The sequence below is a fragment of the Eptesicus fuscus genome, chromosome 20 (genome assembly GCF_027574615.1).
Source record: "Eptesicus fuscus isolate TK198812 chromosome 20, DD_ASM_mEF_20220401, whole genome shotgun sequence".
Classification (NCBI taxonomy): Eukaryota; Metazoa; Chordata; class Mammalia; order Chiroptera; family Vespertilionidae; genus Eptesicus; species Eptesicus fuscus.
In genome coordinates this window covers 51,147,514-51,257,669 of record NC_072492.1, presented here as the reverse complement: position 1 = coordinate 51,257,669, position 110,156 = coordinate 51,147,514, and the positions used below count along the sequence as shown (strand labels likewise).

Sequence of the window (110,156 nt, the reverse complement as noted above, 5' to 3'; positions counted from 1 at the left end):
CGAGCGCGGTCCCCTCCCCCTCCACCGAGCCCGGGCGGTGGCGGCGGCACATCTAACGCGCGGGCACCCGGGCCGCCGCGGCCCCCGCAAACTACGCCCAGGCTCGGCCCCCGCCGCTCATTGGCGCGGGCGAGAGCCAGCGCACTAGACCCTGCGCTGCCCTCGGCCGTGCGCGCGCGGAGCCCGAGCTACCCAGGCCACGGCGTCCGGCCCCAGAGCCTCGACGCCGACCCCCGCGCCTCCCCCGCCGGGCCCAGCGCGAGGAGCCGGGCGAGGCAGCAGGCGCGGCCGGCGCCCCGCAGCCCCGACGCCCCCGGCCCGGCGCCCCCCGATCCCCGCCGCCGCTCACGCCGTGCGCTCCCCGCAGGTGGCCATGGGCCGAGGGGCGCGCGCGCTCCTGCTGCTGCTGGGCCTGTTGCAGGGGGCCGGGGGCGGCGAGGGCAGGAAGACCTGGCGGCGCCGCGGCCAGCAGCCGCCCCCGCAGCGAGCCGAGGCGGCGCCCGCGGCCGGGCCGCCCGTGGAGAGCTTCCCGCTGGACTTCACGGCCGTGGAGGGCAACATGGACAGCTTCATGGCGCAGGTGAAGAGCCTGGCGCAGTCGCTGTACCCCTGCTCCGCGCAGCAGCTCAACGAGGACCTGCGCCTGCACCTCCTGCTCAACACGTCGGTGACTTGCAACGACGGCAGCCCCGCCGGGTAAGCCGCCTCCGCCCGACCGTCCTGTCCGGCGCCCCTGCCGGCGGCCCCGCCGGGCTCCAGGCCGCCTGGTCTCAGCGGCTGCACCGTCGCCGCCGGTCCCGCTCCGATGCCAGACGTCCCTGCGCGGGACCCTCCCCACCGGCCGTGGCAGCTCCCGTCCCCCGGGGAGAGGGCGCCCATCGGGCTTGGGAGGTGCTGACCTCGGTCGGCCCGGCTCCGCGAGGGGGTGGGGACAGGCTTGGAGCCCTGGTCCTGAGCCAGCCTGGGCACTGACCCCTCGGCCATCGGTGCCCAGACCCTCTGCTGTGTCCTTCGGCCCCGGGGCGGGGAGATGGCAGCCCTCGAGCGGCCTCGGCTCCAACAGGAGGAGGCGACGCGGGGCGGGGAGAGCCCGGCTGCACCCCCACCCCCACCCCCACCCCAGCTCAGCTCAGCAGGCTCCCCGCTGCTGCCCGGGCTGCGGGGGGCGGGGGGGGGCAGCCAGCAGAGGACCAGGGAGGGGAGCAGGTGGCGCAAAAGGACCTAGGGAGCGGCAGCCCCGATAGAAAGGAAGGATGCGAGGCTGAGGGTTGGGAGGAGTTGGGGAGCCCCCTCGCCCCGCCAGTCGGCGCCCGAGGAACGGGACGCTGGGTCAGGCCTCGGTAGGGAGGCTGCGACCCCGCCTCGGCGCGCCCTCGCCCCTGCATCCCGCCGGCCATCTCAGCCCCCCGCCCGCGCACTCTCCTCTACGAGGGCCCTTTGCGCACCCCAAGTGCCACCGCGCGCCCCCGGGGGGTCCCGAGTCCGGCCGAAGGCGCACACCCCACCCCCCGCGCCCGGCCGCCGGCAGTTACAGCCGGTCCCGCGCGGGGTGGGCCGTGGGGATTTTCCACGGACCACACAGCCCCTCGCGGCCCTTCCCCGTCCCGCGGGCGCCCCCTCCCGGGCCTGGCGCCGCTGGCCGCCGGTGCGCGGTGCAGGGGTCCGGCCGCGGGCGCCCCCGTGCGGCCGGCGCGCCCGGCGGCAGGTGGATGGCCTTTCCTCCCTGCGGGGCCTGGCCCTGCGCCCCGCTGACCGCCCCCCCCGCCCCCCGTGCAGCTACTACCTGAAGGAGTCCAAGGGCAGTCGGCGCTGGCTGCTCTTCCTGGAAGGTGCGTCCGGGGCGCCGGAGGGGGGGGGGCGGGGGGCGGGGTCCCCGGGGCCCGCGGGCCTGAGTGCTCAGTGCTGTGCCCACAGGCGGCTGGTACTGCTTCAACCGCGAGAACTGCGACTCCCGGTACAGCACCCTGCGGCGCCTCATGAGCTCCAAGGACTGGCCGCGCACGCGCACAGGTCAGAGGGCGCCCCCCTGACCCAGGGGCCGGGCTCCTGGGACTCACAGTTGAGGTCCTGGCTCCACTCCTAGAGCCCCCCAGCCCTCCATCTCCCCCGCCCCCTTCTCTGAACTCCTAAGGGGGGGTCACGCCCTCTCGCCCACGGCTGCTGCTTCCACAGGGAACTTCCAGGGCGCACGTGGGGCGCGGGGATACGGGTCACGCCCGGGTCAAAGCAGCGGGTGCAGGTGGGGGAGGTCGAGGGCCACATCCAAGGGTCACACACTGGCCGGGCATCCTGGCCAGGAGGCCTGGTCTGTTCCCCACTTCCCCAGCCACCTAGGCTCTGCCAGGCACGGCCACCCACCTTGTGGGGACCAAGTAGGAGCTCCCCACACCCTGCCCGCTGACTCTGTCCTCCCTGCCACAGGCACCGGCATCCTGTCCTCGCAGCCCGAGGAAAACCCCCACTGGTGGAACGCCAACATGGTGTAAGGGGGGCGAGGGGGCCTGTCCAGCGTCCTTCCTGGGGGGCCCTGCTTGGGGGGGCCTTCCTGGGAGAGGTCTTTCCTGGGCTTGCAGGGGCCGGGAGGGGCCGGGAGGGGCCGGGAGGGGCCGGGAGGCCAGGCGGCTCACTGCCCTTTCCTGCAGCTTCATCCCCTACTGCTCCAGTGACGTCTGGAGTGGGGCCTCGCCCAAGTCCGACAAGAGTGAGTCCCCTGCCCGCCCGCTGTTTCCCCCGCCCCCCACACCGGCCACCCGGCAGGCAGGGAGGGAGGAGCCCGCTCCCGGATGCAGGCCTGCGCCTTGTAACTCCCTCTAACCCCCACCCAGCGCGTCCAGGGTGCCTGCTTGTCCAGGGCTGGCCCGGCCCCGTGGGGGTCCTCACTCCTGGCTGGCCCGTGGGGCGGGGCCCCCAGCACTGCCCCACACACCTGACCCCCCTCCCTCCAGTGAACCCATCCCCGGTCCCGACCCCCCAGCAGCCCCCCCACTAGCCAGCACCCCTCTTCCCCCCCACCTGGCGGTAGGAGGCCTCGCTCTCTGTCCAGGCCCCCGGTGAAGCCATTCCCTTTTCCCGCAGATGAATATGCCTTCATGGGCGCCCTCATCATCCAGGAGGTGGTGCGGGAGCTCCTGGGCAAAGGGCTGAGTGGGGCCAAGGTGCTGCTGCTGGCGGGGAGCAGGTGAGCCTGGCAGGGACCTGGGGGGGCAGGTGGGCCTGGCAGGGACCTGGGGGGGAGCAGGTGGGCCTGGCAGGGACCTGGGGGGGAGCAGGTGGGCCTGGCAGGGACCTGGGGGGGCAGGGGGCCTGGCAGGGACCTGGGGGGGCAGGGGGGCAAGGACCTGGGGGGGCAGGTGAGCCTGGCAGGGACCTGGGGGGACAGGTGAGCCTGGCAGGGACCTGGGGGGACAGGTGAGCCTGGCAGGGGCTGAGGGGACAGGGGGCCTGGCAGGGACCTGGGGGGGACGGGAAGGGGGGCAGGCAGGGTTCCAGCCTGCAACCCTGGGCAGGTGTCCACTGCAGCTGGGAACTGTCTGGAGGGAGCCCTGGACCCCGTGGTGTGGATGAGGGAGCCCCGGACCCCGTGGTGTGGGTGAGGGAGCCCCGGACCCCGTGGTGTGGGTGAGGGAGCCCCGGACCCCGTGGTGTGGGTGAGGGAGCCCCGGACCCCGTGGTGTGGGTGAGGGAGCCCCGGACCCCGTGGTGTGGGTGAGGGAGCCCCGGACCCCGTGGTGTGGGTGAGGGAGCCCTGGACCCCGTGGTGTGGATGAGGGAGCCCCGGACCCCGTGGTGTGGATGAGGGAGCCCCGGACCCCGTGGTGTGGGTGAGGGAGCCCCGGACCCCGTGGTGTGGGTGAGGGAGCCCCGGACCCTGTGGTGTGGGTGAGGGAGCCCTGGACCCCGTGGTGTGGGTGAGGGAGCCCTGGACCTCGGTGGCCGAGGGAGTGGTCAGCAGTTCGCCGTACACCGTGCACCTTCTCTGAGGCTGGGACCCACGTGGGCAGGGAGCACGTTGCTGGTCACTGTCCCAGGAGGCGTTCCGGGACCTGGGCCATCGGCTGATGGATGAAGGACTGAGGCCACACAGCGCCTCCTCACTTATTTATTTATTTATATTTTTATTTATTTCAGAGAGGAAGGGAGAGGGAGAGAGAGAGAGAGAAACAGCAATGATGAGAGAGAATCATGGACCGCTGCCTCCTGCCTGCACTCCCCCACTGGGGATGGAGCCCACAACCCGGGCCTGTGCCCTGACCGGGAATGGAACTGTGACCTCCTGGTTCAACCACTGAGCCACACCGGCCGGGCCCTCTTTACTTTCAGATCAGGAAACCGAGGTAGAGAGAGAGACAGAGAGAGAGAGAGAGAGAGAGAGAGAGAGAGAGGAAGGGAAGGAGGAAAGGGAGGAAGTGGGCGCCTGCCCGTTAGCACGGGGTCAGCGGGGTCAGCGCCTGGAGCCGGCCAGCCCCGCCCCTGCCCCCACCCCCAGGACCAGGAAGGCCACAGGAAAGGGGTCTGGGACCCTCGGGAAGAGGCCGCACAGGTGGCCGGAGCAGGGACTGTGGTGGCAGCTGTGCAGGTGCATGGGGGCCAGGCGGGCTCGGGGGCTGAGCACCTCGATCGCCCGCCTCACGTGGCCGTCCCTGCAGCGCGGGCGGCACGGGGGTGCTGCTGAACGTGGACCGCGTGGCCGAGCAGCTGCAGGAGCTGGGCCACCCCGCCATTCAGGTGCGGGGCCTGGTGGACTCGGGCTGGTTCCTGGACAACAAGCAGTACCACCGCACGGACTGCGTGGACACGGCCACCTGTGCGCCCACCGACGCCATCCGCCTGGGCATCAGGTGCGCCGGGAGGGCGGCCGGGCTGGCGGGTCGTCCTCTGTGGCTGTGGGAGCCCTGGAGGAGGGGTCGGGGGGCGCCCAGGGCAGCCTGACCGGCGGGTGTGGCCCAGGTTCTGGAACGGGGTGGTCCCCGAGCGCTGCCGGCGCCAGTTCAAGGAGGGCGAGGAGTGGAACTGCTTCTTCGGCTACAAGGTCTACCCGACCCTGCGCTGTGAGTGCCGGCTTGGGGCTCGCGGGGCACCCAGGGGTGGGGGACCTCCTGCACCTCCTGAATCCAGCCGGGAGTCCGGCCCCTGGAGGCCAGGCCCAGACCACCGCCCGGACCGGAGCGGGGCGACCCACCCTGGTTCACCTGGGACTCTCCTGGTCTTAGCACTGAGTCCACTTGGGTGGGGAGGCCAGGACGGGGTGCAGGTGGGGGTGGGGAGGCCAGGACGGGGTGCAAGTGGGGCTGGGGAGGCCAGGACGGGTTGCAGGTGGGGGTGGGGATTACTCTGGCAGCTTCCAGGGCTGCTCCTGGGTGGGGCCTGGGCTACCCCCCCACACACACATGCCAGGAGCGGGAGTGAGATCCCCGGCAAAGGGACCTCATCACCAAATCTCAGTAGAAGGGTGTCCCCGGGCGCCAGGCCAAGATGGTGACTGGGTGCAGGGGGGGGGGAGAGCAAGGAGGGTGTAACAGGGCACTTCTTGGAGGAAAGGTGGGTGTTAAGGGGCAGCCGGGCTGAGGGGGGCTGGCGGCCAGCACCTGAGGGGCGAGGCCAGCCGGCCCGGACCTGGGGGGCCTGAGCCTGGGGTGGGGGGCCGCGTCCCGGCGAGAGGCCCAGCTGAGCCGTGCCCCCCAGGCCCCGTGTTCGTGGTGCAGTGGCTGTTCGACGAGGCCCAGCTGACCGTGGACAACGTGCACCTCACGGGGCAGCCGGTCCAGGAGGGCCAGTGGCTGTACATCCAGAACGTGGGCCGGGAGCTGCGGCAGACGCTCAAGGACGTGGCGTGAGTTCCGGGCCCTCCACAGGCGGCGGCGGCCACTTGACGGACACGCAGAGGTCGCCAGGGGGCCGGGGGCCCGCCGAGGGCGAGGAATAGCCTGTGGGTGCATGCAGACCCTGGGACACTCCCGGGCATGGAACCGAGACCTCCTGGTTCGTGGGTTGATGCTCAACCACTGAGCCACACTGGCCGGGCAAGTCCCCTCCGTTTTACTGTGAACAGAAACGTCTCTAAATAACAGAACCCGTTTTGTAAAAAGTAGCGCGCCCTGGCCGGGTAGCTCAGTTGGTTAGAGCATCACCCCATACGCCAAGGTCGCAGGTTCGCTGCCCCGTTGGGGCGCACACACCGGAGTCCACCGAGTGCATCAGGAAGTGGGACAGTAGATCCGTTTCTCTCTTTCTCTCCTCCCGCCCCTCTCTCAGGGCCAATCAATCAACACATAATTAAGAACAAAAATTATCTGGGCAAAGGGAAGGCCCAGATTTAATTTTTTTTAAAAAAGGCGCAATATTTCTCTCCAGGCCTCTGCCTCGAGGGCCCTTCCTGGGGGATCTGGAGGCAGGAAGGGACGGGGGTTCCCGGGAACATACGGGCGGGTGGGGACAGGGCCAGCGGGCACAGCACAAGGCGGGAGGTGGAGGCCGGCAGGGGACAGGCTCCCGGGGGAGTGACCGGCCCGTGAGCATCGGGTGGGGAAGGGGCCGAGGCGGGGCGGCCGCTCACGGGCCGGCTGTCTCGCCCCCACAGGGCCACCTTCGCCCCCGCCTGCCTCTCCCACGAGATCATCCTCCGGAGGTCAGTGTCCCCGCACCCCTTGCCCTGGGCCGGCTCAGACCCCTGCCTCTCGCCCTGAACCCACAAATCCCACCCCCACCCACCCCCGCTGCCCACCCGCCTGCTTCCCAAGCCACCCGGACAACCGGCCGGCCGTGCGGCGGGAACCCAGCGGTAGCGGGCTGTCCCCTGCTTTGGCCGCCCCCCACGTGACCCCCGCCCCGGTTTCTCTGCAGCCACTGGACGGAGGTGCAGGTGAAGGGGACCTCGCTCGCGCGGGCGCTGCACTGCTGGGACAGGAGCCTCCACGAGGGCCACAAGGGCAGCAAAGCCCCCCTGAAGGGCTGCCCCGTCCACCTGGTGGACAGCTGCGCCTGGCCCCACTGCAACCCCTCGTGCCCCACCATCCGCGACCAGTTCACGGGGCAGGAGATGAACGCGGCCCAGTTCCTCATGCACATGGGCTTCGACGTGCAGACCCTGGCCCAGCAGCAGGGCCTGGAGCCCAGCAAGCTGCTGGGGATGCTGAGCAGCGGGAGTTAGAGACCCCCCCCCGGGCCCCCCCCCGGCCCCCCTGCCCCTCCTGGGACAGGGCCCCGTCCCCCTCCCTCCGCGCTGGGTCTGGACGCCCACCCCCAGCTGCCTCCCCCGCCCCTCTGGACCCCGGACGCTGCCTCCCCCGCCCCCGCCTGCGGTGGGAGCCGGCGCACTGGACCCTCAGCCCCCGGCCCTCAGCCCAGCCTCCTGCCCTTTTGTATTATTTTATAAAGTGACTTTTTTATTACTTTAATTTTTTAAAAAGGAAAATAAGCAAGAAATATATGATGAATGATATTGTTTTGTAACATATATTTTTTAAATAACGAGATTAAAAAAAGACAACAAAAGAGCTTTTCTCTGCGGATGTGTTTATTTGAACAGGCAGTCGGCCCACGTGGCATCCCTCCCTGCCCGCCCCCGACCTCCCCCCAGCCCCTCCGCCAGGAACAGGGAGGGGGCTGGGGGGGCGAGGCCCACACCCGACCTCACGTCCCAGTCTAGACCCTCTCTGAGGAGGCCCTGCTTCCGCTCACCGATGGCCGGCCGATGCTCAGTGCAGAGACCTCACAGGGGACACAGCTGCCATTTCTGTTTATTCGGCTGCCTTGGTGACACGCAGGTGGTGTGCAGGCACGGTCTCACACGGGATGGTCTCGCGGGGCGAGGCTCAGCATTGGCACACTCAGGAAGGTGTCACCACCAGCAATCTCCAGCCAAAACATCATCACCCAGCCCAGTGGGTGCCGGCTCCATCCCCAGTGGGGGGCGTGCAGGAGGCAGCCAATCAATGATTCTCATCATTGATGTTTCTATCTCCCTCTCCCTTCCTCTCTGAAATTAATTTTGTAAAAAAGGAAATAAAAACAAATCATATACATACACACACACACACACATATATATATATACACCCTAATATGCAAATAGACCGAACAGCAGAACAACCCAACTGAACAACCAATTGCTATGATGTGCACTGACCACCAGGGGGTGCACGTGGAACATGGCGGGTGTCGGCAGCAGGCAGCAGAGTGCAGAACATGGTGGGCATCCTCAGTGGGTGCGAGCAGCGACTGCCGGCCCCGATCACCCCTGAGGGCTTCTCCACCTCCTCCTGCTCCTGAGGGGCGATCAAGACAGCAGCCGCTGCTCACACCCGCTGACAGCGCCGGCCCCGCTCACAGCCGCTGCCGGCACAGCTCCAATTGCTCCGCGCCATCCGCGGGTACAAGCGGGGCCGGGCCATCAGCCCATGGGAGCGGCAGCAGCGGGCGGGGGCCGTGATGGGAGGGGCTGGGCAGGGGCACGGAGGATGGGCCGAGACCTGCCCCTGTGCCCACCGCACCTCATGGCCCACGGTTCCTTTTTTTTTTTTTTAATTTTATTGACTTTTTACAGAGAGGAAGGGAGAAGGATAGAGAGTCAGAAACATCGATGAGAGAGAAACACCAATCAGCTGCCTCCTGCACACCTCCTACCGGGGATGTGCCCGCAACCAAGGTACATGCCCTTGACCGGAATCGAACCTGGGACCTTTCAGTCCGCAGGCCGACGCCCTATCCACTGAGCCACACCGGCCAGGGCCCCACAGTTCCTTTTAAGGCGCACGAATTCGTGCACTGGGCCCCTGGTTTGAAAAATAAAAAGTGCACAGGCACTCAGCCAGCCCGTGACCCTGCTTTTCCCCTGATGGGCCGAGCGCGACCTTCGCTGCCCGGGGACCTGGAGATGGAACTTTAACTCAGTGTCAACATTGACTCCGAATTTCAACCGTGTTTACAACGACCTCGAAGGATCTGAAGGCCCAGGCGGGACGCGCCCCTGGCTGCCTGTCCCCTTCCCTTGGCTCCCAGAGCAGCTTCGCCCCCCGGGCCCCGCTCAGCCGCCCGGACCCCGCAGACTCGAGCCAGCCGCCCTCGCCCCCTGAGCGCTGGCCACCGAGCCTCTGGGTCCAGGAGATCCTGCCTCTCCTTCAGCCTGGACACCTGTGCCCAGCGCCTCCCTGAGCCCCTCATTCTCACGATGACGCCACCTCTTCTGCCCTGGTCAGTCTGGCTCAGCGGGTGGAGCGTTGGCCTACAGCCGTGGTCGGCAAACTGCGGCTCTCGAGCCACATGCGGCTCTCTGGCCCCTTGAGTGTGGCTCTTCCACAAAATACCACGGCCTGGGCGAGTCTATGTTGAAGAAGTGGCGTTAGGAGAAGTTTAAGTTTAAAAAATGTGGCTCTCAAAAGAAATTGCAATCGTTGTCCTGTTGATATTTGGCTCTGTGGACTAATGAGTTTGCCGACCACTGTTCTAGGGGAAAGGATGCTCATTGTGCTATTTCGCAACGCTTCCTCCCGTGAGTGTGAGCCTTTCTGAATGAAAGTCGGGGAAATGGACATATTTATGTAATTACACACACACACACACACACACACACACACACACACACGGTGTTCATAGTGGTCGGATCCAGCCTTGACGGGGGATGGGGTATTCCATCTCCTACACTCGGAAAGAAATGTTTTTATTTTCACAAGCGTTTCGTACATTTTACTATTTTAGCCTGAAAAGAGGGGGGTTGAGTTTCTTCTAGGCGTTCACATGTCCAGTAGGGACAAGTCGAGAGCTCCATAATGCCTCCCCCCAAATAACTACAGCTCCACCAGGGCCGGCTGGGGCTGGGAGGAGAAAGAGGGCGCGATCCCCTGGAGCCCCCTCCCTTCCCCAGGCTCGCTCCCCCCACCCCCCACCCGAACAGAGCGGAGCCAGGGCCCGGGACCATGCCAGCAGGTCCTGAAACCATCCGGGTCTGGACCCAGCCACTCCCCATCCCTGCCCCTCCCCCCTCCTGCCACCCTCGCCTTCCTGCACCCCTCCCCCCTCCTGTCCCGCCCTGGAGGCTGCTGGAGCTGAAGGGACAGTGACCGGGTCCCTCTTGGCTCCCCTCCCTCCCTCCCCGCCCGCCCGGCAGGAAGAGGAGCCGCGGACAGAGGCAGGGGCTGCGAAGGAGGCGGAGCCCGCAGCCAGGGGGTTAATGGTCCTGGCAGGGGCTGGGATGGGGCGCGGGTCAGATGTCCCCCTGGAATGGGCACCGGCTGCTATTCCCAGGCTCTGATCACTCCGCCTATTTATAGCGCCGGGCTGCTCCCTGCAATGTCACGGGCGTCCCTGCCACTGCAGCCACCGGCACCGGCACCGGCAGCGCCCGCTGAAGGAGACAGAGCAGCCACCGCCCGGCAGGAGCCCCCAGGCCGCCAGGAGCAGTGTGAGGCCAGGAGGCGGCCGGTCCGATGGGCAGCACCATGGAGCCCCCCGGGGGCGGGTACCTGCACCTGGGCGCGGTGACGTCCCCCGTGGGCACGGCCCGCGTGCTGCAGCTGGCCTTCGGCTGCGCCACCTTCAGCCTGGTGGCCCACCGCGGCGGCTTTGCGGGCGCGCAGGGCGCCTTCTGCATGGCCGCCTGGGGCTTCTGCTTCGCCCTCTCGGGCCTGGTGGTGGCCTGCGAGGTCACCCGGCTGCACGGCTGCCTGCGCCTCTCCTGGGGCAACTTCACGGCCGCCTTCGCCATGCTGGCCGCGCTGCTGTCGGCCACGGCCGCGGTCCTCTACCCGCTGTACTTCGCCCGCCTGCAGTGCCTGCCCGAGCCCGCGGGCTGCGCCGCCCGGGACTTCCGTCTGGCCGCCAGCGTCTTCGCCGGGCTCCTGTTCCTGGCCTACGCGGCCGAGGTGGCGCTGACCCGGGCCCGGCCCGGCCAGGTGGCCAGCTACATGGCCACGGTGTCCGGGCTCCTCAAGATCGTCCAGGCCTTCGTGGCCTGCATCGTCTTCGGGGCGCTGGTCCAGGACAGCGGCTACCGGCGCTACGCGGCCACCCAGTGGTGCGTGGCCGTCTACAGCCTGTGCTTCCTGGCCACGGTGGCCGTGGTGGCGCTGAGCGTGCTGGGCCACACGGGCGGCCCCGGCTGCCCCTTCGAGCGCGCCGTGGCCGTGTACACCTTCCTGGCCGTGCTCCTCTACCTCAGCGCGGCCGTCATCTGGCCCGTCTTCTGCTTCGACCCCAAGTACGGCGAGCCCAGGCGGCCCCCCGACTGCCCCCGGGGCAGCTGCGCCTGGGACAGCCGGCTGGTGGTGGCCACCTTCACCTACGTCAACCTGCTGCTCTACGTGGCCGACCTGGCCTACTCCCAGAGGATCCGCTTCGTGCCCGCCCTGTAGCGGGGCCGCCGCCCACCTCTGCTCCCGGATGCTGGGCACCGCGAGGGCGCGGCAGGGGAGGCCCGCACAGCCCCTCAGAGGACTCCTGGCAGCAAAGGCAGCTTGGAGGGGGGTTGGGGGGATGGGGGGGCGGGGGCCTGAGCAGGACCCCAGAGGGACCGCCACCAGGCACTGCCAGCCCCTCCCTATCTCCCTGTCTCTGTCTCTCCCTGTCTCTCTCTGTCTCTCTCTCTGTCTCTCTCTATCTCTCCCCCTCTCTCTCTGTCTCTCCCTGTCTCTGTCTGTCTCTCTCTCCCTCTCTCTTTCTGTCTCTCCCTGTCTCTGTCTCTCTCTCTGTGTCTCTCCCTGTCTCTCTCTCTGTCTCTCTCTGTCTCTGTCTCTCTCTCTCTCCCTCTCTCTCTCTGTCTCTCCCTCTCTCTCTCTGTCTCTCTCTCCCTCTCTCTCTTTCTGTCTCTCCAGTGCCTGGCCTCCCAGCTCCATCATGGCCCCTGTCACTCAGGAGACGCTTGGGAGGCAGGTGCTGCTATGACCCACTCTGCACGTGGGTTCCCTGGGGGAGAGTTTGGGCAGCCCCGTGTGTCCATTGCAGTCAGGAGCCCACACTCAGGCGGAACCTCAGTGAAGCTGAAAGAGACAATTCCCAGGGGTGTGGGGAGGGGCCGGGGAGGAGCGGGAGTGTGGAGCCTGAGCTTGGCCGGCCTCCTGCCTTCAGGGGGCAGCTCCTGAGCAGGGAGCCAGGCCGCGGGGGGCCGTGAAGCTCCAAGGGAAGGAGCCGGAACCATGACCCCAGCTCAGCGGCCTCCACCGGCCACAGAGATGGGAACGGAGCCAGGACGTGGAGTGGCCAGGGCCAGCGGCTGGAGGGGACACAGGTGCCCGGGGGACCCACAGCAGCAGCGCCTCCCGAGCCGCCGAGGAGAAGCTGTTCCCAGCAGGCAGGCCCCACCACCGGCCCCACAGGACGGGCTGTGGCCCCGGGGAGGCTGGCAGGCAGCCACCCGGACACGGAGCCGGACACGGAGCCGGCCCCGGCGCCTCCTGGAGCTCACAGCCCACAACCTCCACCTGCTCAAGTGTCCGTTCGCCTGGCCACTGACCACAGGGCCCACGGGGGCCTCGTCCAGCCAGCTTCCTCCATGGAGAGCCCGGCCGGGCCGGCCCCAGCACGGGGCCCCTCAGCCTGGCCACTGGCCCGGGGTCCTGAGCAGGAAATAAAGGCCGCGCTGACTTGCACCCGGCTCTGGCCAGCAGTCTCTGCACTTCCTGGGCCCCCCTCGCCCCCATCCTCAGCAGAGAAGAGCCTGACCCTGCCTGGCAGGGGAGGAGGCGGCCGTGGGGCCCAGGGATGGGGTGAGAGCCAGCGTGGGGGGAGATGGGATGACACGAACTCCCCTTCCCCCCCCACTACACTCAGCATCACCCATTACCCACACCCCAGCAGGGGTGCAGGGCCCCAGTGGGGGACAGAGGGGTGCTGCCCACTGTGGGTGGCAGGACCCAAGCCCCAAGCAGGTTTCAGGCGCGGGCACTCAGCGGACTGGGAGACAATGGGCCCCGCCCGTGGGGAGGGCACTCGGATGGGCCCTTTACCCAGGGGGCAGTGGGGCAGGCTCAACAGCAGATCCCCAAAGAGGGCAGCAGCCCGTGTCCTGGGGTGTCCTGAGGGCCCGCCGGCTGAGGGAGGGTTGGGGTTGGGGGGACAATTGCAGGTGACAGGAGCCTATGGGCCGCACCCCTCCCGGCTCACAGGGAGGCCTGGACCACAGTGGTCCTTCCTCTTCCAGCCAAACTTCTGGAAGGTTCTCTGTCACCGACTTCCCAGTTCCCGCACCGTCCAGAGGCCGCGGCCCCAGTGCCCCACCCACACCAAATGTCGCAGGTCCGAGGGGAGACAGAGGCGGGGCTGCAGGGCTGGGGAGGCGTGGGGTGCTCCTGCCGACAGGGCCCCGGACCGGAGGACTCTCTCCGCTCCAGGGCGTTATTTGCTGTTATCACGTGAAAAACAGCACTTTTTGCCCAGCCGTTGTGGCTCCGTGGTTGAGCACGGACCTATGAAGCAAGAAGTCCGGGTGGGATTCAGGTCAGGGCACATGCCCCGGTTGCAGGTTCGATCCCCAGTGGGGGGAGTGCAGAAGGCAGCCAATGGATGACGTTTCTCTCTCCTCGAGGTTTCCATCTCTTCCTCTTCCTCTCTCTCTGAAAATCAGTGGAAACATTTTCTTAAAAGAAAGAAACACAGTACTTTCTGAAGAAGAGGGTTCCGTTCCCGGGTGACTGGCGGTCAGGAGGGACTCACCGGGGCAGCCCCTTCCTGGGACGCGGGGGCGGGGACTGGGGGCCCGACAGGCCTGGCACCCGATGGCCACACGGGCTCTGGTCACTGCGTCAGAGCCCAGCCCTGCCTCTGCGCACGGCCACGGCCACGGCGTGGTTCTGAGACCAGGTTCCAGGACAGCTTGTCATTTCATCCCCAGAACCGGCCAAACGGGGCAGCACCCCTGCTCCTGTGGGCACCGAGCGGTCCACAGGGTCACTTCCCGTCTTGCCTGAACCCGGCCGCTGCCTGCCACCCCGGACTTTCCCAAACCCCATGCCGACTCAGACGCAGCTCCATGAGCCCCGAGCACGTCCTGGTGGGGGTGGGGGCGCTGCGGCCATGTGCTCCCTGAGCCCCGGGGCCAAGGACTTCCTCGGACCCTGCAGACAGTCAGGAGAGACTGGGGTGCTCCATGAAGCTGGGGGTCCAGGGGGTCACCTTCCCCTGTTTACCACCTGCGGAAGCTGCCTGATGGGTAGGTTGACATGGCAACAGGCCTACGACCTGAGGGTCATGCAGCTTTCAAAGGGGGCCTGGCCCAGAGAGACCGGTGGGGAGAAACTCGGGGGGCAGGAGCAGGGTCCTGGGCCTGAGCGTCTCACAGACCCCGCTCTGCTCTGGGACCTGGGTGATGGGCACATGTGCAGCGGGTGGAGAGGGGGTGCTGGTCGGGAAAGGGGTGCTGGGGCTCCAGACAGGACCTAGACTTCCCGGGCGCCTGAGCCTCCGTGCTGAGAAGGCCTGGCCCCCGCTTCCGCTTCCCAGCCTCCTGGTACAATTTTTTAAAAACCCAACAAACAAAAAACAAAACCACACACAGGACTTTAAAGCGACAAGAAACAGTTTCAAACTAGTGATACATGTTAAATGTTTCCATTTGCAAATTGTTTTCACACATTCACCTCACACCAAAAACGCAAGAAAAATTCTGCACAGCAGGCTCCTCCAAACGCGGTGATGGTGTTAGTAACGGGGCTGGGATCCCCGCCAGCGCCCCCACGCGGTGGGGGACCCCAGCCTGACAGGTCCGTGTCCGGGTGGCCCCCGTCAGGGCTCCGAGTGGGGAACCCCTGTCCAGACCGCTCCTTGCCGACCCCACTCCCGCCGCCCCTGATCCCCGCGTTCAGTCCCCACGTACGGTCCTGAGGGCCCGGATCTCGGGGGGGGGGGGGCGGGGGGGGAAGGCCAGGGGGCGAGCGGCCTAGGGGCTGGGGTCCTCCGGGACGCACGGGTCTGGGCGGTTCCAGGAGACCCGTTGCTGGGGGGCGCGGGGGCGGGGTGGGGTTTCCGGGGTGCAGGGTTCTCGTAGGCACGGATCCGGGGTGCAGGATCCCAATAGGCGCGGATCCGGAGGGGCCGGGGCTCCTGGGTCACCTGGGTGGGGGGCAGCGGGCAGACCGAGCTGGGCCGGCAGGGGCGTGGGCCACGGCGAGTGGATGATGCAACCCCCCCTCCTCGCCACCCGCGCCCCCTGATTGGTCGGCGCCCGAATGGCCGCGCTGCGGATTGGCTGGGGCCGCGGGGGCGGGGCCGCGGGGCGGGGATGCCGCGTGGCTGGCTGCGCTCCGCGGGTGGGGGGCGACCTGCGCCGGAGGACCTGGTACCTGGGCGCCCCGCCGGGTCGGGCTCCTGCCGCTGGGGGAGCTGCTGGGGGTCGGGGGGAGGCGCGTCGGCGTCCCCGGCACCGGGCGGGGGGAGCCGGGGCGGGAGGGGCTCGCCCCTGGGGGCCTGCAGGCGCCCGCCGCGCCCCGACCCCTTTGCAGGCCCGCGCGCTCCTTCCTGCGCCACGTGCGCGGGACCTTGGGGAGCTAAGTCGGGGACCCCGCTGTAGGTGGGAGTCGGGGTCCGAGGCCCTGCTGTAGGGGGGAGTCGGAGCAGTTACCGGGGTTCCGGGGCTGTGGGGCAGCCCAGGGGAAAGTTAGACCGGTTTGGGGGAGGGGGTGGCGCCGGCAGGCGGTGGAGTGGCCAGGCCTGGCACTGCCCACCGGACTCCTCGCCGGGCCCTGCCCTCTCTCTCCCCGCAGGTGTTCCCACAGTGCCAGTGCCAGTGCCAGCTCGAGGGCCGCGGGCGCCTGCGGACACCATGAGCGTGGGCTTCATCGGGGCCGGCCAGCTGGCCTTCGCCTTGGCCAAGGGCTTCACGGGGGCAGGTAGTCCTGTGGCCAGAGGGTGGGGTCCCCCTCTGCGGTCTGGGGGAGGAGGGGGGTCTAGATGAGGTGCCTGTGGGAAACGGCAGCCCCAAGATGTTGGGGGGCGGGATGGCTCTCACCCTGGGTGGTGGGAGTCCTGCTCTCCCTCCTGGGGACGTGGCCTTGAGGGAGGAACTGCCCCTGCAGGCGTCCTGGCCGCCCACAAGATCATGGCCAGCTCTCCAGACATGGACCTGGCCACGGTTTCTGCCCTCAGGGTAAGCGCTGGGGGACAGGGCCAGTCAGTGTGTCTGACACTGGGGTGGGGGGCACCATGAGAGGAGGGGCCCTGGGCCGGAGCATCTCACAGACCCCGCTCTGCTCTGGGACCTGGGTGATGGGCACATGTGCAGCAGGTGGAGAGGGGGTGCTGGTCGGGAAAGGGGTGCTCGGGGGCCAGACAGATGAGGCCACGGTGTGGGGCCGGGCCAGACACTTGTGGGGCTGATCTAGTTTTGGTTCTCCGTAGCTGAGTTAGAGATCCGGACCAAAGCGTGGGGCACGTGCCCAGCTTGGGGCCGCCACTCACCCCACAGAGCAGAGGGCAGGGGGCTGGGCTGCAGCCCAGAGTGGGGTGGGCCGACGCTGGGACAGAGAGAAAGGAGAGGGAGAGAGAGAGAGAGAGACATCCATGATGAGAAAGAAACCTTGATCGGCTGCCTCCTGCATGCCCCACACTGGGGATCGAGCCCACAACCCGGGCCTGTGCCCTGACCAGGAATCGAACCCTGACCTCCTGGTTCATAGGTCATTGCTCAACCCCTGAGCCATACTGGCCGGGCGCTTCCTCTACTTTTGGGGGGAGGCGCGGTTGGGGTGTCAGAGCCCCTTTCCCTGAGCCCCTGCCCCGGCCATGCCCTCACCCCAGCAGCCTCAGTGCTGGTCCACATGATGGCTCTCGGCTGAGAGAGACGCTGGGGGTCCGGCCAGCCGCGGGGGCAGGCTGAGCCCGCCTCGGCATTCCCCACAGAAACTGGGGGTGAACCTGACGCCCCACAACAAGGAGACGGTGCGGCACAGCGACGTGCTCTTCCTGGCAGTAAAGCCGCACATCATCCCCTTCATCCTGGACGAGGTCGGCGCCCACATCGAGAGCCGGCACCTCGTGGTGTCCTGCGCGGCCGGCGTCACCATCAGCAGCATCGAGAAGGTGGGCTGCGGGGCCCGGCGAGGAGAGCGGAGAGCGGGTGGGAGCGCGCAGAGAGGCCAGGCCTCCGGCCCTCTAGTCGCCCGGGTTCTCCGTCTGCGAAATGGGTGTGTGGGCCCCGCGCCCAGTGAGAACTCGGGACCTGCTCAGGTGGGTGAGCCTGTTCTCACCCTCACCCAGCACCCCCTGCTGGGCCCGGGGCTGGGAGGGACACCCCGCTGGTTCCTCCTCCAGAAGCTGAGGGCGTTCCAGCCGGCCCCCAAAGTCATCCGCTGCATGACCAACACGCCGGTGGTGGTGCGGGAGGGAGCCACGGTGTACGCCACGGGCACCCACGCCCACGTGGAGGACGGCCGGCTCCTGGAGCAGCTGCTGGGGAGCGTGGGCTTCTGCGCGGAGGTGGAGGAGGACCTGATCGATGCCGTCACGGGGCTCAGTGGCAGCGGGCCCGCCTACGTGAGGACCGGGTGCCGGCGGGCGGTGGCTGGGGCCTGGCAGGGGGCAGCTGGGGGCGTGGGAGGACCTCCAGGCGCTTCCCCCTCCTCCCTGCTCCGGCCACCTCGGGCAGAGCCGCCGGACCATCGTCTCCCGGAGCAGAGTTCGCCTGGGACCCTGGCTTAGGCGCCCTCTCCCCACAGGCGTTCACGGCCCTGGACGCCCTGGCTGACGGGGGTGTGAAGATGGGGCTTCCCAGGCGCCTGGCAGTCCGCCTCGGGGCCCAGGCCCTGCTGGTCAGTATTCTCCCTGGCCCTCCGGTGGGACCACTCCTCGCTGGGCGTGAGGCTAGTGGCCTGGGCGGAGGGGCAGGGAGTCAGCGAGTGCCTCGGTGGCGGGGCTGGGGGCCGTGTCCTGCCGATGTGGGTGGGCGCCCCACAGCCGACGACATCCTCTCTCTCGTCTCCCCGTGCAGGGTGCTGCCAAGATGCTGCTGGACTCGGAGCAGCACCCCGGGCAGCTCAAGGACAACGTCTGCTCCCCGGGAGGCGCCACGATCCACGCCCTGCACGTGCTGGAGAGCGGGGGCTTCCGCTCCCTGCTCATCAACGCCGTGGAGGCCTCCTGCATCCGCACCCGGTGGGCACCGCCCCGCCCCCCCCCCCCCCCCCCCCCCCCGGCCCGCACACCCGAGCCCTCGCCTCCACTCCGCGCCCACGGCCTGCGTATCTGGGAAGCAAGGGCTCTTGGCCGTGGCTACTGGCTCAGCCGCTAACACGCGAGTCTGCGTGGAGCTCTGGCCTGGCGGTGGGCGGGGCCCAGGGAGCCGGCCCCGAGGTTCCCTGGGGTACGGTTTACGGTGCCCTCCCCGTGGTCCTGCCGGGAGCCTCTGTGGGCCTGGTGATAACCCTCCTCGGGGCCTGGCCGGGGAGATTAGCAGGTTAGACCAGCGGGACCTGGCGCAGGCACCGGCTTGACGTGAGGCCCATGACCGCTGACAGGAAGCCAGAGCAGGACGGCGTTTGGAGTCTAGGCCCGGCGTCCCCGTCCCGGGCTGTGGGCCTTGCTCCCTCCTCCCTCGTGGACACCTGGGCTCGGAGGAGGTGGATCCTGGTACTCAACCCCCCTCTCTGCCCCCCCCCCAGGGAACTGCAGTCCATGGCCGACCAGGAGAAGGTCTCGCCAGCTGCCATTAAGAAGACCGTCCTGGACAAGGTGAAGCTGGACGCCCCTCCGGAGGCCGCGCTGGCCCCTTCGGGCCACTCCAAGCTGCTCCCCCGCAGTGTGGCCCCCGTGGGCAAGAAGGACTGAGGGTCCCCCCTGCGCACCAGGCTGCCCTCCGCCTTCCCTCTTCTGGGCTTGGAGCTCCTGCGCTGGGCGTCTCTAGGCCCCGGCCACACGGGGTGTCGTGTGTGCACGGTGGCCTGCCCATGGCTCTGGTCAGCTTGGGTCGAGCAGGGTCATAGCCAGGGAGGGGTCCATCGCTTCCCAGGGGGAGCCTCCCTGAGCACCTCCTGGCCCAGAAGAGGGGCCGACTCCCTGAGCACAACCTCCTCCTTCCTCTGCTCCCGGCTCAGACGGGGTGCATCTCCCAGGGTCAGCTGTCCTGGGGCTCGGCCCCTTCCTAAGCACAGAGGTCAAGGTTCCCTGCCCTGAAGGCCCAGCCCAGGAGAGGCCCCGTCCCACGCCTGCCAGTTCCCCAGCCTCCACGCGCAGGGACACCCCCCTCGGGGTCGGAGGGGACCAGAGGGTCCCGGCGTCCTGGCCTCCGTGGAGGGACCTCGGTGCTTGGCCAGTGGCCAGCTGCCCCTTGCTCCCACTGGCCATTTGAGAAAAGGACTCCTCAGGCAGGTGGACGTCCAAGGTCCCTAGAGCACTCAGGCCACCGTCTCCCACTCCTGACCTTCTAGGTTCAATAAACTGGTTTCGCCCTGGCTGGTGTGGCTCAGTGGATAGAGCGCCGGCCTGTGGACAGAAGGGTCCCAGGTTTGATTCTGGTCAAGGGCACATGCCTGGGTAGGGGGCTCGATCCCCATTGGGGGACATGCAGGAGGCAGCCGATTGATGATTCTCTCTCATTGATGTTTCTTTCTCTCTCTCCATTCCTCTCTGAAATCAATAAAAATATTTTAAAAGAAATAAACAAACTGGTTTCCAGATCCAACTTCTTTGTCACCACATGTGGAGGGAGACCCCAGCTGCCCCGAGCGTCATTGCAGGCGTAATGTTAGAGGCTGAGCCAGTAGCCCGTGGCCAAGGGCCCTGGCTTCCCAGGTAGCCAGGCTGGGGGTGGGGGGAGGGGCGTCTCCCAGGGAGCAGAGGAAGTGAGTGCACCCTCAGGCCGCAGTCACTAGGAGCGTGATGGAAGTTGGTACCACTAGCTGGGCGTGGGGGAGCGGGCCCCAGCTTCTGCATCCTCCATGCCTCCTGACTTAATGGGGGCACATGTCTCCCCAGTTTACCCAGGCCAAGGCAGGTGGGGCAGGTGGCCCTTAGGGAGCTAGCTGCATTAGGGTTCTCCAGAAAAGCAGAAAAAGTAGATGTTAGAACATATAGAGAGGTTATATATAGAGAGGCTATAGAGGAAGTGGCTAGCAAGTCCGCCCTGCAGGGTGGCGGGCAGGCTGGACACCAGACAGCTGACATTCCAGTTCACAGGCCCTCAGGCAGGGACAGCCCACGCTGGTTGCTGGTGTGTCCGAAGGCAGACAGTTCTCCAGGGCCGGACAGTTCCTTGGGGCCTTCTATTGCTTGGAGGAGGCCCGCCCACGTTACAGAGGGTGATCGGTTCCAGCCTACGACTTAATGTTAATCTCGTGCAAAAGCCCCTCTCAGAAACAGGCAGTACATTGGACCAAATACTGGGGCATCCCGGGTCCCAGTCAAGTTGACATAAAATTAACTCCCAGGGGAGGCCCACGAGCTGCTGAGGGTCAGAAGCCTATGGGATCAGGAGGCTCGCTCTTTGTTCACAATCAACAGACAGTTACAGAGCACAGACAAGAGGAGGCCTGTGGCCCAGAGGTGGCACGCCCACGCCCACACCCGCCCCCCACACTGAGCGCAGGTAGGCAGTGTCAGAGCGGTGATGTCCCCGGGGGTGGTTAGGGGAGCTGCCAATCGCAGACAGAACCGCATGCCTGTCCCCAGTTCTCCCCTTCCCCTGGGCCCACTTAGAACCAAGGCCCAGCGCACGTGGGTGGGCGGATGAGGCACTTTGGGGACAAGGGGAGAGGAGAAACCAGAAAAACGGACGGAAAGGCACCACAGAAAAGGCAAGGGGCATGACTGCGCTCGTTCCCAGTCTCCGCCAGGGTGGCCTCGGGGCCTGTGCAGCGCTGGAGTGCGTGTGGGCAGGTGCACCGGCCCCAAGCACAGACCCCCACCCCCCGCCCCGCGCAGGTGAAGGGCCCTGGGACACGTGGCCTTTGAAATGATGAGCGCACAGCCACTAGGCTCCGCCTCCAGGGCCGGGAAAGGGGCGTGGCCTCAGGAGAGCGCGCTCCCGGCTGGAACCGCGAGACCCCGCTCGGGCAGGGCGCGCGTTGCCAGGGCGACGGCGCCTGAGTGCGCAGGCGCAGTGCGACCACGCCCCGCCCCCGCCGCCGCCGCCGCCGCCGCCGCGCCTTCCCCTTTAAGCCCCGGCCGGTCGCGACGCCGCTTCATGAATGGAGCCCACGTGACCAAACATCATGTGACGTCTGTGGAGCGGCGGCGGCGGCGGCGGCGGCGGATCCCGAGCCTGGTCCGGCCCGGCCTTCCCAGCGCGCTCGGCCCGGCCCGCGCAGGCGGCGAGCCCCCATCCCGGGCGCGGAGCCCCCGCGCGGCCCCTCCCTACGCAGCCTCGGAACGCCCGCCGCCCCCCGCCCCGGCCTCGGCCCGCCCGGCCCGCAGTGTGGTGGGTGAGTGCGGCTGCGGGCCCGGCCGGACGGGGGGGCGGGGGCGGTGGGCGGCCGGGGGCTCCGGGCAGGGGTGCAGCCGGCGGGACCGCGGCTCTTCCCGGCGGACCCAAACGGCGCTGGCCGGGCGCCCCCGGCTCCGGGTCTGCCCTGCTCCCCGATGGCGACCGTGCCTCGATTTCCCTGCCGGGCAGGGTGCTGCTGGCCCCTGCGCGCGGGGAGCGGAGGGGGGGCGGCCGCACGGCCGGCGAGGGCAGCGGGCGGGGCGGGCGCGCGGCTTGCTCCATGGAGGCTGGGGTGCCCTGGAGGGAGGGGCGGCCAGGGTGGCGGGAGGAAAGGGTGGGGTCGAGTGGGGCGCCCAGGGCTCCGCGGAGCAGCCGGGCGGCCTCGGTCGGAGCTGCTGATTCATCAGGTGTCCGCATCGGCGCCTTCCCGGGCGCCGTGGCCCTTGGCGGGCCGGGGGAGGCCGGCACGGGGGCGCTGGGACGACCCTGGTCGCGCCCGCTCGGCTCCGTCACACGCGTGCCAGAGCCCGAGGGAGACTTGCTGAGTCATCAGCATGAGGTCACTCGTAGCTCATCCCGGTGCCCGGGGGGATCGGAGCTGGGGCCTGGGGCCTCCAAGGCCGGGGAACACGAGGTGGCAGGACCGCGGGGACGTGGGGTCGGTGCTAGGCCCAGGGGCTGGGGCGCCGTTTTAAGTTTGGACTGAGGTTCAAGTTGAAGGCCGGTGGTGACGAGGAAGCCGAGGGGCCACGACGCGGTCGGACGCGAAGCCCCTGGCCTGTCCACCCGGCTCAGGCATGCTCTGCTCTGGCAGCGTCTGGGACAGTTCCCCAAACTGGGAAATAGTTCTCTCCAGTGAGAGAAGGGGAGGAGCCTCGAGGGGCCGTGCTGGGGACGGGAAGCGGGCTTTCCCTCCGAGTGGTCTGGTCGGCCAGGCTGTGCGCCCAGGGGCGGGAAGCGAGGGCGACATTGACCAGAGAGCGAGAAAGAGGCTGGGGAGGCCTGGCGGGAGGGGCCGCCAGGGTGGCGGGAGGAGGAAAGGGTGGGGTCCAGTGGGGAGCCCAGGGCTCGGTGAAAGAGCCGGGCAGAGTACACCTTGTACTGAGGCCGGGTGACCGTGGACGGGACAGTTGGCAAGCAGGTGCAGCTCTACCAGGAAATTGCAAATGAGAGGAAGCAGCAGGCCGTAGACATTGGGGACCAAGGTGCTTGGTGAGCAGGTCCTGCCCCCCTTTGCAGCGGGGCCTTGGGGTCTGAGTGGAGGCTGCAGGTGGTGGGGTGGAAGCGTGCAGTTCCCAATCACCCCAGAGTTGTCCCCCTGGAGGTTGGGGCTCAGCGTTGTGCAGGTGAGCAGAGAATGTGGCCCTGATGGGTGCTCAGCCAGATGGTGGGGACAATGGGGAGTGACAGCTTGAGGGCGGTGTGTCCTGGGCACCTCTCGCAGGTGTGTGGGTAGTTCCTGGCCTCCCGGGGTGCGGGGGTGTTTTGTCTAGACCAGCGCAGAGGACCCTTCTTGCCCAGGGGTTCCTGTCCGCAGAGATTTGCCCCCCACCAGCACACACACACAGGGTGGGGCAAAAGTAGGTTTACAGTTTTGAGTACATGAAACTCCGAGTTTATTCTTGCACTATTTATTAATTGTATTGTTTTCCACACGAACAACTGTAAACCTGCTTTTGCCCCACCCTGTACACACACACACACACACACACACACGGCCCAGTGCTTAGAGATGCCAGATGTTTTCAAACACTTCAGCTGATCTTTTGGCTGTAATTTTATGCTCTAGGAGGGGTGCTTCTTTTTTGTTGTTGTTAATGTTTTTATTGATTTTTATTTTTAGAGAGAGAGGAAGGGAGAGGGATCCAGAGAAACATCAATGAGAGAGAAACATCATCCATTGGCTGCCTCCTGCATGCCCCCTACTGGGGATTGAGCCCGCAACCGGGCATGTGCCCTGATCAGGAATCAAAAAGGTGACCTCTTGGTTCGTAGGTCAACGTTCAGCCACTGAGCCACACCGGCTGGGCTGGAGGGGTATTTTTAAAGGCTTCTCAGTTACTTATGCTTCAGTGGAAGTTTTAGACTTTTCTCAGTGGCGTTTAGTGGCTGAGGGCGGAGGGAGTGAGGCTGGACTGGGTTGGGGTCCAGAGCGCTCAGGACCAGGCCCGCCCGGGAGGCTTGGCCACTGGGGTTTGCAGGCCTGGAGGAGGAGCGGGAGCCGGCTGTCGTGCTTCCCGCCTCGGGTCCATGGCCTGGAGTTTGGGCCCAGGAAGAGCTACTGTCATCTCTACCCTTCCTGACGGACTCTGGGCTGTGGGAGGTCCCAGGTGCTGGGGTAGCTTAGGGCCATCTAGGCCTTCTCCTCCAAGTGGACTCTGCCCTGGGGGTGTGCAGGAAGGAGGACGGCTGAGCCCCAGCTTGAATGAGCCAGAGGGATGGGGTAGCCTCTCCTTGGCCCGGCCTTTGGGGTCCCCTTTGCCTGGCTTCTAGAGGTGCCCTGAGCCCTCAGTCCTGTCCCCTCGCCAGGCTGTCTCTGTTCTGTCCGTGTGTGTCCTCAGGTGGGCGGAGGCCAGGCCCTGAAGCCGCAGCCCTGGCCTCTCGGAGGCCTGCCCCTCCCCCGGCGCTCACGCACACCTTTGATTAGGAGGCTGCTGGCTGCACTAGTGCTGAGTTCAGGCCTTCTGCGGAGGTGAAATCTGTCGAGGAGGCACTTTTCTGTGTGATCTCTTCAGGAAGTCACCGCTGCGCTCAGCATTGGGGGCGGAGGGGGCACAGGGGTGGGACAAGCGGGTGCCAAGGCTTTTCCCTTTGGGGTAGGACCCGGGGCAGCGTCCCTGCAGTCCAACTCCTGCTGCGCCGGGAGGGCCCGGCCCCGGTGGGCATGGCCCTGAGGACCTTCTCGCCTCTGGCCTCCTGGTGCCAGGCTGGGTGGGGTGGGGCCTGCCATGGAGCCCACCTGTGCCTCCACCTCCCCAGCCCGCACTTCAGCTCCCAGTGAGGGTCAGAAGTCCACCCCCGCCCCCCAGGCCGCTTGCCTGAGCTGTGGCTCCTTCCAGGAGGGAGACTGGTCTGTTGGTCTGTCTCACCCTGCAGCCAGTTACCTCCCCGCATCTAACCCGGAAAGTGGAGCGCAAAGTGGGGGGGGGGGGGGGGGCGGGCAGCCAGGACGAGGCGTGCAGAATTGTTCTCGGCAGGGCTTTGGGAAGCAGAGAGGGGGGTGGGGGGTGGGAAAGGTGGGAGGGGGTCCTTTGGTCCAGCCACCTTTTGTCCCTGCCCTGTGGGTGCTGACTCTGGACAGGAGGCCTGAGAGCGGTCATTGGCCCAGAGGGGCTGAGCGGGCCCCCCTGAAGGGCTCACTGCGGGCGCTCTTGTGAAACAACCTGCACGGGATGGGGGGGGGGGGGGTTTAGTGGCACGAGATGCTGCAACCCAAAGCCACAGGATGGTTACTCCATCAGCGACGGGGCACCTCGCCTGCCACCTGGAGGGTGGGGAGCTCCCCCAAAGCTTTGGAGAGCCCACTGACCACGCTTCAGAGTGAGGAGTCTGAGAGAATTGGGACCCCCCTCGTCCTCCCCTCTGCCGAGTCCCTGTTGGGGGTGACCCGCTGGGCCTTCGTGGGAGCAGGGCTGAGTCCCAGGCCGACTTAGGTCAGTGGCTGTAGGAGGCTGGACCCTGGGCACACACGTGCAGGGCTACTGGCTCCGGCCCGCCCGATGGCCCTCACCTGCTGTCGGCCAGGCTGGCCTTTCTGGCCCCAACAGCTCTCTGCTCTGGCTGCTGGCCCCCTGGGGCTGTGTTGGCTGGCGGCCTGGGGAGTGCCAGGCGGTGAGGGAGCAAGGGAAGTGCTGAGTCAGCATGACTCGCCAGGAACAGCCGCTCTGGGGTGCACACAGGGTTATTTTTAAAGCTCTGGGCTTCCTTCTAGGCTGGCCCCTCGACCCTCTGATCTCTCCCCCGGCCCCTTTCCTTGCCCCTGCCTCCCTCACTGCCCTTCAAACCCCCTTTCCCCTTGGACCCTCCCGGCCTCCCCCTGGTTTCCTAGGGGCAGATAGACGGGAAGCAGCCCTGCCCAGGGCCAAAGGTCGGTCCTCGGGGCCAGGTATCGGGGACTGGGCAGGTGGGGGGCAAGAATGGGGGTGTCCAGGGTCCTGACCTCTGCCCCCTGTCTCGCAGAGTGCCTGCTTGCTGCGCCCCCGGGTTATGACGACCCCCAATAAAGGAAGCAAGGCCTTGAAGGTAAGCAGGCAGGTGGGCGCGTCCCGGGCTGGGTGGCACCGGGATGGTGGCTGCTTGGCCGTGACCTGTGCGCTGTGCCCCCAGGTGAAGCGGGAGCCTGGTGAGAATGGCACCAGCCTGACGGACGAGGAGCTGGTGACCATGTCGGTGCGGGAGCTGAACCAGCACCTGCGAGGCCTGTCCAAGGAGGAGATCGTGCAGCTGAAGCAGCGCCGGCGCACGCTCAAGAACCGGGGCTACGCCGCCAGCTGCCGCGTGAAGCGGGTGACGCAGAAGGAGGAGCTGGAGAAGCAGAAGGCGGAGCTGCAGCAGGAGGTGGAGAAGCTGGCCTCGGAGAACGCCAGCATGAAGCTGGAGCTCGACGCGCTGCGCTCCAAGTACGAGGCCCTGCAGACCTTCGCCAGGACCGTGGCCCGCGGTCCCGTGGCGCCCGCTCGGGGCCCCCTGGCCGCCAGCCTGGGGCCCCTTGTCCCTGGCAAAGTGGCCGCCACCAGCGTCATCACAATAGTCAAGTCCAAGACGGACGCCCGGTCGTAGGGACGCACACTGGCCCAGGCGGGTCTGGGAGGGGCCGTTAGGCACGCGGCGCATCCGGCAGCCCTGTCCCCTTCCTCCCCCCCCCCCCCCCCCGTCCTACCTCCTCCCTCCCCTGCGAAGCACAACCTGCACCCCAGGGGCGCCGGGCTGAGCCCCTCGATCTCGTCGTCGTTATCGTGTGTTTTGTACGTTGGGATTGGTCAGTTCAGCGGTGACGTGGGTCGCCCCTGCCCCCTTTGTACCAAGGCCACGTGGCTTGGACCCAGAGCTGGCCCTTTGGGAACAGAGAGAGAGAGCGAGCGAGCTGTGGGACTCACGTGTCCCCGAGCAGGGAGGGCTCCAGGGTAGGAGGCTGCTCTCTGTCCCGAGTGGCCCCAGGCCCTGAAGGCTGCCCGGCTGGTAGGGGCTGGGCAGTTCACTCACCGATGGACTCTGCTCCTCGGAGCAGGGTGTCCTGAGGGCCCTGGACAGGCGGGCCACCAGCCTGGGTGCCGGGCACAGGGCGCCGTGTGGCTGTGGGCCAGGGGCCTGGGCACACTTGCCTGACGCCTTGCACTGAACAAGACCAAATCACTGGTTGTGAGCGTGCGTGAGGGTGTGTCCAGTGTCCTGCGATGGTCCGTGTCGCTGTTTACATGACCTATTGGTGTGGTTACCTAGCCCTTTATTTAAAAGAGAGAAGTTCCTTTTACGAAGTTATTAAATTATATGTTTAAAAGCTAAAGAAAAAAGCTGCAGAGTATTTATAAAACTGTCTTTTTACAAAAAAAAAACAAAAAAAAACAAGCAAGAACATTTGACCCTATAAATGGAAAAGGGAAGAAAGTATAATAGAAACTTTGCTAGTTTAAAAAAAGAAAAAAAAAAAGCCCTTTCTTGTAAACTTACAGACAAGTCTTTGTGGCTGTTGAAGTTTAGTTTTTATATACACAGAGTTATCAGATGTTATTTATAAAACTTAGTTTAAAAAAGAAAAAAAAAAAACAAGCCGCGAGCGACCACAAGGCGCGTCCCGACGTCCTCTTTGCTGACTTTTGCAATTGTACCGAAAGTGACTTACTCCGGCCCTCCGCTTCCGGCCGCGCGCCGTGTCGTCCGTCCGTGCCTGGTGAGGTCTTGTGCAGCGTCTGTGCTGGTGCTTCTGGTGACCTTTGACCTGTGGGTGTCACTTGTGTCTGTTTCCCTGTGTTTGTTTTTGGGTTTGGTTGTATTTTGCTCTGGCTTGCTGGGCAAGGGCTGGGGTGCCGTGTGGGACCCGCTCCAGCAGTTTGGGAGGGTCTGTGCCCGCCAGCCCGGCCTCCCCGCCTGCCCCAGGCCTCTAGGAGGTCCCACCAGCCCTGCTGCCCTCGGCTTCGCATGTGTGTGTCAGGTTTGGGCTGATCCAGCCTCGGGGCCGGTGAGACTGGGAGTTATTCCGGGGCCCCCACGCTGCTTCCAGGCCCCCACCTCTGGCCCTGGGTGGGGGCTTTGCAGATCAAGGAGTCGCTGTCGGTGCCCACGGGGCCACGGCCACGCTGCCTGCCCCCCCGCCGTCTTCCCTCTGGTGTCCAGTCAGCCTGCTCGGCTCCGGCCGCGGACCCCAGCTTTGTTCCTCTCGGCTTCCCACGGGCCTCGGCTGGGGCCGCTCAAGGGCCCCCTTTTCCCAGAACTGTTTGTGTGCTGCGGAGCGGTGCTTCCTAGACAGAACCAGGTGGTTTGGGGGGCCCGCCTGGGGCGGCTCCTGCCTGCCTGAGGGCCTGGGGGTCTCCACCAGTGTCAGACAAGGGCTAGTCTCCAGGGCCAGGGCCTGTCCCTCCCCCCTGAACATGCTGGCAGCTCTCGGCCTCAGGCCTTCTTCCGCCTCCTTTGGGGTCTGTGTCTTCCAGGATCCGACGCTCGGCTGTGGAGGTGCTTCTCTGGTGCTGAGCCGCCTCCCCGTCCCGGCCACGCGGTGGAGGCAGCCAGTCTCCCAGATTTGGCTTGGAGAGCTCCTTGTAGGCCCGTGACGGGCTGTCTGTGGTGTCTGCCCCCGAGGCTCGTGCCGTCTCTGTGGGCCTTGGCCTGTTCTTGGGGTTGCTGGTTGGCTGCTTTGGGGCCCCGAATCCCGAAAGAGCACAGAAGTGCAACAGTGCGGCCTGGCAGGGCTTCACCTGGTGGCCAGCAGGTTCTCATCCCAGAGTTGGACCCCATGTGCCTGTGGGGTGGGAGCAGGGCTGCCATCCCGGTGGGCTGCTCCGCGTCCCGGCTGCTCAGAGGCGGTCCTGGTTGTGCCGGCTCAGCCTGCCGTGGAGATGGTGACAGTTGACGCCGGGCCGCTCAGTGGCCTCCTCTCCAGGCTGCCTCTGTCTGGTAGGGTCCAGGCGACAGGCGGTGGCGGTGGCGGTGGCGGTGGTGGCATCGCATTGTAACAGTCAGTCCCTAGAGAGAGGTCCTGCCCGTCCTGGGGTGGGAGGGACAGCATCCATGTCGATGGACAGCTCCCACTCTGCCCTGGCCCGGAGCCGGTGTCTGTCTCTGCGCACATCTGCCGGGCTGTGGACTGGAGGGTGGAGGGTGGAGGTGGGTGAGGAAGGTGAGAGGAGGGGTTGAGAGTGGGTGGTGCTGAGCAGAAATTGCAGGTCATGGGTTTGGTTTGCAGAAGCTTCTGGAGTTGGTGAGGCCATGTCCCTGGCAGGGTTTTGGGTTTGAAGCAGCTGCCCCTTGGGTCTGGGGGAGCATCCAGTTCTTGTCAAGCCAGCCCTGCGGGGGCCCCTCCACTCTCTCCCCGCTTCCCCTCGGTTTCTTCACAGTAGGTTCTGTGTCCACATGTGACTGGCGTGTCTCTGGTCCTTGTTAGTTTCTCCCACTGAGTGTGTTGTGTTCCCTCTTTCTCTCCTCTGCTTTTCTGACACAGTGAATCGAGGGCTTTGGCCAGAGCCAAGAATCCCAAACGTGTCCACTAAGTAAACCATGCTGTGCTCCTGCCCTCCCCCGACTCCTCCCTCACCCCAACATGGACGCTCAGATTTCAGAGCAGAACCTGTGGGCACGGGTCAGCTCCCGCCCAGGCCTGGCTGCTGCTCCAGCCGGCACTGCCCTTTGTACGGTGGGAAGACACGGCTGCTCCGCGGGTGGCAGCTACGAGCGCCGGTTCCTGACGGGGCTGCGGCAGCAGCCTCCGCGGCCGTGCCCGGCCCACAGCTCAGGCTGCCGGAGCTCCAGGACAGGTGGTCAAGCCCATCTGGTCTCGGCGGCCTCCAGCTCCGAGGTGGCCTGTTGGTCAGAGCTCCCCTCCACAGCGGGGCAGCCTGAACCACAGCCTCCAGCACCATTTCCGCCCTGGGATCTTGTAAGTTACTTTTTTGGGCTGTGGTTTAGTGAAAGGAACCAACACATTAACGATTTTTTCCCCTCAGAAGCCACGGAATAATTCTTTTTGGCGCGTTTTTGCCTTCCTGTTGGCTGTCTGGTTTGGGAACAGATGGGGAGACGGGTGTGCCCGTGGGACAGAGGGCCTGGCCTGTGTCCTGGGCATGTGCTGTCCCTGTCGGCCGGTGGCACACAGTGGCACCGCCCTGGAGCAGCAGCCTTGGTACGCGGGTGTCCCCCGCGAGCTGGGGAGCAGCCCTGCCAGCAGCCTCGGCCCCAGCCCCTCCCTTCCCACCCCCTCGCTCTGCGAGTCCCGGAAGCCTTTAACCAAACGGGAGCGGGTGCAGAGCCTCCTCCTGGATCTTAGGGCAACAGGACAAGGGCTGCCCGGTGGGTCCCGCGCTCCCGGCGCCCGCCGAAAGGGTGGGTCCTCGATCACACCTGCCCGCCCTGCGGAGGCCTGCAGCCGGGAGGAGGGGGTGCAGGTGGGGGCCTCGGGGGCGGCCTGCCCGCACCCCGCCCCGCGCAGTATTTATTGCTAAGTTATTGTCCAGGGGGGCGGCGCGGGCCGGGCCCAGGTATTTATTGCTGTACATAGTGTATGTTTGTGATATATAAGGTTTTCTTTATTTTGTATATGACCAATAAACACCTTTTAAAAAGATTGGCAGGTGCTTCCTTGGGGCTGCGTGCGGGGGGCGGGGTCGGAAGGGCGGGTCTCGCGCGCATGCGTCGGCGCAGGGCCTGCCGGGAGGCGGAAGCGGAAGCGCGCGTCTCCCCGGAGCGATGGCAGCCGGGGGTCCGAGCCGCTCGGAGCGCAAAGCAGCGGAGCGGGTGCGGCGGCTGCGGGAGGAGCAGCAACGGGAGCGCCTCCGCCAGGTACGCGCCGCCCTCACCGCCCGCCCCGCGTCCTCACCGCCCGCCCCGCGCCTCGCGCCCTCACCGCCCGCCCCGCGCCCCGCAGGTGTCGCGCATCCTGAGGAAGGCAGCGGCCGAGCGCAGCGCGGAGGAGGGCCGGCTGCTGGCCGAGAGCGAGGACCTGGTGACCGAGCTGCAGGGCCGGAGCCGGCGGCGCGAAGGCCTGAAGCGGCGGCAGGAGGAGGCGAGTCCCGCGGCGCCCCGCCCGCCGCCGCCTGGCCGGGCTCCTCGGGGGATGGGATGGGGCGGCGGGCGGGCGGGCGGGGCGGGCTGACGACCTGCCTGGGGTCCCGGCAGGTGTGCGACGACCCCGAGGAGCTGCGGAGGAAGGTCCGGGAGCTGGCCGGCGCCGTGCGGAGCGCCAAGCACCTGGTCGTCTACACGGGCGCGGGGATCAGCACGGTAGGCGCGCGGGGTGGACGCCGCGCACCTGGTCGGCCCCCGGGCCCCGGAGAAGCTCGCGCGGCCGGGACGGGCGGTCCGGGGCGCCCCCTTTTGGGTGTCTGACCCACGGACCGAGTACAGTCCTCTAAGTTGAGTAAAACTGCCGATTCGCTAAGAATTCTCTTTAAAAGCGGCTCTGAGGTCCTTTCTTGTCTTAGAGAAGCTCCCAGTGACCGCATTTGGAACTTCACTCGTAGATGAACATGTTTACAGGCCTGAAGTCTGTGTTCTGCCCAGTTAGAGACAAGGAAGGGGCATAAAAGCGGACATAGCAGCGTTAGTGCCGGCGGGCACCTCCTCGTTAAAGGTGAGGAGGTCGGTGTACTGTCCCAAGGCCCCGTGGGCAGTGCTCAGCCCACATCTGTGTCCTGGCTCCCCAGTCGCTGTTTTTCTGAGTGTTCAGGGAGGCGAGTGGAAAGCAGGGCAGTGCGAATTAGGGTGCACCAGGTGAGGCCTGGTGAGGCGTTGGGTTTTGAGAAGTTCTATGGGGAAGCTGCCCTGGGCTGGGGAATATGCATGGCTAGCTTTGACAGGGGGGGTGGCACACGTTCGCCTAATTGATGGGGTGGGGGGTTGCGTGTGACCTACGTGGAGGCCCAGCAGAGGGCACACCAAGGCTTTCCACCCTGGAGAAAACCCGTACACGACATCGTAAGGCGCAGAAGCGAATGCCTGTCGCGTGGAGCCGGCCGTGTTAGGTCCCTAGAAGTCCGGGCGCACCCTGGCTTGTTGCACGAGGTGGCACCGGGCCCCAGCCTTGACGGATGGGTGAGGTTTTACGGACGAAGAGGCGAGTAGGCACTTCCAACAGGGATGAGTGCAGGGGCTCCTCAGAAGGAAGGCGTCTGCTGCGTTGACCACGCCCACTTACCAACAGCCGGCGGTGCACAGGCGGGCTGGCCGCCTCCCTCCACCCTCCACCCTCCACCCTCCACCCTCCACCCTCCACCCGCCCGTGTGCAGGAGGTTATCTCGAAGCTGTCATGTCCCTCCTTAAGGAGCCATAAGTGACTGCTCAGAGCCACGCGCGGCTCATCCATGTGCTCTGAGCGGTACTGTTGGTGAGCGTTCCAATTTTCCGCGGGAGTCAGAGCTGCCGATTGAACTTGAGCAGGAAGGAGTCAGGGCTCCCCAGAAGGAAGATCATTCAGCCTGAGGGGCCCAGGGCCCCTGGATCCTGGCGCCTGCTCTGGCTCCGTTTCCCTGGCCTGGGGACGTGGGAAACTCAGTAGGTGTTGATCTCACCTGGAGAGGTGGGCAGTCTTCGGGAGGAAGGGCAGGAAGTACTTATCTCATCAGGATGAGAGAGAGGAGGGGTCCCACTTAGCGGTTCACCTTTCTTCTGCACTGGCTAGAACCCGGGGCACAGGTGGCCCTGACCAGTTACCCCCTCAGTGTGGCGGGCAGTGTGGCTGCAGAGCCAGGCTGGAGGACGAGGTGGGAGCGGGGCCCAGGCAGAGGGAAGGACAGGAGGTCCACTGCGCCTGGGCTCCGGCGGGCAGACGAGGGTCCCCTGTGGGATGAGGAGAGGCCAGTGCAGGGCCGGCCTGGAAAGTGATGGGAGAGACATCTGCTTCCTGCTCCTGGGGGCCGTCGGCGCCTGCAGTGGTGCCTGCTCACGGGGCTCGTCTTCCTCCTGAACATGCAGGCAGCCTCCATCCCAGACTACCGGGGTCCGAACGGAGTGTGGACGCTGCTGCAGAAAGGGAGGCGCGTGAGGTAAGCGGCCCGCACAGCCTTCCCCGAGCGGAGCAGGGGCAGCGGGGGCCTGACGTCCGCTTCCCTTTCGCCCGGCAGTGCCGCCGACCTGAGTGAGGCGGAGCCGACCCTCACCCACATGAGCATCGCCCGCTTACACGAGCAGAAGCTGGTAAGAGCCCCGCGTGGCTAGCTGTGTACGTGCCGTGCCCACAGCGTCATCTTGGGGCGCCACCTTGCCTGTCGGCCAGTGGACGCCTTGAGGAGCCCACCAAGTGGTGTGGCCTCCTGGCTTAAGCCTCTCAGAGCTGTTGGGGGTGGGCCTCCTGAGTCCTGCTGGGACCAGCTGCTTCTCAGGTTTTGCCTTAGAGGCTCCGTGCAGGTCAGAGTTGCCCCTGGTTTGGGGGCTCTGGGCCCGCCCGGCTGCCCCGCTGCCCGCTGCTGCCCCAGCCCTCCTGCGAGCGCCGCCCTGTCCCCTCAGGTGCAGCACGTGGTGTCGCAGAACTGCGACGGGCTCCACCTGCGGAGCGGGCTGCCGCGCTCGGCCATCTCGGAGCTCCACGGGAACATGTACATCGAGGTGAGCAGTCCCTCGGGCCGGGGAGGGTTATGGGGGGGCAGCGCCCCCACTCACCATGCCCTCCCTCCTCAGGTCTGCACGGCGTGCACTCCCAACCGGGAGTACGTGCGGGTGTTCGACGTGACGGAGCGCACCGCCCTGCACCGGCACCAGACCGGCCGGGCCTGCCACAAGTGTGGGGCGCCGCTCCGCGACACCATCGTGCACTTTGGGGAGAGGGGCACCCTGGGGCAGCCTCTGAACTGGGAGGCAGCCACCCAGGCTGCCAGCAAAGCAGACACAATCCTGTGTTTGGGCTCCAGCTTAAAGGTACAGACGGCACTGCGGGTGGGCAGGGCGTGGGCCTGCTGGCAGCTCTCTACAGCCTTGTTCCCTGGTGTGTGTGGTCCGTCTGTCCGTCCGGCCCTACAGGTTCTAAAGAAGTATCCACGCCTCTGGTGCATGACCAAGCCCCCCAGCCGGCGGCCCAAGCTCTACATTGTGAACTTGCAGGTAACTTGCTGCTCAGAGGCACATCCTTCATCCCTGGGGCGACCCGTCCTGCACTCTTGCGCCTCGGGGGGGGGGGGGCACTAGCCGAGAGGACCCACGCCGTGGGGCATTGGGAGGACTGAGCTGCTGACCTCACTTGCCTTCCCCTGTCCCCAGTGGACCCCAAAGGATGACTGGGCCGCCCTGAAGCTCCACGGGAAGTGCGATGACGTCATGCAGCTCCTTATGGACGAGCTGGGCCTGGAGATCCCCCCCTACAGCAGGTGAGGGGGTGCCAGCGCATGCCCCCCTCCTGCCCCTGTGTGGATGGGACGTGTCTGTCTGCTCCCGAGCCAAGTGTGGAGAAAGCTCTGAGGTGTTGCCAACAGCAGCTGAGGCGTGACTGCGGTGTGGTGGCTCTGCAGGGGCTAGCCCAGGTTCCTGGCTGCTGGGACTCCTGTGGGGAGAGGGAGTCGACCATGTGTGTCTGGACGCTCCCCCTTGACCTCAGGCAGCCTGGAGGGGAGGCCCCGGAAGGGACGAGCCTAGTCACACAGGCTCGGTGCACTCGGTGTGGGGAGCTGGCAGACTTGGGGAAGCGTAAGGAAACTGTTCCTTAATACAGAACGTGTGATGATTTAGACATGGTGTATGTGTTGAGTAAAAAGTTTACACTTTCTCTCTCTGTGAATTTCCAGGGTCTTATAGGGGAAATCAGTAACTTCTTTTAATCAAAGGGTTCAAGAATTAAGGATCCCTTCACCTTCTGGGCCTGGCAATTCTTGTATGTTATGTGTGTGGTGTTCTGTAATGTGGGCCTATCGTGTACTGTACTTTTTTTTTTTTACATTAACTTAGCTCATTTTCCTTATCAGTGCTTATCTGTATCTTAAGTTTATAATATGTGGTTCTACATCTCAGACACATGACCTCACCCGGGAGCCCGTAGGCCACACCTCCCTAGTCAGCTGGCCTTCCACCTATCACAGTCTGGGAAGGGGGAGAGGGTCTGGTCCCCCTGCCCCCTGGCCTTACGAGTGAGAGGTGGGGCCCAGAGCTGCTAGTGACTCATCCCTGCTGGGACTCTCTGCCTCCACCTGCCTTAGAACACCGCCGCCGAGGACACGATCTGCGGGGGCGAGGCTAGGCTGGGAGCTTCCCCCTCTTGTAGCTCAGGAACAGAGGGGCCACCTCCACGCAAAGCCCGCCACAGCTAAGACACAGGGCGGGAGCAGGGTCACCTCAGTCAGCGTTCCTGTCCTGGGGCAGGTTGTGACTGGGCGGCTTCAGGTCACACCTGACCCGGCTTTCCCTTGTTGGCAGGTGGCAGGATCCCATCTTCTCCCTGGCAACTCCCCTGCGGGCTGGTGAAGAGGGCAGCCACAGCCGGAAGTCACTGCGCAGAAGTCGAGAGGAGCCCTCGCCCGGAGACCAGGGCGCACCCCTCAGCTCGGCCCCCATCCGAGGTGGCTGGTTTGGCAGGGGCTGCGCCAAAGGCACAAAGAGGAAGAGAGTGACATAACCTGGTGCTCGACTGGGAACAGCAACTGGCACTTTGCAGATGGCTGGAACTCGGGTCCCGGGCTGGTGGCACCCAGAAGGCCGGGAATGCCCCGCGGGTCCAGTGAGAACGCTCGGGGGGAGGGGGACATTGTCACGGTGACATGCTTAGCCATTTGTCTTGGTGGGGAGCCCCCTTGCACTGCTGTGCTTGTCCCACCTGCCCCCCTCCCCCCCACCGGTGGGCCTGGGTGCTGACAAGTGGCCCATCCAGTCTGACCTAGAGGTGGCAGCCACGCCTTCCTGTGAGAACAGAACTCGGGTTACATCACACCTGGCCAGCCAAGAGGAAGCACTCGCTGCCTTGCCTTCTTCTTCAGGCCAGTCTCAGGGGCCTCAACCCTATTTCTACTTCTTACTAAAAATGTTAACTTTATAGTAAACCTTTTTCTGTATTGGTTTGCGGCCGAGGGCTGGTTTTGAACCTCAGCTCTCAGCAGACCTTTTTGTTGCTAATAAACCTCTGCACTGTCTTCCCAGCATCACTGCATGACTGCCCTTGCGTCGCTGTGGGGAGCCAGGGCCCCGCTGGGCTCCTTGGCGGGGCGGGAGGTACTCCAGGTGGTTCTGCCCCGCGTCCGCCAGGTGCCTAGGGACGGCGCGCGTACGCCATTGGCTGCAGGCAGAGGGGATGGGCGTGGCCATGTTCTGGCGGCGCAGACTATTGGCCGCGAGCGGAGGGGCAGGGCTCGGTTAATAAGGCCGCTCGTGCTCGCCATTGGCCGCGTGAGACAGGTGGGGCGGAGCGGGGGCGGGGCAGCGCTCTCCATTGGTCGCCCGTGGCGGGTGAGTCCCGTGTGACGGCGCGTGCGCAGGGCAGGGCGGCGGCGGCGGCGGCGGCTCGGAGTTTGGGATCGGTCCGTGCCGCGCCGCTGCTGTGGTGACATGATCCGAAACGGGCACGGGTTGGCGGGCGGCGCCGAGCAGCCGGGACCGGGGAGCCGGCCCGCCGTGCGGGTGTGGTGTGACGGCTGGTGAGCGCGGCGGCGGGCGTTGGCGGGCGGGGCCGCGGGGGCCGCTGCGCTGTTGCCCGAGGCGCGTCTTGAGCCGCTTTCGCCCGGGGCCTCGGTCGGCCTTCTAAGGCGGGGGAGGGCGGCAGGCGGCGGACTCGGGCTGCGGGCTCCCGGATGGAGGACGCCTGGGACCCGGGCCGCCCCCGCACGGCAGCCGGGCGAGCGGGTCCAGGACGCAGGCGGGGCGCTGGCCCAGCCCGGGGACGCGGCTCCCGGAGGAAGGTGCTCCTTCCCCGCGATCGGCAGTAGCTGCGCACCGATCCGGGCCGCCGGCCCAGCGTGGGGACCGCCGTGGCGCAAGTCGCGTGCTTCCGATTTGGCGGCTTCAATCGGTTCAGGGCCGCCTTCCCCGGGGTCTGTGTCAGGCTCCCCGACGTGCCCGGCACAGGACCAGAGAGGCTCGCCCGGGTGTCTGGGCAGCGTCAGCGTGGGAATAGTGGGACCCAGGACCACCCCCCCCCCCCGCCCCGTGCAGCCCGTGGGCCCTCTGGCGAGCCACACAGCAGAGCTGGGTGATGTTTGGGGCTGTCAGTTGGTCACTCGCCACCCACGAAGCTTCCCAAAACCTTTGCTGATGGAAGCAGAGGGGGAAACACCCACTTGGCGGCGGAGCCTCTGCACCTGCACCTGAGTCACCTCGGGGCGAGGGAGTGTGGCTGCTTGTCTGTGGACTCTGACCTTGGCCCTGGCCAGGCCAGGTGCTTGCCCCAGCAGGTCACAGACACAGGGCTGCAGTGACAGCACACAGCCGGGACCCAGGGCCTCCTGCGCTCCGTGCACCCCCGGCCCGGCCTGTCCAGTGGGCACAGGGGTCACGGCCCCAGTGCCCTGGATTTGGACTGCCCTCTTCCCTTAACCCAGGGCCAGAGCCCTGTGACCCCCAGGCCTGTGTGGTGAGACGGAGGTGACAGGTGGCGCTGAGTGGAGGCAGGGACAGCTCGCCTGCTCAGGAGGCCCTGGGAGGCTGGGACCAGCTTGAGGGTGCCGCCGGGCAGTGTGGCCTCCCCAGCACACGGAGCAGGTGGGACCCGGCCCGACAGCGGCTGCTGCCTGTCTGTGGCCTTCAGCCGAGGTCACTCTTAGCCAGGCCCGGATTTGAGGCTAAAAGCTCTGGAACCAGGTGACAGGGAGGTGGTGGCTGGCCTCCCTGCGTTCCTGGGGCTCCCAGGGCTCCCAAAGCCAGCAGCTGCCCTTGTTCACTGGTCAGACGTTGTTTCCTGTTGGCCCAGAGACTGGCCGCCTGTCAGGGTGGTAGAGTTTAGCTCACCTCTCCTTCTACAGCTTAAAGGGACCACCCATGGTGTGTGAATTTGGGAGGGGTCCGGGGGGCCAGGCAGGCCCAGGGTAGGGGGCAGGAGCTGTTCTGTGTGCTCTCAGTCCTCAGGACCTGCAGGCCGTGGCCCTGGCTGCGTCTGGCCCTGGACCCCGGCCCGGGCTGTGCAGAGCTGAGCACCCCTCCCCTCTGAAAGCCCAGACTCTGCCAGACCCTGGGAGCAGTTCCCCGGGGCGGCTTCTCAGAGGAGCCAGCCTGTGCCCGTCACCGCCCACGGGCACCTGGGACTGACTGCCCGCCCTCTCCACAGCTATGACATGGTGCATTACGGCCACTCGAACCAGCTGCGCCAGGCACGGGCCATGGGGGACTACCTCATTGTGGGCGTGCACACCGATGGTAAGTGGGGCTGCACCCACCTCCACACCAATGCCCGCCTGGGGTTGCCCACTTGTCAGGGGGCCCCCACCGTCCCCTGGGATTCTGGTGGGGCCGGGGCCGTGTAGTTATTCTGGTGGGGGCGGGGCCGTGTGGGGGCGGGGCCGTGTAGTTCTCCGTCTCAGGCCCTGAGTGGTGTGGCCCAGGGAGGACGGTGGTGGCCACTCGGGGGTGGATGGTGGCCTCGGTGTCATCGTCCTGCCCTCTCTTCTCCGGCCCTAGAGGAGATCTCCAGGCACAAGGGGCCCCCGGTCTTCACGCAGGAGGAGAGGTACAAGATGGTGCGGGCCATCAAGTGGGTGGACGAGGTGGTGCCCGCGGCGCCCTACGTCACCACGCTGGAGACGCTGGACAAGTACAGCTGCGACTTCTGTGTCCACGGCAGTGAGTGGGCAGGCAGGGCGGCGCAGGCTGGGGTCCCAGGAAGTGCTGGGCCTCCTTAAGTGCTGGACGGCCCGAGCCCCTGGGTCCTTCCCCAGAAATGAGCCCAGGCCACGGGCAGGCCTGGGACGGGGGCTGTGAGCCCTGAAGGTCTTGGAGGCTTTGGGTTAACAGTCCTTGTTCCGTGTGCCTGTCACCTCTTAGATGACATTACCCTCACTGTAGATGGCCGGGACACCTACGAGGAAGTGAAGCAGGCTGGGAGGTACAGGTGAGCCCCACCATGGCCCCTTTCCGGGGGCGGGGGATGTGCGGGCCACGGCCTGTGTTCCTCCCGGTCGTGACGGGATGGGGTGCGGCACCGCAGAGCGGCCCAGTTTTCTCTCACGCTCTGTCCCCAGAGAGTGCAAGCGCACCCAGGGCGTGTCCACCACGGACCTCGTGGGCCGCATGCTGCTGATGACCAAGGCCCATCACAGCAGCCAGGTGAGGCCGGGGTGGGATGGGGGGCGCGGAACCTCCGAGGTCCCCTCACCAAGCACGTGGCTGGGGGGGGAGGTGCAGCCGCCTGCCTTTCCTGAGCTCCAGGCTGCGGCTTCAGTGTCCTGGGCGTGGCCACATCTGGAGGGGGCGGCCCAACCCTCGCCCTTTCTTGCAGGCGATGTCCTCGGAGTACCGGGAGTACGCAGACAGCTTCGGCAAGGTGAGTGCTGCCCGGAGCCACGCCCGCCACCCGGCTCCCTGCCTCCGGGCGCTGACCAGGTACTGACCAGCACTGCCTGGAGGAGGAGCAAGGACGGCCCACGGACAGGCGGCCTCTAACCAGGCGGCCTGGCCCTCTCTCCCTTTCTAGCCCCCTCACCTGACACCTGCCAGGCAGATGCTTTTCTCAGAAGGTTCCTCCCAGGTGACCAGCGGTGGCCTCAGGGTACGGGGTCGCAGGAGTGCTGTGTCCATGGCCTCCTTCCTAGACCTAGGTGGTGGCGGCTGCAATGCCCTCTGTGGCCACGGGGCGGAGCCACAGTCCCACCAGCCACAGGGCCCCTGCCCAGCCTAGCCCAGATGTGTACCAGGCTCTGTGGCCAGCCCTCCGTGTCCCTGCCTGAGACACCTGCCGGGAAACAGCACCTGAGCCTGTGAGCAGCTGGCACTGGGCTGGGTTTAGTCCTGACCTGGAGCCCCCACACCTGCTGCCTCCACCCCACACCCGTGCCTCCCAAGCAGGCGGGCAGCGTGTGCAGCCACCCCAGGCTCAGCAGAGGGGACAGGCGAGGGACGCGTCTGCGAGGCCGCTATGGCTGACCAGGGCCTCCTCTCGGCTTGTAGTGCCCGGGGGGGCGGAACCCCTGGACCGGGGTGTCCCAGTTTCTGCAGACGTCCCGGAAGATCATCCAGTTTGCCTCCGGGAAGGAGCCCCAGCCGGGGGAGACGATCATCTACGTGGCGGGCGCCTTCGACCTGTTCCGTATCCTCTGCGTGCCCGCACCTGCCCCGGGAGGCCTCGCTGACCTCGTGGCCCTGGGGGGTGGCTCGGGCACTGAGGGGGCGGGAGGGCGGCTGCCCTGCCCTGCTACTTGTTCCTGAACCCGGGCACAGACATCGGGCACGTGGACTTCCTGGCGAAGGTGCACAGCCTGGCGGAGAGGCCCTACGTCATTGCCGGCCTGCACTTTGACCAGGTCACAGCCCGGGGAGCCGGTCGTGGGGACCCTTGAGGTGGGCTCGGTCGCCCATGGGGAGCGAGGCCCTGGCTGCTGACGGAGGCAGAGGAGACGAGCTGAGCTGGGGCCTCTCGGGGCAGGGTTGTCCGCTAGGCCTTCCCCACGCCAGGGGGTCCCCACCAGGGGTCGCTGGTAGGGGGCCTGCTGACCGCCCCCCCTCTGGCCTTAGGAGGTCAACCACTACAAGGGCAAGAACTACCCCATCATGAACCTGCACGAGCGGACCCTGAGCGTGCTGGCGTGCCGGGTGAGCGCGGGCCGGCAGGGCGGGCCTGGCAGCGGGGACGTGGCCGGCAGGGACCCGGACAGCCTGCCCACCGTGCTGTGTGCCTGTGTCCGCACTGGCCGCCTCAGCCAGCGTGTGGGGCCATCCCCACCACCCTTCCGCCTGGGGGGTCCTTGCTAACAGCTGTGCCCGTCCCCACAGTACGTGTCGGAGGTGGTGATTGGGGCCCCCTACGCGGTCACCGCAGAGCTCCTGGACCACTTCAAGGTGCGGCTCCCAGTGGCGGGTCCGAGGAGGGCTGGGCTGGGGCAGGCGCCGGGCAGTGGGCAGTGGCTCTGGCTGCCTCCCTGGGGGCAGGGGGCCTTGTGGGTGGTCCTGGGAGGGCTCCCTGACCCCGGCTCCCTCTGCAGGTGGACCTGGTGTGTCACGGGAAGACGGAAATCATGCCTGACAAGGACGGCTCCGACCCGTATCAGGTGGGCATGCGGCCAGGGCGCCGTGCTGCTGGGGCTCGGTGGGACCACTGCTCCCCCAGGGCCTCACAGGAGCAAGTGTCCCCACCACACCGGGGCCCCGGGCAGCCTCCTGGGGTCCAGAGGAGGCCCTCATCTCCCCCTGTCCCCACCCTTCAGGAGCCCAAGAAAAGGGGCATCTTCCGTCAGATCGACAGCGGGAGCGACCTCACCACGGACCTCATTGTCCAGCGCATCATCAAGAACAGGTGAGGCCCCAGGGCTGGGGGGAAGCGGAGCCCGAAGCCGGGGCTCGCACACACTCACGCCCCCTCCGCCCCAGGCTGGAGTATGAGGCGCGGAACCAGAAGAAAGAGGCCAAGGAGCTGGCCTTCCTGGAGGCCATGAAGCAGCAGGAGGAGCCGCCCGAGAGAGGGAGCCACGACGCCTTCTGAGGGAGGACGTCCCCAGGAGCCTGGCCGGCCCTCCCTGCCCTGCTTCCTGCCTCCCAGCGGGCTCACGTGGTTCTCACAGCTGCAGCCCCAGACCAGGTGGCCCTGGGAGGGCCGGTGAGGACGGTCCTGCCTCCCCCTCCCTGAACGGCGCCCCTGACAGCGGGCCCTGCACCCTCCATTAGGCTGCACGGAGGGGCCAGCACCGTGGAGGGACCAGCGGGTGGGAGGAGTGGAGGGCACCTCCCCCCGGGGCCACCACCCGGCGAGCCTGGGGAGGCCCAGCTTCCCTCGGCCTGGCTGCACTGCTGGGCCCCCAGTCCGCCCCAGGAGGCTGCAGACCCAGCCGTGCTTCCTGGCACCCAGCTCGGTGAGAGTCCACTTCAGGGACAGGGACCCGAGGGCCGCACCTGTCCTCGGTGCAGGCCCGGCCGCCTTGCACGGCGCCTCCGCCCTGCGCTGTCCCTGGTGTCCTGAGCGGCTCCTGGACCCGCGCCTGCTCCCCCACAGACTCTTCTCGACTGACTCTGTGCATAACTGGCTGATGTGCAACCAAATAAACCTGGCGGGAGGTGCTCTGTGTCAGCTGTCGGCCCTGCTCCCACACCCGCCCACAGAGGGCAGCAGCGGGCAGCGAGGGCCCCCCAGATCCAGGCCCCCTCAGAGGCAGGCAGTAACGAGCAGGAGGGAAGCAGAGAGCCAGAAGGCTCCCTCGGGCCCAGAGTCGGTCACCGGGACGGTGAGAGGCCAAGTCCCAAAGCTCCACAGGACCACGTGCAGGAAGGATCGGGGCCAGAACCTCAGGGTCTCCTGCCACAGGCCGGCCCGGGAGCAGCCGTGGCTGCAGGTGCCGACCGACCGGGCACCTCGCTGGCTGGTTTCTGTCCACAGAGGCGTGTGAGGGCGTTTCCTCAGCCGCCGCCCTGTCCCTCCAGAACGCTCCGCCCTTCAGCTCCGGTGGGGTGCGCCCGTCATCGCCCCGGGAGCCAAAGCCAGCAGGCCCTCCCCGAGCAGGAGGGCGGCCTGTCCTGTTTTATCCTCTCATTTAAAAAAGTCCTAACCTGAGGGCATGTTGTTACTGATTTTTAAAGAGGGAGGAGAGAGAAGAAACATGATATGAGAAACATCCATCGATGCCTCCCATCCCCACCCCAACCCGGGATCAACCAGCAACCTCTGGTGTAGGGAGCTTCGCGCCAACCAGCTGAGCCACCAGCCAGACTCCACCTCAGAATCCTGGGTTCACATACACCCCAGCTGGGCAGGCTCCACCCACTGTCCTCCCTCCCCAAGTTGGGGGCCCTCCCTGCATCTCCACCCCATCTGGGTACCCCAACTTCAAGAGCTCCAGGATGCCAGATCGCCCCACACTCAGGCCTTTGGGCTGCAGGGACCCCCTGAGCAGGGAGACGGGGGCGTGGCCAGGGCTCCTGGACGCGTGAGTAGCCACAGGCCAGCCTGGGGCCCAGCGGGTGCAGAGCCTGGTGGGCCCGGGAGGTCTGCCCTGGAGACTACCAAGTGCCATGGGCACCTGAGGCCCCCCCACGCCGCCCTGAGGCCCAGCGGGCCAGTTGCTCCGGGGGTGGGACACCTCTGAGGCAGGTCCGGGCTTCGGGAACCAGGACTCAGGCCCACTCTCACCTGAAGCCCCAGCTCGCGCTCTGAAGGGAACTCAGTGGGACGGGGCCGGGGGCGGGGGCGGGGCCGGAATCAACCTGCTGGATCGCTCCCCGCCGGCGCCCGCCCTGCCCTTAGCGGGGGTTTCCGCCGCCCGCTGTCCCCAGGGCTGGCCGCCCTCCCGCGGGCTACAGAGGTATCGGGGCTCCAAGACCGAGACCCCAGAGGCTGCCCCTTGGACGGGAGCTTTGCCTGGAGACAGCCAGGACTCCAGGCAGGAGGCTCGGCTATGGGGGACACGGAGCTGCTGAGGGGTCTCCCAAGGGCGGGCGGGGCTACGGTGTGACGTGAGCAGTGAGGCTGGGGCTGCCCCTGGACGCGGCAGTGCAGCCCGGAGCGGCTCTGGCTTCGGGGCTGACCTCGGGCCCCCCCCCCCCCCCCCACACCACACACACACACACACACGGGAGCGGGCTGGGCTTGTCATTTATTCAGTTAACCGTCTACTGCGGAGCGGGGCTGGGCGGTACGGGGCGCCATCTCGGGGGTTCTGAGGGCACCCGCGCTGGGCCGAGGACGGGCGGGGTCGGGCGGGCTCAGGCGCGGCGACAGTCAGCGGCGCGGAGCGACAGGGAGACGTCCGCCCGGCACTGGAAGGTGGCGCCGCCGTCGGGGACTCGTTCGCAGCTCCGTAGGTTTGGGGTGACGTCCTTGATGCAAATGGCCTGCGGGCAGGAGGAGGCTGGGGGGGCGCCCTGCTCCCACCGCCCGCGCCCCTCCGCTCCCCCATCCCCCAGCGCAGGCGCTGCCCCCCCTAAGCCTCTCCGCGCCCCACTCTCCAGGGCCCACGCCCCCCAAGGCACTCACGGGGCTCCGCCGGCTGGAGCGCAGCTCTGGGAAGGCCCCGGCCCGGCCCTTGGGTCCCGCGCCCACCGGCGGCTCGGAGCGCCGCGCGTAAGGGGAGCCCCGGAGGCCGGACAGCAGCCCCGCGGCGCGGCCCACCGAGTAGGAGCCGGGCCCCGCCACCTGCTTGTACCAGGCGAGGCCGGGGGGCGCCAGCAGCAGGCACCACGCCAGGGTGGCGGCCGCCAGCGTCACGGGCCGGGCCATGGGGACGGTGCAGGCGTCGGGGCTGGAGCCGCAGCAGCGGGCAGGCGGCGCCTTATACCCGCGCGGGGAGCGGGGGCGGCGCAGAGGACCTGTCAGGCCTCAGGCGGTGCGAGTGCTGATGTGGGTGCAGGCTGGAGGCTGGAGGCTGGAGGCACTGGGGGGGCTGACGCCCCCGTCCTCCCGCCCTCACCGAGGTCCCCTCTGTTTCCAGCCCTGCCTGCCTCTGCTGGGAGGGGCGCCCCGGCCACTCCCGCTGCCCGTGGCCCGATCTCCAGGGGGTCTCAGGACAGGGGCAAGTGGGGCTGCGCCGAACCCCCAAGTAATCTGAGGGTGCCCAGCCCTGTCACCGAGTCCCCAGCGCTCATGAGGCGGGAGAGAGCCACTGACCACACTGCCCAGGAGACAGTTCTCAGGCCCTAAAGGGCAACTGGCTGGAGGCCACACCCCCTCCCTCACACCCCAGCCGGAGGCTCCACCAACAGGGCAGCTGGCGGGGAGGGGGGGTCCTCTGGGAGGAGGGGCAGCAGAGCGCCAGGCCCAGCTCTTGAAATGTGCACACGTCCTGGGGTTGGCGGAGGGCAGGAGACGGCACTGCCCAGCGAGGCTCACGTGTTGCACACCTACTAGGTGCGGGCGCAGAGCCTGACTGGAGCCACAGCCGAGTGGGGACCAGCTGGTGGCAGGGCAGCAGGGTGGCTCCCTGGGGGCCCCGGGGGCGGGGGGAAATGGGGGGCATGCGGGGAGATGACGAGTGGCCAGGGCGAGGTCTGCAGGGCGGTGGTGGCCCCTGCCTCTGGGGGAGGGATGGGGTCCTGAGCCTCCCTCCCGGGAGGAGGCAGTGACTGGACTCTGGTGTGTGCAGGGGCGGGGGGCAGCTGGGTCCAGCCCGAGGGGACCAAAGGCCCTGAGAGAACCAGGCTGGACCCCAGGAAAGTGCTGAGGAGCCCGAGTGGCAGGGTGTGTGGGTCCCCCGAGAGGGCGCTGTGTGACCTGGGCAAGCGGAACCCCTCTGGGCTGAGAGCACCTGTCCCCACGGGCGAGGGTGGGAAGCCTGGGGGCTGCAGGCCCTCCAGGGGTCGGCGGTGGTGGCCACGGCCCCTGCCCGAGGTCCTGTGACTCCAGATCCAGGCACGCTGGCAGGGAGGCCCAAGCACAGAGGTGCCCGGAGCCCAGGCCAGAGGCAGTGCTCGCAGGGAGGTGGGAAGCCAGGGCCTGAGGGGCACCAGGCGGGGCGCCGGCTCTTGCCCGACAGGTGACATTGGCCATTAGGCTGTCAGGAGCCCCTCCTCCCACGCCCACTCCCCGGATGTCCTGGTCACAGGTGTCTCCCCCTCGACGTGTCCCGGGACAGCAGCCATTGCCAAGGCCCTGCAGGGGGTTCTAGGCCGGGGCGCTGGCTGAGTTCAGTGAAGCCGACCATCCCAGGGCCTCCTTTCCTGTGGGCACATCGATGGGGCAGGAAGTGGGTGCCACACAGGTGACAGGAGGCCCCTCCGAGTGAACTGCCCTGTCTGCTCACCCCCGGGACTGAGGACCGGCCGACAGCAACCACGCCCACTAGGCAGAAGGGGTGTTACCTCAGGGGCCCAGGCAGCACCCCAAGGGGCCACTGAGAACGATGGGAGGAGTCCGTGTCAAAGGCTCCCCACAGCCCCTGGGAACCCCAGGCTCCACCCAGAAGCCACCCGACTCCCAGAAGCCACTGCCCCCCCAACAGCTGCACCCACAGGAGCCGTGGGGAAGCAAAGGGACCCACTGGAGCCTCCCACGGGCTGTCGCCCCCCAGGTGACGGAGGCCCTGACGCCTGAGGACACAGCCTGACGTGGGGACAGGTCCCTGGGCTGGAGGCACAGCCTCGAGGAGGGGGGAGACGGGATGGACAGACCGCCAGCACCTGCATTGCCCCCCACAGTTTGTAACAGCCTCAGCACCTGTTCGGGGACCCCCTGGCAGAGGGATCGTGGCAGTGGCTGCAACTGCCCAGCCAGGGCCCCGCAAACCAGCTCGGCTTCATCAGCGAGAGGCTGCCGCTGAGCCACAGGCTCCTTCGCTTCCCCATGGGCAGGAACAGACCCCAGGGCCTTTGCGCCTCCGGGGCCACCGAGCCCCACTCCTGCCCCCCCCCCCCCCCCCCCCCCCCGCTCCTCCGGCTGATGCTGCGCTCCTTTGCCTCCCGGGTAGTGACTCAGGGCTCAGCGGCACCCAGAGATGTTTATTCATGAGAGTTTTCATATCCACACGCAGCGCGGCCAGGAAAACAGGCAGCAGAGGCCTCCAGCAAGGCTCGGCAGTTTAATGAGTTGACTCATTGGATAAAAGTGTCAACATCGGGACTGAGGGAGCCACGGGCCGTGCTGGGTCCACCGGGGAGGGAGGGCCTCCGGCGGGGCGCGCTCACTCCTTGAACTTCCACTCCTGGCGGCACATGGGGCAGTGCTGCTGCACCTGCTGCGCGTTCAGCCACTTGAGGATGCAGTGCATGTGGAAGCAGTGGGAGCACTGGCCCCACACCAGCGGGCAGTCGTCGCCGGGCACCTTGCCTGCAGGGACAGGAGAGCGGGTCACACAGGGCACGCAGCAGCAGGCGGGCCGGGGCCGGGACCCCAGGACGGTAGGTGTCGGCGCCCAGGGTGGCCGGGGCCTCTCGGAGAAGAGAAGACAATTGCAGGAGTCACCCCTGATTCTGCGGGACACCACCCCCGTGTGAGCCCCCCCCAGGGAGAGCAGCTGGGGGGCATCAGTGGCAGGAAGAGCCCTGGCCTGGCTCACAGCCCCCACCGGCCTCCCCCGGGCCTATCAGCAGACACTGCAGCGCGGCCACCGACCTGCGATGCCAACGCTGCGACGTGACCGTCTCAGCGCAGGAGCTAGTCCTTTCTTTTTAAAAGTATTTTTATTGACGTCAGAGAGGCAGGGAGAGGGAGAGAGACACATCAATGATGAGACAGGCCCCACACTGGGGATCGAGCCCGCAACCTGGGCCTGGGCCTGGGCCTGGGCCCCGACTGGGAATCAAATCAAGACCTCCTGGTTCACAGGTCGAGGTTCAATCACTGAGCCACGCCGGCCAGGCAACCTTTTAAAATGTATTTTCTCTAACAAAAATGTCACTCGCTTTCTGAAGCTTTTATGACACAACCAGAAAACTATATACTTAGAAAATACAAAATTATAGCCCTCACTCTCCTGCCTGTGCCAGGAGCCCACACCATGTGACACCCCCACACTCAGGGCCTTTCGGGCCTCAGCAAACTCCGCTCGGAATCACCCTATCAAATCAGGTGCCTTACAAACAGGAAGAAGAGCAGGAGCAGCCAGCCCACTGCTGGGGTCCCGCGAGCCCACCGACAGAGGCACCAGGCCGCCCTGAGCCCTGCTGCCCGGGACAGGGCAGTGACTCACAGGGGCCTGCCACCGTCCGATGGCAGTCCTTCTCAGTTAGAGCTCGGCTCACCGGGACTTTCACTCCAGAGCCTGCTGGGCCCAGGAGCGGACTTACAGCCTCAGGTGCTCTGGGTTTCCCCAAGGACTTCCACTTGAGAAGAGAAACCCAGTGCCACTTAGTCTGTACAGAAAGCACCTGAGCTTGTCAAACGCCTTGCACGTCCCAGCTGGCTCCCTCAACAACCACCAGCAGGTCCACAGGTCAACTAAACCCTCCCCTCTCCGCAGCTGGCAGGGTCGCACACGAAGACACCAGCCACGGGCCCAGCTGGGATGGTGCCCGCTGGGCTGTGCAGGCCCTGGTGCATCTTGAACACAGGCTCACCCCCCCACACCCCTCACCCCAGGGCAGTGACACAGAAAAGACTTCTGAAGACTTTTCAGAAGGTACAATCTGTTGCTTAGAAAGTTGCAAGAACTCCCCCCCCTCAGACTCCCTGGCCTCTGTGTACCCTTGGGAAACTATTTTTTATTTTTTAAAATATATTTTATTGATTTTTTACAGAGAGGAAGGGAGAGGGAGAGAGAGCTAGAAACATCAATGAGAGAGAAACATTAATCAGCTGCCTCCTGCACACTCCCCACTGGGGATGTGCCCACAACCAAGGTACATGCCCTTGACCGGAATAGAACCTGGGACGCTTGAGTCCACAGGCCAACGCTCTATCCACTGAGCCAAACCGGTCAGGGCATTGGGAAACAATTTAAAATGGATTAAAAACACACCCAGATCAAGTAGAGCCAATCAATGGCTATCTCAGGCTCCTCCCCACCCATGTGATTGGATCTGGACGGATTACCTACTGGTGATGAGATTTCCTCTCAAAACAAAGCAGATGAGATTAAGCCTCGAATAAAATAGCATTTACTTATTGATGTTTCTAACTCTCTATCCCTCTCCCTTCCTCTCTGTAAAAAATCAACAAAATATATTTAAAAATAAAATAGCACTTGTATGCATGCATATAAGCATAACCAATGGACGAAAAACACTGGGGGGTGAGGGCATATATGGGAGTGGGGTGGGGGGGGCAATGTGTACACATATAATACCTTAATAAAAAAATGAAAAAAATTAAAAATTATCTCTTAAAAAAATAAGAATAATAAAATAATAAAAATAAAATAGCATTTGCACTAACATTCCCCCATGGTTCGCATTTCACTGTAAGAAGCTAAGCCCTGTCGCTATTCTGGGCGCTCAGCCCCACAGAAAAGGCCTGGTCACCGCTGGGCAGTGGGGAGGCCTCAGTCCCCTGGCAGAGTCCTCCCCTTGCCTCTGCTCTGTGTTCCCTTGGGTCTGACGAAAAACTCAACCCACTGCAGCAAACCTCTGCTTTTGACCTAAATAGACAGCAAAATATTTCTACTTTGCAGAACAGGCCGGGGACAAGGGAAATCCAGTGAAACCTGATGGTCAGCAAGATATCACACACACACACAGATACAAACACAGATACAAACACACCAGCTTCCTAAAGGGGTCGGAGGTGAGAGAGAGAGAGAGAGAGAGAGAGGGAGGGGGGGGGGGGGGCGGAAGGCCTGCTCAAGAACAAGCAGCTAAAAAAAGACAAAAAGATCAAACAGGTAGCGGGCAGGGCAATCAAACGCGGAGCCCCGGTCGGCCCAGCGGGAATAGGACCGGGGCGGCTGGAGAGCCGTGAGCAGGACGAGGAATGGGCAGCGACACCGAGGACCTCGCCGGCGGCGGGCCCATTCGGAACCGGGTGAAGCGCGGCGGTGCGGGGCCGGTTTACCATTCACTTTAAAACGCTTCCCCCAACCAGGAGGCCCAGCGGAGCCTTCCTCACGGCTCCTACGTCCCGGGTGGGGGGAGTCTCCTTACAAAATTCCTTTTTTGTTCGATTATTTTCAAATAAGTTCCAACCCCTCTCTTTGCCCCACGCGTGTCCCAGCCCAGTGTGGTCCCTACAAAACTGATGGCGTCTTGACCCACGTTCGGACCCAAACCGCCTACCGTTCTTCTGCCAACTTTTCTCGAGGGGAGGGACCCAGAACCCAGGCACTCGGCGCCGGTGTTTCCGGGGAGACGCCGGGGCGGGGGGCGGGGCGGGGGGGGCGGGGGGCGGGGCGGGGGGCGCGGGCACTCACAGTCCGGGCAGCAGCCATTGAAGGCCATCCTGCAGATGCCGCAGTTCTCGTCGTTGGCCACCCAGAGCCAAGTGGCCACGCCGTTCCAGCACTTAATCTTCACCTTCATGGCGGCGGGGCCTGCGGGCGAGGGAGAGACCGCTGCGGCCGAGGCTGCGGGGCTACCGCATCCAGGCGCCGGAGACACCGCCGAGAGGGGCGAGGGCGCCTGGGCCGGGGTCGCCGAGGGAACCGGGCGCCGCAGAGCTCGGCACGCACTCGGACCCCGCACTCGGAGGCCGCCGGCGGGGCCCAGCTCTCGCTACCTACCGGGCCGCTGCGGGCCGCGGACCGACGGGAGACCCACGCCTCCCGCCGGAGTTCACCCAGGAAACCGCCCGAGGGCTGGGGTCTCCGAGGGAAGAGCGGGGAGCCCCGCCCCCGGTCAGGCCCCGCCCCCGCTCCGCCCCCGCTCCGCCCACCCGGAGGATTTAAGCGCGCGCAGCGCCGCCTTCCTACAGTTGCAGCGCCGGCACCGCGCGGGAAGGTCCAAAACGAGCGCGACCGCAGCCCGGCACCTCGCAGTACCGCCCGCCCAGCCCCGACCCCTGCGCGCACGCGCCGCCCCGCCCCTCGCTGCGCCCGCAACCAATCGCCGGCCGCGCAGGGGACGCCGCGCCGGAAGTGACGGACCGGCGTGCTGACGCGCGGGCTCGAGCCGAGGCCGATTCCGCGCCCGCCATGGCCGACAAAATGGACATGTCTCTGGACGACATCATTAAGCTGAACCGGAGCCAGCGGGGCGGCCGCGGCGGGGGCCGGGGCCGAGGCCGGGCCGGCTCCCAGGGAGGCCGCGGTGGCGGAGCGCAGGCCGCCGCACGAGTGAGCCGGGGCGGCGGGCCCATTCGGAACCGGGGGGCCCTTGCCCGCGGCGCGGCGGGCGGCGGAGGCAGGAACCGGCCGGCGCCCTACAGCCGGGTAAGTGCAGCGGCCCGCGGTGGGGCAGCGGCGGGCGGGGCGGCGCGCGGCGGGGAAGGCGGTGGGCGGGGTCGGGCCGGGGGGCGCGGGCGCCGGGCCGGGCGGGAAGGTCGCGCGCCGGCCGGGCCCGGGAGGCGGAGACCCTCTCCGCCTTTGTTTGGGCTGAGCAGCCGGCCTCGTGGCGGGGGTTCGAGGGGACGCTGGGCGCGGCCGCCCCGGCGGCGGGAAGTTAGTTGGAGGGGACGGAGAAGTTGCGGGACAGGGCCCGGGCGCCGGCGGGGGCGGGGGCGGAGGGCTGGCGGCCCCTCGCACTGTCCTCCGGGCCCCGGCGGGGAGGGTCTTGCCGCGGCTGCGAGGGAGGGAGGAAGAGCCGTGCAGTGGGACTCACGTTTCTGTTTTCGCGTTTCTTCCCTTTTCAGCCGAAACAACTTCCCGACAAGTGGCAGCACGACCTTTTCGACAGCGGCTTTGGCGGCGGCGCCGGCGTGGAGACGGGCGGGAAGCTGCTGGTGTCCAACCTGGACTTCGGAGTGTCCGACGCTGACATCCAGGTGAGGGGCCGCGCCTCGCGGTCAGCAGTCCCCCGCGCGGAGTTGGTCGTGTTGCCTTGGGATGTGGTCCCGGGCCCCCTCCCTCCAGGCGCCCCAGGGCAGCCAGCGTCCCCCGTGCGGGGCTGCCGGGTGCGGCGCCGAGGCCGTGCTAGAGCTGCACCTCTGACAGGAGGTTCGTTTGTGCGGGAAAGGCCGTCAGCCTAGCGAGGTGCGGGCCGGCCCCTGCCAGAGCCTCCCGGTCCCGCAGGCACTGGGACAGCCTGGCAGCCGTGAGGGGTCCCCGTGCTACGGTGGAGCTAGGCTGCCTGCTCGCCGTCTACGCGGTCTGCAGAGGCGGGGTAGCGCGTGTCCCCGACTGTTTGCCGCGAGCCCTGTGTCTCTCTCTACCTGTTGTTTCACTTCCCACCACCCTCAGTCTCGCTAGTGGCCCCCATTTCAGACCCACCTTTGGTTGAAGGCTCTGCGTTTGTTTCTTGCTTTTAGTTATTATTGGTTGAGTCCCAAAAGGGATTTAAAATCGTTCTGTGGCTAAGCGATGGCACCGTGGGGGTCAGGTGTAGAGATGGCCGGGTCAGGGTGTCCCCGCGCTCAGCTGTGGGAGGACAGAGCGAGGCCGGTGAGCACTCACAGTGTCTCAACACTTTTTTTAAGGTGGTTTCTGGCATCCACTGGAAACCGCTTTTGGTGACCTCCTCTTCCCGCTGTGTGCCTGCGGCCGGAGTAGCCCCACACTCTGGGTTCCCTCTCCAACTCCCAGCCTGCCTGAGGTCAGGGCAGTTCCCATGGCAGCGCTTGACTTGAGACTTTGCGGCAGGCTTGAGTAGGAGGAGAGGGGAAGGTGAGCCAGAACCTGCCCTGGGGGAGGGGCTGGGGCAGGGCTCCCAAATCAGTGGGCCCTTGGAGCTGGTGCACACGGCAGGTGGTGTCCCTGGTTCTGTGATCTCCGCCTTTGCTGATGGTTGGCACCGTCCTCGGGCGTGTTGTCAGCTCCTTTGTCAAAGAAGACAGCGACTTCAGGGGTGCCCCTCACTGGGGGGCTGTGTGTGCAGATGTCAGGCCCCCATGTTGGCAAGGGCCCTCAGGCCCAGCTGTTCTGGAAGTTGCTGTCTCGCCTGCCCCGTCCTTCCCCACATCTCCACTCCCGCTGTCCTGCCCCCACCTGTATGTCTGCCCCCCAGGGAAGTGCCCTCAAAGTAGCTGACGCTCCCGGGGGCTGTCCCTGGGCCCCAGGAGGAAGGAGTGTGGCTGACAGTGCTCTTCCTGACTCCCAGGAGCTGTTTGCGGAATTCGGGACTCTGAAGAAGGCCGCCGTGCACTACGACCGCTCTGGCCGCAGCCTGGGAACCGCCGACGTGCACTTTGAGCGGAAGGCAGACGCCCTGAAAGCGATGAAACAGTACAACGGCGTCCCTTTGGATGGTGCGTTGGGGGTTCGACGCAGGGAGGCTGAGGGCTGGCACCTGTATGCTTGTCCCCCATTCTGCACCCTCTGCTGCCCCTTCATCCGGACCCACCTCTTGTGAGCCCCATCCAACAAGCCACGTTCCTCCCCTCCTGGCGCTCCTTCCCGAAGCCTCACCTTCTCAGAAGCGCGGGAGTGCTGCTCTGCAGGCGGGCTGAGGGTGTCCGGGCGCCCCCCCTTCCACCTGTGAGCGACGCCCGTCTGAGCCAGGCTGAGGAGTGAGGCAGTGGCAGGCTGTCCTTGGCGCTGTCTTCTCCTCCCAGTGGGTCCATTGGGGGCGCCCCGGACCCTTTCCAGCGCCTGCATGACAGCGGGTTGGGCGCCCCGTGGGTGTCAGGCTCTGACGGGAGTGTGCCCTCTTGTGTTCCTGCCGCAGGCCGCCCCATGAACATCCAGCTCGTCACCTCACAGATAGACACGCAGCGCAGGCCGGTGCAGAGGTGAGTCTGGTGTCTGGGGGGCTGGCCGCGGGATCATCGTCAGGCCCCAGATGTGAACGTGCCCCTTCTCCTCCCTAGTGTCAACAGAGGCGGGATGACTAGAAACCGAGGATCTGGAGGCTTCGGCGGCACTCGGAGAGGCGCCCGCGGAGGCAGCCGGGGCAGAGGCAGGGGCACCGGCCGGAGTTCAAAGCAGCAGATCTCTGCGGAGGAGTTGGACGCCCAGCTGGACGCTTACAATGCCAGGGTGAGTCCCGGGCCAGGGGGCTGGGGCCGGCTGAGTGGGAGGGTGGGGAGCCTCCCCTTCTCTGGTGGTGGGACGGCCTCTGACCCCCTTTCTCCTGTTGCAGATGGACACCAGTTAGAGCACCAGCGAGTCCGTGCATGGAGCTGGGCCTAGACGTCCTCGCGCCCTGCTTCCCGAGGGCGGCCGGCGGGGCCTGTGGCCAATGATGGAGTTGTTTCTTCTGTTTTGAAATAGGATTTAAAACTCATGTAAAGATTTTTCTTTTCCTTTTTTTTTTTTTTTTTTTAATTCTGAAACAGACCTGTTTTGTACCGAGTTATTTTTGGGATAAATTTTACTGGTTGCTGTTGTGGAGGAGGTGGCGTTTTCACCTTTGCCATAATAAACAGAAACGTGTGTAGAACTGGCGCTCTGATTTGTCGTTGGAGCCCTCGCCTGGGCCACACTTTGGTGCTGACCGGGAGGGAGGAAGGGACACGGGGCGAGTGGAGAGCAGCCCTGCGGGCATCTGGTGTCCTGGCAGGCTGGCACTGGAGCTGGGGAGGCAATGGCTGCCTCTCCGATGTTCCAGGGATCCTGACCTCCCGCTGACCTGGGCGGTAGGGAAACTCGGAGCCGTAGTCCCTGCTCCTGAAGCCACTTGTGACCTACCTGCCCTGTGGGGGCGGCTACCTGTGCTGCTGCTCAGGAACCTGGCGTTGGCAGCTCTGACTGCAGCGCCCTCCCTTCCTGGTGTCCTTCCTGTCCGCCAGGCGGAGCAGGGCATGGGGTCCTCTGCCTGTGCTGACAGTGCTGGCGGAGACTGGCAAGTCTGACCTGCAGAGCCAAGGGCTGGTGCACACGTGTGCCCCTCTGACCACTCCGGACAGGTCAGCAGGCTAGGACCACAGTGGGTGCAGGTCAGGGGGACTGAGATCCCCGTGGGAGACGGCTTGGCTGTGGGCTACTCATTTCTGCCTGCAACCCACCAGAGCCACAGTTCTGTTCTGTGGCTCACACCCCGGGGAGCGCTGGAGGGGCAGCACTTACCACCTGACTCGGACGGGAGGGCGGGGTGGGGACAGGGAGAGGAGCTCCAGGGTCCCCCAGCCTTGCAGCTAGGACCAGAGGAGGGGTGCCTCCAGTAGGAAGAGGGACCCAAGCATGCTCCGCCAGGCCCCTCCTGGAGGCAGCCTGCAGCTCAGGCTGCTCCCAGTCCCCAAGGGGCTGGAGTGTGACGGGTGGCCCTGTCACTGCCCACTCAGTGCTGTCCCTGCAGAGCCAGTGGCTGCCACATTGCAGCCTGTGCAATGCGGGGCACCGAAGGCCCTTGGAACAGCCGAGCCTGGCTGGAGCTGCTGTGGCCCAAGGGGTGGATGTAACGGGTCGGGTCATCCAGGCAGAGGCGGGCCCATCCCTGAGGAGGTGGCCTTGGGCTGAGTGGGCACGGCCAGGCAGGAGACTGCGTGGGAGTGTTGGCAGGAGAGGTGGGGTCATCGTGCTCCCTGCTGTCCAGAAGCTAAAGTCATTACCTGATGGAGGGGTGAGGTCCCTCAGGCCCTGAGGGCTGGCCAGGCCCCATTCTCAGGTGCCGGGAAACAACTGGGAACAAGAAATCCCAGACAGTGAAGGGCTGTGGAGGGGGGAGGGGAGGCTGTGGACATTCGGAGGGAAGCTGTACAGGAGCGGAAAGGTCCTGAGGTGAACCTGGGAGCTGGACATGTGGGCCCTGGTGTGGCTGGTGGGAGGGGCTGGTGTGGAAGGAAGGGGCCCTGGGTAAGGAGGCTGTGGGCAGCTCGGGCCTCCCGTGGCTGACATCACCGACAGTGCCCAAGGTGGATGTGGAGTGGGCTTTCGTAGTGTTTCAACGTGTAGAATGTGAGATGCTTGTTTTAGAAAAAGACTTTCAATTGAAAGAAAACACTTGGGGGGAGGGGTCAATGGGGGAAAGAGGGGGACATATGTGATACTTTCAACAATATTTTAAAAAATAAAACATTCAGTGGGCACAAAAGGCTGATAATGCACACAGGACTGGTCAGGTGAAACCCTTGTTCCAGGCTTTCTGAAGTGAGAGCTTTAACAAGGTAGTATTGTCATGCCATTACGTCTTCCCCTCAGTGTACAACTGGGTGATTTTACTGTATTCAGTCACACACCCACCAACATTCAAATTCCAGAATCTTCTCACCACTGCTCAGCCCCGCCCCTCCCCGGTGGCCAATGGGCTGCTCCGAGTCGGTTTCCCTGTTCGGGGCGTGTCACACAGGAATGGTCTGCACGGGCCTTTTTATCTGGCCGCTTTAAGTTCGCGTCCGACACTAACCAGCTGACCTCCCGGCCAGGGCTCCTGAGGATTTTAGCACGAGTCAATGCTTCGGTCCTTTTTCTGCTGAGCCGCCTGTGACGGACACCTCACGTTCACTCATCAGCTGCTGGACGTTCGGGTTGCTTGCACTTTTTGGCTATTAGACTAATGCTGCTATGAGCATCATTCACACGTTATGTTATGCGATTATAAAGATGGCTATATTTTTCATAAATGTTTACATGATTTACTTTAGTGAGCTGTTATTATTAACAAGTCACCCTGGGATCAACTGACTATTTGGGGCACATGGCAATAAATAATGCATCATTCAAGATTTTCCTATAAAAATGAAACCAGAAGGTAATCTCGTTAATTTTAAATACATCAACTTGTCTGTGATCATTTAGCCCAAACTAGGACAGAGTTAATTTTTTGTTATCTACCCAGGTTGTACAAACAGTTGTAAAACGTTTTAGCACAATAGTAAATTAATATCTAATAAAAATTAATGTGAGCATACCAGTTTTCAAATGTACAAATCCATCATAAACACACCGTTCAAGTTACTGTAATGTTTTAATAAAATCTTTTTTTGTCTTTGTTAAATAAACACTCAAGATTTCATAACAACAGTTAAGAACATCCAATATTCACCTTTGGGGGTTCCTTGGGCAATAATTCACTCTAAATGTTGACAAATAACTGTTGACAAATAACAGAGTCATTTCATCTGGTTTTATTTTTCTCAACAACTATATTTTGAAGGGATTAAATAACTGATGAGGAGGTTTTTTAACAAAAAGAATTCCAGCCCTAGCTGGTTTGGCTCAAGTGTATAGAGCGTCAGCCTGCAGACTGAAGGGTCCTGGGTTTGATTCTGGTCAAGAGCACATGCCCGGTTTCGGGCTCGATCCCCAGTGGGGTATCTCTCTCATCACTGGTGTTTCTATTTCTCTCTCTCCCTCCCTAAAATCAATAAAAATATATTTTTTAAAAAAAGAAAAAAGAATTCCCGCTAAGAAATGCCAGTGGATTAGAAAGTCGCCATTTTTCGATGCCTAATAAAATAATGCCTGTTGAGCACAATCCCCATGGCCTCTGATGCCACAGGCTTGAGAGGCTGCTGGCCGGCCGGAGCCCACGGCACCTCTGACAGTTTACTGGGGGCGCCTCCAGCCTCAGCCGTGAGGGGACAGGAGCACCCATAGCGCAGAGGACTGGGCCAGGCAAACCCAGAGGAGCCTGGGAAATGCTCAGCCACCCACAGCACCCACATCCTGGTTTCCTCTGAGCCCGAGAGCCACAGCACAGAAACGCGGCTGGGGTGTGTGTAGTCATAAAGATTGGGTCTTTGTCCCCGTCCCTGGCACAGCTCCCACAGCCCTTGGAATCTGCTGGTAGGAGTGTCCTTTTATCCAGAACAGATGCCTTTCACACTCGGGTATGGTGATGTGATGGCTCTGGGTGGCCCTGGATAGTGTCAGGACGGCTGCTGTCCCCTGCCCTCTGGGAAGGGGCCGAGGCTGGAGATTGAGTCCATCACCAAGGACTGGTGATTTAACCAACCTTGCCTTTTCATGAAGACTCCATAAAAGCCCCTAAACCATGGGTCTGAAGAGGTTCCAGGTTAGTGAACACACGAGGGGGTGCTGGGAGGGTGGTGGGCCCGGAGACGGCATGAAGCCCCAATGCACCCTCCCTTCCTTGCCCTGTGCATTTCTTTTTAAAAATGCATTTTTATTGATTTCAGAGAGAGACAGAAACATCAACAATAAGAATCATCAATGAATGGGCTGCCTCCTGCATGCCCCCTACCGGGGATGGAGCCTGCAATACCCTGGGGAAGGGGCCTGTGCACTGACCGGGAATCAAACAGTGGCCACTGAGCCACACGGGCTGGGCGCCCTGTGCATTTCTTGCAAGTTGTGTCCTTTATAATAGACGGATGATCATAAGTGGAGAGCTTTACTGAGTTGTGTCAGTTATTTCATGGAATTTTCTAACCTAGGGTGGGGAGGTCGTGGGAATCCTCAAATGTGTAGTCTGCTGGCAAAAATGTGGGTCGCCTGGGTACCCCACTCGTGGCTGGTGTCTGAGGTAGGGGCAGCCAATGGGCCGTCCTCGGGCGGACAGACCTGGCAGAACGCTGACGGCCAGCCTTCAGGTGGCTGCAGGGCGCCAATCTGCCCACCACTCCCGAGAGCCCCGCGGAGTTCTCGGGGCCCACAGGACAGGAGAGAGAGAAGCATCCATCTGTCGTCCCACTTACTCCCGCACTCACTGTATATGTCCTGACCAGGATCCACCAGTATGGGGAAGTCACACAGCCAGGGCCAGGACTTAAAAGTTTTGAGTTTTCACCTCAGCCGGTGTGGCTCAGTGGATACAGCGTCAGCCTGTGGACTGAAGGGTCCCGGGGTCCATTTCCAATAAGGGGCACGTGCCCAGGTTTTGGGCTCAATGCCCAGTGGGGGGCGTGCAGGAGGCGACCAATCAATGAGTCTCATCATTGAAGTTTCTCTCTCCCTCTCCCTTCCTCTCTGAAGTCAGCAAATACATATATTTTAAAAACAAGTTTTGAACTTTCCAGGTGCACATCAGTGAGACGGAGGTCCATCCTATAGCCAACCCTCTAAGCGCTTAGGGAAGAACGTTCCTTCACAAGTCAGACCGCCTGTCCGGTGCCATCATCCCCCCGCGGGGCCAGGAGGACCGCCCACACCGGTGCCGAGGCCGAGCGTGCAGGGCGGCTTCTTCCCAACAACCTGCTTCACCAGGAGAACTCAGCTCTCTTCTCCGGGGCGCTCCGGGCTTCGCCTGCTTGTTTCCGGTCGGTTGGCAAACCCTAAGCCCCTGAGCGAGTCCTTCCGCCCCAGCAGGAGGCCCGGCTCCAGGGCTCGAACCCGGGAGGCCGCGGCGGGGAGTGAGTGGTCAGCGTGAACTCCACGGGGGCGTCCATGGCGACAGGCGGGAGGCCGGCCGTCGCTGACCCGCGCGGGGCTCGGCGGACCCGGCGGAACACGTGGCTGCACGGTCAGCTCGTCCCGCCCGTTCCGGGCGACCTAACAGCACATCGCGGGCGGGAACGCCACGACGTCCCGGTGGGGGACACGCAAGAGCCGTGACACTGCTCCGTCCCCCGAATTCGCGGGCTGGGCCCTGGGCACGCCGGCGGCCCGAAATGTCCGCAGCAAAGGGCTCAGAACCCCCAACCGCACAGGCGAGCCGCCTTCCCGAGCTAGGCTCCGCAAGATGGCGGCCGCGCGCTCCCGGCAGCCACCGCGCCCCCGCGCGTGCGCCCTCTGCCGACCCGCCCGGCGCGAGCGGAAGTCGCGTGACCCCGGAAGTGGCCAGCCGGGCGCGCGCGGGCGGGGCGCGGACGTTCGTCATTTCGTGCGGGAGGGAGTGCGAGCGCGGCGCGGTCGAGCCTCCGGTGAGCGCCGGGGGCGGCGGCGCGGCGGCGGGGCGGGGGCGGGGGCGGGCGGCGGCGGCGCGGGGCGGGGGCCGCGCCTTGGCCCGTCCCGCCCGCCGTGGGGTCTGCGCTGGGCGGGGGCGGTGGTGACAGCGGGCGGCGGCCCGGGCGCAGGGCGGGGCCCGGGCGCAGGGGGCTCCACGTGCGGGCGGGGGGCGCGGGCGTCTTTTGTGGCCGCCGCTCGTGCCCCGCGGCGCCCCCGCCCCGCCGGTGCGCGCGGGCGGGGACCAGGCCTGACGCCCCTCCCTTGGGGAAGGCGCGCCCGGCCCCGGACGGTCCCCGAGCTCCCTACCCCACCCCGCGCCCGGCCCAGATTGCGGGCCCTGCCTGCGGAAGTGTGGGGCCGCGGCGTCGCGTCCGTAGGAGCCTGTCGCCTGCGGCCGCGCTTGGCGGCGTTAGGGCGTGAGCCTTGTGGAGGGATCCGGAGGAAGCGGCCGGGGGCCGGGAAGAGCGGGCGGGCCCACCACGCCTGCCCGGCAGGCACGCTCGCCCGGGGTGCCAGGCCGCCCTTTGTGGAGTCTGGTAACGCGGGCAGGTCCGGGCTGCCAGGCTGGGGGAAGGCGTCCGTTACCTTCCCCAGGCACCCCGGCTGGGCCCTGACGCACCTTGCACAGGCTTGCCGGAGCCGAGGGGCTTTCCGACGCCCAAGGATTATGGGAAGGGCGGGAGGGATCCCCAGCCTCTCGCACTGCTCCTGCTGCAGCGCAGTTCCCAGCTCCAGGTCACAAACCCTCCCCACGGGAGAGAGCCTGGGCGGACACCTTGCGTTCCTCTGCCCTTCAGAGACCCACCTGTGGGACTCACCAGGCCCTGTTACCTGTGTCTTGCATAGAGGCCTGGCTCTGGGCTAGGACGGGGTCCAAGGGGCATTCCTGGTCCAGGGAAGCTCCCAACCCAGCAGGAGGGGTCCCTTGTGGTGAGGGCCGGGGCAGCTTAGAAAGAGCAGCAGAACTTGAGGTGACTCTCGCGGGCCTGGCCAGGGGGGCCGGGGTTATTGCTGCTCCCTGGAGCGCGGGAGCAGGCTGCAGGTCCCGGTTAGTCCTGGGAGGCATACTTAGGGTGGAGCCCGCTCAGTGTGTCCCCGCAGGTCCCCTGAGGTTAGTGCGGCCCCTCTGGGCCTCGGGAGCCTGTGTTGGGCCCTTGGATAAGCTCTGGCTGCAGCTGCCCTCCTGCTCCAGAAGGTGCCCCTTCCCCTCGGGCACAGGGGGGGCCTGGCCCGCAGAGGCCTCTTCAACACAGCTCACCCTTGTTGGCTGCGGGCTGCCAAGGGGCAGGAGGGGGACACGGTGATCCCTGCAGGCTGCCGCAGTGCCCCCGCCCACAGGTGCCCAGATCCAGCGAGAGGGGAGATGGCCGAGCAGGAGCCCACCGCCGAGCAGCTGGCGCAGATTGCCGCCGAGAACGAGGAGGACGAGCACTCGGTCAACTACAAGCCCCCGGCCCAGAAGAGCATCCAGGAGATCCAGGAGCTGGACAAGGACGACGAGAGCCTGCGCAAGTACAAGGAGGCCCTGCTGGGCCGCGTGGCCGTGTCCGCCGACCCCAACGTCCCCAACGTCGTGGTGACCCGCCTGACCCTGGTGTGCAGCACGGCCCCAGGCCCCTTGGAGCTGGACCTGACAGGTGGGTGGCACCTCCCACTCCTGGCTGAGGGTGCCTCCTTGCCGTGTTTTCTGGGGACCTGGCGCCCTCTGGTGGGGAACACAGGAAGTGCAGCCAAGTGACCTGTCTTTGAAGGCTTTGGCTTTGAGGGGCCTGGGTCCCTCTGGGGGAGGGGAGGGGCAGTCACAGATGGAGGTGCTGAGGGCAGTGGCTGCCCCTAGCTCAGGCTCCTAGAGCACTGTCCTCCCAAACAGGTGACCTGGAGAGCTTCAAGAAGCAGTCCTTTGTGCTGAAGGAGGGTGTGGAATATCGGATAAAGATCTCTTTCCGGGTAAGGCGGAGGCTCCGGAGGGACCAGGCCAGGCTGGGGCTGGAGAGCCTGGCTGAGCCCCACTTGGGTCCCTCCCTGCAGGTGAACCGAGAGATCGTGTCTGGCATGAAGTACATCCAACACACATACCGGAAAGGCGTCAAGAGTGAGTGAGGGTGGGGGCCAGGCCCCCAAGGGGAGGCGGCCGCTGTGGCTGGGCTGTGGGGAGGGGCGGGGTTGGGGTCTGGAGGGGGTGAGGAGAGGCAGTGTGTGCCTTCGCCCGCTCTGCCCTGACGGCGCTCCCCCTGCACCGCAGTTGACAAGACTGACTACATGGTGGGCAGCTACGGGCCCAGGGCCGAGGAGTACGAGTTCCTGACGCCCATGGAGGAGGCGCCCAAGGGCATGCTGGCGCGCGGCAGCTACAACATCAAGTCCCGCTTCACAGACGACGACAAAACTGACCACCTGTCCTGGGAGTGGAACCTCACCATCAAGAAGGAGTGGAAGGACTGAGCCTGGCCCGGGAGACGGGCAGGGCGGACGGATGGAGGGATGTGCGCGCCCCACCCCACCCCACCCCACCCCGACCCGACCCCATACCAAAGTGCTGACAGGGCCCTGCCCAGGCTGCCACATCCCGTCTGCCTCCTGCCCACCTCAGCCCCGCCTCCTGGATAGTCTAGTGTCCCGCTGCTTCCACCTGTGCTGTGGGTGGGGCGCCGCAGCTCAGGCCCCTCCCCTCGGGTCCCTCCTGGGTCCCCACCTGTCCTCACCCAACCGGAGGCCATGGCTTTCCCAAGGGAGTGGGGCGCTCAGTCCCCTGGGCCTTTTCGGTTGTCTGTCTGCCCCTCGGGGGTGGGGTGGGGTGGGGTGCACGGTGCAGGGCCTTGGGCCGGCCGTCCTTCCAGCTCCTGCTCCCCCCGGTCAGCTCATCCATTGCTGTCTGTAACCGTCTAACCATGATGCCTTAACATGTGGAACGTGTGCTGTGGGGCCGTCACTAACCTCTAACCCTGTGTCTGCATGAGCATGTGGTCTCCCAGTCCTGCCACCCCATCTGCAGTCCCCGTGGCCGGGAGGTGTGGACACGCCGCTGCTCCCCCAGCCAGGGCCTGGCCAGCATCCCCCCAACCCTTCCCTCTCCCCCCCCCCCCCCCCCCCCCCCCGCCAGGGCTGAGGGGCAGCTCCTGGGGCCTGGGGAAAGCCAAATGGCCAAAAAGCTGAAGTCGCCTCCAGCACCACCTGAGAGGCTGGGTCCGTACGCCTCTTCCCTCCGTCCAGTGGGCAGCACCACGCCCAGTCCACGGCCCCAACAGAGCCCTCGGACAAAGCCAGGGCCGAGCTTCACTCGCCCACCTGGGCCCGCCGGCCTGGATGGCGTGGCTGGCCTGTCGGTATTTATTGCCTCCATACGTGCTGTCCTCTGGGCCCGCTGGCTGCCGCCTCTGCCCCCAGGCACCACGCCACCATCCCCAGGCCCTCCCGGACTCAGCCAGGACAACTGTGGGACCAAGTGTGCACAGTCGGAGCTGTCCCCTGTGCCCCCTCCAAGGTCAGGCCCGGCTGGAACGCACAGGAGCCTGTCCCTGCTTCTCTTCTGACCGGGAAATAAACTCCCCTAAGGAACCTGTGTCTGCTGCTTGACTCGGCGGGGAGGAGGGTGGGGCCCATTCCTCTGCGGTCCCCAAGAGCCAGGTGTGGCTGCCACTGCCCTGCCCTGATTGAAGAGCTTAAAGCCCCGCCTCACCCTTTTGGCAGAGATGCCTGTGGGCGGTTCAGACCTGGAAACTCCCAAAAGGACCAAGGATCTGGTGGGGGCAGCCAGGCTGTGGTTCAGTGACATGTCCTTGAGCCCCTGACGCCCACTCCTGGCCTCGGAGGAAATGCCCCAACCCCAGAGAGAGGAAGGAACCTCCTTGGAGATAGAGCTCCCCAAGAGGCAATGGGAACCAAGGGGTGACTGGGCCCAGGGGGTGTGGGGGGGCCTGAGGCTGGGGTGCCAGGGTAGAGAGGAAGGCAGTGCCTGGGGCAGGGGCAGGGCTCCAAAGGTGGGTTGGGAGGGTGGAGACTGTCCCAGGGGAGCCCTCAAGGGCCACCAGTAACTCCCACACACAGCCCAGCCCTGGGATGGAGAAGGGCACATGGGTAACCCAAGCTCCGGATGGGGTCAGCTCCACGTGCCCCTTTTGCTGGACTGACGGGTTTTGAAACCTGCCCTCTGAGCCTGTTAAAGTGGTTATGGCCTGGCCGGCGCGGCTCTGTGGTTGAGCATGGACCTATGAACCAGGAGGTCACGGTTCAATTCCAGGTCAAGGCACATGCTCAGGTTGCAGGCTGGATCCCCAGTAGGGGGCGTGCAGGAGGCAGCCAATCAATGATTCTCATTGATGTTTCCATCTTCCTCTCTGAAGTCAATAAAAACTGGGTTTTTTTTAAGTGGTTGTGTCAGGCTGGGGGCAGGAGCTGCTGCTTCCTGGCCATGCCCTCCCGCCTGCCACTCTTCCCAGTGCTTATCAGCAGCCCTGCCAGCTGGGGTGGCCAGGAAATGCCCTCCTGCCCCACAGGTCAGGGACCACATGTCCTTGCCAGGACGGCTCCCGAGGGCTGGCCGCCTCCTCCCCTCCCTACCAGGACCCCTGTGGTTCCCGGGGGCTGGGCCCTGTGCTGGGGGACGAAGGGTGCTTCCCGCATTGCCCGGCTCAGCCTCGGCACCAGAGCAGCCCAGGAAGCAGCCTGGCCCCCGGGCTCTCGATTCCATGGGGCAAAGGCCCTCCGTGTCCTCTCGCAGCGCCGGCCGCCCCAGCCCAGGGGGACAGATTGGGTGGGGGAGGCAGGGAGATTGCAGAGCCCAGGCCTTCCCTCTAACATCAGACGCAGGCACCTGGGAGCCAGGAGGCTACCCCTGGAGAGGCCGGGCGGGGGTGGCGGCGATGCCAGGGCAGCCGTGCAGGCAGGCGGCAGCTCGGTTTATGGGCTCGGGCCCCGCGGGGCTTCCTCGGGCCCAGAGGCCTATTTTCGTGCCTGGATTTTCCCAGGTGCACATGTGACCTCGGACCCTGAGTGCCAAGTTGTACGGGCGCGCCGCCAACAGCCAGGACTTCGTTCTGCCCCTCCCCTGGGGAAAGGTCACACGAGGTGGCACCTACAGAACCTGCACGACATGACGTGTCTCTCGGGTCCCAAGTCTAACCTGATCTTTCTGGGTGCACCCTGAACCCCTGTCCAACCCGGTGCTCCTGGGCCTGGCCTCCTCGCCCAGCCAGCCTGTGGTCCCCCTCCCCCGTCCACCTCATCCCCGAGCCTCCTCCAAGCTTCTGCCTCCTCGCCCACCCCAGGTGGCCCCTCCTCCCCTGAGGGGTGCCCTCCTGCCCACAGGTCAGTGACCACAGTGACCAGAGCCGGACCCCGGAGGAGACCAGTCACCAGTCACTGTGACAAGAATCTCCAGTCCCCGCACTGTCCACCCTGCCGTCGGGCCGTGTCAGTCCACCAGGCCACGCTGACCACGGCGCCTGCTTCCCGGCTCCACTCCCACCGGTGCCGCCTCACCTGCACAGCCCTGGGTCCCCACTGCTGCTCAGCAGAGACCCTGCGGCCGGGAGGTGTCCTTCCGCGCCAGGCGAGCACCTCCTGGGTGTCCCACCAGCCTGCTGTTCACCCCTCACCCCCTGGCACCCCAACCCGGCTGCAGTGGGAAGGGATGTGTATTCTGAGGACTGTTTTGGAGAGTAGCATTTATCACAACATTGAACCACTCAAGAGTTCAAACCATATTTATTTATTTATTTTAATATATTTTATTGATTTTTTACAGAGAGGAAGGGAGAGAGATAGAGAGTTAGAAACATCGATGAGAGAGAAACATCGATCAGCTGCCCCCTGCACACCCCCCACTGGGGATGTGCCTGCAACCAAGGCACATGCCCTTGACCGGAATCGAACCCGGGACCCTTCAGTCCGCAGGCCGACGCTCTATCCACTGAGCCAAACCGGCCTCGGCCATATTTATTTTTTTAATATATTTTCTTGATTTTTTACAGAGAGGAAGGGAGAGGGATAGAGAGCCAGAAACATCGATGAGAGAGAAACATCAATCAGCTGCCTCCTGCACACCTCCTACTGGGGATATGCCTGCAACCAAGGTACATGCCCTTGGCTGGAATCGAACCCGGGACCCTTCAGTCCACAGGTCGACGCTCTATCCACTGAGCCAAACTGGTCAGGGCAAGGTTGATGTTTCTATTTCTCCCTCTCTGAAATAAATAAAAATACATTAAGCAAACAAACAAACAAAATACCACCATGACCCATCCAAGCCAGAGCCCTAGTCAGGCTCTGTTTTCACAGGACTGGGACGCAGCTGTGGCCACCCGAGCTACAGAACAGTGGCCCTGTCACCACCTGCCTCCAGGTGTGCTCCTCAGCTGCAGCCACGGAGGCTCAGACTCAAGTGGAGGGGGTTCGACCACAGCCAGCGGCCTGACCCTCACCTGGTCGCTCCCCCTGGGTCCCAATGTCTCCTTCTCTGGAAATACTTCACTGGGTGCTCTGGGCTACACTACCTCACACCATCAGGAACTAACCCACGTGGTGGTGTCGCAAATGCCTTCACTCTGTCCCCATCAGCTGAAAAGACTCAAGCCCCAGTACTGAAGCATCTGCGCTCCAAGGTGCCAGTATTTAGCTGCTTAAGTACTGGGGCTTGAGTCTAGATGTGATACAAAAGTGCCTCGTCTCAGGTCCCCAAATGCGGCCTGCAAAAGGGGGTCATAGCAATGACAGAAAACCTGGGAGTGAGGGCGCAGCCACGGGGCAGTCCCCACGGGGCCCAGAGAGCAGAGGGCGCTGAACTGGGGTGGAGGCACATGCTCCATGCAGGAAGTTCCCGCTCCTGTACCGTCACCCCGAGAAGCAGGCAGTATCCCAGCGGGTGCAGCCACCTCGGCCTGACCCTTGCTCCACTGGAAGTGGGGGAGGTGCGGAGAGGACCTGGCCCTGACCTTCAGGAACTGCTATTCGAGTGGAGGGAGTCCCACGTAGATGAGAAAACATGCCTTGGGGAGCAACATGCCTTGGGGAGCCACCGATTAACAAACGCAAACTCTCAAGCACAGCACGAGGCTCCTTTTGGCTTCCCCATTTCTGAAATCAGGATGTTAGTCGACGTGTGCATTGGACGTGGGAGTGCTTCCCCTTTCCCTGCCAAGTTATTAAGTTGATGTTGAGTCTTAAAACCCAGTGGCGGCGGCGGTTCACCAACAAGGAAGCGACTACACATAAAGGGGAACGCTTCCGGGAGGAGGGGGTGAGGGTGGGGGGTGGGGCGGCAGGTCCCGCTACACCCAGCGTTGTGCTATGTTAGGTTCTCCAGGAGCCACGTTCAAGAACACCCACAAAAGTCAACTTAAATGTGTGTGTTTGGCCCAAAACATCCCAACCCGTCGGTACAGAGTGTGAATCCTGTCCCCCATCAGTCTCGGGTCTGGTGGGTGCCGCTCGGGCCGTCGCGGGCGGGCAGCCTCGGGGGCAGCGGCGCCCACCTGTTGGGCCCGCGGGTCCGCAGGGAGCTGCGTGGGGCCGGGTTCTGCGGCTGCTCCGCAGCGTCCGGGGTGCACGTGACAGCTCCGGGGGGCCTGGCGCCGCGGGGAGGGGGCTCCCCCAGGCCCGCGGCCGGCTCCAGCCCTGGCGCACCGTCTGCGCGGGGCCCTGGCCCGGTTCCTCGTTTCTGCACCTTTAGGTGCACCCGCCCAGCCTCCCCTTCCTCCGCCCGCTCCGCGCAGGCTCCGCGCTGGTGCCTGAGGCGCTCGGCTCCCGGGACCGGATCCGGCAGCCCAATCCGCCGAGCCCAGACGCCCCGAGCAGGCGCCGCACGGCCCGCACGCGCGCCGGAAGTTGCGTCACCCAGCTTCCGGCCCGCTGAACTGGGGGGCGTGGCCAGTTACGGACGCGCGATCCAGTAAGAAAGCAACACGAGGGGTTTCGGAGGCCCGGGCGCAGCTCCGCCCCGCGGCGGGCGGGGGACCCCACCCACTGCCACGTTCGACGGAGGAACGCGCGGGGTGCGCGCATCTCCTGGCCAATCAGAAGCCGCAGATCCCGGGGCTCCGCAGGTGGCAGCCATTCCAGAACCGGAGAAAGTGGTGGGGAAAGCCACCAGTCACGAGTCGAGGGGGAGAAAGTTCTCCGCCAGGAGCCAATGAGGGGCCGGGGCAGAGTGCGAGCGCGAGCTCCTCGGCCAATCCCGGGCGACGGCGAAGGAGCCCTCCGGAGCTCTTCCGAATCCGGGGCCGGAGAGGGTGTCGGCGTCCAATCGGAGCGCGGCAGGGGCGGGCCCCGGAGTCCGTCGGCCAATAGAGGGTGGGCGCGGGCGGGCACGCGCGCGGCGACCGGGTTGATAAGGACGAGGCGGGCGGCGCGCGCTCTCGTGGCCTCGCTGTCCGGCGGCGCCAACCGAAGCGCCGTCCCTGCTGCCGACATGCTGCGCCGCGCTCTGCTCCGCCTGGCCCTGGCCCTGGCCGTGCTGGCCCGCGCGGGCGCTGCGCCCGAGGAGGAGGACCACGTCCTGGTGCTCAACAAGGGCAACTTCGAGGAGGCGCTGGCGGCCCACAAGTACCTGCTGGTGGAGTTCTGTGAGTGCCTCCCGGGCCTGCCGCCCCGCGGGGTGGGGACGGGACGGGGAGCTGGTGGCTCGCAGGGCGGGTGGGGGGCGGATAGAGGGCCGGGCACCCGCCCCCAGCCTCCCTCCCTGCCTCCCTCCACCTCGCAGCGGGTTGGGTCCTCGGGGCTGTTAGCGTTCTGGACGCAGACTCGCAGCCCCTCGGGAGGCTCAGCCTGGGCTGAACCAGCCCCGGACCTGCGGCCCCTGCCCCTGTGCGCCGGTGCCCCGGGGACTCCCTCCTGCCCCGGCTGGACGCGGGCTGAGAGCCAGGACTGCTTGCGTATCTGACATCTATCTCCATGGCAGGATCCCTCTCTTATTTTAAGAAAAACAGGGTGGGCCGTGGGAGGTGCCCCAAATACAAAGCACTCAGGGTCCAGCCCCCCACGTACCTGCTCCCCAGAATTTTAGGCAATGCAAAGGGATCCCACCAGCCCGGGTCCTGCCCGCACCCCCTCCAGCCGATGACAGCTCTCACCCGGACCCAAACCTGGTGTTTTGTGTGTTCACGCCCCGACTGTCTGGGCTGGAGACCTCAGGCCCCACACAGCTGCTGACCTTGGCTCAGACGGAACCTGGTTCCCACCGCTGTATAAAGACCCAGTTGCAAATCTGAGGCTCGGGCAGGTGTGCCCAGATGTGTATCACCTCACTTATGTGTGATTAGGTCTTAATGCGGGTGGCACTGGCTTCTTAGCTTCTCCGCCTTCCCAGAGGGAAATTCCAGGGCAGGCCTGCCCACTGCCCACCTGCAGGTGATAGGAAGTCACTGGCCGTTGAAACAGTTGGTCTTCCCGTGCCCAACGGTGACAAAGCGGGGGGGGGGGGGGGGTTGTGGCGGTGGTTTGTCATTCGTGGCCTCTGTCCCCATATTGCCCAAGAGGACCACGCTATCAGCCCAACCTTGTAGTTCGGAGGGTTATCTCGCTGAGCTGATAAGATATTCAGGGAGGGGAGCGCCCGAGGAGGAGGGAGGCAGGGAGCGGTCCAGTGCTTTTCAGCCCCTTGCTTTCCTTCCAGATGCCCCCTGGTGTGGCCACTGCAAGGCTCTTGCCCCCGAGTATGCCAAAGCGGCCGGGAAGCTGAAGGCCGAAGGCTCTGAGATCAGACTGGCAAAGGTGGACGCCACCGAGGAGTCAGACCTGGCCCAGCAGTATGGCGTCCGCGGCTACCCCACCATCAAGTTCTTCAAGAACGGAGACACGGCTGCCCCCAGAGAGTACACAGGTGGGCCGGCCGCTCTGCCCTCGCTGCCCAGCGGGATTTGCCTGCCGTCCTGGGAGATCGCTGGGGGCGGGGGGGGGCATGTTTGGGAACCTGGCCTTGGACCTCGTTCTCGGTCTGGTTCTAGTTGAGGAACACTCGTCCTTGAAGAACCTCCCAAGTGGAAGGGGCGTCCTCGGGGTTGGGTGGCGGGGAAGAGGGGCTGGAGCAGCCAGCGCCGCGTTGGCGCCCACTGTGCCTGTGCTGAGCGCTGAGGGGCTTCGCTGGGAGGGCTCAGTCACAGCTGTCGGGCAGAACTCGGATTCAAGCCCAGCGCCAGCTCCCTCCGCCTCAGCCGCTGCGTGCTGGCTCTGAGGCTGCTTGGCTGGGCTGGGCCGAGTCCGGGCAGCGCCTGTCACGAAAGGAGGCTCTCGCCCAGAGAACCGGTTCCGTGGCTCAGCCGCAGCTCCTCTCCCGCAGCCGCCGTGTGGATTCTGACCCCAGCTCCGGGCTGCGGCCGGCCCCGCGCTCACTTTGGAGCAGGAAGTGCCTGTCCAGCTGCCCTGCCCTCCCGAAACCTGGGCTTGTGGGCGGGGCTGCTCCCGTCCCACCTGTGACAGGAAAGCGGATCCTTGTTGGCAGTATTACCGATGTCCCCGTGTTTTCCTTGTTGGCCTCCACCTGCCCCGGGCAGGGTCCTTTTGAACGTGCGGTTCCGTGTTGGGCCGGATGGTCAGAGCCTGCGAGGGGACAGCGTCCTGAGCTCAGTGTCAGGACCCGGCTCTTCCTTTCCATTCTCTGCTCTGGGGCCCCGAGGGACAGCCATCCTGCGGGCCGGGGCTGTGAGGGCCAGGACGCCTGGCCAGCCGGGTCAGGGAGCCAGGGTAGGGCTCAGCCCGTGTTTACAGGAAAACTGGCATCGTGCTTACTTTAAGAAAAATCCTAGTACATCTCTAATTTTTTTTTTAAAAAAATATATTTTTATTGATCTTTTACAGAGAGGAAGGGAGAGGGATAGAGAGCTAGAAACATCGATGAGAGAGAATCATCGACCAGCTGCCTCCTGCACACCACCCACCAGGAATGTGCCCGCAGCCAATGTACATGCCTTGACCGGAATCGAACCTGGGACCCTTCAGTCCGCAGGCCGACGCTCTATCCACTGAGCCAAACCGGTTTCGGCACATCTCTAATTTTTTTTTAAATATATTTTATTGGTTTTTCACAGAGAGGAAGGGAGAGAGATAGAGTTAGAAACATTGGTCAGCTGCCTCCTGCATACCCTGCCCGCAACCAAGGTACATGCCCTTGACTGGAATCGAACCTGGGACCCTTCAGTCCGCAGGCCGATGCTCTATCCACTGAGCCACACCAGTCAGGGCTGCATCTCTAATTAAGACAAAGCCTGGAGTGAGGCCGCTGAGGGGAAAGGGTTTGTGTTTAATGAATGCAAACGTCAAGAAAAACTTAGACAATGCAAAGGGAGGTAGCCAGGAGGTAGCCGCTGCCGGGAAGCACAGCCGCCTGGAGCCCTGGGGCTCGCACAGGTGCGCGGACACGATGCCTTTCCGTGGCGAGGGGCTGTCCTGCTCGGGCCGTCCCGGTGGACCCTGCATGTGTGTGTTTATCGGTGCAGCCGGCAGGGAAGCTGACGACATTGTGAACTGGCTGAAGAAGCGCACGGGCCCTGCGGCCACCACGTTGCCCGACGGAGCTGCCGCGGAGGCCCTGGTAGAGTCCAGCGAGGTGGCAGTCATCGGCTTCTTCAAGGTGGAGATGGGGTTCCCCTCAGCGCCTGTCGTTGGAGGGGGCCTGGGCACTGCGGCCAGTCCGGCTGCTGACCCGGGCGGGGGTCCTTGGCGTGGGGCCTGGGGCCACCTCTGGTTCTCGTCTCCAGGACGTGGAGTCGGACTTGGCCAAGCAGTTCCTGCTGGCGGCAGAGGCCGTCGACGACATACCCTTCGGGATCACGTCCAACAGCGACGTGTTTTCCAAGTACAAGCTGGACAAGGACGGGGTCGTCCTCTTTAAGAAGGTGAGCGGCCCGCGCAGCTCTGCCCGGTGGTGAGGTGCTGCGCTGGGGGGTGCCTTCGGCTGCTGCTCCCCGAGAACCTTGCCCGGAGCCGCTGGCCTGCTGGGCGCCACTGGCCCGGCCTTCAGCCCTGTGTCCGCCTCTGACAGCCGGGTGGTCAGGAGGCGGAGTTGCCTGCCGGTTAGCTTTGTGGCTGTGCGGAGACAGAGTAGCAAGCTGGCGGGTGACCACCTGAGTAGCTGAGCCAATTGCACCATCCCCGGTGCAACATTGTTTCCACTCCTAAAGCCTTTCCACCCGGACGGACTCCGGGATCAGCTTTTGGGGAGCGTGTTCCCCACCTGTGGGCACAGCCTGTTCCCACGGCTCCCATGGCCTCGTCCTGCTGCCCCTGTTGGTGACGGGCCGCTGGTGTCGGAGCCACTGCCCAATGTTGCTGGGACACGGCGGGGTACATGTCTACGAGTGACCGACGTGGCAAGGTGGTCTTTGCCTTTCATCTCAGCCAGGACGGTGGGACGGGGCCAGCCCAGCACCCCTGCCCCTGGAACAGGACTGGGCCTGGATTGGGGGTGGAGAGCACACGGGGGTGGGGGGAGTGTGCTGTGACGAGCCGGAGAGGGGCCATGTCTTCAGGGCAGAGGCAGGACTGCTGTCCGGCTGGTCAGAGAGGACGCAGGGCGAGGCTTTGGGGTCTCTGCGGCCCCTTCCTGGGCAGAACTCAGGCCCTTACAGCCCTGTCTTGCCTGGCGGAGCCGCGGTGTCTCCTGAGGGCGTCGATTGGTCAGTTGTCATCGCAAACCTGCCGGGATGTTGTTAGCATCTGGTCAGGAAAAACTCAATGGTGGGAGGCTGAGTGGGTGTAAGCGGGAGCGCCCTGCGTCTGGTCCTCGAGTTTAGGTTGAGAGTTGCTGTGAGGCTGGGAGACCAGCCCCAGTCATTCTTTTCCATCCTTTTTTTTAATCCTCACCCGAGGATATTTCCCATTGATTTTTAGGGAGAGTGGAAGAGGGAGGGAAAGAGAGAGAAACATCGATGTGAGAGAAGCACGTCGATTGGTTGCCTCTTGCACGAGCCCTGTCCAGGGCCCGGGCTGGGGAGGAGCCTGCCACTGAGGTACGTGCCCTTGACCGGAATCGAACCCGGGACCCTGTGGTCCACAGGCTGGCGCTCTACCCACTGAGCCACACCAGCGAGGGCTCTTTCCCATCCCTTTTGACCTCAGGGTGTCATTCTCACACCGGGTCCTGGTTTGGGCGATTCTGTGTCCTTGAAGGTTAGAGCTGCCATTTTTCTGCAAAAATTGGTGCCAGCTGATGTCCGTGTCCACCTGGCTGGGCACAGCCGCACCCGGGGGTCTGGTCCAGCGAGGGGCGGTGGCCGCAGGGTCTGCTCTCGGCACAGTGTGTCAGGCAGCCAGTCGGGAGCCCGGTGGGTCGGGAGGGTCTCGGCGGCAGCCAGGTGAGGCCCAGAGCCCCTCCGGTCTCCCCGCCCGGCCATCGTCCTGCTCTCTGGGCCTCTGGTTCACCCAGGTCCTCACGTGCTCCGGGTCTTCCTGTCCCCCGGGACCACCTGGCTTCCCCAGCGGCTTCCCCAGCGGGACGGGCCAGGATGGCGGGGACGCAGTGGCCCCGGTGCCCTCAGCGTGAGTCCGCGGGTCACTGTCGCATGGCCCGTGGTCTGGGCTGCGCACCCTGTGCCTTTGTTCTCCCTGCCGTTCGCTCGTCTTTATTTGTGGAAGCCGGGCGTTGGGGTGGCAGGCCGCCTCTCCACCGCCTGCGGCGTCTGGCCTTTTGGGGTGCTGGTCTCCTGCGGCTGGCCCCCCCAGATGAGAGAGGCTGTTACTGAAGTGGATGTGAACAGAGTGTGATGTGGCCACATCGCCAAAAAGACTGTGGCTCAAGATTGTGTCAGGTGGCCCCTGATTGTGGTGCCCAGCAGACCGTTGGGCAGACAATGCTCGCTGCCCGGAGCGGCCAGGAGGGGGCCTGTTGGCCTCTAATTGGGCCGCGGCCCTGCCCGGGCGAGGACTGGCCTGCTGTGTGCCTGAGGGGCCGCGCTGTGAGCTGCTCCTGTTTGCACAGCAGTCCTGGCCTTGGCTTCCTGCCTTGTGTGCTCTCCCCGCTTTTGTCCTCCACGGGTGCAGTTTTGGGGAAGGGAGAGCCGGCTTCAGCCTCGGCACTGGGCGTGGGAGCAGGGCTGGGCCTGGCCGGTGCCCCTGGCGCCTGCCCCCCCTTGTGGTCAGCCTTGGGGGGTGGGAGTGCCGCCTGCTTTTCTGGAGGCACTTGGAGGAAGTGCAAGGACAGGAGCAGCACGAGAGGCCTGGGGTTCCTCCCCAGTCGCTGAGAGCTCAGGGTGGCGCCCGGACTCGTCTGAGTGTTAATTCTCACAGCAGTTTAGTGCGGAGAGCCGTGTCTCAGGTTTCCCTTTGACACCCGCCTGAACAGGGCTGGTTTGCCTTCGGGGCTGGGTGCCACAGGTTCTGCCCCTCCCCCCAAGCAGGAGACACCTGACCCCTGCTGACCCCTGACTGTGATCGGGTAGTTGCCTCGGTGGCCGCAGGCTGAGCGGCTGCGGTAACGGGATGCTCAGGCTCCAGGCCCGGTGCGGCGGTGCTGGCTTCCTGGGAGCCCCCGGGGTGGTCCCTGCCGCCTCACCGGCTTTGCACGGTGGAGCTGAGCTGGCTGGGACGCGGGTGCGCGTGGAGCCCTCGGCGCTCAGGCCTCCTCTGTCCATAGTTCGACGAAGGCCGGAACGACTTCGAGGGGGAGGTCACCAAGGAGAAGCTGCTGGACTTCATCAAGCACAACCAGCTGCCGCTGGTCATCGAGTTCACCGAGCAGGTGCGGCTCCCGCCAGGCCGCGCGGGGAGGGGCCCCCCAGGACCCCATGGAGAGCCCCCCACTGCTGCCCAGGCGTCGGCCATTGAGGTCCTGTGCCAGAGCTGAGCTCGGGGCTGAGGCCCGGTAACTGTGTTTGTGACAGACGGCCCCCAAGATCTTCGGGGGCGAGATCAAGACGCACATCCTGCTGTTCCTGCCCAAGAGCGTGACCGACTACGAGGGCAAACTGAGCAACTTCAAGAAAGCCGCCCAGGGCTTCAAGGGCAAGGTGCGCCCCGCGCAGCCGGCCTGGCCTGGGGGGTCGGCCGGGGAGGGCGAGCCGCACCCACGTCCCTGCCCCGCTCACTGTGCCTCTTCTCCCCAGATCCTGTTTATCTTCATCGACAGCGACCACAGCGACAACCAGCGCATCCTCGAGTTCTTCGGCCTCAAGAAGGAGGAGTGCCCGGCCGTGCGCCTCATCACGCTGGAGGAGGAGATGACCAAGTACAAGCCCGAGTCGGACGAGCTGACGGCGGAGAAGATCGCCGACTTCTGCCACCGCTTCCTGGAGGGCAAGATCAAGGTGGGCGCCGGCGGCGGGCGGCCTCGCGCTCCTGGTGCGGCTGCGTCCTCCCGGGGTCTGAGGTCCTGGGGGCAGGCCCGGCCGACGTAAGGGTGGCCGTTCGTTCTTGTCCCTGCGTGGGGAGCAGTCCTCTTGGGCGCAGACCTGACCTGCCCGCCCACCCTCCAGCCTCACCTGATGAGCCAGGAGCTGCCCGAGGACTGGGACAAGCAGCCGGTGAAGGTGCTGGTGGGGAAGAACTTCGAGGAGGTGGCGTTCGACGAGAAGAAGAACGTGTTCGTGGAGTTCTGTGAGTGCAGCCTCCGGGCGGGCGGCTCCCTGGGGCTGGGGGGGGGCGTGGCCTCCGGGCCCAGCAGGACTCAGCGCTGTGGCTTCCAGATGCCCCGTGGTGTGGTCACTGCAAGCAGCTGGCGCCCATCTGGGATAAGCTGGGGGAGACGTACAAGGACCACGAAAATATAGTCATCGCCAAGATGGACTCGACGGCCAACGAGGTGGAGGCGGTCAAAGTGCACAGCTTCCCGACGCTCAAGTTCTTCCCCGCCAGTGCGGACCGGACGGTGCGCCGTGGGCCGGCGGGGTGGCGGGGCCCTGGAAAAGCTCAGCCTCTATAGGGCTGGGCCCCCCCCCCCCGGGTCTGCTGCTCACCTCCCACCCATTACAGGTCATTGATTACAACGGGGAGCGGACGCTGGACGGCTTCAAGAAGTTCTTGGAGAGTGGCGGCCAGGACGGGGCAGGGGACGACGACGTAAGTGGTCGCCCGCGGGGCTCTGGGGCCACGGCCTGCGGTCCTCTGGACACGTGCTTCCTGGTTGGTGCTCGAGGCGTGTGCGAGGGCCGGGCCGGCTGCAGGCAAGCTCTGCCTCTCGCGGCCTGCACCGGCACGGGCAGCAGGGGACGCTCTGAACGCCGGGCTTGCTTATGAAGTCTGCCCGCTCGTCCCGCGTGGTCCCTGCTGATGGGGACTCCAAAGGGCTTCCCAGCCCGTTGGCCGAGGCGCCCTGTGCCAGCCGTGCTCAGCCGTGCAGAGGGGACGCCAGGGTTGGTCCCAGGCCAAGAGGGTGTGGCGGGCTGGAGGCTGCTGACTGGCAGGGAGAGGGGGCGTGGTCAGGCCAGGGGAAGTGGGCAGGGGAGCCGGCAGCTCGAACTGCTGCGGTCGTGGGCTCACTGCCCGGCAAACCCTGAGGCTGGAGGGTGGGCACAGCGTCCAGCGGCCCGTGCTGGGTGGTCTGGGCTGGGACCCGGCTCCCCAGAGGGCAGGGGCCGCCCTGCTTAGCCTTGACCTTCTGGCCTCCCTCCCCGTCGCCCAGGACCTAGAGGACCTGGAGGAGGCAGAGGAGCCGGACCTGGAGGAGGACGATGACCAGAAAGCTGTGAAGGACGAGCTGTGAGGTGGAAGCAGCCCGGCACCCCGACGCCCCTCAGGCTGCTCCCCAGCAGCCAGCCTCCGGGCCGCGCACCCTCCCGGGAGGACAGCACCCATCGGAAATGCAGGGAACTTTCTGAAGCCACACTTCACGCTGACACTCGTGTACATTTAAGCCCGTCTTCTGCTTCATCTCGGAAAGGGCTTGTCTCCAGGCCAGCCCTCGGGGCCTTTTTTAATTTGTGATGTACTTTTTTGTACACGGTTTTGACCTGAGCGCTCGCTAAAATGTTTTGGAATCTCACGCTGGCGATGTCAGCTGCCTGTTAGGTTCTATGCCATCACTAGCATGGTTCGTCTGTGGGATTTTTAGGCATTTTGGGACGGCGGGTTCGGTCCCACCCTGGCCGGGCCGCCCTGGAGACAGGTGTCCCCTGTGCGGGGGGCCAGGCTGATGGTCCCTCACCTGGCAGTGTTGCGGGGACTGCAAGGTTCCTATGCTGCCTGCTCAACAGAGACATCAGGTCTCTCGCAGGGGCTCCCCAAGACAGGGCGGTGGGCACCCTGGGCCAGCACAGACCCCTCCCACCCCCCACCCAGAGCAGCACCCAGCTGGTCTGACACTGTGGCCTGGCCCGCGCTGCCCAGAACCTGGCCTCCGTTCCTGCGGGGACAGCGGGAAGCGTCCCATTCTTCCAGGCGTTTCTACCACAACATTGGAGCTGAACACATTGGCCAAATAAAGTTGAAATTTTACCACCTGCCTCTGTGCACGACCTCCAGGCCATGGGGTGGGGGTTGCATCCTGACTGGAGAGAAGGGGGGCTTGGGGGGCATGGACACCTCTCGGGGCTCATGCAGGTGTAGCACACAGGAGTCCCCGTCCTCACGTCCGTCTCCGGGTGCAAAACCTCACGCCACGCAGGTCCCCAGGCGGAGGATGGGGTGTGGCCGGCGCTCTCCCTGGGCATCTATTGTCTGTGGGTCAGCACAGGACACGTGGCGGGTCTGCAGCCGCTGCAGGTCGGTGAGGAGGCGTAGGGGCCGAATGACAGCCCCGCCCAGCTGCTAGGATGCCATGACTTCCAGGAGCTCAGCTTGTAGTTTGCGAGGGGGTCGTCCACTGCCTTGGGCTGAGGGCATTTCTGAGCCGGGGTCAGTGGGACCTCAGGCCTGCGGTGCCTGCCTGGGTTCAGCCGGGCATCGACCCCTGACCCAGAGCGCGGCAAAGGGCCCCCCACGTCTTGGAGGGGGAGGGCAGGTCCAGGACAGTAACGTGGGCCCATGGGGTCCACCCAAGGCCCCGCCTCCACTTGCTCCAAGTGGGAAGTGTGCGCAGTCCGACCCCAGTCCCTGCTCCAGGCTCGGGCAGGTGCCGGCGTCACAGCCGCAGACGTGACACGGGACTTGCCGTGAACGTGGTTCTCCCGGTCACGGCGCGTGGGGAGTCTGGTCGTTTCCATCACCCACTCTCCCGGCAGGAGACCCTGTGCCTGCCCTGCCCTGCGGTGCCAGCAGCCGCATCCAGGCCCTGCCACCAGGGCTGCTCCGGCCGCCGACCAGAGCGAGTGTGCAGGGCACTGGCCGGGTGAGCTCTGGCGGCACTGGGCGGCCAGCCTGCCCCTGCACCCGGTCTGGGCCCCTCTCCTCCATCCAGCTCAGCGGCCGGGTGTCCTGGCTTCAGGTGGCCTGTGCCAGGGCTGCTGTCCAGCCAGTCAGCCCAGTGTTCCCATGTGGTGCCCGCCCTGCCAACACAGCCTTCCTGGTGGGGGGTCAGCACCCGGGGGAGGTCGCCGTGAAGGCAGCTCGGCCACCCAGAACCCGAGCGGTTCCGCAGCACCGGGGGCTCCGGGCTCGGCCACAGGTGGGCTGTGCTCAGTCCTGCGCTCCTGCCCGCTGACCCTGCCGTGCCCCTGGGACCAGCCCAGAGGCAGGAGCCCTGCCATCACCATCACGTGCTCCAGGCGGGTCACCAGCCCTACCCGTCCCCTCCGCAGACACAGCTGGTGGGAGCGTCGCTGGGCCTGCATTGCTGGGAGGTGGCCAGTGGAGTCCAAGGCCTGGCAGGGCCCACGGATTAGCAGGTGACTCCCCAGGACAGTTAGGCTTAACAGCCTGGATGCCCCAATCTCTCTCCCCCCTTCCTCCTTCCCTCCCTCTCTCCCCATCTCCTTTCTCCCTCCAGGTGATAAGAAGCCACTGGCTGGTGTGGCTCAGTGGTTGAGTGCCGACCTAGGAACCGCGAGGTCATGGTTTGATTCCTGGTCAGGGCACAAGCCTGGATTGTGGGCGCCATCCCCAGTAGGGGGCATGCAGGAGGCAGCCGATCCATGATTCTCTCTCACCTGGATGTTTCTATTTGTCTCTCTCCCTCTCAAATCAATAAAAATAGATTAAAAAAGAAAATACTGTTATTTATTTTAAAGAAGAAGAAAGAAGCAGCCACTGGCCTGGAACGCGAACCCGCAGCTGCTGGGTGGGCAGCAGGCCCTCTGGCCTCAGCGGCCGCTGGAGGGAGGCGCCTGTGGGCCAGGGGCTCCTTACGCTTTTCCAAGCAAGCTCTTTGCATGACGTGTTTTCCTCCGCGTCCGTCCTCTGATGGCAGAACCCGAAGTCACGCCAAGCAGGTGGCTGCACCGGTGCCAGGGGCGTGGAAGAGCCGGGCAGAGCCGCCTAAACACAGGCTTGGTCCTGGCGTGGCTGCGGCACACGCAGGCTGAGCCACGGGGCAGGCAGACTGCTCGCGGCAGCTCCTGACATCTCCAAGGTGCCAGCTCAGGCCCGTGACTATCGTTTGCGGGGGCTGTTGTGACTGGGGAGGCTTTGGCCCAAACTCCTTCCCTGGTCCTAAAAGGAAACACCCCCTCTCCGCGCCAGCTCTCAGCTTGTCATCAGCAGACAGACCGACAGAGGAGGAACAGGGGCCCTCGAGGAGTCACCAACACAGCCACCTGCTGGCTCGCCCAGCCTGCCCTGGCCCCGGGCCTGGTCCCTCCGGGGAGGGCGTGCCTTGGTGGCAGCTTCACCCCGATCTTCCACCTGATCCTCTGAGCGGGGACAGTGGACAGAACTTTCCACAACATCAGAAACGGTATCTCCACGTGAAAGGAAAGTTCTCGTCTCCAGGCTTCGTGTAAAGAAGCCAGAGAAACTGTACCTGCCTCCTCCCCAGCGACCGGGCTGAGACCCCCCAGCGGCCCTCGGAGCCCTGAGGCGCAGGGACAGGGACTCTGGGCCTCACCCTCAGTCGGGCCCTGCGGGGAGGGCGGGGTGGGGGTGGGGGGCCGCCAGGGAGGCGGTCCAGCGCCGCTTCTCTGCAGCGTTTGTTTGGTGCAAGGCTTTGCACCCAGAAGGTGTTAAATACAAGGGCGGCAACAGCAGGTTAAGCCGCCAGCCGTCATTACCTACCAGGTAAAGCGTAAGTGAGGGTATGAGCTAATGCTAAGAAGACAGATCAGCCCCAGCTGGTGTGGCTCAGTGGCTAGAGCGTCAGCCTGCAAGCTGAAGGGTCCCGAGTTTGATTCCCGGTCAGGGCACAGCCTGGGTTGCGGGCTCGATCCCCAGTGTGGGGACGTGCAGGAGGCAGCTGATCCATGGCTCTCTCTCATCGTTGATGTTTTCTCTCTCTCTCTCCCTTCCTCTCTGAAATAAAGTTTTTAAAGAAAAGAACAACAGAGCCAGCGTCAGGTGTGCGGGCTGCCCTGGTCCCACAGCGCCTCCCGGCCGCCACCGTGCGCTGCTGTGTCTTCCGCATCTGTGACCGGCTCCTCTCGGCCCTGAGCCTCCGTTGCCCTCAGTCCGTGGCGGCTGCTGCGGTGAAGGCAGGTGCCCTGGCCCGGCCGCTGGGGCGTCTTTTTTTTTGTTGGGGATCAAGCCCGCAACCTGGGCATGCGCCCTGACTGGGAATCGAACCGTGTCCTCCTGATTCATAGGTCGACGCTCAGCCACTGAGCCACGCCGGCCCGGCTGGCCTTTAGGTTCTAACCGAGGAGGTTCCCAGGCAAGAGGGCAATACCATCGAGGCCCACGTTTTGGTAAAAGTGCCAAGAGTGACACAGCCACCCCGGGAGGGGACGTGAGGGGACAGGGAGGGCGAGGGTCAGGCAGGGCCTTCGACGCCTGGTGCCCGCCCTACAGGCCTTGTCCTTGCGGTGCCCTCTGGAAGGCTCCTTCCGGGCCCCGTGGTGGAGCTGGGTGCGAGGGCCAGGAAGGATCTGACCCCTTTGGCCGGGCACAGCGACAGGTGGGCTGAAAGACGAGCCATGAACTCGATCTGCGCGGATCTGAGCGGGGCGGCCAGCGGCTCGGTTTCAGCTCTCACGGGGGAGCATGACCGCGCAGCTTTATATAGCTCCGCGGGCCGCCCCAGCGGGAGGTGCCCTTGCGGACGGAGCATCGGAGCATCCATCGCGGTCCGGCCGGAAGCCCCCGTCCTCGGCTCGGAGACCCTGCCCGCTGGGCCGGGCGCACGCCTCCCCTGAGCAGCAGGGCCCCCACAGGGGCGGCCACCCCGCTGCCCCCGGGATGCCCAGCAGGACGGTCCGCTATGTGGCCTACAGCCCTCGGCAGCGGCGCCGGCGGATGCTGGCCCAGCGCAGCGTGCGCTTCCCCAACGACGTGCTGTTCCTGGACCACGTCCGCCAGGGCGACCTGGAGCAGGTGGGGCGCTTCATCCGGGCTCGCAAAGTGGCCCTGGACACCCTCTACCCCTCAGGTGAGCGCCTGCAGGGCCAGCCGAGGTCTGTGGGCGGCAGGGGGTGGCCTCCGCCCTGACCCGCTCTGTCCTGTCCTGTCCGGTCCCGCCCAGGCCTGGCAGCCCTGCACGAAGCAGTCCTGTCTGGGAACCTGGAGTGCGTGAAGCTGCTGGTCAGGTACGGGGCAGACATCCACCAGCGCGACGAGACGGGCTGGACGCCCCTGCACATCGCCTGCAGCGACGGGTACCCCGACATCGCCAGGTGAGGGGGACCGAGCTTTCTCCCCCCACCCCAGTCCCGGCCTCCAGCAGCCTCCAGCAGGTGTCCCCCCAAGCTGGCCCTGGCGGTGTAGCCAAGGGCCCTCGGGGCCGCTGGCGTCTCCTCTGCCCTGTGCCCTCCGGGGGCAGACGGGAAGCCCGGGGCAGTTCCCAAAGGGGCCGGTTCTCGCCCCTCAGCCCACCTGGAATAGGAAGGCAGGCGGGTCCCGGCTCCAGCTGGGCCCCGGGGTGGGGGCAGGTCCCGCAGCCTCTCCCGCTGCAACCAGGCCGCCCTGCGCGCAGGTACCTCCTCTCGCGGGGAGCGGACAGGAAGGCGGCCAACGACGACGGCGACCTGCCCGCCGACCTCATCGACCCCGACTTCAAGGACTTGGTGGAGCTCTTCCAGGGCACCGGCATGGGCTGAGCCGGCCCGCCACGCGCGCCCGCCCCCGCGCGCCCCCCACGCGCGCGCCCCCGGCCTGGCTTTTTCTCCAGGTGCATTTTGTATTGTGACACTTTGTACTTTTTCAATAAACGTGACGCCTGAGCCCTCGGTGCTGCCTTCCTTCCCGCAGACGCGGCGTGCAGCGCGCCCCGCGCCGGGGTCACGTGGCCCGGCTCCTGCGCGGCGCGTGCGCGGCGCGTCACTTCCGGCCGGGCCCAGCTGGCGGCGGCGGCGGCGGCGGCGAGGTGAGGCGGCGGCGGGGGCGGAGCGGGCGCGGCCGGGACCCGCCCTGGCGCGGCGGCCGCGAGGGCTGGGCAGGGCCCGGGCGGGTCGCGGAGGCCCGTGCGCCCCACCCACCCCGCCCCGCGCGGCCCCGCTTGGGGCGCCCCGACCCGGGCGCGGGAGGAGGGGGCGTGGGGACGTGGCGCCCGGGCCGCCTTTCGGCCTCGAAGCTGCCGCCCCCGAGCGGGACCGAGGTCCCGTCTCCCATTGAAAGGGACCCTCCCCGAGGGCGGCCCCTCCGCAGCCTCCCTGCCCCGGTGTCCGCCGGCCCGACCCCTCCCTGCGGGGCCGGTGCGGGCGCCCAGGGGTGCGACCTGGCCCGCCCCGCCCTCGGGGGCTCGCGGGGCGGCGGGAGCGGATGCGCCCGGGGTGGGAGCCGAGGGCATCGTCCTTCCAGTGACAGAAGCCACAGCCCAGGTTGTGGCTGCAAAACCTCCAGGTCGCACAGGTGCACAGGCAGCGTCCCCCCCCCCCCCCGCCTGTCCCGAAGGAGCCTCCACCTGGACCCCAGGATGAGGACAGGAGTTCGGCGCGGAGGGCACAGCTGAGCAAAGGCCCGAGAGGCCGGTGGGCGGCCCGAGGGTGCAGAGGGCTGAGCGAGGAGCAGGACGGGGAGGAGGGCAGGCCGAGGGCCTTATCTGGGGTGGGGGGTGGGGGGTTGAAGGGACGGCGGATTTCCAGGTGAGGTGGAAGGGCGTGCACACGCCCAGGTCCGTTTCCGGGGAGGGAAGCTGCTGTGGTCACTCAGGAAGGGGCGGGTGGTGCCCTGTGTGGAGGCTTCCCCAGCGTGATGGACAGGCAGCCCCTTGGGGTCTAGTTCAGGGACCTGCAGGCGCTGCTGGGGGGTGGGCCACTTTCTCATTGGCTGGAACTGGGCGGGTGAGAGCCCCAAACACAGAATGACCGGAAAGTGGAATCTAAGAAAACCTGCTGGGGAATTCCAAAGGAACACAGAAGGAGCAGCAGTGGCGTCATCGGTTCTACTCCGGAATCCCCACTGTCACTGTTCTGGGCAGCAGATCCGTCTCTCCCGCCCGGCGATGGCTGTGTGTGGGGAAAGGGCTTGAGATGGGGTCAGAGGCCAGGCTGTGGGCCCCTCGCCTCTCCCCGGCGGTCTCTGGAGCCCGTGGTTCCCAGGGAAGAGCAAGGTACGGCTTGTGCAGGCTCCCTCCACGTGCCCGCGCAGGGCCACCTCGATGTCAGGGCGCCCAGGAACCTTCGGGGAGGCAGGCAAAGGCACAGGCGGGCCCTGGGGTGTTGAGCCCAGCTGAACCCTCCGGGCGGCCCTGGCTGCCGTGGCCCTGGAGGCCCAGAGGTTGGGGTACAGACCCTACTCTGCTGGGTAGCAGGTTGCTTTATCCACCAAACCTCCAAAAAGGGGGTTGTCAGGACGTCTCTTTCCAGCCCAGTGTGGGACTTGAGCTGCGTGTAAAGCGCCCAGTGCCGTGGCCGGGTGTCTGCGTGGCCAGGTGTCTGCCGTGGCCGGGTGTCTGCCGTGGCCAGGTGTCTGCCGTGGCCGGTGTCTGCCGTGGCCGGTGTCTGCCGTGGCCGGGTGTCTGCCGTGGCCAGGTGTCTGCCGTGGCCAGGTGTCTGCCGTGGCCAAGTGTCTGCCGTGGCCGGGTGTCTGCCGTGGCCAGGTGTCTGCGTGGCCAGGTGTCTGCCGTGGCCGGGTGTCTGCGTGGCCAGGTGTCTGCCGTGGCCGGGTGTCTGCCGTGGCCGGGTGTCTGCCGTGGCCAGGTGTCTGCCGTGGCCGGGTGTCTGCCGTGGCCGGGTGTCTGCCGTGGCCGGGTGTCTGCGTGGCCAGGTGTCTGTGTGGCCGGGTGTCTGCCGTGGCCGGGTGTCTGCGTGGCCAGGGGCTCTGCTGTTCTCCTCAGCGCCCTGTATTTGTCTGGGTCTCCGCCTCCTCTGAGTGAGGGGGCCTGTCGGGTTGCCCAGAGCTGCCCTGGTTCACGCTTGGCCGTCAGCAGCACCCTCGCTCTCAGAAGTGCCCCGGTTGGCGGTACATTCCTCCCGTGATGGCCCGTCCGCCGTCCTGTCAGATAAGCAGCCCCGGAGGTCTCTTGGAGGTGGTGGCTTCCCGCGGCTGAGCTTGGATCCCTGTCGGGCAAGAGGGCCCGGGGAGCACCTTGGGGGCCGCTGAGGCCCAGAGAGAAGGGACTGGCCCAGGGGCAGCGAGATGGGTGGCCTTCTGCCCCCGAGTGGCTCTGGACTCCGCGGTGTGTCCAGCAAGCAGCCCACCAGGCGCTTGGGCTCGTCAAGGCCTCCAGAGTGTGGGGGAGGGGGGGTGTGGTTGTCCGAGCTGATGGCAGCCGGCAGAGGTGGCTCTGTGGCAAAGGCTGTGTTTGGGGGTGGCCAAGGGCCCAGCAGCGGGACACCTGATGGAATGGATGGGGCCAGGGTGAGGGCGAGGTGGCAGCAGAGGCCGGGGTGGTGTCCGGGTGAGAAACTGCTGGGGAAGAGGGTGTCGGGAAGATCATGCTGGCGGCGTGTGCTGGGGGGGACGGAGGGGGGCAGGAGGCTGTCCCCATGTGGGGCGGTCCTCGCACGGGTCCCCGCCCGGGAATGGGGAGAAGTAATGAGCACCGTGGCGGAGGCTCTGGGAGGGGCGCCCCTGTGGGCCGCGGGGAGACTGATTGTGTCCTCCCGGGCCCAGCTGGGAGCTGTCAGTACCTGGGGAGGCCTCGGGCTGACAGCTCGCTCTGTACACGATGGATGGCGCTTTGAGCTCAAGGCTTGGCGTGGTTGTGTTCGACGGTCCTTGTGAGGGAGGTTCTTGGCAGGGCAGGGCCAGCAAAAGGTCCTGCGAGAAAGCCCGCGGGAGCTGAGCTGAGGGAGGCGTGGGAGGACTCGGACTCGGAGGTTCCTCGCTGGGAAGCCGGTTGGGGGGACAGAGCCATTCAAGTCAGGCCCTGGGGTGTGGCCCCCCCTTGAGAGGAGGCAGGCCACGGCTCCTTTGAAAATGTCATGTGATTTGTCTTCACATCTGGAGGCGAGAACCTGCGGAGTGTCTGGCTCCTGGGAGAGAGCTTCCCAGGTCCTCCGACCAGACCCCTCGGGACGGCGCGGACGCTCGGTGACAGGGCACAGCCCTGGGCCGGAGCTGGCGCCACCTCAACCCGGTCCTCGTCCTGGTCTGGTCAGGAAGCCCAGCCCGAGGGGTGGCCTGTGGTGGGCCCCCAACGCCAAGACCAAGCATCTGGGGGCCTGAGGCCCAGCCCAGCCAGGCCTGGGACGCAGAGACAGGGGAGCGGGGGGAGCCAGGCTGTGACCAGAGGCCGAGGCCGAGCTGCACCGGGCAGAGAGGAGGAGGCCGGCCAGGTCGAAGGGCACAGACTGCAGGGAGCCGAGGGCCAGGATGAGAGGAGGGGGGCCTGGCCCAGGGCGGGCAGGGAGGTCATCTTGCTCGCATCTCCATCCCCTCTGCTCACAGCCACAGCCCCTTGGGGCGTGTCTCTGGGCACCCCCTGTGCCCTGGCCCTGGGCAGGCACGCGGGCTGGAGACCCCTGCCTGGAGGCTGGTTTTGTGCATTTTTGTTCTTGACTTGGCCTGTGGGCACCTGCTTACCTGCACGGGTGTTTAAACATGGCTGAGTGAGCTGGGGAGGACACACCACCGACCCCCCTCCGGGCCTCCAGGAGGGGCTGTGGCTCACGCTCTGGGCAGTCTGAGGGCCTGGGACCCAGGGTGAGAGGGGAGGCTCTTGTGCTCAAAGCCCCCTCCCAGGGCCCCCACCCCAGCACCTGGGGTTGCCCTGTTCTGGGCGAGGACTGGCCTGGGGCCAGCCTGTGCAGCCAGTGCCCTCAGCCTGCAGTGTGTCCAGCTGGCAAGGTTGAGAGTGAGCCTAAGAATAGCCTCGCACCCGGGGCTCTGAAATCCCCTGGGCAGAGCGCGGGCAGAGACAGGCCGAGCTCCAGGGTCTTGGTCACTGGGTCAGGCCCCAGACTGGCCGCTTCCTCCTGGCTCACCCCTCCCCCGCCCTCGCCCTGCTCACTCACCCCAGCCTGGGGGCCCAGAAGCTGGGCGGGTCCTGGGCGGCCTTTGGGCTCCTCGCCCCGGAGGCACGTCCCGCTCACAGGTGGGAAACTGAGGCTCGTGGGAACAGCGTGCCAGGCCTTGCAGGTGCGGGGCAGTTGGGGTTCACCGGAGAGAGAGGCGCTCTGTGGTTCTGGAAATGGGTGTCAGCCGCTGGCACCATCCGTACCTCCCGACCCTGGGGAAGGGCTCCCGGCAGCTTCTCCGGGTGCTGGGACTCAGGTGCTGCAGGTCCCATGTGGCTCCCCGCACCCAGCCCTGGGGCTCCCGCCCGTTGGGCCTGCTGCATCCCTAGCCCAGATGGTGGTGGACCCCACCCTCGGGGCCCCCCAGTAGGGAGGCCACAGCAGTTTGTCATCAGCTTAGAGGGAGGAAGGCGGCATCCCACGCCCTCCCCTCTCTGAGGCCCTGGAGAGGGTGACCTGCTCTGTGTCCGGGTTTCCCTTCAGAGGCTGAGGGATCCGGCAGCCGAGCGTGAGGACCAGACCCCAGCGATGACCAGGTGGGTTTTAGGCCTCAGAGCAGCCTCCGTCCGTCCTGGGGGCAAGGGGAGTGGGATCCCCACTCTCCTCACGAGCCGGGTTCCCCCAGTTCCCCCGTCTCCAGAGTCGTCTACAACGGCAAGAGGAACAGTAGCCCCCGCTCCCCCCCCAACAGCAGCGAGATCTTCACCCCGGCCCACGAGGAGAATGTGCGCTTCATTTACGAAGGTACAGGTGCCCACCTGGCCCCCCCCAACTCTCCCAGCCTTCGGGACCAGGCAGGCGGGGTGATGGGGCCTGTCTAGGGAGAACAGGTTCTTGTAATGGGGGCCGGTCAGCACTTGGGGTTCCCAGTGGGCACTGCCCCCAGAAGAGGCAGTGTTTGTAGCTAGTGGAGGGGTGAGCGCTGTACCCCAATGGATCACACGAGCCTCTGGGACCGCAGCCCTGGTCAAACATAACAGGATGAGGGACCGGCCTGCTAGGGGAGCCGGGCAGGAGGCCGAGGGGGTGGTCCAGGCGGGTCTCTGAGGGAGTGGGGTGCACTGGGAGTGACTTCAGGTCCAGAGCCAGCCAGTCTGGGGGCCACATGCTGTGAGTGGGGAGATGGTGGGCCCGGGAGGGGCTGTGAGGACGCCCTGAGGGGGGTGCTCTCCTGGCCGGACACTGGCGGGGACGCTGCCCAGTGGGCTGGAGCTCTGACTGCTGCCTCGCCGTCCTTAGCCTGGCAGGGCGTGGAGCGGGACCTTCGGAGCCAGATCTCGGGCAACGAGCGGGGCCTGGTGGAGGAGTATGTGGAGAAGGTCCCTAACCCCAGCCTGAAGAGTGAGTGGGCGGGGCTGACGGGGCGGGGCACGCAGGGGGCGGGGCCTGGCGGAGAAGGTCCCTAACCCCAGCCTGAAGAGGGGGCGGGGCAGGAAAGCCCACCTGCTTCCTGTTTCCTGGCTGGAGAAGCTGGTGGGGTGGGTGGGTCCCGGGGCCTCCCGAGGTAGGAGCGGGGTCAGGCCGCCTCCTGCTCCCCCACTGACCGAGCTGCCCCCGCACAGCCTTCAAGCCCATCGACCTGAGCGACCTGAAGCGCCGCAGCACGCAGGATGCCAAGAAGTCCTAAGGCCGCGGGGCCTGGCCTCTGGGGATCCGCGCCGCCTGTGCGTCCGCCCTCCCCTGGGCCCAGCGCCCGGGAGGGGGAGGGGAGCCGGCTGCGCTCCCTGTGGGTGGCACAGCCCGGACCCAGACGGCGTGATTGAAGGCCAGCCTGCCCCTCCTCCCCAGCCCCTCCTCTCCTCTGGGCGGTCTCAGCTGCCGTCCCTGGGAGGGTCGCCCTGCCAGCCCCGCACTCCCGGGCCTCCTCCGGCCTAGGTGTCTCTGGAGCTCCCTGGCCCTGCCTGCCCCAGGGTCTTGACCCTGACTCTTCTCTTCCTGTCTCCCCCACTGCCCCAGCCCCGACCCCGGCCACCTCCGGGAACAGGACAGACTGAGGGCCCTCTAGTCTCCTGGGCCTGGGGGACTCGTCCAGGTTTGACTCTGAGGTGGCCAGAAGGCAAGGCAAGGGCGGCCCCGCCCACACCCAGCCTGGGTCCCCATGTTGCTGCTTCTCTGGCCTGGACACATGGGAGCAAATAACCCCGACCCCTGCACCCCCTCACTGCCCAGCCTGGCCCTTCCTCCAGGCCTGGGATCCCCGGTGCCTCATGGGGTTCTGGCCCTGGGGTGCGTGCCCTGTGGCCATAGCAGCCCCCAGGCAGGGGCCAGGGCCCTGGGGTCCTGCCTGTGCCGTGCGGGGAGGGTCGCCAGGGCCCTTTGCCTGTGCTGAGCCCGGGCCGTGAATAAAGGTGGCAGTGCTGGTGGCCTCTGGTGGTCTGTCCCTGCAGCCCACACTCGCTGGAAACCCGGGGCCACGGTCAAGGCTCCTGAGCCCCGAAATTTCGTCTGATCTCGGGCTCTACTGGGGGCTCAGGCCTCTTGGGGGCTGTGGAGGAGAGGGGGGGGGCCTGGAGGACAGGGTGGGGGTGCTGTGGGCTCTGGGCCAGCCCTCGGGGGCAGTGGCACCCTCTGCAGCCTGGACCCACCGAGACCCAAGTGCCCGCGACCTTCCAACTGGAGAGCCTGCCGGCCGCACCAGGTCTGTTTGGGAATGTCTCTTCCAGACGAGTGTTCGGGGCTTGAGTGCCCGCAGGTGGCTCTGGGGGTGACCTCTGGGGGTGGTTCTGCAGCGCCAGACGCAGGCAGGACGTCCGTGCAATAAACAGCCACCGAGGCTGCTGCCAGTGGGCGCTGAGCCGAGTTCCTGTGACCCTGCGGCCTCTGCGCCGGGGCCTGGGAGGGTGTGAAGCCTGGGCCGGGCCGGGCCGGGTCAGGCTGGGTCGCTGAGCTGCCCCGATGTCGGGCCGGAAGGGAGTGTGCGCCAGGGGTGGGCGGGGTCCAGCGGGCTTCAACCAGAGGCTGAGTGAGCACCAGCCCACATCACGTCCTGCACCCGCAGGACCCAGCCCCGGGGCAGCGGGACCAGGCCCGCCCCTGCTGCCCTGGGGGTCCCGCTGGGGAGGGGGCGGGCGGGCTGGGGCCCAGCTGCCTGTGCTGCAGGCGTGACCTTGAGTAGGTGCTGAGTCTCAGCCTCAGTTTCCTCGGGTGGAAATTGGAACCCACCTCCCAGGTGCTGCCCAGTGCTAACGCCGCTGCCACTGATGGTCACCTCTGGACACGGCACAGCCCGGAAGGCGAGGGCTCCTGGGCAGCAGCTGCTGTGTGTGTCCCCTCTGTAAGGTGGGGGTGGGCTGTGGGGGTCCAGAGGCCTCTCCCGAGGGGTGGGGAGGCCCAGGCGGCACGTGGGGAATGGCGGCATCTAGCTGTGTTAGTTAAAAACCCACTAGCCAGTGACGGGCAACCTTCTGAGCTTGGTGTGTCACACTTCGCCAAAAGACTGAGCATAACTCGGGTAGTGTGTCACTTTGAGGAAAAAACGAACTCCAAGACTCTAGTCGCAAATGTTTCATCCTCGGCATGCGGGCCGCGTGTCATCAGAAATGGCTACGCGTGTCAGTGCTGACACGCGTGTCATAGGTTCGCCATCACTGCACTAGGGTTTTTTTAGTTTTTTTTAATCCACTTGATTTTGACTCCACGTGCCTCTGGGTCATCCGTCCTGTGGGGCTGGGAGGGGGAGGGGCACCGACCCCACTCCCTCAGCCACACGGCCCTGGCATCGGCCTCCTGCCCACAGCACCGTCCGTGGCCTCACTCACTCGTGGTGACACCGCTGGGCCTAGGCACCCCCTCCTGGTGGGTGGCCACGAGACCCCCTCCGGGCCTCACTGCCGCTGTTCCCGACTCGGCGTCTCAGATGGAGGGCCGCGGGCTGGTGCGTCCGCCCAGAACACCTGCAGCTGGGAGAGCTCCACGGCCGCGTGCTGGGAGGGCTGGGGGCTCTGGCCCTGGAGGCAGAAGCTGGGCTCGGGCCGGGCAGGGGAGCACGGTTGGGGATGGGGCCCAACCCATGGAGGCCCAGTGGTTGGGCCTGGAGCCCCCCTACAGCAGACCCGTCCTCCAGGGCCCTCCTTCCCCAGGTGGGGCCCACACATCCCGTCTGGGGGTTCCCCCTAATGGGCGAGCCCTGCCACTTCCTGGTCCCAGGCATTGGGGCTCAGCCTCCCCCAGTGGCTGCTCTGGCCGCCTGGCACCCCAGCAGATTCCTACCCGGTCTCCCTAGTGAGGGCACGGCGGCCTGTGAGAGCCCGGCTTATTGGGACGTGGCTTTATCTCCATCAGCTGTTCATGGAGCAGACACCGCCCGGAGCTGTGAGCACCCACCCAGTCCGGGTCCCCGATGTCCGCCCCGTGCCACCCCCCCCCCACGCTCTGGATTTGGCTGGTCCCCGCGTGTGGTGGTAACAGGCCACTCTCTCTCCTGCATTTCTGTAAACGGGTGAGACTGAGGCTCCATGGGATGAGGGTGGGGTTCAGAGGAGACGTGGATGTCAGATATGTGCTCTGCTCTGTGGGTCGGGGAGAAACAGACCGGCTCGGAGGGCGTCCAGCAAACCGCGGGGGGAGGAGCTCATGTGAACAGCGTGGGGAGCGGGGCCCACAGTGTGGATTCGGGGGGGTCCAGGCTGCAGATGGAGTCCTTTGGCTGTCGACTTTAATTCTTTGAATATTGACTTTTAAAGATTGATAAGAAGGGAGGAGAGTTGGGCCTGACTGCTGGGGTGCTGCACCCCACAAGAGGAGGAGGAAGCAGGAAGAGGGATTGAGCCTTGGAGAGCAGGTGGGGAGGCCCGGGCTGAGGGCCGTCAGGTGCCCGGGCTGAGGGCTGCCCAGGTGCCCGGGCTGAGGCTGAGGGCCGCCCAGGTGCCTGGGCTGAGGGCCGCCAGGTGCCCGGGCTGAGGGCCGCCAGGTGCCCGGGCTGAGGGCCGCCAGGTGCCCGGGCTGAGGGCCGCCAGGTGCCCGGGCTGAGGGCCGCCAGGTGCCCGGGCTGAGGGCCGCCAGGTGTCTGAGGCCGAGGAGCTCCGAGTGGACCTGCCCAGGCAGCCGGTCTTGGTATTCCCACCCCAAAGGGCAGACGGGAGCCTGTTTCTGGGTCTTCCCCTCCGTGCCCCCCTCCCCCCCTGCACCAGCCCTCCCCGCCCGCCCGCCTCGCGGGGTCCCTTCTCCCGTAAGGCCCACGGCGCCGAGCATTTACACCCCGACGTGTGTGCGCTCAGCGCCGAGCCATGTGGTAAACGGGCCTTTTTCCTTTCCTGCCCTTTGGTTTTCCTGTTATTCATTGTCTTCTTTTTCACTTGCTGTTGCCTATGTACCTGCCTCCCCGGTCACCCAGTCTCCTCCCCGTGGGTCGGTCACTTTGGCCCATTGCGGGTGCCTCCCCGGAGCCTCTGCCCTGCTCGGGCCCAGGGACCCCCTCTCCCGGGCACACCTCCTGGGGATGCGCCCTGAGGCTCCTGGTGTGATCTGTTTATCAAAGTCCATGTTTTCCTCTTCCTTGGTCTCCACAGTCTTTTTAGTAACACACGCGTGCGCACACACACACACATGTGCACACACACATGCGCGCGCACACACATACACACACGCGCACACACGTGCACAGGCTGGGTGGGACCTGTTGCTCTGGGCGCCAAGGGAAGGCCTGGGTGGAGGTGGTGAGAGACGGGGAGCAGGACGGGCATTTGTCTCCGGGGGAGTGATGCTGTGGGGTGCAGGCCCTGAGTGAGAAAGTGGGGCCCTCCCCTGGCCCCCTCCCCCCTGCAGGGCCCCCCACTCAGAACCAGGGTTTACTGGCTGGTCAGGCCCAGGCCTGCCAGGCCTCCACTCCGCCCGGGTCCCCTGGGGACGGGACGGGGGGGAAAGGAGGACAAGGGCAGAGGGGTCGGGGTGGGGGGGCAGCAGGCGGCCCTGGTGAGGACGCACCCCCAGGCGGTCCCTGACCCTGAGCTCAGCCGCCGTGAAGGAGAGCGGTGCCTCCCTGTGCCAGCTGCGGCCACACAGGCTCCGGGCGCCGAGGGCTGGTGGGTGCCCCGTGGGCAGGGCTCCGAGGAGACTCTGGGCCTCGGGGGCCTGGGCCGGAGGTGGCCCCGGCTGCTCGGCTGGCACAGGGGCACTGGCTGCCCACCAGGACTCCCCTAATTAGCCTCCCGCACCCCCGCCTCATCCGGGCCTGGGGGGCGTGGGCGGCTGGGGCGCAGCCCCCGCAGGAGGCCCCCGTGCCTGGCGGAGTAAATCTATTTACCTTTCCTGAGAGCCTCCTGTCCTCTCATTTGCTCCCATTAGCCCGGCTGTGCCTGAGTGGCTCCAGCCACGTGGCCGCGCGGTGGGCACCCCTCCCCCAGGCCCAGCGGCTCCAGGAGCAGGGCCACCTGGCTGGCGGCCTGGCCGCGCTCTGCCCCGGCTGCCCCCTCCTCCTCTGACGGCGCCCCCGCCCCCACACATCCCGCCAGGCTCTCAGCTGCGCTGCCCGGAGGGGTGACCGCCGCCCCGCGTGGCTCCCCCTCCCGCCCTCGCCTCCAGCCTGGTCGTCCGCCCGCACTTGGCTCGTCCTGGGGTCAGTCCCCCGCCTGCCCGCAGGTGCCCGCCCACTGACTGCGGCCCCCAGTGGGGAGGACGGTGGCCTGGCAGAGGCCGGGGACACTGCGGTCACCTCACTCGGGCCAGTTCAGTCGGGGTCCCCTCTCCCCCACTTCACCTGCCGCGGGGCCTGCTTGCTGCTCAGGTCGGGGAGCCCGGGGGAAGCAGAGGGGACCCCGACTGAACTGGCCCGAGTGAGGTGACCGCAGTGGGTTGTCCGGCAACGTCCCCGCTGACCCTGAGTGCAGCCGGCCCGTGTCCATGGGGAGGAGGGGTGATGTCAGTGCCCCCCTGGCCATCGCCCCCCATGACCCTCCAAATGGTCACCCCTGGGGGGCCGGGGCCACAGCTGATGGGGGCCTATCCCCTCGGCCTGACCTGGCGAGAGGCGGCAGCCATAACCTGCTCCATGGGGCAGCCGGGGTGCTGCCAGCCACCACCCACACTCGGTCCCATCGGGGGTTCCAGCTCCAGTCCATCTGTAAAATGGGGGTCCCGGAGGGCAGGGCCAGCCCAGGGGCGGGAAGAGGACCTGGGCCCAGCCCGCCCCCCCCCCGGCCCCCTCTCAGGGCGCGGCAGCCACTGCACAAGCTCTTTATTGTGGGAGGACACGTTCCTCCAGACTCACAGACACACGGGACACACAGACATGCACTCACGAGACAGCTCCCCCCATCCCCCCGCCGCCCCCCCCCCGGCCCCACTGGGCACAGAGCAGGTGTGGGGAGGGGAGGGGAGGCCTGCCCCTCAGGCCCTGCAGTGGGGACCCGGGGACAGTGGGCGCTCTGGCGACACCCCACGCCTCTCTGGGGCCTGGTCTGAATTGTTCGTCGTGGCCTCTCCCTCCTGAGTCCAGCCCAGGGCGGCTCCGGCTCACAGGGCGCTCTGGGCCCACCCCGGGGGGCGGCCGGCCGCGCGGGGCTCCCCGTTGCTGTCGCGGCCCCGGGACAGCAGCAGCTTCTCGGTGGGGGCCCCGCTGGTGGGCCGGGCCGGGGCCGGGTGGCCGCTGCCCCTGCGCTCCTCCCGCAGCGCCTCGCCCTCGCGCCAGCGGTGCCAGCTCCGCAGCAGCTCGGCCTGCACCTGGGGGGCCGACAGGTGGGGCCGGGCCCAGCGCCCCAGTCCCCCCCGGCTCCCCGAGGGCCGCCTGGCACCCGGGCCGGGGCAGCCGCGGGGCAAACGCAGGTGGGCACGAAGGCCGGGCGCCTGGGCTCACTCTCCCCCACCCCAGGCCGGTGCCAGGCCCTCACTCACCTCCTTGTTGAGGAAACAGTAGAAGACAGCCACCAGCAGGCCCTGCAGAGAGGGGGGGTCAGCGCAGCCCTGAGGGGGGCACCTGGGGGGCGGGCACCTGGGGGCCGGGCACCTGGGGGGCACCTGGGGGGCACCTGGAAGGAGCTGAGGAAGAGGTCGAAGAAGAGCTTGGCAAAGCGCAGGGTGCCCTGGGCGTGCTCGTCCGTCACGAAGGCAAACACCACCTCGTGGACCCCCAGCAGGGGGATGAGGGTCAGCGTGGACTTGGCCAGCCTGTGGGGGCGGGGCCTGAGCACCGGCACTGCCCCCCCGCCCACCGGCCCGCACCCCCCCCGCCCGGCCCACCCCCCCGCCCACCGGCCCGGCCCACCTGCCCGCACCCCCCCGCCCACCGGCCCGGCCCACCTGCCCGCACCCACCTGCCCGCCCCACCTGCCCGCACCCACCTGCCCGCACCCACCTGCCCGCCCCACCTGCCCGCACCCACCGGCCCGCACCCCCCCCGCCCGGCCCACCCACCCCCGCCCACCGGCCCGCACCCACCTGCCCGCACCCACCTGCCCGCCCCACCTGCCCGCACCCACCTGCCCGCCCCACCTGCCCGCACCCACCTGCCCGCACCCACCTGCCCGCACCCACCTGCCCGCACCCCCCCCACCCCCCGGCCCACCTGCCCGCACCCACCGGCCCGCACCCACCGGCCCGCACCCACCGGAATTTGTAGTCCGTGTGGCGCATCTGATGGGCCTGCAGCTTGGCCACGAGGATGTGGAGGATCCGGATGAAAATGAAGAAGTTGATCTGCACGTGGAGGGCACGGCTCAGGGCGGCCCCGGGGCTCCCCGTGCTCCCGGCTCCCGAGGCCCTGGGGCTGGAGGGCACGGGGCCGAGACGGGCAGCCCAGCCCCAGGCCAGGGCGCCGGCCTCCCTCCCGGTCCGCCCAGGCAGGATGCTGCCTGCCTCCTCGGCCGCCGGCTGCAGGCCCACGAGGAGGGGGTGGAGGCCAACCCCACGCCCGCCCTGAGGAGCCGCAGGCCCGCGTCTCCTCACCACGAGGGCCAGGAAGACGGGGACGCGCAGGATCCACCAGAAGCCCATGTTGTCGTTGCTGGTCCAGCACCTGCAGGGCGGCCGCTGTCAGCCCCGCCCCGCCCGTCTGTCCGTCTGTCCGCCCGCCCGCCCGCCGTCCGTCCGCCCGCCCGCCCCGCCCGCCCTCCGCCCCCGCCCCGCCCCGCCCGTCTGTCCGTCCGCCCGCCCGCCCCGCCCCGCCCCGCTGTCAGCCCCGCCCGCCCGTCCATCCATCCATCCATCCGTCCGCCCGCCCGCTGTCAGCCCCGCCCGCCCGCCCGCCCGTCTGTCCGTCCGCCCGCCCGCCCCGCCCCGCCCCGCTGTCAGCCCCGCCCGCCCGCAGCCCCCCCGCCCGCCCGTCCATCCATCCGTCCGTCCCGCCCGCCCCGCTCAGCCCCGCCCGCCCCGCCCCGCCCCGCCCCGTCTGTCCGTCCCGCCGCCCCCCCCCCCCCGCCCATCTGTCCGTCCGTCCGCCCGCCCCGCCCCGCCCCGCCCCCTCCCCATCCATCCATCCGTCCGTCCGTCTGTCCGTCTGTCCGTCCGCCCGCTGTCAGCCCCGCCCGCCCCCCCCCGCCCGTCTGTCCGTCCGCCCCGCCCGCCCCCCCCCCCCCGCCCGCCCGTCTGTCCGTCTGTCCGTCCGCCCGTCTGTCCCCCCCCCGCCCCCCGACTCCCTGCAGATCTGATCAGGGACTCGGGAAAGACCCCCATCCTGGGCACCAGGTCTGCTTACCCCCAGCGGCCTCAGGCCAGCGATACCCTCCCCTCCGCCCCCCAGAACTGGCGGCCACCCCCCGGCACCGGGAGCGGGGAGCCGGCCGTCCTCACGGAGCCGCTGGCACTCACTGGATGTTCTCGAACAGCCACTTCACCACGGCCCAGGGGATGACGAACAGCATGGGGGCGCCTGCAGGGGGCGGCAGCTGTGGTCCCAGCTCCCGCCGCCCCCCCCCCCCCCCCCAGCGGCCCACTCACCCCAGCCGATGCCCAGGTAGAGGGCGAAGGAGCTCCTCTCGGGGCCGGTGGAGAGGCCCAGCAGGCTGAGCAGGTACACGCCCTCCACCAGCAGCCAGCAGGCGTTGGCCACGACGCCGTACTGCATGAACACCGCGGCCACCCGGCAGCCCGCCACCGCCTGCGGGCCGGGGGGTGCGTGAGCCGGGGCCGCCGGCCGCCGCCCGGGGCGGGGGTGCGGGTGCTCACCCCGTCGCTCAGCCAGCCGCGCACGCTGAGGTCGTCCCCGATCCTCTGGCCGTAGCGGGTCTGGAGCAGCGCGTCGGTGGCCAGCACGGAGCCGGCCTTGAGCACGAAGGAGGCGAACAGGTTCGCGTGGATGTAGTTGCGGGTGCAGTGCAGCCTCCTGTGGGGACGGGAGTCGGCGCCCGCCCGCACCCTGCCCGCGGCGCCCGCCCGCCCGCACCCTGCCCGCGGCGCCCTCCCGCCCGGCGGCGCGGGGCGTACCTGAGGCCCAGCAGGATGGCCAGGGCCAGCAGCAGCGCCCCCAGCGAGAGGCAGTACCCCACCGTGTACATCACCTGGAAGCCGCGGTACAGCTTGGCCACCTCCGTCTGCGAACCACAGGGCCGGTCAGGCGGGAGGGGCGGGCGCTCCCCCGGCCCCCCGGCTCCCAGCCCCCGGCCTCCCGGCCCCCGGCCCCCGGGCCCCCGGCCCCCGGGCCCCCCGGCCCCCGGCCCCTTCGCTGACCTGGACCTTGACCTCCTCCTCGTCCATCTGGCACTGGGACGTGTTCCTCCACGGCTGCCCCCGCGGCCCCCGCACCCACTGCCCGTCCGGCCCGCACCTCTTGTAGACGAACCGGTGCTGGACTGCGGGGGGCGGCGATGGTCAGCGCCACGCCCCTGAGGCTGCCCCGCCCCCCACCCCCGCGGCCCCCCGGCCTCGCAGTCACCTTTGTGGTACCAGGGCAGGTACCAGGGGCAGGAGATGTTGGCCGTGGTGTTGGGAGGCGTGTCGGGCCAGCAGGAGTACTTGTCAAAGGTCCTGTTGCAGACCAGCTCTGCGGGGCGGGCGGGCGGGCGGGGCTCAGCAGGCCACGGCCTCTCGTCCCCCGTGGGGATCCCCTGAGAGCCGTCCTCTGCTCCCGCCTCCCAGGCCTCTCTGACCACCCGCCTCCCCCGGGACACTGCATCTCCCCCAAGTGGCCCCAAACCTACCGGGGCTCCCCCTCCTCCGGTTCCCTTCTCACAGTGCCTCCTGCTCTGGGACTGACCCCGGATTTCGTTGGCTCTCTTCCTGGCCCAGCACCCACCTGTGGGCCGTCCCCCCTGCCCCGTGCGGGCCTTCCCTGCCAGGACAATGCTGGCCTCCCAGGCCGCCCTCCTGCTCCTGTCCCTCTGCATCCCCGGGGGCCTCCAGGACGGACCCCATCCTGGGCTGGCCCTCTGCACAATGGCCGCCCCCCTCCCGGCCGTGAGGCCGGCCCACCTGTCTCCGCAGCCTCCTGTGGCCTCTAAGCCGTGGGAGCAAAGACACTGTCCCCAGCCCCAGGGGGCGCCCAGCAGGGGCCACGGAGCACCCCGGTGCGGAGGCCAGCCTGCCACCTCTCTTCTTCCTGCTCGTGTGGCCTTGGGCAAGTCACCGCCTCTCCGTGACTCAGTTTCCTCCCCTGAGCTGAGCCTTCCCACAAGCAGAGCCCAGAAATGCCCCTGGGAGGGAGGCGGGCTCACCCGTGGGCGGCGGCAGCAGGCTCAGGTTGTGCAGACACTGGTCCCTGTAGAGCTTCCACTTCTCGAACAGGAAGTCCATCACCTGCGCACGCGGGGCCTGCGGCTGCCGACAGGGAGGGGGGCGGGAGCGGCCGGGTCAGCGAGGAAAGTGTGCGTGTGTGAGGGTGGGAGTGGGAGGGGGGCGCTCACCTGGCAGGCCAGCAGCAGCAGCAGCAGCAGGAAGGGGGGTGGGCGTGGCCGGGTGGGGGGCATGCCTCCGGGCTGCCGCCCCCCACATCTGCCTGGGGCTGCAAGGCGGGGGCAGAGGGTCCTTTTAGGGGAGCGCTCCGGGAGCTGCGGGGGGTCAGGCAGCTGGGCCTGGGGCGAGGCCCAGTGCGGAGGCTCGGCTGGGTCCTGTCTTGGCCACGGGGTGCCCTGCTCCCCTCAAGCCCCCTCGGAGCCTCTGGGTCCCCTTGGTGAGGCCGGAGCTGGGGAAGCAGTGCTCCTGGCCAGTAGGTCCTGCCCGGGTCCTGGGGGCAGGGGGCTCCGTGGCGGCAGCTGTCTCTCCAGCGCCGCCCTCCCCTCCCGCGGGTGGCAGCCATCAGCCTGCTGGCCCGAAGCTGAGGGGGGAGGGAGAGCAGTGCCCAGGCAGCCCCCTCCCCCCTCGGCCCCCACCGCCTCCCCCCATTAGCCCTGGGAAAGGCGGGGGGCAGGGGGCGGCCATGATCACTCGCCCCATGCAGGAGCAGCGGCACATTCTCAGGGTGGCCCCTGTCCCAGGACTGCCAGCTGCTGGGCCCAGACGCGGGGGGGGGGGCGGGGGCGGGGGGGCGCCATGGGGCCTGGTCCCAGGCGGCAGCCGCCCCATAAATCCTCCCTCGGGCTTCCAGAGCCCGCCTTGCGCTCCGACCGACTCCCATGGGGCAGCCGGAGGCGCCTCCCTCGGGGCCGGGTGCAGGGCCCGCAGGGCTGGGCCCCCCCCTTCTCTGGGCACTGGCCTGGCCTAGCAGGTGACGGAGGGACAGAGGGACGGTGGGCTGGCTGGAAGGCACTGCCAGGGAGAAGCCAGGAAAGGGGGAGAGGGGTGCAAGCTGCGGCTGTGCCCATGAGTCCAGCGGGTCCTCATGGGCCATTTCAACCAGGGGCCTCCCTGAGACGCGCCCCCTCCCCTTCCCCCTCCCCCTCCCCTTCCCCCTCCCCCTAATGGGGCCCTGAGATGCACCCCGAGGGGAGAACTGAGTGACCTGGGCGCACCTGGCTCCCAGCCTGCTCGGGGCTCCTGACCCAGCCGTGGCCGGATGCTGGCCAGGCCTGGGGAGGCCTCCCAGTGTGGCTGGTCCCCGTCCCTGCGCAGGTGAGGCCCCGAGCTCAGGGCTGCGGGTTGGGGAGCCACAGTCTGAGGGGTGCTCTTGGCAGAGAAGTGGGCAGGCACGTGTCTTCAGCCCCAAGGTCACGAGGTCATGAACGGTTCCTTCCCTCCTGATTCTGACCAGACAGCCCCTCACTGCCCCACCCCTCCTGCCCCAGCCCTGAGCCGGAGGGGGGGGGGGGTGAGGATCTGCCTCTCCCTGTCCCACCGCTGCAGGGGAGGGGGCTCGGGGTGCAGGGGTGTCCTGAGCAGCTAGAGGCTCTAGGCCCTGGGAGGGGAGTGACGGGCCGGCTGGGCGAAGTGGACAGCGGGATGCTGGGGCCACGGAGGAAGGACATTGCCCGATAAGCTGTTCCCTGTCCCGGCCCTGCAGCGGGGGGAGGGGGGCTGCAGGCCCAGGAGCTCCCCCAGGAAGCACAGCCCCTGAGAGCCAGGGGGCTCGGCCCGGCAGCCTGGGGCCCATGGGGGAAGGTGGGCGGGGCCTCGGGGCGCCCAGGCCGGGTGGCCTACCTTCCTGCAGGTGCTGACTTATTCCTGGGACCCCAGAGAGAGGCAGGACTCAAGGGGGAGGGGCTGCCTGGGGCCCTCTCCCCTGTCCCTCCCAGGATTCTCCGGGGCAGCCACGGCCAAGGCAGGGGGCGCCCCACTCCCACCTGGTCTGGCAGGGGGTCAGGAACCAGCAGCCACAGGCACGGGCCTCGGCTCAGGTCCAGAGGCTGCGGTGACCCCGCGGAGCCTGACGGGGCAGGACAAGGGGCAGGAGGAGGCGGTCCTCTGTCCATTTATGGGGGGAGGGTGGGGAGGGAGCCCCTTCCCCTGTGCAGAGCGGAGGCCCTGGGGTCCCTGCTGGGCGCCCGTGCTGGTCCCGGGACCCAAGGACAAAGGAGTTAACTCCCACCCACCCCACTTGGGGATGGGGTGCCGCCTCCTCAGGAGTCAGGGAGCTCTGCCACCTGAGGGCTGGCGGGGTGTCCTGGCCAGGCCCGCCCCCGCCACGGGACACGGAACCCCCAGGGCAGCCCGAGCACAGGTCTGGCTGTCGGGTGAATGAGGTGTGAGCCCCGGCAGGTGGGGCTGCAGGTGGAGGTGCTCTGGGCCCCTGCGTTACTTACTGACCCCCCAGCTGAGCAGGGGGGGAGGCGACTGGCCAGGGACCAGGACTGTGCCCCGTAAATGCCAGCTCAGGACGGGGCGGCTCGAGCGGACAGGGGGGCCTCTCCCCTCTTTCTCAGCCCCACCCTCCCCCGGGTTCCCCCCACCTGCCCGCCGGCACGTGCCCTGCCCACGCCCAGCAGAAGGCACCACTCACTCCCCAACAATCACGGTTTGGCCAGCGTCCCACCAGTTTAGGGCGGCGGGGGCGGGGGGGGGGGGGCGGCCGGAGGGACCCCGGCTGGTGGATGACGGTTAGCCAGAAGGGCAGGTCCCCCAGGATCGAGGGTGGGGTTGAGGCGTCCCAGCCTCGGAGGTGCAGGGTGTGTGTGTGCATGTGTGTGCGTGTGCGTGTGTGCATGCGTGTGCGTGCGTGTGTGCATGCGTGCGTGTGTGCGCGTGCGTGTGTGCGTGCGCGTGTGCGTGTGCGTGTGTGTGCGTGTGTGTGTGCGTGTGTGTGGGGGGGCGGGTGTTTGTAAAACCAGATCAAGTGGCGGAGGTGGTGGCCGAGGTGGACCAGGGGCCAGGCCTGTTGACAAAGCCTGATTCCCTGTCCTTCACCCCGGCCCTGGGGGCGGGCCAGGGCACAGCTCCCCCCCCAACCGCGCAGCCTCCCCTCCCCCTCCCCCTTCCCTCCCTGCACCCTCCCCCGCAGCCTCCCCCCATCCCCCACCCCCTTCCCCCCTCCCCCAGCCCTGGCCGGCCGCTGCCTGCGGTGGATGCATGCGGGTGCCCAGGCCTCCGGGGTCAGTGGGTTCAGCTGGGGGTGGGGGGGTGGGGGGGGGTGGGGGGTGGGGAGGCGGAAACCCTGCGCCTAGAAGCGAAGGCGGGGGGAGCGGGTCACAGTGACAGGTGGGCTTCCGGGGTGCTGGCCTCTCGCCCCCCATCCCGGAGACATCCCCTCCCCGGAGCTGGGGTGCTGCTGGGAGCTTCCTGGGGAGCAGGGCCCCGAGGGGGGAGGCCAGGCCGCCGAGGACGCGCGCTGGGGAGTCTCCACGGGGCTGCCCGTGGGGGAGGGAGGCGGGGGTGCTGGAGGGAGTAGCGGGGAGCCCCGTGGGGGTGGGAGCGGACGAGCACCGGGCGGCCGCGGGCACCCCGCGCTTCCCGGAGAGAGGAGGGCGCACCCCGGGGCTGGGTCGACGGGGTGAGGACGCAACCCCGGGTCCCCGTTGGCCGGTTCCGAGCCCCCATTCTGTGCGCCCCCGGGACGTCCCCTCGGCCGGGTGCTCACCGCGCGCTCGGGTCCGGGTCCGGGTCCGGGGCCGCGCTCCCCGCCGGCTCCGCGCCCGCGCCCCGCGCCAGCCGCGCGCAAACTTTCCGGCGGCGACGCTGGGCGGCGGCGGTGGCGGCGCGGGGGCGGGGGGGGGGGGGGGAGGGCGGGGGCGGGGAGCGCGGAGCGGGGGACGGGGGGGGGGGCAGCCGAGGGTCCGGGCCCCGCTCCTCCCAGCGACGCCTCCGCTCCTGCCCCGGCCCCGGCCCCGGTCCCCCCAGGCCCCGCGGCGGAAGGCGGTCGCCGGGTCTGCGCTGCGGCCGGGCCGGGAGTGGGGACGGACAGGTGGGGGGGCCCGGCTGGGGCGCCCCTTCCTCTTGCTCCCTCTCGTCCCAGCTCCTCCCGGGTGCGGGGTGCGGGGTGCGGGGCTGATTTCCTGGAAGGACCGGCTCCCCACTTACCCCCCGCGGCTCCTGGGCGCAGCGCCGGCGGATGGGGTGGGGGCGGCCCAGGCGGGAAGGGGGCCCCGGGGGCCCCTTAACCCCGTCTCAGGGCCCAGGTCACCTCCGTTAGCCCCTCCAGCGCCCCTGCCCCCAATCGTGCCCCGCTGGCTGCGTCAAGCCCCCCGCAACACACACTGTTTGGGGGCGCTCCACAGCTGCACCCCAGCCTTGTGCCTGCAGACCCTCGGGGCACCCCCTCCTCCCCCAGGTCTGCAGCCGGCGCCCCGCCCTGCTTGGGGCCCATCCACCCCCCCACCCGCCAGGCCCCCCAGCGGTCCCCCCACACACTGGGGGCCCATCTGTCCTGGGCTTTCCGCTTTCAGGACAGCACGTTGCCGCTCCTTCTAGAAAGTTCCCCCACTGCTGTGGCTTCCAGGGGCCGCTCCCGCCACCGCCCCTCACTGTCCCCTGCTCTCCAGGCCCCACGGCTGCTCGGTCCCCCCGCACCCCCAGGGGACAGCCGGCCCCTCTGCGCTCTGTTCTGGGGGCACAGGCAGCCATGTCTCCCCGGGGCCCCGCCTCCAGCCCCAGAGCTGAGCACCCAACGTCCCCCCCGCAGATGCTGGCAGGGCCTGGGCCCCCTGTGCCGCCTGGAGCCGGTGAGGGGCCCTGGGGGGAGCCCGCCGGACCCCCCTTCTTACCCGTGCACCTGGAGCCCTGCCCCCAGGGCGGCCTTTCTACTTCAGTTCAGGTGCCGCCAGAAGGCAAAGGTCAGAGGCAAAGGTCAGAGGCAAAGGTCAGAAAGCGGGCTCTGCCTGCAGGTGCGGGCGGGGGAGGACCTCCAGCCTGTGCCCGAGGCGGCCCCCTCCTCCCCCTCCCCCTCCCCTCCCCCTCCCCCTCAAGTGCACCTGGGTGGGGGCACAGATCCGGGTCAGGGTGCCCCTGTGTGTGGGGTGACTGGGCCACCCCCAGGCGGTTGTGATGTCAGAGGTGGGGCGACCCCTCCCGTGTGACCCCCAGAGATGCCCTGCCCCCCTGGCCCTGATTCCCACGAGCCTCTGGCTGGGCACAGGCCCAGCAGGCCCGGGAGGGCGCTGGGTGGCCGAGGGGACAGATGGGGTGGGGGTTCCCTCCCGGGCTGGGCCACCTCTATTTACATAACTGAATTCATGGACATAAACAGCAGGATGGTGGGGACCAGGAAGGCGCCTGCCCGCCGGGTCCCCGGGGGTCCTGTGGGGCGGCCTCGGAGGTGCGGGCACCCGTGCCCGGAGCCAGCGGGGGGCAGGGCGGGTAGCTGCCTCTGCCCGGTCCGTGCGGGCCTGTCTGCACGGAGCTTAGTGGGGACCTGCGGCCAAGCCAGGAGGACCGCACCCCGCCCTCGTGTTCTTGGGGGGCCCAGACGACAGTAAGTAGAGAAAGGGGGCCAAACTGGGTGGCGCGGGCAGAGCCAGGGTGGATGGACCTGGTGGGAGGCCCCCGGGCGGTGCCCGCACACACGGTGCCGGAGGCCCCGGGCGGTGCCCGCACACACGGTGCCGGAGGCCCCGGGCGGTGCCCGCACACACGGTGCCGGAGCCCCGGGCTGGTCCCTCGGTCCCCTCACTGCACGCGCTCGTTCCTTGTGATTCCTTGTCCCCAGGTTTCTTGGCACAGCTCAGAACACACGCGTTTCCGTCTGTTAGTTAGAGGTCCTCACCAGCTGGGCGCGGCTCAGGGTTGAGTGTTGACCCAGGAACCAGGAGGTCGCGGTCCGAGTCCCGGTCAGGGCAGAGGCCCGGGCTGCGGGCTCCATCCCCGTGGGGGGCGTGCAGGAGGCCGCCGGTCCGTGATGCTCTCCTCATGGATGTTTCTCTCTCCCTCTCCCTTCCTCTCTGAAGCCAATACAAGTACATGTACTAGGTTTGTGTGAAAAAAGAACTAAAATCCTGATGCTCGCCCAGCCTGCCCCCATCGCTCCCGCTGAACGGGGGTTGCGCCCGGCGTTTCCAGACGCGGGTCACAGGGAGGAAGTGGGAAAGGTGCGTCGCATCAGCCGGACCTTCTCGAAGGGGCGGTGTGACGGCCGGAGGCTGTGGGCGATGGTCCTGTGGTCCCCGGACGCTGGTCGGCTGACCGCCTGCTGCGCGGTACCTCCCGCCCCCCCTTCCTTTCTTGTTTTGGCCCAGACGCGGCTCCTCCCTGGACAGGTCCCCTCGCTCCCTGGGGGGCGCCCTGGGTGAACCCTGTGTCCTGGGGGGGCGGGCGGCAATCTGTTCTCGGAAACGACTGTGTCCATTCACAGTCCCGCCAGCAGGGGTCGCTGCTCCTGGACACACTCCCAGCCCGCAGGTTATTTTATTTTTTAAAAATATATATATATAGCCAAAACTGGTTTGGCTCAGTGGATAGAGCGTCGGCCTGCGGACTGAAGGGTTCCGGGTTCGATTCCGGTCAAGGGCATGTACCTTGGTTGTGGGCACATCCCCAGTAGGAGGTGTGCAGGAGGCAGCTGATCGATGATTCTCTCTCATCTCTCTCTCATCGATGTTTCTAACTCTCTATCCCTCTCTGTAAAAAATCAATAAAATATATTTTAAATATATTTTATTGATTTTTTACAGAGAGTAAGAGAGAGGGATAGAGAGTTAGAAACATCGATCAGCTGCCTCCTGCACACCCCCCACTGGGGATGTGCCCGCAACCAAGGTACATGCCCTTGACCGGAATCGAACCCGGGACCCTTCAGTCCGCAGCCCGACGCTCTATCCACTGAGCCACACCGGTTAGGGCCCTGCAGGTTATTTTCAAGTACACATACGTGTTAAAAAATTATCTTTATTGATTTCAGAGAGGAAGGGAGAGAGAGATGAAACATCCATGATGAGAAAATCATGGATCCGCTGCCTCCTGCACGCCCCCTCCCGGGGATGGAGCCCGCAGCCCGGGCCTGTGCCCTGACCGGGCATCAAACCCTGACCTCCTGGTTCCCGATCGATGCTCAGCCACTGAGCCGTGGGGGCCGGGCCACAGTGTTAGTTTCACGGCGTGTCTTCGGGGGCTCGCTGAGCGTGGTTAACACACAGAACCACTCGCCCTTGAGAAACGTCCAGGCCAGTGAGTGCGGAGTGCGCGTGACCCCGGGAGCAAGGCCCCCCAGGAGGCGCGGGAGGGCCGCGGGCCCGGGCACCGGCACCGGGGAGGGCGGGCGGCACGCGGTGTGGGAAGGGGTGAAAAGGACCCACAGGGCTGTGGTTCGGGGCGAGTCTGACTCAGCCAGTTCCAGGCTTAATGCCCCCCGGTGGCTTCCCAGTCCTCCCCCAGGCCCGGGCCCCAGGCCCCGGCCCTCCCATCTCTCCCAGCACCCTCTCACCCCCACCCCAGGCCTGACCACGCGGACGGGCCTGTGGCTTACCTGTTCCCTCCGGGGTTCGGGCCTCCCGCCCTGCTCCCTCCTCCGGCCCCCGCCCACCTGTCCCTGGCCAGTGCTGTCCACCCCCAGCCCCCACGCTTGTCATTGACCCCAGCCTGGTACCGTCCACAGCTGCGGCCCCGCGCCCCCTCCCGCCGCGCCATCCCTCTAAGTGGCCTGATTCAATCGGCAGGCCGGCTGGATGCGGCTCCCGGAGCCTAACGACCTTGCTGGTGGCTCGGGGCGAGAGGCGCCGGCGAGACGCGGCCAGGGCCCAGCGCCCTCCCGGGGGTGGGGGCCACTCGGGGAGAGAAGAGACACGGAAGGTCCCTGTTCCAGGCTGGACTGTGTCCCCCAAACTCACGATGAAGCCCGATCCCTCCCCGGGAGCTCGGGAGGGTCTGTGTTGGGAGGGAGGGCTCTACCGAGGGGCGTAGGTAATGAGGTCATTAGGGTCCGGAGGCGCAGCTCAGGGGCTGGGCGTCCACCTAGGAACCAGGAGGTCAGGGTTCGATTCCCGGTCAGGGCACAGGCCCGGGTTGCAGGCTCGGTCCCCAGTGAGGGGGCGTGCAGGCGGCAGCTGATCCATGATCCTCTCTCATCATTGATGTTTCTATCTCTCTCTCCCCTTTCCTCTCTGAAATCAATAAAAACAATAACAACAACAACAATAATAATAAAGCGTGGAGGGAGGAGACAAGCCCAGGGCAGGGGCGGGGGCGGGGGGCTGGCCGTGTCTCCTGTGAGATCAGAGAACCGGCTGCTGACCAGCTCCCTGAGGCCCGGGGCGGGAGCGGGGTGGTGGGGCCGTGGGAAGGTCGGCTCCCTCAGGGCAGGGTCGCGGTGGGGGCCTGCGGGGCCCAGGTCCTCGCGTGTCTGTAGGATGACGCTGAGGTGGGGTGCTCGTGGGGCAGGCGCCGATGGCCTCGGGGAGCCCTAACGGCAGGAGCTGGACACCGTGTCCTCGCGGAGGGCATTAGCCGCCCACCGCTGCAGAGCAAATTACCTAAACGGGTCTGCTCGCAACAGCCAGCACTCATCCCCACGGGGTGCCAGCTGGGCTGCAGCATCCTGAGGCTCCTGGAGGGGCCCTGCCCAGCTCAGCCGTGGCCGTCTCAGGCCTCGGTCCTTGCGCCTGATCTCAGAACATCGCCTCGGCCGGGCCCAAGCGTCAGAGGCACGTCCGTCTGTCGGTCCGGTCTGTGCTATAGGACGGCGGTGCCAGGGCGGGGGTCGGTGTTGCATGGGACAGAGTTTCAGTTTAAGAAAATGAGGGCGTTCTCACCCGGCTCAGGGGTTGAGCATCGACCTAGGAACCCGGAGGTCAGGGTTCGATTCCCGGTCAGGGCACATACCGGGTTGCGGGCTCCATCCCCAGTGTGGGGCGTGCAGGAGGCAGCCGGTCCGTGATTCTCTCTCTCATTGATGTTTCTATTTCTCTCTCCCGCTCCCTTCCTCTCTCTCTAAAATCAATTTTTTAAAAAACATTAAAATCAAAAAACGCTCACGATCTGTTTTTTTATCCTCACCCGAGGATGTCTTCCCATTGATTTTTCAGAGTGGAAGGGAGAGAGACAGATACATGGATGTGAGAGAAACACATCAATTGGTTGCCTCCTGCTCATGCCCTGACCAGGGCCCAGGCCAGGGAGGACCCAGCAACCCAACTGAGGACTGTGCCCTTGACTGGAATCGAACCCGGGACCCTTTGGTCGGCAGGCCAATGCTCTATCCCAGTGGTCGGCAAATTGCAGCTCGCGAGCCACATGCGGCTCTCGAGCCTCGGTTGACTAATGAGTTTGCCGACCACTGGGATAGGGGCTTAATCACAAGGAACAACAACAGCCTGTAATTATTGGAATCGAGAGTCTAGGTCAGTGGTCGGCAAACTCATTAGTCAACAGAGCGGCAAACCACGGCTTGTGAGCCGCATGTGGCTCGCGAGCCGCAGTTTGCCGACCACTGCTCTATCCACTGAGCCAAACGAGCGAGGGCACAACCCTCACGATTTAAAAAAGAAAGAAAAAAAAGGAGGCGTTCTGGAGATGATGGTGATGGCGGCACAGCCATGTGCACGGGCTTCATGCCGCTGAGCCGAGTGGCGGACCCGGGCTCCCCGATGCGGTACACCTGCTGCAGGCCCCCCGCACTCGCAGCCTACCGGCCCGCGCACCTGCGGGAACGCTCCTGCCCTCGGCGAGTTCACCTTCCAGAGGGGAGGGTCGGCCTCGACCTCGATGGACACGCAGGGTCTGAATGCAATGGAGTGAGGTGTACTCAGATTCATTATATGTTAATATCATTATATTATTTATTACATTTCACCATAATAAAACAATTTTTATATATTTTTTATTGATTTCAGAGAGGAGTGGAGAGGGAGAGATAGAAACATCAATGATCAGAGAGAATCATGGATTGGCTGCCTCCCGCACACCCCCTACTGGGGATCGAGCCCGCAACCCGGGCCTGTGCCCTTGACTAGAATCGAACCTGGGACCCTTCGGTCCCCATGCTGACGCTCTATCCACCAGCTAGGGCAATAAAACAATTTAAAAATATATCTTTTTATTGATTTCAGAGAGAGGAAGGGAGATAGAGAGAGAAACATCAATGGTGAGAGAGCGCCATAGCCGGGCCGGGCGAGGGCGCTGGGCCCAGGCCACCCTAAGGCTCCCGCCGGGCCAGTGCGTCCGGGTCTGGAATGGGCCTCGTCGGCATCTCAGCTGCCAGCGGCTGCAGGATGTGATGGGAGCGGGAAGGGGTCAGGTGCAGGCTCACCTGAGGGTGCGTCTCCCAGGGGGAGGCCTCAGAGCCCACAGGGCCAGGCCTCCAGGGACACGGGCCTGGGGCCCAGCCTGGGCGGGGGGACCTGTGGTGGGAGGTGGGTGCCCCAGCACTAGCCCCCGGCTCTTCCCTGCTGCCCGTGGGCCCCTGCAGTGGCTCTGCGTGGTGGTGGCTGGTCCTCCAATCCCCACCTGGGGACTCAGTGTTGGGGTGCTGGGTAGAGGCCACCCCAGGGGGGTCCAGGGTTCCCAGTAACCCCCGCGGGGTGGGAGCTGTCGCCTGGGAAAGAAGGCTGCACCCAGCGGCCTTGGAGGGTGAGGAAGGACTCAGTCCCATGCAGGGGCACGGGGGTCAGAACAGGAAGTGGGGGTGCAGGCCCTTAGGGGGACACACGCTGCATCCTGCGTCCAGCGCCCCCAGGCCGGCTTCCTCTGCAGAGCCCTCTCCCTCCAGCCCCCCATGTCCACCTGCACCCCGCGGCCACCCCAGTCATGCACCAGAGGCGGCCGGAGGCTCTCCACACGCTGCGCGGTCTGCTGGGGTCTCCCAGGCCCCCCACTGCGCCCGCAGGGCAGACACTCCCGGCTGGACAGACGGGCCGCATGGCCGGGACTCGCCCTCCGCCCTCCCCGGCCTGCGCACCCGCTCGCCCCTGCAGCTCCGACGCGTGTCACCCCGCACGCCCCGCCGGGTCCCCTCTGCGCCCCGCACGCCCCTCCTCCGCGTCCGGCTCCCGGAGCGCAGGGCAGGTCGATAGCCGGCGCCTCCAGTTCGGGGAGCCCTCAGGGTGGGGGCCCCGCCGGCCGAAGCCTGCGCCCTGGTCCCGCCCGGCAGCCCCCTCCCTCGGGCCCTGCGGCCTCCTCCGCCGGGCGGGCGGCTCGGACCGGACCTGGGCCTGAGTTTTCCAGTTCGTATCGTCCCGGCCGAACCCCGGAAACTCTCCCTCGGCCGCTCCCCGACGTCCCGGCCCCGCCCACCAGCTCCCGGCCCCGCCCACCAGCTCCCGGCCACACCCCCGCCGCCCCGCCCACCCCGCGGTCAGCGTCGCCCGGCTGCCCCCCAGCGGCCGCGCGGGGAGTGACAGGCTCTGCTGTCTGCGGGCCCCTAGGCGGTCACCCCCACCCAGGCTTCTCCATCCTCAACTGGGTCCCCTGGGGGCAGAGGGTCAGTCCCGGGGTTTGGGGGACGGAGGAGGAGCAGGAAGACACACGCCCCTATACGAGGGCGATAGGAGTGGCCCTGCCCCCGGGGTGGGGGGGTGGAGGCCATGCTGTGCCTGGGTCACCCTTGGGGTCAGTGATAGGGTCAGGGGTCAGGGTTCATGCTGGGGTGGGTCCGGGTTAGGGGCCATAGAGGGTGATCAGTGGCACTCATAGTTGTTAGGATTTCGCCAGATTAAAAAATATATTTTTATTGATTTCAGAGAGGAAGGGAGAGGGAGAGAGAGAAACATCAATGGGAGAGAACATCGATTCGCTGTATGCCCCCTTCTGGGGATCGAGCCCACAATCCGGGCATGTGCCCCGACCGGCAACCTCCTGGTGCACGGGATGGCGCTCAACCAAGTGAGCCACCGACCAGGGCAGGAGTGACTTTTTTTTCTTCTTTTTGAAAATATAGGTCTAGCCCTGGGTGGTTTGGCTCAGTGGATAGAGCATCAGCCCATGGACTGAAGGGTCCCAGGTTCAATTCCGGTCAAGGGCATGTACCTTGGTTGTGGGCACATCCCCAGTGGTGAGTGTGCAGGACTCAACTGACGGATGTTTCTAACTCTCTATTCCTCTCCCTTCCTCTCTGTAAAAAAAATAAAATATATTTTATATATAAATATATATATATATATCTGGCTGGTTTGGCTCAGGTGATAGAGCATCGGCCTGTGGACTGAAGGGTCCCAGGTCTGATTCCAGTCAAGGGCCCAGGCCCGGGCTGCAGGCTCGATCCTCAGTGGAAGCGTGCAGGAGGCAGCTGATCCATGATTCTCTCTCAGCATTGATGTTTCTCTCTCTCTCTCCGGCTCCCTTTCTCTCTGAAATCAATTAAAATATATTTTTAAAAAATCACTGAGGCCTGGGGCTCGAAACCCCACCCGGCCTTTGGCAGGAGGGCGGGAGCCACCGCCAATGACACACCCACGTGTGAAGGCGCGAAGCCTAGGGGAGTTCTGTGCTTATTTGAGCCAAACAGGCCACCCAGGCGTGGGAGCAAGAGCCCAGGTGCTCCCGGGAAGGCCATTCGCAGCTGCTTTCACGCGTTTGTAGGGAGGGGGTGCGCCCTGGCCGATGTGGCTCAGGGCACAGTGTTGGCCCTCGGACTGAAGGGTTGGATTCCGGTCAAGGGCATGTACCTGGTTGCAGGCGCCATCCCTGGCCCTGGTGAGGCACCAATCGGTGTCTCCCTCCCTCGTGTGGATGTCTCGGTCTCTCCCCTCCCGTCCCCTGGAAGAACATCCTCGGGTGAGGATTAACCAAAGAAAAAAGCAGCAGCAGAGGGTGGAAGGGGTACAGGAGGGGGGAAGCCAGGGGTCCGATTGCGGGCTATGTCCTCCGTGAGGGTTCATCCCGGGAGGTAGTACTTCGCCCACCTGCCCGGCATGTGCCTGCAGCCGCAGCGCTGACTGCGGGCAGACACCAGCCCCGCACACGAGGAGCCCGGCTGCTCCGACTCCCGCAGGGCTGCCCGGCTAGGGCTCACCTCGCCGGGACACTTCCTGTGGACCTCACCTCTGTGCGGACATCGGCAGGGCACCCCGAGACGGAGCAGCTCCTCCCAGGAGGCTGTGGCCGGAGCCCCGCACCCTGGGGCCCCCCCCCCCGTGGGAGGCGGGTGACCCCGGGTGTACGACCCACACAAGACAAGGCAGAACCCCAGATGACACACAGGACAGGGCCTGGGCCCTGGCCGTGGGAAACGGTGGGAGATGGGACGGACCGCGGGCGCGCTCCCGGGTCACGGAGGCCCCTCCCCCGAACTCCGAGTGCACAGCCTCTGCTTGTCCCCTCCCGTGTTCTGCCCACGTCCCCACATCGTCGTGTGAGCTCTGCCCTTTAGCTCGGGGTCACTCTGCGTGTGCGGGAAGGGTCCAAAGTCGCCTGTGCATGTGACTGCTCGGCTCCAGCGCTGTTTGTTGAAAACCCTGTTTCCAGCCCGACCAGCATGGCTCAGTGGCTGAGCGTCGACCTATGAACCAGGAGGTCAGGGTTCGT

At 66.2% G+C, this 110,156-nt stretch overlaps 14 protein-coding genes across 30 annotated transcripts; 11 read left to right on the top strand and 3 right to left on the bottom strand.

The window, feature by feature from the left end:
- The first annotated feature begins 373 nt into the window (after window positions 1–373).
- NOTUM (notum, palmitoleoyl-protein carboxylesterase) lies at window positions 374–7,148 on the top strand. Its single transcript, XM_054709391.1, has 11 exons — window positions 374–696; window positions 1,777–1,829; window positions 1,915–2,010; window positions 2,422–2,482; window positions 2,643–2,701; window positions 3,076–3,178; window positions 4,647–4,838; window positions 4,948–5,048; window positions 5,683–5,830; window positions 6,578–6,625; window positions 6,841–7,148. Exons 1-11 carry the CDS (start codon window positions 374–376, stop codon window positions 7,145–7,147), a joined length of 1,491 nt encoding a protein of 496 aa, XP_054565366.1. The 3' UTR covers window position 7,148.
- Window positions 7,149–10,295: 3,147 nt separating this feature from the next.
- On the top strand, window positions 10,296–11,427 carry MYADML2 (myeloid associated differentiation marker like 2). Its single transcript, XM_008154977.3, has one exon. It carries the CDS (start codon window positions 10,421–10,423, stop codon window positions 11,342–11,344), a length of 924 nt encoding a protein of 307 aa, XP_008153199.2. The 5' UTR covers window positions 10,296–10,420; the 3' UTR covers window positions 11,345–11,427.
- Window positions 11,428–15,228: 3,801 nt separating this feature from the next.
- On the top strand, window positions 15,229–19,538 carry PYCR1 (pyrroline-5-carboxylate reductase 1). The gene is made up of 8 exons (XM_008154978.3): window positions 15,229–15,261; window positions 15,686–15,811; window positions 15,998–16,068; window positions 16,821–17,000; window positions 17,232–17,453; window positions 17,636–17,728; window positions 17,908–18,071; window positions 18,578–19,538. Exons 2-8 carry the CDS (start codon window positions 15,745–15,747, stop codon window positions 18,741–18,743), a joined length of 963 nt encoding a protein of 320 aa, XP_008153200.2. The 5' UTR covers window positions 15,229–15,261; window positions 15,686–15,744; the 3' UTR covers window positions 18,744–19,538.
- Window positions 19,539–21,096: 1,558 nt separating this feature from the next.
- Window positions 21,097–30,106, top strand: MAFG (MAF bZIP transcription factor G). Of its 8 annotated transcripts, none has more exons than XM_054708930.1 (3): window positions 21,097–21,330; window positions 25,516–25,578; window positions 25,663–30,106. In XM_054708930.1, exons 1-3 carry the CDS (start codon window positions 21,097–21,099, stop codon window positions 26,113–26,115), a joined length of 750 nt encoding a protein of 249 aa, XP_054564905.1. In that variant the 3' UTR covers window positions 26,116–30,106. The 8 variants fall into 8 exon arrangements, with proteins under 8 accessions (XP_054564905.1, XP_054564906.1, XP_027986210.1 ...); XM_054708931.1 differs by having other exon boundaries at window positions 21,279–21,334; XM_028130409.2 differs by lacking the exon at window positions 21,097–21,330 and adding an exon at window positions 21,713–21,743.
- Window positions 30,107–30,189: 83 nt separating this feature from the next.
- On the top strand, window positions 30,190–35,586 carry SIRT7 (sirtuin 7). 2 transcript variants are annotated; one of them, XM_054708929.1, is made up of 10 exons: window positions 30,190–30,321; window positions 30,407–30,544; window positions 30,658–30,762; window positions 32,453–32,523; window positions 32,602–32,674; window positions 32,984–33,082; window positions 33,155–33,391; window positions 33,494–33,574; window positions 33,731–33,837; window positions 34,877–35,586. In XM_054708929.1, the coding sequence occupies exons 1-10, from the start codon at window positions 30,229–30,231 to the stop codon at window positions 35,073–35,075; spliced, it is 1,203 nt and encodes a 400-aa protein (XP_054564904.1). In that variant the 5' UTR covers window positions 30,190–30,228; the 3' UTR covers window positions 35,076–35,586. The 2 variants fall into 2 exon arrangements, with proteins under 2 accessions (XP_054564904.1, XP_054564903.1); XM_054708928.1 differs by having other exon boundaries at window positions 32,411–32,523.
- Window positions 35,587–35,929: 343 nt separating this feature from the next.
- PCYT2 (phosphate cytidylyltransferase 2, ethanolamine) lies at window positions 35,930–41,649 on the top strand. 4 transcript variants are annotated; one of them, XM_054708973.1, is made up of 14 exons: window positions 35,930–36,087; window positions 37,710–37,798; window positions 38,060–38,221; window positions 38,444–38,489; window positions 38,620–38,704; window positions 38,877–38,921; window positions 39,072–39,146; window positions 39,545–39,683; window positions 39,815–39,897; window positions 40,109–40,186; window positions 40,367–40,432; window positions 40,576–40,641; window positions 40,798–40,886; window positions 40,961–41,649. In XM_054708973.1, the coding sequence occupies exons 1-14, from the start codon at window positions 35,999–36,001 to the stop codon at window positions 41,070–41,072; spliced, it is 1,224 nt and encodes a 407-aa protein (XP_054564948.1). In that variant the 5' UTR covers window positions 35,930–35,998; the 3' UTR covers window positions 41,073–41,649. The 4 variants fall into 4 exon arrangements, with proteins under 4 accessions (XP_054564948.1, XP_054564946.1, XP_054564945.1 ...); XM_054708971.1 differs by having other exon boundaries at window positions 38,423–38,489; window positions 39,072–39,125; XM_054708970.1 differs by having other exon boundaries at window positions 38,423–38,489.
- A 1,515-nt stretch (window positions 41,650–43,164) lies between these two features.
- On the bottom strand, window positions 43,165–43,907 carry NPB (neuropeptide B). The gene is made up of 2 exons (XM_054708976.1): window positions 43,554–43,907; window positions 43,165–43,411 (listed from the first exon to the last, which is right to left on the bottom strand). Exons 1-2 carry the CDS (start codon window positions 43,794–43,796, stop codon window positions 43,283–43,285), a joined length of 372 nt encoding a protein of 123 aa, XP_054564951.1. The 5' UTR covers window positions 43,797–43,907; the 3' UTR covers window positions 43,165–43,282.
- A 2,168-nt stretch (window positions 43,908–46,075) lies between these two features.
- ANAPC11 (anaphase promoting complex subunit 11) lies at window positions 46,076–49,932 on the bottom strand. Of its 2 annotated transcripts, none has more exons than XM_008154981.3 (3): window positions 49,852–49,932; window positions 49,354–49,473; window positions 46,076–46,337 (listed from the first exon to the last, which is right to left on the bottom strand). In XM_008154981.3, the coding sequence occupies exons 2-3, from the start codon at window positions 49,460–49,462 to the stop codon at window positions 46,192–46,194; spliced, it is 255 nt and encodes an 84-aa protein (XP_008153203.1). In that variant the 5' UTR covers window positions 49,463–49,473; window positions 49,852–49,932; the 3' UTR covers window positions 46,076–46,191. The 2 variants fall into 2 exon arrangements, with proteins under 2 accessions (XP_008153203.1, XP_027986216.1); XM_028130415.2 differs by lacking the exon at window positions 49,852–49,932 and adding an exon at window positions 49,663–49,781.
- Window positions 49,933–50,003: 71 nt separating this feature from the next.
- ALYREF (Aly/REF export factor) lies at window positions 50,004–53,417 on the top strand. Its single transcript, XM_054708975.1, has 6 exons — window positions 50,004–50,310; window positions 50,730–50,861; window positions 52,133–52,280; window positions 52,700–52,763; window positions 52,842–53,010; window positions 53,114–53,417. Exons 1-6 carry the CDS (start codon window positions 50,074–50,076, stop codon window positions 53,126–53,128), a joined length of 765 nt encoding a protein of 254 aa, XP_054564950.1. The 5' UTR covers window positions 50,004–50,073; the 3' UTR covers window positions 53,129–53,417.
- A 5,234-nt stretch (window positions 53,418–58,651) lies between these two features.
- ARHGDIA (Rho GDP dissociation inhibitor alpha) lies at window positions 58,652–61,291 on the top strand. 3 transcript variants are annotated; one of them, XM_054709448.1, is made up of 5 exons: window positions 58,652–58,733; window positions 60,097–60,395; window positions 60,629–60,705; window positions 60,787–60,850; window positions 61,001–61,291. In XM_054709448.1, exons 2-5 carry the CDS (start codon window positions 60,122–60,124, stop codon window positions 61,198–61,200), a joined length of 615 nt encoding a protein of 204 aa, XP_054565423.1. In that variant the 5' UTR covers window positions 58,652–58,733; window positions 60,097–60,121; the 3' UTR covers window positions 61,201–61,291. The 3 variants fall into 3 exon arrangements, with proteins under 3 accessions (XP_054565423.1, XP_054565425.1, XP_054565424.1); XM_054709450.1 differs by lacking the exon at window positions 58,652–58,733 and adding an exon at window positions 58,935–59,174; XM_054709449.1 differs by lacking the exon at window positions 58,652–58,733 and adding an exon at window positions 59,181–59,294.
- A 5,800-nt stretch (window positions 61,292–67,091) lies between these two features.
- Window positions 67,092–76,113, top strand: P4HB (prolyl 4-hydroxylase subunit beta). The gene is made up of 11 exons (XM_008154982.3): window positions 67,092–67,316; window positions 68,366–68,572; window positions 70,185–70,318; window positions 70,446–70,583; window positions 73,319–73,423; window positions 73,566–73,691; window positions 73,788–73,988; window positions 74,157–74,277; window positions 74,367–74,548; window positions 74,653–74,739; window positions 75,302–76,113. Exons 1-11 carry the CDS (start codon window positions 67,163–67,165, stop codon window positions 75,380–75,382), a joined length of 1,536 nt encoding a protein of 511 aa, XP_008153204.1. The 5' UTR covers window positions 67,092–67,162; the 3' UTR covers window positions 75,383–76,113.
- Window positions 76,114–79,737: 3,624 nt separating this feature from the next.
- PPP1R27 (protein phosphatase 1 regulatory subunit 27) lies at window positions 79,738–80,753 on the top strand. The gene is made up of 3 exons (XM_008155131.3): window positions 79,738–80,071; window positions 80,165–80,315; window positions 80,615–80,753. Exons 1-3 carry the CDS (start codon window positions 79,882–79,884, stop codon window positions 80,736–80,738), a joined length of 465 nt encoding a protein of 154 aa, XP_008153353.2. The 5' UTR covers window positions 79,738–79,881; the 3' UTR covers window positions 80,739–80,753.
- A 223-nt stretch (window positions 80,754–80,976) lies between these two features.
- Window positions 80,977–87,404, top strand: MCRIP1 (MAPK regulated corepressor interacting protein 1). Of its 3 annotated transcripts, none has more exons than XM_054709600.1 (5): window positions 80,977–81,004; window positions 85,524–85,576; window positions 85,666–85,784; window positions 86,280–86,381; window positions 86,603–87,404. In XM_054709600.1, the coding sequence occupies exons 2-5, from the start codon at window positions 85,569–85,571 to the stop codon at window positions 86,665–86,667; spliced, it is 294 nt and encodes a 97-aa protein (XP_054565575.1). In that variant the 5' UTR covers window positions 80,977–81,004; window positions 85,524–85,568; the 3' UTR covers window positions 86,668–87,404. The 3 variants fall into 3 exon arrangements, with proteins under 3 accessions (XP_054565575.1, XP_054565576.1, XP_027986212.1); XM_054709601.1 differs by lacking the exon at window positions 80,977–81,004 and adding an exon at window positions 81,053–81,489; XM_028130411.2 differs by lacking the exon at window positions 80,977–81,004 and adding an exon at window positions 82,020–82,189.
- A 5,085-nt stretch (window positions 87,405–92,489) lies between these two features.
- On the bottom strand, window positions 92,490–101,690 carry GCGR (glucagon receptor). The gene is made up of 14 exons (XM_054709599.1): window positions 101,681–101,690; window positions 96,809–96,906; window positions 96,620–96,722; window positions 95,842–95,949; window positions 95,637–95,758; window positions 95,394–95,500; window positions 95,136–95,292; window positions 94,908–95,067; window positions 94,779–94,839; window positions 93,918–93,987; window positions 93,580–93,668; window positions 93,002–93,140; window positions 92,868–92,909; window positions 92,490–92,696 (listed from the first exon to the last, which is right to left on the bottom strand). The coding sequence occupies exons 2-14, from the start codon at window positions 96,869–96,871 to the stop codon at window positions 92,490–92,492; spliced, it is 1,428 nt and encodes a 475-aa protein (XP_054565574.1). The 5' UTR covers window positions 96,872–96,906; window positions 101,681–101,690.
- Window positions 101,691–110,156: the final 8,466 nt, after the last annotated feature.

Coding starts and splice junctions, on each gene's coding strand:
- ARHGDIA (XM_054709448.1), top strand. CDS start 60,122: ATGGCCGAGCAGGAGCCCACCGCCGAGCAGCTGGCGCAGATTGCCGCC. Junction 60,396..60,628: donor CTTGGAGCTGGACCTGACAG/GTGGGTGGCACC, acceptor CCTCCCAAACAG/GTGACCTGGAGAGCTTCAAG. Junction 60,706..60,786: donor GGATAAAGATCTCTTTCCGG/GTAAGGCGGAGG, acceptor CCCTCCCTGCAG/GTGAACCGAGAGATCGTGTC.
- PYCR1 (XM_008154978.3), top strand. CDS start 15,745: ATGAGCGTGGGCTTCATCGGGGCCGGCCAGCTGGCCTTCGCCTTGGCC. Junction 16,069..16,820: donor CCACGGTTTCTGCCCTCAGG/GTAAGCGCTGGG, acceptor CATTCCCCACAG/AAACTGGGGGTGAACCTGAC. Junction 17,454..17,635: donor GTGGCAGCGGGCCCGCCTAC/GTGAGGACCGGG, acceptor CTCTCCCCACAG/GCGTTCACGGCCCTGGACGC.
- GCGR (XM_054709599.1), bottom strand. CDS start 96,871: ATGCCCCCCACCCGGCCACGCCCACCCCCCTTCCTGCTGCTGCTGCTG. Junction 96,723..96,808: donor TGCTGCTGCTGGCCTGCCAG/GTGAGCGCCCCC, acceptor CCCTGTCGGCAG/CCGCAGGCCCCGCGTGCGCA. Junction 93,988..94,778: donor TGGCTGTTCGAGAACATCCA/GTGAGTGCCAGC, acceptor GCCGCCCTGCAG/GTGCTGGACCAGCAACGACA.
- PCYT2 (XM_054708970.1), top strand. CDS start 35,999: ATGATCCGAAACGGGCACGGGTTGGCGGGCGGCGCCGAGCAGCCGGGA. Junction 38,222..38,422: donor CGACTTCTGTGTCCACGGCA/GTGAGTGGGCAG, acceptor GTCACCTCTTAG/ATGACATTACCCTCACTGTA. Junction 39,147..39,544: donor TGACCAGCGGTGGCCTCAGG/GTACGGGGTCGC, acceptor CTCGGCTTGTAG/TGCCCGGGGGGGCGGAACCC.
- ALYREF (XM_054708975.1), top strand. CDS start 50,074: ATGGCCGACAAAATGGACATGTCTCTGGACGACATCATTAAGCTGAAC. Junction 50,311..50,729: donor GGCCGGCGCCCTACAGCCGG/GTAAGTGCAGCG, acceptor TTCCCTTTTCAG/CCGAAACAACTTCCCGACAA. Junction 52,281..52,699: donor CAACGGCGTCCCTTTGGATG/GTGCGTTGGGGG, acceptor TTCCTGCCGCAG/GCCGCCCCATGAACATCCAG.
- NPB (XM_054708976.1), bottom strand. CDS start 43,796: ATGGCCCGGCCCGTGACGCTGGCGGCCGCCACCCTGGCGTGGTGCCTG. Junction 43,412..43,553: donor GCTCCAGCCGGCGGAGCCCC/GTGAGTGCCTTG, acceptor TCCTGCCCGCAG/GCCATTTGCATCAAGGACGT.
- MYADML2 (XM_008154977.3), top strand. CDS start 10,421: ATGGGCAGCACCATGGAGCCCCCCGGGGGCGGGTACCTGCACCTGGGC.
- PPP1R27 (XM_008155131.3), top strand. CDS start 79,882: ATGCCCAGCAGGACGGTCCGCTATGTGGCCTACAGCCCTCGGCAGCGG. Junction 80,072..80,164: donor GGACACCCTCTACCCCTCAG/GTGAGCGCCTGC, acceptor GGTCCCGCCCAG/GCCTGGCAGCCCTGCACGAA. Junction 80,316..80,614: donor GGGTACCCCGACATCGCCAG/GTGAGGGGGACC, acceptor CCCTGCGCGCAG/GTACCTCCTCTCGCGGGGAG.
- P4HB (XM_008154982.3), top strand. CDS start 67,163: ATGCTGCGCCGCGCTCTGCTCCGCCTGGCCCTGGCCCTGGCCGTGCTG. Junction 73,989..74,156: donor TCCTGGAGGGCAAGATCAAG/GTGGGCGCCGGC, acceptor CCCACCCTCCAG/CCTCACCTGATGAGCCAGGA. Junction 74,278..74,366: donor GAACGTGTTCGTGGAGTTCT/GTGAGTGCAGCC, acceptor TGTGGCTTCCAG/ATGCCCCGTGGTGTGGTCAC.
- MAFG (XM_054708930.1), top strand. CDS start 21,097: ATGAATGGAGCCCACGTGACCAAACATCATGTGACGTCTGTGGAGCGG. Junction 21,331..25,515: donor CCCGCCCGGCCCGCAGTGTG/GTGGGTGAGTGC, acceptor CCTGTCTCGCAG/AGTGCCTGCTTGCTGCGCCC. Junction 25,579..25,662: donor AAGGAAGCAAGGCCTTGAAG/GTAAGCAGGCAG, acceptor CTGTGCCCCCAG/GTGAAGCGGGAGCCTGGTGA.
- ANAPC11 (XM_008154981.3), bottom strand. CDS start 49,462: ATGAAGGTGAAGATTAAGTGCTGGAACGGCGTGGCCACTTGGCTCTGG. Junction 46,338..49,353: donor CAATGGCTGCTGCCCGGACT/GTGAGTGCCCGC, acceptor CTGTCCCTGCAG/GCAAGGTGCCCGGCGACGAC.
- MCRIP1 (XM_054709600.1), top strand. Junction 85,785..86,279: donor TGTGCGCTTCATTTACGAAG/GTACAGGTGCCC, acceptor CGCCGTCCTTAG/CCTGGCAGGGCGTGGAGCGG. Junction 86,382..86,602: donor CCCTAACCCCAGCCTGAAGA/GTGAGTGGGCGG, acceptor GCCCCCGCACAG/CCTTCAAGCCCATCGACCTG.
- NOTUM (XM_054709391.1), top strand. CDS start 374: ATGGGCCGAGGGGCGCGCGCGCTCCTGCTGCTGCTGGGCCTGTTGCAG. Junction 4,839..4,947: donor GCCATCCGCCTGGGCATCAG/GTGCGCCGGGAG, acceptor GGTGTGGCCCAG/GTTCTGGAACGGGGTGGTCC. Junction 5,831..6,577: donor CAGACGCTCAAGGACGTGGC/GTGAGTTCCGGG, acceptor TCGCCCCCACAG/GGCCACCTTCGCCCCCGCCT.
- SIRT7 (XM_054708928.1), top strand. CDS start 30,229: ATGGCAGCCGGGGGTCCGAGCCGCTCGGAGCGCAAAGCAGCGGAGCGG. Junction 30,322..30,406: donor AACGGGAGCGCCTCCGCCAG/GTACGCGCCGCC, acceptor CGCGCCCCGCAG/GTGTCGCGCATCCTGAGGAA. Junction 32,524..32,601: donor CAGAAAGGGAGGCGCGTGAG/GTAAGCGGCCCG, acceptor TTCGCCCGGCAG/TGCCGCCGACCTGAGTGAGG.